A 126,245-nucleotide genomic window follows, 5' to 3' on the forward strand; every position below is an offset into this window, starting at 1 on the left:
ACTCCACTTCTTTCCCCTCAGCATAGAAAAACAACCCTGCTGATACATTCAAACCTCCCTTACATGGTGCTTATGAGTTGGTGTTGGGTCCTGACCACCTTCTCAGTTCCCTCCAGACAATCTGAAACAAGGAAATGACTCAGATTCCTCTTCACTTCAGGAAGGGTTAGGGTTAGGGTTCAGGAAGACCAATTCCAATTATTCTGATGAACGTTTGCACCCTGTTGAGCAGGAACAAATTTCCTTGTTGGAGAGAAGTCAGCTGGATGCAAGGTAGACATAGTGTGCCGCTCAAGATGAATTATGGAAGCCACTGTCAAGAGAAGACTACTAATCTTTCAAGAAAATCTATACTACTTTTGGTTCAAAGAATTTATGAGCACTTTACCCCATAGAGCCACCTCATGTAATACCTTTTAACAAGATGAAATTTTCAATTCTCCGAACAGTACACATGGAAATATAACACATCAAAAGAAAATCTTGAAATGAATATTTATAGAATTAAACTAGCAGAATTGCTTCTAGTGTATCTAAAAATAAAATATAACAAAAATGTCCATCTATTGAAAGAAAAAACTCATATTCTAACTCAATGCAAATTAAATTTGTAAAATGAACAGATTTTTCTGTCCTGTGTATGTTTAACAGGAAATTACTTGAATAAAAATTGGCTTCAAAATAAGTTTTATATCAGCATCATCAGAGTTTGAGTTTAAAATGTAAGGGAAGCAATATTTTTAGGAGACATTTCACATACTTTTTGCTTCTGTATCTTATTTTGTTTGAAACTGCATTTTTCTTAAACAGCAAAGTTTACCCAACTTTTCATGTGATGGACTTGATGCAGTAATTACAAGGTAAGATTTAATGGCCTGTTATGCAGCTCAGGTTAATCATTATAATGGTTCCTTCTGGACTTAAAGCCTAGGAATCTGGCATTTCTTATGAAATAACTGTATGAATCTAGGCTGCATATGTTTCTGACAAGTGGCTACTGCTGCTTTCTATAACTATACATTTAAGTTCACTAGATAAGTTTGGAATAAATTTGCAAACGATGCCCTCTAGTGATGCAAAAAATAAATCTTTTTTTCAGCAGCGTTTTCTCATTGTCTCTTTCTAAAACTCAAGTAGTTAATCTCAGTAGCTAGACAAACATTTTCCAGAGTTCTGTGGTTCCTGGTTCGGATGCGAAAACTGTAAAATTATCTGTAGAGTATAAGGCATGTTAGATGTTGCACTGAATGCACTAAAATTAAAGCTAAGACATTCTCCCTCCTTCAGAATTCACAGTCTAAGATCAGATTCTGTCACCCTTGTTTCAGCTGGTAGTCCCTGACTTCATAATTAGTTCCACTGACTTGAACATCCATTGTGAGTCAAGATGGCAGAATCTCTATTCAAATAACCAATATAAACCAGACAAAATATCTAGGGAGTAGAAGGAGACTCATTTAAATAAAGATTGATTAAACCCTTCTAAGAGCTTGCCTACACTACAAAGCTATATTGCCAAAATTCATGTTAACAAAGCAAAATCAGAAAAACAAAGATCACCAGCAAACATTCACAATTGCTCTTTCTGTAAATCAGTCATGTCCACACAGGGGGCATCATTATCAACAGCATGAGCAATGCACTATGGGTATGTATCCAACAATACCTGGTGACACCTTCTGTTGTTAGTCATTGTGGAAAGGTAGACCAGAGCACGGAGCATATTGGGACCATACTAAACGTCCCGTCATGCACTGGTTTCTATCCCAGCCCTCCTTTTCTTTCCAGCTTCCTTTCATGCCATTTTTCAACTGGCATCCTTTGCTGTCCCCTCCACCATCTGCAGTATTAAGGGATAGCTCCCATAATTGTCTCCTATGCTCTCTAAGCACCATGAGCACACATGGCAGCACAGTTAATCATAAAGTTACTAACAGAGGAAGACTCACAGGTGCCTGACATTCTGCATGATATGGGCAGCAGCAACTTAGCATTTCTTTTGGCTTTCACAACCCAAGGGTAAACCATCACATTTGAACTAGAGAAACCAGCAGACATAGGTGGGATCACATCATACAGGTGTGGAATTAAGAGCAGTGGACACAGAACTTTTTGATGTACAAAGCAAACTTCCTTGAGCTTTGTGCTGAGCTAAGCTGGCACCAGACCTGTGACATAAGGACACTAGTTTGAGAGCTGCTCCCTCAGTAGAGAAGCACGTGGCAATAGTTTTCTGGAAGCTGGCAACTCCCAAACTGCTACCAATCGGTAACAATTAATTTGGAGTGACCTGCGTAGATGGTGTCGCCAGGAGGGCTTTGGCTTCCTCAACCACGGGATGCTATTCCAGGAAGGACTGCTAGCCAAGGATGGTGTTCGCCTCGCTGCCTGAGCCCCCCCGCAGCTTTTCAAAGCCGCGGGGAAGCCGGCAGTGGAGCAGTCCAGGTGCGCCTGGGCTGCCTCGCTGCCCGAGCCCCCCCGCAGCTTTGCAAAGCCTGCTCCGCTTCCCCGCTTCCTGCTGCCGGCTTCCCCGCGGCTTTACAAAGCCGCGCGGGGGGGAGGGGTGGAGGGCAGCGGGGCTGCCCCGCTGCCCGAGCCCCTCCGCGGCTTTGCTCTGCATCTTCCTGGTCTGCAGACCAGGGAGACGCAGAGAAAGCCCCAGTGTACACGGGCGGCAGGACCGTGAGGTCCCGCAGTCCGTGTACTCTGGGGCAGCCCCGTTTGTAACTGCGGATCCGACATAAGTCAGATCCGTGTAAGTCGGGGACTGCCTGTATATGTTGGGAAAATAGCACAGCGGGGCACAGACTATCCAATAAGTTGGACTGCATTGGAAACTTTTTATTTCAGAAGGTTGAAAAAGCTACCAGGGGGGAAGCTGTTCTAGATTTGACCCTAACAAATAGGGAGGAACTGGTTGAGAATTTGAAAGTGGAAGGCAGCTTGGGTGAAAGTGATCATGAAATCATAGAGTTCACAATTCTAAGGAAAAGTAGAGGGGAGAACAGCAAAATGGAGACAATGGATTTCAGGAAAGTGGATTTTGGTAAGCTCAGAGAGCTGATAAGTAAGGTCCCATGGGAATCAAGACTGAGGGGAAAAACAGCTGAGGAGAGTTGGCAGTTTTTCAAAGGGATATTAAGGGCCCAAAAGCAAGCTATTCCGCTGTGTCAGAAAGATAGAAAATACGGCAAAAGACCCCCTTGGCTTAACCACGAGATCTTGCATGATCTAACAATAAAAAAGGAGTCCTAAAAAAAATGGAAAGTAGGACAAATTACAAAGGATGAATATAGGCAAACAGCACAGGAATGCAGAGGCAAGATTAGAAAGGCAAAGGCACAAAATGAGCTCAAACTAGCTACGGGAATAAAGGGAAAAAAGAAGTTTTTTTTATAAATACATTAGAAGCAAGAGGAAGACCAAGGGCAGGGTACGCCCACTGGTCAGTGAGGAGGGAGAAACAGTAACAGGAAACTTGGAAATGGCAGAGATGCTTAATACTTCTTTGTTTCGGTCTTCACCGAGAAGTCTGAAGGAATGCCTAACATAGTGAATGCTAGTGGGAAGGAGGGAGGTTTAGTAGATAAAATAAAGAAAGAACAAGTTAAAAATCACCTAGTTAGATGCCTGCAAGTCACCAGGGCCTGATGAAATGCATCCTAGAATACTCAAGGAGCTGATAGAGGAGGTATCTAAGCCACTAGCTATCATATTTGGAAAATCATAGGCGACAGGAGAGATTCCAGAAGTCTGGAAAAGGGCAAATATAGTGCCCATTTATAAAAAGGGAAATAAGAACAACCCAGGAAACTACAGACTAGTTAGTTTAACTTCTGTGCCAGGGAAGATAATGGCGCAAGTAATTAAGGAAATCATCTGTAAACACTTGGAAGGTGGCAAGGTGATAGGGAACAGCCAGCATGGATTTGTAAAGAACAAATCATGTCAAACTAATCTGATAGCTTTCTTTAATAGGATAATGAGTCTTGTGGATAAGGGAGAAGCGATGGATGTGATATACCTACACTTTAGCAAGGCGTTTGATACGGTCTCGCATGATATTCTTATCAATAAACTAGGCAAATACAACTTAGATAGGGCTACTATCAGGTGGGTGCATAACTGGCTGGATAACCATACTCAGAGAGTAATTATTAATGGCTCACAATCCTGCTGGAAAGGCATAACAAGTGGGGTTCCGCAGGGTTCTGTTTTGGGACTGGCTCTGTTCAATATCTTCATCAACGATTTAGATATTGGCATAGAAAGTACGCTTATTAAATTTGCAGATGATACCAAACTGGAAGGGGTTGCGACTAATCTGGAGGATAGGGTCATAATTCAAAATAATCTGGACAAATTGGAGAAATGGTCTGAGGTAAACAGGATGAAGTTTAATAAAGACAAATGCAAAGTGCTCGACTTAGGAAGGAACAATCAATTTCACACATACAGAATGGGAAGCAACTGTCTAGGAAGGAGTATGGCAGAAAGTGATCTAGGGGTTATAGTGGACCAGAAGCTGAATATGAGTCAGCAGTGTGATGCTATTGCAAAAAAAGCAAATATGATTCTGGGATGCATTAACAGGTGTGTTGTGAGCAAGACTCGAGAAGTCATTCTTATGCTCCGTTCTGCGCTAGTTAGACCTCAGTTGGAGTATTGTATCCAGTTCTGGGCACCGCATTTCAAGAAGAATGTGGAGAAATTGGAGTGGGTCCAGAGAAGAGCAACAAGAATGATTAAAGGTCTAGAGAACATGACCTATGAAGGAAGGCTGACAGAATTGGATTTGTTTAGTTTAGAAAAGAGAAGATTGAGGGGGGACATGATAGCAGTTTTCAGGTTTCAAAAAGGGTGTTATAAGGAGGAGGGAGAAAACTTGTTCATCTTGGCCTCTGAGGGTAGAACAAGAAGCAATGGGCTTAAATTGCAGCAAGGGAGGTTTAGCTTGGACATTAGGAAAAAGTTCCTAACTGTCAGGGTAGTCAAACACTGGAATAATTTGCCCAGGGAGGTTGTGGAATCTCCATCTGTGGAGATATTTAAGAGTAGGTTAGATAAATGTCTATCAGGGATGGTCTAGACAGTATTTGGTCCTGCTATGAGGGCAGGGGACTGGACTCGATGACCTCTCAAGGTCCCTTCCAGTCCTAGTATTCTATGATAAGTCCCACACTTGGGAATGTATTAATGCAAATGTGCAGACAATAAATCATATCCCCCTATGAAGGACTGCGACTGTGGGAACTATGCATGAAATAGTGGATGGTTTTGTAGAGGTGGCTTCCCAAACTGCGGTGGGGTGATAGATGGCACATACATTCCAATTTTCACACTGGATCACCTTGCAACAGAGTACATCAATAGCAACAGATACTTCATGGTGGTGTGGATCACCTGAAAGTTTCACAAACATCATGTGTTGACATAGTCGACTAGTTGTTCACATTCCTACTCCACAGCTCCCAGGGCACATCTACACAGCAGAGCAAAAGTCGAATTAAACTATGCAACTTCAGCTACATCAATTGCGTAGCTGAAGTCGAAATAGCTTAATTCAGCTTTTGGCACTGTCTACACAGCAGGAAGTCGAAGGAAGAACACTCTTCCTTCAACTTCCTTATTCCTTCTAAAATGACGGCTACAGGAGTCAGAGTAAGATGCCCCCTATCTCAACATTATTTCAAAATAATGGCTTGCTGTGTAGATGTAAGCAAACATTTCACCCTTAGGTAAGGGATACAGCTCTGAAGCAGAGCACTTGGCTACAGCGTTTGAGCAGCTAGATACTAGGGCAGTGAGAGGTGCCCAAAAGGTGGAAATTGACATAAGGGAGACTTTGAGGAAGCATTTTGACAATGAGTATCATCTCTGTGTTGGGAGTTGTTTCCCTGGTGCACCCCATGTAAATGTATGGGGCCATAGTGATATATATGAGCAAAAAGCCTGCAGTTAATCAAAGTGATTAATGGCTATAGCATTTTTTTGTGGAACAATAAAAACAATCAGTACTGTATTAAACATTGCCTTTATTGATCAAGCACAGTCTCTTACCAAAACACGCATTTGCTTGGTTAGGACAAACCTTCACAACTTTGTGTAGGTCCAGCTATCCTTGTTAAAGTTGTGAGAAGGAGTGGAGTGAAGGGGAACCTGAGTCCCAGAAAGAAGAAAGGCATATGTGGGCATAAAGGAGGGGTTGCATGATCAACAATTGTACATTTGCTGCAGGGGAGGTCAAGTCTGGATCTACTCACTCTGCAATATTATTAAAAACTTGAGCATCTCTGCTACTCCATTACTTTTTTTTACCCCCAGTTATGTCCCTAAAAAACATTTGGTTCTTCTTTTTTGGCTTCCCAGCACTTATTTTGTTCGCTTCTCTCTCCAGAGTAGTTCAGCACCTCCCTGAATATGTCATCTTTGCTGTGACTTCTCCTCCTCCTTATAGACGACTGGCAGGGATTCAGAGTGTGTACCTCAAGCATACATCTGCTGAAGCATAACCAGACAATGCACAGAAGATAGTTAAATTCAATCACAGCATAGAAACATTTCACTTACAAGCACCTTTTGCAACATACCAGTCACTTTCTGGCTGAGCCTTAACAGGCACTCAACTCTGCATGCTATCATGTGCCAAAAGTGTCCGTCTGCTATGTACATTGGACAAACATCTCAGACACTTCGCCAAAGGATTAATGCCCACAAAACAGATATCAGACAAGATCACAAAGAGAAAACAGTTTCTTGTCATTTCAACCAGAAAGGACACAGTCTCAATGACCTGCTAACCTGCATCCTACTTCAGAAGACATTCAAATCTGCACTTGAAAGGGAATCCTCTGAACTGGCATTCATGCTAAAATTCGACACCCTCCGCACCGGACTTAACAAAGACCCCAACTATCTTACACATTACAAAGATAGCTTCCCCAATTATCACCTCTAATACTATTAACTCACAGACATTTCCCCTTCCCCACCTCTAATATCATTAACTCACTGGCATTCACCTTCCTTCCCCCCCCCATCCCCCTTCTGTTCTGTAATGTGATTTGTCCTTTTCATGTGTGTTCATTTTTTTTAAATTGTATCCTTTGGTATATATGGTTGTGACTGTTTTCTTCCATTATTTGATCTGAGGAAGTGGGTCTGGCCCACGAAAGCTCATCATCTAATAAACCATCTTGTTAGTCTTTAAAGTGCTACATTGTCCTGCATTTTGCTTCAGCTACCCCAGACTAACACGGCTACATCTCTACCACTATTCTGCAAGCATAGGCAGTGTTGCTAGGTGAAGGGAGGTGCACACAGACAAAAGAAAACAGTGTTTGCAAGGCTTGCAGTGCAACTTTGCTGGGAACCCACTCTAAAATTGTCCTACACTTTTCCACAGGCAGGGATCATTCTATCAGACATTTCACTGAGGATAAGCTCGGAAATGAGGGTACAACTACTGCATGCTTGCAGTTTTCACCCTGCTTTATATGCAGCTCACCTATGTGCTGCTTTGGTTCCTTCACAAGTGATTGCAGAATAACATGGAGCAGTGTCCTGCAATGGAGGATGGGAAAAAAGCTGCACTGCCATGGAACCTGCAGCAGCAGATTAAGAAGTACCTTCAGGAAACTTTCCTGGAGATCTCTCTGGAGGTTTCCCCTTGAGATCTGTAACCATCAGTACCATGTTTGGCCATGCGGATTAGCTAACAACAATGTGCAGCTCTCAGAAACAGCCAGTCTCCCACTTTTCTATACCCTACACCAGGGGTCAGCAATCTATGGCTCGCAAGCCAAATATAGCTGGCAGCCTGAGCACAGGCCCCACCCCTCACTTCCTTCCTCCTCCAACGGGAAGCCTGTGCTGACCCCTAGACTCATGCCCCCTGCAAAACTGGAACTAGCATTGGCTTCCTGTGGGGGGGGTGCATGGTGGCTGGAGGTAGCCCCAAGCCTCACTATGTGATTGGGGAAGAAGTGGAGCCACAAATAGCTCCCCATGCACTCCCCTCCCCATTCCTCTCCCCCCCACTCCTGGCTGGGGGAACAGCAGCACACAGACATGCTGCTTGGAGGCTTTTCCCACAGCTCGATTGGCCAGAATCCAGCCAATGGAGCAGCAGGAAGCCATGCCTGGACAGGGAACCTGAGAACAGCACAGGTGCAAAACCAAGTAAGTGCTGCTCACACTCTGCCCGCTCCCACCCCATGCCAAGACCCTGCACTCCCAGCCTGCTCCTGCTCCCTCCCTTCAGCCAGACACCCACACACACCCTGCTCCTGCACCTTCCCCTGTCCAGACACCCAGCCACACCCTACTCCTGGCCCCTCCCCCCATCCAACACCCTATTCCCAGTCTGCTCCTGGCCCCTCCCTGTGGTCAGAAACCTACCTCCAACCCACACCTGCCCCTTCTCTCCTGGCCAGACACCCACCTGCACCCTCCCAGTGGCGTGACACCCTAGCCCCAGACTGATCCTGCTCTTCCCCCTGGGAAGACACTCTACTCCCACCCAGATCCCACAATCCTATCCCATTCACTGGCAGGTCTGTCCTGCACACTGGACCCCTCATTTTTGTTCCCATGACAGAGCCTTTTGGGGGGGCGGAGGGGTCCGTTGAGAAAATCCACTAAATCTGGAACCTCAGAAGAGTTAATCTGGTGGAAGGCCTTGAAATTCAGTCATCCCTGCCCCTCCCTCTCATAGGAACACCAGGGGAGGTGAGGTGCCCCACCTGGGGGCTACATCAGTGGAGTTTGGAGGGTGTGGTTTTTTGGGGTTTTTTTGCTTCACATGTGTGGTCCCCAACTGACATTTCTGTGGGGTAGTAGCCCTGACACAAAAAAGGTTCCCCACCCGTGCCATCAAGACAATGTTGAAAGCTTTTGTGTTGGACATAAATTCATATTTTACTTTATTTAAAATGAAGTTTGGTACACTAATATGAGACAGTAAAAGTACCCAGCCCCCATCTGGCTGCAGTGTCCTATCCCCAGCATGGCTCACATGTAGCTGCAGGAAGGACCAGTGGCAACCCCCCTCCTGCTGCAGTACAGGTAAAAGGGGAAGCCACACTCCAACTATGGAGATCTTGGTCAGGCCCCTCATCCAGCTACTGCTAAAAGAAAGCAGCAACCCAGCCCGAGCCAGGTAAGGTAATCCAGCCCCAGCACCCCCACTCCCCATGCACTACTTCCCACTGCCAGCCCCTCATACACTCCAACCCTGACTCCTGCACCCCCACATCCACAAACTGCACCCCCAGAAGAACAGTTCCATTAAATAAAGTCTGAGTTGAATGTTTCATGGGTGTTCTTATATACTGGCTCTTTGCTTGCCATTTGTTCTGAATGTTGATGTAGTTTGGCTCTTTGGCTCGGAAAGGTTGCCAACCCCTGCTTCACACCCACCTCTGTACTCCACTAGCCATAGCCACTTACCCTGCATCTCATCTCCTGCTTCCTAGAGAACAAGTGCTGAGAGCTGCTCTGTACTTCAGGGATATGTCTACACTACATGCCTCTGTCGTCACAGGCATGTAGATTTGTTTACTCTGCCTAGGGAAATGAAGCAGCGATTTAAATAATCGCCACTTCATTTAAATGGCTGCTGCGCTGTGCCTATCAGCTGTTTGTCGGCTCGGCCCAACCGGATACTCCACAGTTGACATCAAAGACATTTGTCGACCTCCCCGGTAAACTTCATCCCACAAGGCATACCGGGGAGGTCAACAAATGCCTTTGATGTCGACCGTGGAGCGTCCAGACTAGCCTGCTGAGCCAACAAACAGCTGATCGGCACAGCACAGCAGCCATTTAAATCTAAATGAAGCAGCGATTATTTAAATCGCCACTTCATTCCCTATGCCTGGTAGCCTAATCTACATGCCTCTGTTATTAGAGGCATGTAGTCTAGACACAGCCTAGGGCTCTATCTACATTGGCATGATCTTGCACAACTACTCTAACACAAGAGTTCTTGCTTTAAAGCAGTGGTCTCCAACCTTTTTACACCCAAGATCACTTTTTAAATCCCAGAACAGGCAAAGATATACCACCCCTCCCCTTTCTTGAAGCCCCGCCCTCTCTATTCTCCTCCTGTCCATCACTTGCTATCCCCAGTCCTTCCTTACTTACTCTGATAAGCAGTTTGTATGTATCGCATAATCTGAAAATAATTAAAATCATTATAGTTATGAAATGGTCTGTTTTTTATTCATGCTATTTAAATCTAAAATGAAGCATTTATAATTATACATTTTGTGGGGACAGAGTACTGTGGCTGGGGGCAGGGGAGAGGAAACAGGGTGCTGGGAGGGCAGAGGACAGGATTCTGCAGTAGGGGACAGAGTTCGGGGAGTGGGGACGGGAGTGGGGACAGAGGAGTGGGGACAGCATTCTGTGGTTGAGGACAGGGGAGTGGGATGCCAGTAGAGGCAGAGAGTCCCCTGCATCTCCCTCCTCCCAGCATTCTCCCCCCCCCCCAGAAACCAGCACATGCCTGCCCCGGGCCGACCCCCCCCCCCCAGGGAAGCCCTGAGCACGTGCCTGCCCAGGACACCAACCCCCCCACCCGCGCAGGGAAGCCCCACGTGTGCGCACCTGCCCCAGGGCCAAACCCCCCCCTTACTCCCGTGCAGGAAAGCCTCGCACACACGGGCCCCTGCCCAGGGGGCCAACCTCCCCCCTCCTGCACACACAGGGAAGCCCCACACGCACTTGCCCCGGGGCCAAATCCCACCCCCCGTGCAAGAAAGCCTCCCATGTGCACCTGCCCTGGGGCCAACCCCCAGTGCAGAAAAGCCTCACACACATGCCCCTGCCCAGGGGGCCAGCCCCCCCCCCACCCGCAGAGGGAAGCCCCGCCCGCACGCACTTGCTCCGGGGCCAAATCCCACCCCCCGTGCAAGAAAGCCTCGCACGTGCCTGCCCAGGGAGCCAACCCCCCCACCCGCGCAGGGAAGCCCCGTGGGCGTTTGACCCAGCGCCAACCCCCTCCCTGCGCCGGGAAGCCCCGGGGCCAAACCCCCGTGCACCGGAAGCCGACACTACCTCCGTCTTCTCTGGATGTAAGTAGTAGGGCTTCTGGGGGGTGGGAGGGAAATGGGGGCGGGGCTTACAGGATGCCTTGCAAGCGACTGGTCAAGGCCTCAAGATCGACCAGTAGCTCGCAAGCGACCGGTTGGTGACCACGGCTTTAAAGTATTTGCACAAGAGAGCGTCTACACTGGCATGTGCCTTTATGCAAGAGATGTGCTTTTGTGCAAGAGCATCCGTGCCAGTGTAGATGCTGTCTTGCACAAGAAAGTTCCGATGGCTTTTTTAACCATCGGGCTTTCTTGAGCAAGAAATTCATGTTGCCTGTCTACACTGGCCTCTTGTGCAAGAACAGTTGTGCAAGAGGGCTTATTCCTGAGCGGGAGCATCATAGTTCTTGCGCAAGAAGCACTGATTTCACACATTAGAATGTCAGTGTTCTTGCGCAAGAACTCCCGGCCACTAGAGACAGGCAGCATGTTTTTGCACAAAATCGTGCCAATGTAGAGACAGCCTAGGTGTGAAGAGCAGTTCCTGATTGTGGATTCACCTGGAGGGACAGGCAGAGCTCCACTACTTCAACAATTTCTTCCTCCAAGTTAGTTCCTCTTTCTGCTTCCCCCGTACCCTCCTAAGTATCCATAGGGTTCCTGGGGATCACCAGTAGGATAGTGGCCAGCTCCTGATAGAAATGGTAGATCTTAGGTGCATCACCAGAACAACAGTTTGCCTCCCTTACCTTATGCTAATTTTTAAAGTTATTAAAAAACAGAGGTAGCGTGGATGCTCCAGTGCTACTTTTTTGAAATAACTACCTCCCAGAGTAATTTGAACTAATTAACTCCCCAGTGCTTCCTGTGGCTCTAAGTCAAGGTAACATGTCCACATTAACAGAGCCTGCCTCTGACTAATTTCGAGGCTTCCCCATTGTGTGCACACACTATTTTGATTTTGTTAAATCAAGAGTTAAGTCAATTTTAGTAATTTCAAAATAATTTCCTAGTGTAGACATGCCCCGAGTTAACATTGATGCAGCTTTAAACACTAGTAGTCTATAGTGCACCAGCTAATAGAATCAGAAAATGAATATTGGGTCTACCCTGAAATCTGAGAACGGCATTGACAATTCTTTAGTTTCTTCAGTCCTTCTCTAGCTGTAAAGAGCCATCTGCCTAGCTTTAAAATTAAGTATAGCTTGTTAGCAGCTTGCCAATCAGTTTTTCCTTTTGTGATCCAATCAGGCAAGGGCCACATAAGAATGCTAACATTTTTAAATGTATAATAAATTAAAACCCTAAAAGACAAAAAGACTGAACTATGCATCAGCAATAATCAAAGATGGAGAATTTGCCCAGCAAACGATCCTTGGTGACTCTTTCTTTGGAGGATACTGCTACTACAACCTTCTGCTCACTAAAGGAACACAAGGATAAGTGGATTTTTTTTTTAATAGAACAGAACATTTCCACTAGGGACAATTTACAAAAGAAAATCTCCATTGATTGGTCTCATACCATGAGATCTCTACTCAAACTACATCACTGCACTTTCAGTGCTGCTTGTATTTAAAACAATAATGGCACATAGCAAGGACTGCTCTACAAGAAAAAATTAAGGAAGGACAATGCAACCAGAAAATCCATTCTCTACAGGCCACTCAGGCAAACATGAAAAAATTGGAATCTTTTTTCTAGAACACACTATATTGAACTACTAATCCTGACCATAAAAATGTTAAGGCAGTGAGATTTAGTGTTTTTTCATTTTTTGGTTTTGGTTTTGTTTTTTTGCAAGGGAAGCATAAGGGGAAAGAACACTTAAAGGAACCAGCACAAGGAGTAGACACTTAAAGTATAGATTCTGCTGTAGTTAAAATAATTCACAGAGAAATTTTCAACTCACCAAGCATACATGGATTTTTCAAACCTGGAAAAACAACACTGATAAAAGTACTCAAAGGCAGGGGCCTGCATATCTTGGGATTCTGCATCCAGAGCTTTCTACAGGACTGTACTTCTTGTTATAGAAATACAGTTTGGATTGTTAGGAAAACCTTCCAAAACAAATGCAGCGTTCAACACCTGAGAATACACACTGTCTCTTTAAATCAGAGCTCTCTGGTCTGGCAACATCCATGGTCTGATAGGACCACAAATATTGCAGGACCACAGAACCCAGAGATAGGAAGGTCTGGAGGGCGTGGTAGGGATGATGCTGCAGGGAACTCCAGCCCTGGCAGCCATGAGATTCTTCAGTAGCAGGGCCAGCAGCAGCCATGGAGCTCTGGGGCCAGCCATAGAGCTAGCAGCAGCTGCTAAGGAGCCTTAGCTGGGCAGGTGGCAGTGGGCTGGAGCCTGAGCCTAGAGGCAATAGGCCCAGGAGCAGGCTGAAAGCAGATGGAAAGGGTTGGGAGGCCAATGACAGGATACGTCCTCTGGTCTGGCAAGTCCATCATACAGGACCGCTTAGGTCCCAGTGTTGCCAGACCAAGGAAGTCCAACCTGTACAAACTAAACCAATAGTTGCATGAGGTATGAAGTGTTCCCTTCATAATGGAAAAGGCTTAAGATTTAGTCATGAGTATTTTTAGTAAGTTATGGACAGGGCACAGGCAATAAATAAAAATTCACAATCTGTGACCGATCCATGACTTTTTACCAAAACCACCCGACTAAATCTCTACTTGTGGGACACCACTATTCACATTTGACTGCCCCAAGCTATTGCTCAGCAGATGGCCTTCAGGAGCCCATGAGGCTACTGCTCTAGCTGCCCCAGGACCATTACTGCTCTGATCAGCAGGTTGCTACTCACGCAGTCCATATGACCAGCCGTATCAGCTGCTGCCCAAGCTGTGTCTGAAGCCAACTGCCCAGGCCCTCCTGAGCATCAGCCAGTATGACTGGCCCGGGAACTGCTCAAGCAACAAGCCAGAGGTAACTCCAGCAGCAGCAGCTGTGGCTGATCCTGTGATTATGGTTGATCTGTGGGGTGTCTGAACAGATGACAGCCCTGGAGTCAACTACACCCGCCACTGTGAAAGTCATGGAGGTCGCAGAAAATCATAATTTCCACAATCTCAGGTGACAGAATTTAAGCCTTAATAATGGTCCAACTCAAAACCTAAAGATTACATTTAAATGGTAATTAACGCCCTAATTTTTGAATCATAATATGCTATAGCTGTCATTCATTTTTCAGATCTTGAAACTGGTATCATGCATGCCATGTTTAATTTTTATTTGAACATTAAAGATAATTACAATTGGAGGGTTCATATTTCCAGCGGCATCTCCATAGTAGATACCACCAAAACAAAACATACATACATTCCACGTGGTTAACAAAACAACACTTTAGTTACTAGAATTACAACTATTGTTTTGTACAAATTTTTGTTTACAGATGACAGTATTGTTACCGGGGTATTTCTGTTAACAGTCAATATAAGGGTAGTACTACATCTGTTTAATTTTAATAGGAATGAAATGAATAGCTGTACATAAAGATAATGTACATTATAAGGTATTCAATCAGCACTCGTTCTGGCAAAACGTTCGATATTGAGACTTTATGGATTTGTAGCAAGTTTAATATTTAGCAGTTGTACAAACTTCTTTTGTACAGAATACTTATCCTGACTGGTTCACATTTAACTGGAATATATGAAGAGGTAAGTATTACATATCTTTCCAGTATACGTTCATGTCACAAGTATGCTTATAACCACCCATTTTTATTTCATTTGCAAGCTAATATCCATATTTTAGATGTGAAATCCAATCCCTCCAGTTTAAAAAAAGATAGTCCTATGATGTACATTGATGAAATTTAAATACTTGTAATTCTTGATGCAAAATTCCTAGTAATTGGCACACTTATTTGCTAAATAATTACTTCCACATCAGCTATTCAGCAATCCAGCTTTCTTCATGTTCTGAAACATTGTTTTCCAGAGCATGTTAAATTAAATCATGAAACGGCTGATTGATAAGACAATTGCTCTTCCAAAAATAAAAAAGTATTTTACTGCTATAGATGGGTGAGGGAATGGAAGGCTCTGAAGTAAAATATACAGTGCTTTCAAAGACATTCAGAAGGAAATAGGGCTGGCAGGTAAAAATTATTTTTGTAATGTAAGTTAAGTAAAATGAACCTGTACCAAACTATTAATTTGAAAACATAAAACAACAGAACCAGGGATTAAAGTAAAATTAGACTAGTAGTTCAAGTGAATTCAAGTAATCCCTGCAAAAACTCAATCTATAAGAGTAATACCCCTTGGTTAAAAAAATAATTGCTTCCATGAATCTCTGCCATCATTATTTCCACAATAAAACACTATTCCACATTAAGCCTTCTTATTCATTTCCAAAACCAGAGAATTAAACTTCTCATCTCCCCTAAACACACACACACACATTTGTTATACTGTGCCTTAGTCCACAGTTACCATGCAAGAATATCAAGGCCCAGTGCTGTGACATTCAGTAATCTAGCTGCAAAGAGATGGCATTGCTCCCCCTGTAATTACAATTCTGTTCTTCAAAACAACCAGATGAAAACCAAGGCAAGGCAAGTGACATCTGTAGTTAAAGTTTCTAGCTAGATCTGCACATTATAAAGCCAATTATGATATAAATATTGCAACAGTGGACCAGAAACTCTTCCAAAAAATAAAGTTACATAAATAAGGACAGTAAAGATATGCAGCAATTTGTTTCCTTCACTGCTCTGGGGAATTTTGGTGAGTACTTATTTACTATTCTTTCTGGTCCAGGTACATTGCAAGCAAGAGAGGATGGGGGAGGGGGGGGGGGGGAAGAGGAACAGTGGAACCTTGAGATTGCTCCCCTACCATATGCCTCATCTTCCCCTCCACCACATAAACACCACTTTGGTGAGGAACTTTGAGATATTAAAAGTGACAAGGGACAAAATCATCTCTGCTTAGTTGCACTTGAAATCATTCACTGATGACTGAGCTAAAGGACAAATGAGGAAAATCTGACATTGCATATGTAAATTAAACAGTGTTTGTTTAAATACATCCCTTTGTCCTCAGCCTTCATACATCATGTGTCTAAGATCAACATTCTTCAGGGCAGGGGCAGCGTGTGTGTGTCACTTAAAACAGGCCTCTGCAATATCAATGAATTCCTCTCAACTCAGACATCAAACTATACTAAGATATTCTGAAATTACATGTATAGCAAAAAGGTTAAGTTGAAAAATACACTAACATTATATGGGAAAATACAGCATTCATTAGTTGTACTTTCAGTGATATACAGTACCAAAATTGCTATTTTCAAGTCTCTATCTTCTTTCTTGAACGGAAGCTATTTTAAATTTCACACATGCACCACTCCCTTAAACATAAGTTTCACTGTGTTAATTCGCCCACTAACTGAACTTCACCCTCATTTTTATGGATAACCTCTGTAATAAGAGTTTCATGCTTTCCCTTTTTCTTTCAATACTAGCCATCTATCAAAATTCCCTTCAGTTACGATGCAGCTACGCTACCTAAACTTCTACTGAAAAAAGCCTCACCACTTCAGATCAGGATGCTGACACTCAAGTAAAATTCACTAAAATCATGATCTGCCAAATGCCAGCACCAAACATGGCCTTCTTAAAACAACTGTGCATGTGTAAGCCAAACACACACATGGTCTGGCCAGGTAATATGGACAAAGCAGAACAGTTTTAGTCCCAATTGAAACCTTGGATAGAACAGCTTTAACCCCACTTTACTCAACACCAACAGCCTAGTTCAGGGTTTCCAAACCTATGGGTCGGGACCCAAATATGGGTCGCCATTACATTTCAAAAGGGGCGCCACTTTTTTTGAATTGCCCTGCGTCACCAAGTCTTCCTGAATTGTCAAAATGGGTCCCCATCTGGAAACGGTTGGGAACCGCTGACCTAGTTTTAGTCACTTTGGCAAGACTGTTGAACACGATTGAATGCCCTATCAAGGCAGGGTATGGGTTCTTTCCAATTAGCGTAACTGATCTCTGGATAACAAAAACTATTTTAATCTAATGCAAAGCTTGAAAGAAGGCAAGGATACTGGTTTACCTGTTTAAACAGGGACCTTTGAAATACAATATTATCAAATCCTATTCTGAGGTAAAATCTTCCAATAATATACATGTATGTATATCATACTAAAAATCTAGCATGTCTAAGAATAAAGGCTAATAATATTTTCTATGTCAAATGTTTTGCATAAGAATGAAAAGGAAGAATGTGGCTTGTATCCAAGTGTAATTGTGGGATAATCATATATGTTTGTTTAGAATAATACTTCATGTAGGTAATGTCAAAAAACCTATGCACTTTCCTACAAAAGAACAAATAACATGGTGAATTTTCCAAGACACTATTTAAGATTATCTACAAAAGATACTTTAATTATTCACTGTTTGGATTGAAGCTAAAATGTCCTATGTAAAAGTTAGGAATATTTGCAATAAACAAACGTTTTTTAATGTCTCCTGATTAACAGTTATGAAAATGTTTTAGCTGAACTGAAACCAAAATAAAAGACTAAACTGTTAGCTGCAATTACCAGCAAACGAATTTCAGTCAAAAAGGCCACAAACAGCTAAGCTTTACAAAGTATTACCAGGATTGGATTTTATTCTTCAATGTGTTGAAAGCAAATCTTTCTTCTTTAATAAAGTACACACAAATAGCCTCACTTAGAATACACTTTTAATGCACATAAAAAAAAGTATTCATCTTACAAATTGTTTTGCAATCCAAATATACAATAGCTTGGAAAACAAATATTTTAGAAAACAAAAGCCAATGTGTAAAAAGACTGCTTAAAACAACTAAAACAGTAAAGATTACTGTATGGCTCTGTCTTTACAGTTTTCTTACTGCATCATCAATATCAGAAATCTGTTCCTTCAGCTGGCTCCACTGTTCTGGATTTAAAGAAATACCTGAAATGCATTAAAAACAAATCCTTAGTGCAGTATGAAAACTACGGTCAAGATTTCATACATCTTTAACAATATTTGAACTCAAGACAATTTTACTAGGTCAGCAATATTTTAATAAATTATAATGTTAGCTGTAGTGTTAGATATTTTATGTAATTACTCATTTATGACTATTCACTGGAATTTTTATATTTAACTTCAGGCTAAGCAAGCAGTCTGTTTATCGATTCTGTTTAGATATGGGAAGATTCAAATTGGAGCACAGTATTTTTGTAGAAACCCATCCCACATGTTATGAATCACAAGAAGCTACAAATGCAACTCTGATGTACAATCCACTATAACTCTGATACTTACTTTCCCTGTTAAAAATTTAAGCTCTCACCTGTCTGAATTTGGCATGCTTCAAATTCTAGCCATCAAATTGTTACACTTCTCTACTAGAATCAAGAGCCACTTATTAAATACTTGTTTCCCATATACATAGTCACCCCTTAATCTTCTGTTAAACTAAAATCTGTATGTTAACCATAGAAAGAGGTATTTCTGAAACAGCATAAAAACCACTGCTGCACACCCAGTGTAGTTACAGAAGTGTTTACCATTCTTCTTTCCCACCACACAAAACAGTAAAACATATGCCAAACTTACTCATGCCTCTATGCATGTTTCTTAATACTTTTAGCGCATTGTTTACTTAAGGGGTTAGGCTTTTGTTTCCATTAATTAAAAGAGCAATCTAGGAGCACTTTGGATCCTGTCACAAGTTTTCCCAAAGAAAATAAGATCAGGCCTTTTTGGTACAGGTTGTACCTCTATAAACTGGAACACTCCAGTGTGGCAACATCCATGGTCAGTGATTCCCAGAACACTGTGTGGGGGGCCGGCAAGAGCACACTGCACTGCCGGGGGGGGAGGGGGGAAGGGTTAAGCGTTAGGGTTAGGTGAGGTAACAGGAAGCCCAGAGTGCAGCTCAACTGGCTGCAGAGGGAGCCAGGAAGCGGCAGGAAACATGGCGAAGGAGGGGAGGGGGCAGCAGCAGGAGGGCCAGATATGATCTCTCCTATCCAGCAAAATCCCTCATCTGGGACCAGTCAGATCCCGAGGGTGCAGTCCAACCTGTACTGAACACAAATTGCACCAACATTATAATTCATGTATACAAGAAAGAGCATAAATACTGCTGTTGTCAGATAACTGTGAACCTCAAACTGGGGGTGGGGGGAGAAGAGATATTACCTATATACAGGCGGCCCCCGACTTGAGATGCGATTGGTATCCGGGGAAACGTTGCAAGTCGGGACATCATAATTGAACCCTCATCTACAATAGGTGCCATGCGCCGTCATAAATACAGGCTGAGGATATAAGTTGGGGGTTTTCGGCCCCTTCCGCACTTACAACCATTTTTGTAAGTGCGGGGGGTTGTAACTCGGGCGGGCAGAAGTCTGGGATTTCCTGTAGTTTCATGTTTTGGACACCGGCTAATCTAAGCATATTGCCATGTAGTTTTATCAAGTTTTCAGAGAAGATCAAAAAAAAAATCTTGACAGCTTCATTGAAATTGAATTTTTAATTTTGCACTGGAAAATACTATCAAGCCCTTCCAATCAGAAAATATATAGACGGATTTATCAAATTGTCTCAGAGGTGAAAGATTAACAATATTAAGTATTCTAGCATGGGTTTTCAAACTGCTGGTTTTAGCCAAAGCAATTTAGATCAATAGCAGAAAGACAACATTCATAGGGTTAGATTTTAGTTTCATTTCTGAAAGGAAACGTCACTCAGTTGATAAAAGAAACGCTTTCCTCTTAAACTAAATCACTTAGTTTTTAAGTATGTATACGCTACAGCCTAAATTGGCAACACTTATGTCACTCGTGGGCATGAATATTCCACCCTTGATCAACACAAGTTGCATCAACATAACCATTCACGAGTACAATGGTAGGCTGGAGGAAGAGCTTCTTCCACTGACACAGCTTACGCCACACAAGTGATTTTTCTATGCTGACAGGAGAGCTCTCCCCCATTGGAATATAGTATCTACACCAGATGCACTGCAGTGATGCATATAAATATACATACCTTGTTCAAGCAGCAACTTACTTTATCCAACAAATTTCCTCAGAAAGTTTGCGTTTGACAAATTTGGTGATTTACATTTCTGATTTAGTAAACATTTGTTTAGTCAAGCTGGATTTACAAAGGGGCTTATGGAATTAAGTGTCTAATTCCCACAAAATTGTAATGAGATTTCGGTGTGTAAGTCATTAGGTTCCACTGAAAATCCTAGCCTGAAACAATACAAGTAAATTGTTGGGAGTATACCAAAACCAACACATTGGAACATTAGTGCTTGGGCTCTGCTTTCCCAATTGCTGAAGTAACACCGCCTCAATTGAAACTAAGCTTCAATGTGATGTGTGTTAAATCAACAGGAGGTAATGGCAAAATAAGTTTCTTTTTTCAGTTTTAATCAGACTAAATATACAAGAGAAACTGTATTCAAGAAATTTTTTCAGTGCAGTCTTTCATCTGCCACCTGGATTTCGTTCATTGATTGTAAATGAGAGATTTCTTACTTCCTTTACACCCTATCAGTTTCTGAAATTAGAAATAATAGTCTCTATTTAGATGAGGTCGTTTGTGCACCTGCAGTGGCTTCTACTCCAGGAAAAAAAAAATTCTGAGCTCTGTATCTGTGTGACTGGCCAGCCATTTCTACCAATACACAGGTTTAAATTCACTGAGTTCATCAGCAAATATGCATTTGAGTGGTTCTTTTCCAGCTTTGAAACCTACATATCAGAGCAGCAACATTCATATCATTTAACATTTATAGTGGTAATTTAGATGATAATACGGGAAAGCAAATTAGACCAAAGAAATACTTTACAAATCTACAACTCTGGATTTTGGGTACCACTGAAATGTTTACTGATCCTTGTCAAATTTTTTGAACCATCTCATTCTTTGGAAGAAAACGGAAAGAAAAATTAGATGCATAGATCAACCAGGCAATCTTCAACGATGATATACCAACTATAAAACATCCCAGAGTTGTTTTGGATGATAAAAATTGCTATTTCTTTGATTGTACATCAAACCAGCATTCTAACAAGTTTAGTTGTACTACTGCTGCCAGGCACATCAGATAGTGGTAATGATGAATCTAACAATACAGAAAGTGGTCATTCATCTCACCTGTATAATTTTAAAATTAATTTCCTGAAAACTTCTTTGACCAATAGATAATGCTGCCCAGTGCTGCCTCGTGCCTTTCCAGAATGTGGAGAGTGACTAAATTTAAACCTCAGAAAACCATGAATTACAAAGTTATGGTTGTGTTGCAGGGATGGTATGTACCTTAACTATCATCCCTCCAGGTGGCAAAAGACACCAGGAATAGCTCCATAATAAATGGTGCCATAAAAAGACATGAGGAAAGTGTCATTGTTTATGTTGTGTTTCCAATATGAATTGCGCTGCCATGATAAAAAAAATTGGAATAGCCATTGCATGTCAAACCTCTATTTTACCCTGAATTAAAATAGTCTAATTAAATCTCTCATGCCTAGCCTCAACCCAAGATGGTTAAAATAAGCTGACAGTTTATCTGTACTCAGATAATTCAAAGTGGTTAGCTTTTCAGCTTCAAACTTTCAGTAGATTTAGCCTGCACTGGGAATTATAACACTGGATATTTCAAGAAATTTAAACTAAAAAAAGTTACAGAATGTATCATGTTTTGCTCAAATGATGTTTATACCAGCAGTATAGTAGTTCAACGTCCTTGTGGTTAATGTTTTACTTCATTTATCCATTGCCTAAATTAGTTCACACCAAATAGCTGGATCAATTTCAAAACTCAACTGTACAAGGCTGTCAAATCAATATGGATACCTGGGCATCTCCATTACATTATGCCACTTTTGATAGTCTCTCATGGTCCAGTCCCATAGTCCAACCTAAACCTCCGCTGCTGCAATTTAAGCCCATCGAGGGGACAAGAAGCAAGGGGCTTAAACTGCAGCAAGGGAGGTTTATGCTGGACATTAGGAAAAACTTCCTAACTGTCAGGGTGTTTAAACACTGGAATAAATTGCCTAGGAGGTTGTGGAATCTTTATCACTGGAGATATTTAAAAGCAGATTGGATAGACATCTATGATATAGATGGTGCTTGGTTCTGCCGTGAGGGGAGAGGATTCGACTTGATGACCTCTAGATGTCCCTTCCAGTTCTAGTATTCTTATGATTCTACAATGAATGAGGGTGTCTTTCCCTAAATATTAATAGTGAATGGAACCTTTAATGGAAAAAAAAAAACTTATCTTCAAACTCTTATTCAGATAAATTTCCCTGCTTCTTATTATATTCCCACACAGGAAAATAACCCAGAAATATTTAACTTTGTTTTAAAATATATTTTCTAAAATGTAATAAAAAACACTAGCATTACTCACCAAGAGATCCAGAATATTCAGACTGACACAGAAACAGTATCTTCAATGTCATCCTTGGCATGGGTAGCACACTTTTCAAAATGTTGTTTCATTCTTGCTACCAAGCCCTGCATTCTTTGTCACGCTTATACAGCATGTGATCCTTTCTTAATATGTCCAAATGATACAGGAATCTCTTCAAAAATATTCCCATATGGGACTTTTGCATCTTGGAGACATGGTAGATTTCCCCCAAAAATGTTTAGTACTATAACTTACTGGTATAACACTGTAAAAATTAAACAAAATTTTTTCTGCAGAATTTGTATCAAAGCAGCTGTTTCTCCACTTTAGTGTTCTCAACTGAACCCTGTCCAGCTCCAAAACTGGTAATAGGTTATCATGCAGTTTATAATCTCCCATTCTAAGGTAACTTAAAACTATCTGGGGAAATAGGTATTAGTCCAAGCTACAGATTTTTTTTAATGCTTTACCATCTATAGCTTCTAAAGAGATAAAATTCAGATTTGTTTTGATGTATGCTATATAGTGCCTAACTTCAATCCACTGCAACACAAACTTCATTTTTAATTATCAAAATTTAAAGCACATTTTTCAGGCAGATAAGTCACATTTAAACCTAGCTTTGCAACTAAATATTTTTAAAATTCTCCAAGTTACAGGGAGATGTATGCCCCATTCTAAAAAAACAAAAAAAAAAATGGACTATATCCTCTTTGGCAAAGAGCCAAAATAGACTTTTAGGAACAGAAGATAAGGCAAAGGACAAGAGCTGCAGCATATGCCTTGATTTTCTCCCAAAATTAAGGCCTTCTAAGTAAAATATTTTAAAATGGGAAAAAGTCTTATTAGTTAAGAAAAAAAGTATAATTGAGGCACATTAAACTTTTGCATTGTAATCAAGAATGACCATATATACACAAGTTTCAAGGTTTCCTTTTTTAGCTGTGAAGTATGAATCTGATATTTTCAAAATTCTCCAAGTTAGATGATTTTCCACTTTCCTCAACAAGGCTAAGCAACATGTATTTTAATATTATGTAACAAATGACACAAAACAGACGTTCACCTTTTCTTCCAGGTTTCATTTCACCTTCTTGATCCATCCAGTATTCTCTAATATCAATTAGGACTTTCCCTTTAAAGTCACGAACGCTGACGTACCTCATTTTGCCAATCTGCCAATAAAGCAAATCAGAACAATTTAAGATATTTTACACAGTACAGAATTATTTTTTTTCTTATCAGCATGAAATACTTTGACAAGTCACTTCATATTACTGAAACTTATTTTAGATTTAAGTAGAAATGATTGGATTAAGTATTTTCCTGGAGAATTACATCAGGACTAGTAAATGATGGCAGCATTAATGGATGAAAGACTTTAAACATGTTAAGAGAATTCAGTATTATTTCCTGGAAAATGGATGTCCTCAAAAGAAAAAAAGTCACGTATACCTAAAAAGCGGAATTCTTAATAAATACTGCCAACTTAGATTGCTGATTCTTTCGGAAACAATCCTGCTTCCATATACAAACTTTGTTGATGGAGCTAGAAAATGCTAAGAGAAAACAATCCATTCAAGTTTGCTTTCAAGCGATGAGACTAATGAAAATGATATCAGAACTATCACTCCCCCCTGCTCAAAATTTGAACTCATTGCCATGTTTTCAGAAACAAAGAGATCTGTACAGTTTAAATAAACAGAAATCCTTGAACTTCTTACTTTTTCCAGTAAATTCAACTGGGGGAGACGACAGGCTCCAAACACATTGCCTGAAGCTTAGCTCAAAGCTAAATCATCATAGAATTAAATTAGATCAGTGGTCTCCAACCTTTTTACACCCAAGATCACTTTTTAAATCTCAGAACAGGCGAAGATCTACCGCCCCGCCCCTTCCTTGAAGCCCCGCCCTCTCTAGTCTCCTCCTGTCCATCACTTGCTATCCCCAGCCCTTACTTACACAATCCGATAAACAGTTTATTTTTAAATTATGCGATACATACAATTAAAATCACGTGTTTATAGTTATAAAATAAATGGTCTGTTTTTAATTCATGCTATTTAAATCTAAAATGAAGCATTTATAGTTATACATTTTGTGGGGACAGAGTACTGTGGCTGGGGGCAGGGGAGAGGGAACAGGGTGCTGGGAGGGCAGAGGACAGGATTCTGCAGCAGGGGACAGAGTGCCAATGGGGACAGAGTTCGGGGAGTGGGGACGGAATTCGGGGAGTGGGGACGGAATTCTGTAGCTGGGGACAGGGGAGTGGGGACAGTTCTGTAGCTGGGGACAGAGTTCGGGGAGTGGGGACAGGAATGGGGACAGTACTCTGTAGTTGAGGACGGGGAGTGGGGACAGGGGAGTGGGATGCCAGTGGAGGCAGAGAGTCCCCTGCATCTCCCTCCTCCCAGCATTCCCCCCTCCCCCGGAAACCAGCGCGTGCCTGCCCCGGGCCGACCCCAGGGAAGCCCTGCGCGCGCACCTGCCCAGGGGGCCAACCCCCCCCCCCGGCGCAGGGAAGCCCCGCGCGCGCACGCCTGCCCCGGAGCCAACTCCCCCCTCCACGCGCGCACCTGTCCCGGGGCCAATCCTCCCGTGCAGGAAAGCCTTGCGCATGCCTGCCCAGAGGGCCGACCCCCCCACCCACGCCGGGAAGCCCTGGGGCCAAACCCCCGCCCGCCGGAATCCAACACTACCTCCGTCTTCTCTCGAGGTAAGCAGTGAGGCTTCTGGGGGGTGGGAGGGAAATGGGGGCGGGGCTTACAGGACGCCTCGCGAGCGACTGGTCGAGGCCTCAAGATTGACCAGTAGCTCGCGAGCGACCGGTTGGTGACCACGGAATTAGATAATTGGATCTCACAACCAAGTTTAAACCTAGGTTGCAAAAAAAAAAAAAAAAAAAAAAAATGCAGATTATATATATACACACACAAGGCGCTATAAGTCACCCCAGTATACATCGGTTCGCACTGAAGTCATTGAGTATTGTAGAAACTGATGCATTATTAAGTCCTTCCATTTCCCCACTCTTAAGTCACGAGAAAAAAAAAGTGCACAAATGGAAGTCAACTGTAGGGAAAAAATTCCCCACTAAGTTATTTTGCTGTAAATCCAATTTTTTTGGAACATATCTTGGATTTATAGTGAGGACAGCCTGTACATGATAAGCAACTATATGATTTCCTAAGATTAACTGAACCTGGCAGCACTATTAGAACTTCCAGAAGTCACCCTCTTCCACTGTGAAAAACCCCTAAAAGAAGTGTCAACATATAAACATTTAATTTTTGCTCGGATACACTGCTGCTAGTCTGTCTGACAAAAGTGCAAATCAGAACTTCAAACTTGGGAAGTGTTCTGATTGAAGTCAGATTCCGGATGCAGGATACATCACTATAGCTCTGCATACAGTTTACAGATCAGATTCCTTGGGAACCACAATACCCAGAATTCCTCATTGCCAAAAAGATATTATTGGATCCTGGGCATGTCTTAAGAGGCTAGCGCACACTTCAAGACCAGTGGCAGTACTCTACCAAAAAAAAAAAAAAAAAAATCCTTTAAAATCAGTCTGTTCTGAGATTCGGTTTTTACTAACTGAGTATCAGAAGAAAGGAGCACATATAAACTCAAGGACAAACTTATCCTGAGAGCATGTCTGGATTGGCAAGAGCTCTGACAGCTGTTCTTGGTCTAGCTGGGTAAACACAGAAGTCATATTTTGACAAGAAGTTCCCAGAAATCAAAAGGCCCTGACTAGAAAGTTTCCTCACAGATTTTGTTTTAAATAAACATTTACAGCCTAATTCTATTAACACAGTCTACAATAGAAACTTCTACTAGGACAAAATACTGGGAATAACCGATACAATCAATGAACTAAAATTAGAATTGAATGGCACAGTATGGTTTATTTTACTCTAATAAATATCATCATTACTTTTTCTGAACATCTCACTTTGGTCTTGTCTTCACTACAGGTTGGATCTATGGGAAGCGATCAAGCCAGCAAGGATTGATTTATCATGTATAATACAGACATGACAAATCAATCACTAAGCACTCTACCAGCGATTACTATACTCCATCCACCATTACAAGAATGAACAGAGTCAATGGATAGCGTCAGCTGACAACTTACAGTAAGCAGACCTAAATATGTTGACTTCAGCTATGTTATTCAGATAGCTGAAGTTGTGTAACTTAGATTGATGGCCCACAGTGGTGCAAACTAGGCTTTTCACTCTAACATTGTAACAACATTTAGCCAAAAAATTCCAAGGGATTGAATACTATGCTATCCCTGGATAAGAAAACAAAGTGTTCAAAGTTCTCTTCATAAACATAACAGGATAAATACAAATGATAAAATGTTTCCTTAGGAATCCTTAAATCTAACAGCTCTAGACCTAGCATTATCAATATTACCTGAAACATATTCTCATCTCTGTTGCTGCTTTGCTTAGAGGAAGCTGCACCTTTAGAAGTTTCACCAGTCTTTTGTTTCTTCACAGGTTTTTCTGGAGCTGCTTGCTTTTTCCTCTTTGCCTTTAACAAAAAATTTTAAAACAGAAATAAGACACTCCATTTTATTGGTTATTAAAAAGGAGACATTAAAGCTGCTAAGAACTACTATATTATACAGTGCATCTCACCATAAATGTAAGTCTCCAAAATCCTGAATTACGGTGGGAAGGTGAGCCTAAGGTACACAACTTCAGCTTAATAAAGTAACGCTGGTGTCAACATACCTCAGTGGCTCCAACAGGAACAGATATAAACCAAGAACAAACACTTTTGTTGACCTTATCCTTAAAGTTTTACCTTGCACTAAAATTGCCTAGAGCCAGGAGGAAAAAATACTGGCTATTTCAAAAAAGGAGTACATGTGGGACTTAAAATAATCTTTTGGAACCCAAAGATTATCTTAAAAGTTATTTGGACAGTATATTTTCTTTGTATACATACTCATCTTGCATTTTAAATTTCCCTAATTCAAGGGAGAGGGAAGGATGGAAAGAATTATCCCCTCTCTTTTGTCTGATTTTACTATTTTGTTACTAATTTACACACACTACTCTAGGATATGTTTCCACAGTATTAGTATCCAAAATGGACTACAGAATACACATCAAAATACTGTATTGTCATAAACAAAGAAAACTTCAGTCAGCATTTCAAATGCAGAATGCTCACTAGAATCAAGTTAGCCCAGCATGTTCCACTCAATACGCTTCAGAAACTAAACAATCATGGTTCTCAACATCACTTCTTCACCAGGTTAGAAAGAAAAGAAATGTTAATGGAGTATGTGAACGGTTTAGTATTCTTCTCTCAGAGATCCACAGAACTCCAAGAACCTTGTCATTAAGATGCCCCAAGTGAAATGCCAAAGGAGGCAAAGCCAACCAATCTTAAAAAGATAGATTACATATTTACAAGCACGTCACCCACCAATCACTGATCCCAGTTTTAACAAAAGAGCTAAGCAACACAAATAGCATGATATACATATGCCAACAGAACTGCCTCCTAATTCAAAACAGAATAATTTTGGTGGGTTTCTTTCATTTCTAGACTAAAATGCAGTAAGCAATTGTATCCAATACTCACCTTTTTGTCAACTTCACTATCTGAATCACTGGCAGATGAGCTTGAAGACACAAGTTCCTTTGATTTAGGCATTCTGGAGAGAAGACATATATTGTGATAAAATATTATACAGGATCCGTTGCCCTTACAGGAATAGTCTCCGTACCCTTTCGCAAAGCTTTGTCCTTCATCTTATTTAAATCTCTCCTAAAACTCATTACTGCTTTGAAGCCAACATAAAGGGGCAGAAAAGTCAATATAGCCTATCTGAACAATTGCAGAATTTCATATCACCCTAGTCCTTCATCTCCCTTCTGTTTGATCCATTCCCTTCATTTGTGTATGGTCTCAGTTTGTAACCTCATCAGAACAAGGACTCAGGGCAGGTCTACATTTAATGTGCTGCATTAGCAGGAGCTGCACTGCAGTACTGTTTTCTCTACTAAAACACCACTACATTGAAGGGAGCATTTCTCCTCTCAGTGCAGTTAGCCCATCTCTTCAAGATTCAGTAGCTATGTTAATGAGAGAATCCCATTCATTGACACAGCACTGTCCGTGGGGGTTAGGGTGGTGTAACTACTGCACTCAGGGGTATGACTTGTTCAGTATATCAGTATAACTTTATAGCACAGACCTGGCATCAGTTTTTAGTTGCTTTTTGATACACCCAGAAGAGATGTTAAATTTAGATTAACTAATTCAATAGTCAATGGGATTTCCATCAACTACTCGATTAGTCCAAAAGCAGAGGTGCCCTTATAAACTGTAACAAGAGCCCTGCCTGGACTTCTGCTGGCCTCGCGCTTCCTGCAGCACCTCAGCCTTTCCAAAGGAAGCCCGCAGGGAGCACGGAGCAGCAGAGGTGTCTCCTGCTGGCCCTGCACTCCCTGTGGGGCTTCTGCTTTTGAAATGTAGCAGGGCTCTTGTACATTTCAAAAGGAGAATCACTGCAGAAGGGGCACAAGGGGAGACTAATTCAGTCTCACTCCTGGTGCACCTCTACCTTCCCTGCCCCCTCACAGATACGGTGCTGAGGGGAACCAGCTTTTAAACTGGCTTCCCCCAGCATCCGCTCCCGTGCTCCTCCTGTCCCCTCCCCCGTCTCCAATAAACTATAGACTATCCAATAAACTTATGCTTATCAGATAGTCAACAAGTCACTTACATCCCTAACAACTAGCATATTTTGGGGAAGCACAAAATATACAGGTTGGTCTAAAATTTAAATTTATCAAAACAAACTAAACATTTTTACATTCATTTAAATAGAAGCTTTCAATTAATGTCATAAAACGTGTACAGCATTATCTGGAAAAAACTTCCCTCACTTTTATGTACTGTTACTTTGTCTGTGACCTGGAAATCAAAGTAGACAAGTGCTAACAAAGTAGTACAGAGCTATAATTACACACTTTTCCTACTATGTTTCAAGGTATTATTAAAAATAGTATTGCAGTTAAGCCACATTTAGATAAGAATTATGGATGTTAAATATCAGTTAACTGAATAGTCAAGTAACCTCATGACTTATCAGTTAATCAACTATTCTATAGGCCCTGGGGATGGGGACAGCAGCTGCTCTAACAGAGGCAGCAGTGCAGGATCTGGTGGGAGCTGGTCCACAAGGGGAGCCAGTTTAAAAAACAGGTCCTTTTGTGGACCAGCTGCCTCTTGCCCAGTGCTGCTGCCTCTGATAAAGCAGCAGCAGAACAAGGTGGCAGCGACCCAAGGTGGATCTGAGCTCCTGGACGCAGCATGAGCTGGAATTGAGCCAGGCTGCCTACGTGCCTCCTTATACACTTTAAATGCAGAACCGCAGCTGGAGTAGGTTCTGGACCCAGTGTTAGCCAGAACTGAGCTGGGCTGTTAGCCAGCCTGCTAAAAAATTTACTGGCCAGGGTGGGAAGAGGGAAATGCATGAAGTCTATTAGCATTAACTTATAAGCTTTTGGTTATCAGTTAATTGACTATACTATTGCATCCCTAGTAAGAATATCTAAACTGTATTCTCAATCTAAACTGCCAAATATTTCCTACGTGAACTCAGGCAAACCACTTAAGGCCCCATTTTCATTAGTTAGGCATGCATGGAAATCTTTATCTTTTGGAAGGCCTGGGTCTACTCTCTAAACCTATGACTATAGTATGCGAACATATAATATTCAGTATTCAAAAGAGGCATAGATTCTAATAAACTGCTTTTAATACATTTCCAGACTTTGAAAGTACAAAACAGAAAAGTATCTTATAAAGAGGCAAAGTCTGTAAGAAAGGAACTATAGTGGGAGATTGGGGAGTATGTGAACTATAGGTTTATGTCAATAAGGGGAGAATGACTATCAGGGTAATAACTTAGTGCAAAGTAGTATGTTCAGATGAATGCGTAACTATATAGGACATGGCTGACCAAACTGATTGTAAGTCGCATGTGGCTCTTTACAGTTAAAAAGCATAAGTCAGAGCATCCTCCACCTATCACCTACCAGGAAAAAAAGGGGGGGCCGCTCAGGATCTCCCTCTTGGAGCAGGATGGCGGGGCAGGGAAGGGCAATAATTTTCACACTGGGGCCATTTAACGAATTTAGTACATGTTCATGGGCTGGTTTCACTCCCAGAAGGGGCATATGGAGGAAGGAGTGGGCCTGGTGACTAGCTTCCTCCCAAAATTGTCTGGGACCGGAGACAGTGAATTAAAAACATAGCAAAGGGCTTCTGGCTCCGAGCTTTGCTGCTACCTTGTTGCCTGGCAGCTACCCAGGGTAGTTGCAACTATTTACAAGGGCTTGTGGCTCGAATAGCACTGTGACTAGGAGGTGTGAGCCATTTAAATAGAATCCTGCTGTCTGAGCCACCTCCTGGAAATTCAGTGGCATGGGCAGCAGGATATAAATAGAAAGCAGCCAGATGTAGCCTTGCAGGCCGGATCAGGCCCCCAGGGCCGCATGCCCAGCCCTGGGGTACAGGCTTCTATTTAAACAGGGAAGGATATCTCAAGGCTTCAATGGGACCCAGTCAGGTGCACTCTGGCTTTCAAATTTCTTAAGACTGTCTTATGTGGCTTAGAAGGTCAGTAAATTTGGACCTGACATATGAAATGATTAAAAGTGGAGAAACAGAACAGGAAGTGAAAAGCAGCCACCACGAGGGGAAATGTAACAGATTAGAAGGAAAACGGGAAACTAGAATGTGCTGGGGATTACAAAAGGGATGAGAGTAAAAGATCTGTTAGCCATGTTAGAGAACTGGAAATATGTTGAAAAGGAGCAGGGCCCATTATGTGGGTGAGGAACATAAGTAAGCCAGTGGCTCTGACACAGCATGCAAGAAAGGAAGGCCAGGCAATGATACAGATTTTTTTTAAGGGCAGAATTAAAGCAAAAGAGGACAGCAATGTAAAAGAGGGTGGACACCAATAATGAGAATAGGATGAAGGCACAGAGAATCAGTGGGGAATGATAAAGAGTATAGGTTAGGGTTAGGATAAGAACACACGGGAAGGAGAAAATAGGGACTGTCATTGTATGGGTCACTCAGAGACAAGGTTATCTAGTATACAGGGATAGGAAGGAGACAGGGCACCACGCGGAGAAGAAAATGGCGTGGGAGGAGCAACTGAAGGGGGAACTCGAGGGAGGTGGGACTGGACAGGTCACCGAGTAGAGAACGGGGCACAGCCTAGAAATACAGAAGAGGGGGAGGCAGATCCCAGTCGCCATTTTCTCCCTCGGATTCCTCCCCCCACGAGAACAGAGAAGGGGAGGAGACGGGGCGGGTCAAGAAGAGGGAGCACGCGGCGCATCACCGAGCGTGGGGAGAGCGGGCGGGCGACTCGGGAGGCATCAATAACCGGGAGGGGGAGGGGAAGCTTCAATGCGGCGGTGCCAGCATGACGGGGGGGGGGGGGGGGAACGGGGCGGGTCGCGCAGTGGGGGTTTAGGGGTAGGCGGTTCCTCGCCGCCATTTTCTCCCATACTCAGACGCTCTCCTTCGCCCCCCCCCTTCGACAATGGCAGCGTCTCCTGACACCCTCCCCCTCCCCAACGGTGAGCGGGGGCACTGGGCAGAACAGGAGCTCAGCGGGAACCACGCGGGCCGAGCCTTCCCCAGCGCTCCAGAGGCAGCGGCTCAGCCTCCCGCGGCTCCGAGCGTGGAGCTGCAGGCTCCCCCTTCCCCCAGCTTCGGCAGGCCCTGAGCTGAGAGAGAAGATTAAAATGGCGGCGGGAGCTGGGCGCGATGCGATACTCACGTCCCGCTCTGCGTGCTACTCTCTTCTCCGAACCACCACTAAGAGAAACGGAAATGACGCACCCAAAAAGCACCACCCACCTGCCTGCGCAATGACGTCACCCCGCGCGTCACGTCGGGTGCTCCGGAGAAGGCGGCGCTTAAAGGGGAAGCGTCTCTATGGATGTCCTTGGGCTCCCCCCCGCAGCGTAAAAGGGAACAGGCATTATCTCCCCTCCACCACCATGGGCCTAGCCACCCCCGTCAGACAGGGCCAGGGACCCCACAGAGCAGGGAAACAGGACTAGGGTGGCCAGGTGCCCAGTTTTCGTCCAGAAAGTCTGCTTGGACAGGGGACCTGATAGCATCCAGTGCAATCTACTGCGCAGATACTCGACATCTGCCAAGCTGCGGTAGGGAGGTGCCAGCTCAGCAGCCACACCAGCCCCCATGCAGCCTGAGCCCCCTTCTACCTGCAGGGAGCCCTGGCTCTGCAGGCGAGTCCCTCTCCCTCCTGCCCTGGGCAGAGGGGTGGGAAGGTAAAAACAATGAGCAGTGGGGCAGCAAAGAGGAGTGGATGAAGTGGGGCCTCAGGAGAAAGAGGTAGGACAAGGTTGTAGGGAGAGGAACAGGGCAAGGGATATTCTAGCATTAGTCCAGTTCAGTCATTTAGCAGGCCCAGCGTCCACGGAATGATTACAAAAGGTATTATCTGCTACAATTTAGAACAGAGGTTTTCAGGCTTTTTCCTTTCTGAAACCCCCTTCAGTATGCTATAAAAACTACACGGCCCACTTGTGCCACAATAATTGCTTTTCTGCATATTAAAACTAGAGCCGGTGTTAAGGGGTAGGAATTAGGACAATTGTTTGGGGTCTTATGCCACCGGGGCCTAAAAGACTACATTGCTTAGGCTTCGGCTGGACTTCATGCAGCAGGGCTTCAGACTTCTGTTCTGGGCCCCAGCAACTCTAATAGGGTATGTATACACTGCACCCATAGCTCAAAATAAACTATGCAATTTGAGCTATACAAATTACATAGCATATTTCAAGATAATTTCAAAATAGAGCGCTATTCCGAAACACCCCTTAATCCTTGTTGGCCTCACTGCCTCCCAACCTCACCTGGAAGCTCCACCAGATGGCAGTAGGGTTGCCGGGCTCTTTGCTATACCACTCAGCAGTCCCACTCCTGAGTTCTTGGCCCCACCACCAGGCAGCCCTCCGGTCAGGCTCCCAGCCCCACAGGGCAACCCTACTACCTCCTAGTCCCACTGCGCAGCTGAGCCACTGGTCGACAGCAGGGTTGCAGGGCTCCTAGTTGTACTGCCAGGCAAGCAACCCCACTACCTCCTGGTCTTGCTGGGCAGTCCCACTGCTGGGCTCCAGCCCCCTGGTCAGCCCTGCTACCTTCCCCAGCCCTCACACTGGAGTGCTCCAGGTTTCACTGCCACAGGGCAGCTGTACTGCAGGGCTCCCAACCAAGGGATATTGCCAGATCAGAGAGTCCTGGTCAAGAGAAGTTCAACCTGTACTGCAGCCAATGTGCATTTGAAATTAGAGTCATGCACAGCTGGTCACATTTTGAATCAAGAGTTGTGGTGGAAATAAAAGCAACATCTAGCAAGGTCCCACAGCCACAAATACATTCAGCAGGATTTTATGATTACTTTAAATTACAGTAAGAAAGACTGCATAAATATAGAACAGACCTGTATTTCCATAGGTAGGTGTTCTTTAGGAATATACAAAAGAGTCTTAGATAAATATGGAAGGTGTTTTTTTCAGATCCTTTACCTAATTAACACACTCTTAGAATAAAAATACCTGCACACTTTTTTTATAATGTGCAAGTATTCTAAGCTGCTAACAGATTTTATTTCTTAGTTCTAATGCAAGAAACTTTTATGGACATTAAATTCACATCAAAATAGAGAATGGTTGATAAGGCATATGCTAAATAATATTTGTACTTTAAATCAAGGACTTTGACACTGGAAGAAATCAAAATAAAGGAGACAAGGATATTCCCTTATGGTTCTTAATTAGTTAATGCATTCCACCTGGGCTATATTTCCAAGCAGGCACTCAAATCCCTTCTAGTATCAATAGTTCTAAGCAGCAGAGCGGTTTCAGGATGGGAATGTTTAGTTCAAGTGAGGGCTCTAATGTTACATTTTCCTGTGAATAGAGGTTCCTTTTTGAGTGCTGTTTCATTACTTAACCCAGTTATCTTTTTTTAGTTCTATCCATCGTTCTGTGTCAAAAGAAAGAAATATTCTAGCTATTTTAAGAAAATTTGAAGAAGATTTACTCTCCCAAGGTAAACCCTTTTTCTACTTGCTGACACAGATGATTCAATTTCACTTTCAGAACCCTTAAAATACCTACCATAGTGTGTATTCTCTATCCAAACTCTCTCTCTCTCTCTCTCTCTCTCTCTCATGAATTTCCTTAATTGTATGATAAATTCATTTCATTTCACATACTAATAATTTGTCTGGAAATAATATTGTGGGGTTGGCTCTTGACTTTGCATTCAGAGGGAGAAATTTTAACTAGCATGCTTAGATTTTTGGATGAGAATGAGGGAAAATATGATGTTGCAACTTTTCCAATAAAATCTGCATTAGCCATATAGCAGTAATTAACTGCACATGGTTCTTTACTCCTAAAACCATACAAGGCAGAACAAGGTATTTAACAAGGTATTTTTATTATGTCTGTAGTATTAGTCTTTTCATTAGTTTTTTTCACATGAATTAGAATGTATTGAAGCTCACAATTATCAGTGAAAGTTTGAAGGCTTTAGTTTAATTCCACTATCTTACCCCAAAATAGGTTCTAGACCTATGCAACCTGTAATGACGACAAACAATGGGCTGAGGAGAGAAAGTGTGAAGGATTTTATTACACTATACAGTTATTGGTTCTCTGTGTCACACATGCATTATGAATTATAATTACCAGCTTTATAATTGTAATATGAAATGTATAAAATTAAAATAATTGCATGATTTTCCCTTTTTCATAACTCTTGTCTCACTGAGACTTTGTAAATGATGTAACCTATTATCTTTGGTTTAATAAATGGGTTCATTCATTATATTTACCTCTGTTTTGACCTGTAACATTCTTCTATCATGTAGATCTGTTGCCAAGAGGTAACACATTTTCCTTAATCTCTATGGCTACGTCTACACTGCAGGCTTCTGTGCAAGAACTGTTCTGTGCAAGAGTTCTTGTGCAAAAGGCGTTCCACACAAGAGCGCGTCCACACTGACACGTGCTTTTGTGGAAGAGATGTGCTTTTGCACAAGAGCATCCATGGCAATGTGGACACTCTCTTCAGTAAGAAAGCTCTGATGGCCATTTAACCATAGGGGATTCTTACACAAGAAATTCATGTTGCCTGTCTACACTGCCCTCTTGTGGAAGAGCTCTTGCACAAGAGGGCTTATTCCTCATGGGGAGAGGAATAACTCTTCTGGAAGAAGCCGTTTTCTGATGCTATACTGTAAATTTACTTGCACGAGAATATGCGTGCAGTGTAGACAGCCGGCGAGTTTTTGCGCAAGAAGTGCAGTTCTTGCGCAAGAAGCATGCAATGTAGATACAACCTATGAGAAGAGAATTAGTACTGTTCGTATTAGGCTTTTTCTTCATGTCTTAAAAAGGTGTGTGTGGAAGCAGGGTAATTTTACAGCAAGATAACTAACTAGCCCTTTTTAAAAAGATATATTTTGAAGAAAACAAATTGGCTACGTTTACACTGCAGGCTTCTTGCACAAGAACTGCTTTGCGCAAGAGTTCTTGCACAAGAGTGTATCCACACTGCCATTTGCTTTTGCGCAAGAGATGTGCTTTTGCACAAGACCGTCCATGGCAGTGTGGATGCTCTCTTGTGCAAGAAAGCTCTGATGGCCATTTTAGCCATAGGGGTTTCTTGCACAAGAAGCCCCTCTTGTCCATCTACATTGCCCTCTTGCGCAACAGGGCTTATTCCTCTGGGGGAAAGGAATCATAGAACCATAGAGCTGAAAGAGACCTCAGGAGGACATCAAGTCCAGTCCCCTGCTCTAGGCAGGATCAATCCCAACTCTTGCGCAAGAAGCCCCCTCTTCTGATGCTTTACCGTACATTTACTTGTGCAAGAATGCGCCTGCAGTGTAGACGCTCCTCAAGTTTTTGTGCAAGAATGGCCGATCTTGCACAAGAAGCCTGCAGTGTAGACCTAGCCAGTTGTGTGTGTGTGTGTGTGTGTGTGTGTGTGTGTGTGTGTGGTGTTGTTTTTTTTTCTTGTGGCTGACTTCAATTTGCACAAATTTGGTGGGGTTTTTTTATGGCTTAAGAGTGGAAAACAGGAGGACTTATAACTCATCAATTTCCGCAAGAGTCAATGACTTTATTGTGGAAGGGATGTATACCAGGACAAATTATAGTGGGGATGTCCAGTATGAGGTCTTTAATACATGTTGGACCTCCATGGTCCAGCACCCCTGAGACCTGACCAGTCCCGAACAAGGGAATTTGCCAGACTGGGGAGGTCGCCTGTCAATGGCCTCCCAGGCATATGCTGACTTCGCTTTTGGCCCTAGCCAGCCCCACTGCCCTCAGCCAGCTGTGCTGCTGGCCCTGGCTGCACACCTCGGCCCTGGGACTCCCAGCTGCAGTGCTCTCCGGACAGCCTTAACCCCCTGCCACAGGGCTCCAGCCATGCTGCCTGAGCCCCACTCCTCCCCCTTCCCCACCATACACACAAACCGGTCTGCCTCAGCCCTGGCCACGCTCCTGGATGTTCCGCCGGTGTCTCATACAGAGCTCCTCCCTAAAATGATATGCTATCGGTAGAACTCTAAGTCCTCCATAAGTAGCACATTGCTACAGGGAGCAGCTCTGTATAAATTGTTGGAGCTCCCTGCGCCGCCTGAGCCCCTCCCACGAGACTCCTGGCTACACCACCAGAGCTCCCTGCACTGATGTATCCCCAGCTGTGGGGTTACTTACACTGCCAGCGCCCCCTACCGCAGGACTCCTGGATGCATAGTGGGATTCCCTGCGACACTGAGCTCTCTGGCACTGTGCTCTCCATGTTGCCTGAGCCACCTGCCCACCATTGGTCTCCCTGCCCTGGGCTCTCTGGCCAAGGAACACTGGATCTGAGAGTCCTGGTTTAGGGAGGTACAACCTATAGTCTGCAGGAATATATTTTAAATAAGCCTTTTTTGCTCCTGGAACAAAAACTTTCAGGTCCACTTCAGGTTTGCTTTTCTATGATATTGGGAGCTTCCAAAGAGACTGGTTTTGTGGGGAGAGAAGAGATGGAGAGAAACCTACATCGTGCAATGTTGTGACAGTGGCAGATATTTTCATCCTGTCTGGGTACCATGATACTGAAATTAAATCATGAGAATGGATGGTACATGCTAAACTGCTTCTTTTTCTATTTCACTATGGAGATCTTCTCTTGCTCCTGCTCCCAAGTTGAGGAGACAAAATTAAAGATCCACTTTCTATTTGTGTTCCTATCTATTTTTTGGTGTACAGGGTATTTAAGTTAGGGTGAAAGAAGGAATTTACCCTATGGGCTAACATGCAGCATGCTTATTTTTTGTCCCCCAACAACAGTTTTCCATCTCTTAAAATAGTTTGTCTGTGTTTGTAGTATCTCATTGGGTGAAAAGGTGGGACAGAACTCTTTCCTTATTTAAGAAATATTTGCAGATACCCATTTAACATGCTTACTCCATTTCCCACCTCCTTTCGCACTTTCCTCCTGACCCCTCCCCCACTGCTTTCCTTTTCAAGGATGCAGACACAGCTTCCATTCAAAGTGCCATGAGAAGAGTTTATCAGAAAAAAATAATAAAACAGATTTGCTTTGGATTATAACTTCCATCATTAAGATGTGGGGTTTCTTTGAGCTTTTAGTGTGTCCAATGCTGCAATTCATTCTGTGCACCAGATCCTGCAAGCTACTTATTCATGTAAATAATGAATGTAGTTCACTTAATGGTTTCTGGTGACTATGTGGAGTATGAACACTCTTAGCAGGGCATTGCTGAGGAGTAATGCTTAGTCAAATAGTGCTGACATTTTGAAGAAAATACTACAGAATTTTCTAAAAGTAGATCCCTACCCTGCTGCTCTGAGGATGTTAAAAAATACTCTTATAACAAGTTAAGGTCTTTATCTTAAGTGATTATATTACTGTCTCTTTAAAATAAGATAAGCATGAAGAATTAGTCAAAATTAAACCATGTGGATAAGCATCTTCTGTGTACATAGTCCTACACAAATTTGGCAATCATTTGTCAGAAGAGGAAAAATTTCAAGGATGAAGTAGAGAAGAGACTCCCAAATACTGTAAACTTTTAAATCCAGTTCTGGAAAATTAAGTCAAGAATTTCTTAGAAACAAAATGACTTAAAAATAAGTGTCCTGACTCCAACTGAGGCTGTAAGGGACTTAATTCCTAGTTCTGTTGACTTTTGCTGTACATAGGTATCAGTTTCTGTAAACCAGTGGTCCCCAATGCAGTGCCTGCGGGCGCCATGGCATTTATGTGCACCGGCCTAGTGACCAGGGCCAGCCCGAGCCATTCTTGAGCTCCAGGCGCCTTGCAGCCCCAAAAGGTTGGGGACCACCGCTGTAAACCCTCTTGCAGGATAAATACTTTAGCTGGCTTGAAAGCAAAGCAATTAAATGGCTCTAACTACCAGTTGATTTCTTCACAGAGAGAGGACCCAAGTGATAATTGAAGTAGTTTTGGTTCTGGACATCCAACACTCTGGTTATCTGAAGAAGTGGGCTGTGCCCACGAAAGCTCATGATACCATCTACATTTTTTGTTAGTCTATAAAGTGCTACCAGCCTATTTGCTTTTTAAGTTTATCCTGGAGAGACTAACTCAGCTCCCCCTCTGAAGCTTTAAAGCACTTATGTTCACCTTGTTGATTCTCTTACCTGTGCAGACTTTTTTCCCTTCTCTGCCTGAGTGGGTATTGTGGGACTGGGAACGAAGATAACAAGAAGTTCATAACTTTATTTCCTCTTAGGAAGCTACTCCACTTGCTTACAAAGCAGGGGGAGTGATTTGGTGCTATTGGTATGCTAATAATTGTGTGGAAAGTTATATGATTAGACTATCACAGATGCATAGGCAGAAGCACAGACAATCAGATTCTTTTTTTTAATTATGCCTATTTTATAAATAAAAATGTCCATAGTGAAATAAATGGTAAAAATGAGCTGTTAAAATAATTTGGGAGTCATTGTTTTTTAATGATAGTAGATACTCTCAAGCTGTGATAATTGTAAAGGGATATGACCAAAAACTTTTTTAAAAAAGCTTGTTTTTAAAGTTTTTTTTAAAAAAAATCTGTTTGAAATACAGAGCAAAATCCTTCTACGCTTTGTGAAATTCTTCTAATTGTCTACTTTAAAATTACATTTTTAAGAGTGCAACTTGACAGACCTTTGTTAGTTTATTGAAGCTGCTGCAGCTATTGGGTCTTAAGGTCAATATAGTCCATTCCAGAAATAAATGCATCTAGCTTACTGAATATAGCTTTGACTACAGTTACACAAATGGTGAACCTGGGCCCATATATTTGGAGGCTTAGGTTTTTTGATGACTCTTGGGACAATAAGTTTACTAACAAAAGCTGATCATATTAATTGTCTCTAAACTGTTCATACTGGGTCAACCCTAAAAACCATGTTTTCAAAGGAATCTTCTATGGATCCATTTCTGAGAGTGAAATGAGCAGTTTATGGACTTTATGCCTCAGCTTTGCAAAGGGATCCACCTATGTGGCCTCTTAATTTCATGCAATGATGTGCTGGTAGATCCTCACATGGCTATAAGGAATCCGTTTGTTGTGTGCAGGATCAGGGCCTCATTGGCAGAACCCTGAAGCTGTCTAGTACCCCATTGATTTTAAAGATGTTCCCTGGTTGGGGCCTGATTGAAGCTTATTGCAGGATAAAGGTGTAAGTGGCTATTCCTTTGGTGCGTGCAAATATCATCTGGTCGTGCAAATATCATCTGGTCGGAGTGATGAACCTGCAAAAGTTGAGGGTGAGGAGAGATAGCATATGGCACAAGGTGAATGGCTACTCTCAATGTTATATAATGGGTGACTGTGTATATGTGGACATGTACAGAGAACGGGGTAACGGAACTACAGACCCATGCCGTTCAGTATAAAACACGGGAGTGCAAAACAAATGAACGTCTTTCCCCAGGGGAAAAAACCGAACGTGCGTTTGAGATGGTTGCTGCTATACGTCATTGGGCCTGTTCATAAGCTTCTTCACGTCTGCTGACGCTGGAGAAGAAGCAGTAGGAGAAAACTACATTTCCCATCAGCCGCCGCACAGCCGCGATCGCATATTGTCACCGCGCCAACCTCCCCAGCTTCCTCCTCCCCGCCCCAGGAGCCATGCGCGACATCGCGCGTGACGGCCGGATGAGCGGGGACTACATCTCCCATCAGCCCCAACGAGCCACTCGCCGCACGCGCATTAGCCAGGCCTGCTCGCCCATCACTCCGTCGTTGTTGAGGCTGTAGGTGGGTGGGGGGAAGGGAGAGAGTGCGGCGGTGAGGAGGGAGGGGGGTGAGAGTTGAGAGTTCAGCGGCCGCCGCCACTGCTGCCAGCCCGGACCCATGATTCCCATATGCCCGGTAGTATCCTTCACCTATGGTGAGTAACGGCGCACTCGGGGGGGGAGGGGGACAGCCGTGCGGGCCGCGCGCGGGGGCCGCCTGAGGCTTCGTGTCTGATCTCGCTGGCTCTCCCTTTCTCTCCCCCCCCCCTCCCCGCCCGCCGGGCCTCTCGCCATGGCCGCGACCGCCGCCGCCTCGCCGCCGCAGTGCCCAGCCGGTTGGGGGAAGATGCCAAAATGGCCACCGGCAACTACTTTGGATTCACCCACAGCGGGGCTGCTGCCCAGTATAGGTAACCGAGCGCCCCGCCCTCCGCCCGGCTTGGGGGGCCTGTGCCCGGCGCCCGACTCCCCCGCCCGCCGGGAGCCCCTCTCCCGCTGCTCATGTGGGGCCGCCCCCGTCTGCCTGGGATTCCTCTGCCCCACGCCGTGTGCGGCTGGGCCTCCCCGTTCTCTGGGGTGGGTGCGGGGTGGGGGTGGAGCTGGGCTCCGTGCGGAGGAGGAGCAGCGGCAGATCCCTAGGCCCTTAAATTAAAATGGCCTCTCACAGTCTGTGACGCTGGGGAGACAGAGCTGCCGCCTCCTCTCATCCCCTCCCGCTGAGAAGGGATTTTATTTACACGCACACAGACTCTCTCCCTCTCTGCGAGATGGGAGAGTCTTTGTTACCCTGCAGAATCCTCTTGGGGGAACCTGGTCAATGAAGGAGAGTTGAAGCACCAGGAATGTAGGGTTTTATTTTTCTGAGCCTCTCTCTATATTAAATTAAAACCTTTGCAGAAGGGAGAAAAAGGAAGGGACCCTTAAAACCCATTCCCACAAAAAGGTCTCTCTACTCAGATGTGAGGTTTGAAGTTTCAGCAGTGGAGCTCGGAGTATAACTACATATGGCTTACAAAATGCAAAGGAGCCTTGAAAAAACACTTCAGTAAAGTATTAGCATGCTAATAATTATAATTATGGACTGACCTTTTCACTAAGGCTTCTCTGTCAACACTGTCTACTAGTAGTGGCAACATTTTGGATAGGTGATCTGATGGGCTGTTAAAATGATTTGTTTGTGTTACAGGTCAACCTCCCACCCAGGCCCTGTCCCCACACTACCCCTTCCCAAAGCCCCCACCCTGCCTTTTCCTGTCAGCATTCAACCCCCCTTTTCACCAAGCTGCAGCCTCTTCCTGTATCATCCTCCAAGTGCACCTTATCCTTACTCCTTGCCTTTCCTCATGGAGCTTCCTCAGTGTCACTTCCTGTAGGCAGGAGGCACTGGGGGAGCCCAGGAGGAGTTGGTCAGTGGGGTTGGTGGGCAAAAGGTGATAAGTACCTAGTAATTATTTTCAGTCTCCAGCTATGATGATGACAGCACCTATGGGACAAAAACAGTTTTTATTAAGAGTTGTACAAATGTAGTAAAGACAGGCTCTACCCTTAGGAGTCTTTATTTTATCCACCTATGTTTTGTTGCTAACCAAGAGAGAAGTTGAGGTAATCTGATGCTAATACAGTCCTGTGTTCCTATAGATAAGGTGTATGCATAATGTAACTATTCGTCTGACGGATGATTTAGGGAAGGTTTATGTTTAAAAGGAGCCTTGAGATCGTTTCCAATCTATGTCTGGTGTTTGCTAAGGATGTCAACTTGTAGACAACCTCATGATTAACCGCTAAACCTCGACTTATTGGTTACTCCTGTCAACTTCATGCATTCTTGATAGAGAGTCAGCTGCAGGGAGGGTGAGGAGGGTAGATAGGAGCCAGTACGCACAGGGAGTCAGCTTTTAAGCCTGCTCTCTCTGCATGCTGGCTCTGCGGACCCATCTTCCCATCCCCTTGCTTGGACTCCCTGCAGACGGGCTAGAGCGCAGGGTTTTTAAACTGGTTCCCCTTGTGGACTGGCTACCCACCCCTACCCTGCGAGAGGCAACAACAGAGGGTGGCAGGGGCTCCTTGGGAGTGAGGCTGGGAGTGCACTGGCCACCTGCCCCATCTCTTGGGACTGTCAGATAGTTGTGTAACCACTTTAATTTGATGCGGTTACATGATTGTTCAATCACAGGCTATCTAATAACCCTAATGTTTACCAAAATTGATCACAAGAGGAGACTTTGAAAAGTGCCCTTGAAATAACTCAAAATAGAAAAATGCATATTGGAAATTAGAGATGGTTGCTTTCATCCTCTTCTGGAAGTACAGAATTGAAACATAAAATGTGAGAGATCAGCTCTTACGGCAAAGAACCTCCCTCCTTAATAAGTGAGACTTGATAGGTCTGCCAATTATGTTGTTACTATGCTCAGTAAGCATATATGGCACTTACAGTCTTAGTTGCAAATGACTTGCTGAGAAAACTGCAAAAATCCTTTACCACCCAAAAGAAAACTGTAAACACCACTCTTAACTCTGAATGACAAACACTACTTAAACACACATTTTACAGTTTTGTTGTATCCCAAATTACTGAATCTTGCAGGTTTGTAGTTTTGAACTGTAGACTATCACAAAATAATTAATATTCCCTTTGTATTGGGTGGGAGGATCTTGCTTAGTTGACAAAATGAAAAATTAAGAATGAGGGATGGAAGTTCCCATTGAAGCAAACAGCAAAATTCCTTCATTGGAAGGAGATGAGACTTCAGAATCAATTTTTAAACAGGATCTTAGGAATTAGTGCTGAAACAGTCTTTACATTTTGTGTTCCCCTCACAAATGCAGGTTATTGTTTTGTAGATATGTTAGTGCAAGAATTCATAGAACATAGAATACTAGGACTGGAAGGGACCTCAAGAGGTTATCGAGTCCAGTCCCCTGCCCTCATGGCAGGACCCAATACTGTCTAGACCAGCGGTTCCCAAACTTTTTGGCATCATGCCCCCTTTTTGACTTTTGAGAAACCCTTATGCCCCCCCCCCAAAAAAATAGCAGCAAAACGTGGGGTGGGAATGATGGGGGGGGTTATGACTGGGCCACCTCGCACCCCCCTTGGAATTTCTTCACCCCCACCCACCCAGGGGCCCGCCTCCCAGTTTGTGAACACATGGTCTAGACCATCCCTGATGGACATTTATCTAACGCCTATTCTCAAATATCTCCAGAGATGGAGATTCCACTACCTCCCTAGACAATTTATTCCAGTTAACCACCCTGAAAGGAACTTTTTCTTAATGTCAAACCTTGCCTTCCTCTAAGTGAGAGAGAGACTTCACAGTTATGGATGTGAAATGAGATTAAGTAAAAAGTATTTTGCATAACCTTTGTATACTAGACAGATTAAGACAAGAAGATATTAATTGTGTTGGAAAATCAAATCCAAAATAAAAAATCCATCACAAGAGTAGGGAGTAGGTCCCAAACCGGGCATAAGCCAGACTGAGGTGGGTTGCTGTTCATCCTGCTGAAAAATTTACTGGCAAGGGAGGGAGGAAATGCGAGTAGTCTATAGCATTAACTGACAAGCAGATAGACTACACTATTAAATCTCTATTTATGATTATGTGAAATCCCATTTACTTCACTGGAAATGGATGAAGATACAATAATCTCTTTGCATTATTTTCTTTCTAGGATCTGAGTCTTTATCTTAATTTATATTTTTTTAATATCGCAATATTAAAACTTAAAGACCAAATAGCAATCCTTTTAGCACCCTGAATACACTGACTAAATATGCAGTTTTGCAACCGAAAAATTATGTACATTACGCAAGAACTACTTGGATCAGAGAGAAATAAACTAGGGAACTCCTCCATTTATGAACAATGACAAAAAAGAAAGGTGAAAATGTAAGTGAAATAGAAATTGTTTGCTGTGGCTCTAGTTTGTCTAATATTATTTGTATGATGGATGAATCTAAAGTATTTTAACATGTAAAATTAATAAAACATTTTAAAGATAAAATACATTTATAATTCACCTTCTAAATTTGAAGTGTTAGGGACTGAGTTTAGGTAATTCATGTGTAATTCAGGTGTGCAACAGTCATAACATCACTTACACTTAAAATTGTGAAAACAGAGCACATCCTTGAACTGATTAGGTGATTAAAAAAGCATGGAAGTCTATTACTTTTATCTCCTATTTAGCAATATAAGATTTTGAATTTGTAATACATAAACTGTGAGTGAAAAATTTGTAAACTGGAGATGGACTAGGAAACAAGAGCTGTTAAGTGCTCAAATGTTATACACAAATAACTGAGTACATGTTTTTATTTCCTTAGTGCTGCGCACTAATTATTTCTACATAATCTTCATTAAAACTATTTACATAAACTAGATAGCTATAATGTTACAGTGTACAAGGGGGAAAAATTACATTATTGAAATGACCAGTTAAGGTAACCGCTATAAGTACTCCATTACGTTGAACAGAATGTGTAATGGTATAGCGCACAAAAATTCACTGTACGTACCTTGATTTGCAACATAAATCTCTTGACAGTTAAAAAAATGTTATGTTAAGAGCTTCTAAGTACAAATGGCACCGTGTGAAGTAATCCTTCCCTCTTGTGACCCTGAAGTTCTTATATTGGCACCTACCACTACTGAATCTGAGGCTTGCTGCAGGTCAGATCCAAGTAAACTGGAGGTTCCCCATCACTGGCTTGAGCAAATAAGTGGGGTTTTACTTTGGCTCCAAATATGATGGAGTTAATGACCTTCCTTATATCATCAGGAAAAGAGCTCCAAAGTTCTGATCTAGTTCCTGTTAACATCTTGCGTCTTCCCCTATTGGTTGACAGTTTCACTCTTTCAGTGAAAGAGGTCGTAGCTACAGAGAGACAGTTTTTCAAATGAGAATCCATTCAGTGATCTTGAACTGGAATGTTAAAATGTGTTTATTTAGTTAAATGTCAAACATGCTGAAAAACATGAAACCCCTCCCCACTCTTCCCCCCCCCCCCCTCAAGTACCAGCTCCTGCTTCCCCTCCCGCTGCTGTCTCTGTATTAGAGGGAGCAGCACTGATTGGCTTGGGGAGGCTGTGTGTAACCATGAAGGTTAAATGATGACCCCAGGCTCATCTGTTAATAGTGTACACATTCACATCCCTACCTGGAACTGGACTATATTCTTTCAGTGCAGAGAGTAGTGAACTTGTAATCTGATCTTCCTCAGAGATTTCTCATATTTTAGATAAAAACAGTTGCAGTGATCTGTTCGGGGCTTAATGACACTAGTTAGAATTGGATATGGTCTTGGGAGAGCTCTTTTGCCATTGTGACTATTTCAGTGTCCGAATGCCGTGCAGAATCTACACGACCATAAGGCTGTAGAAGAATTTAACAATCTGACATCACATGCCCTAAATAGAGTGGGTATTGAAGATGTCTCCATATTTTCCTCTTCTGCCTAGCATTAACTCTTCTTTTATATGAATTCAGCTTTTGCCACAAGACATTGAGGGTACATCTACACAGCAGCGTTATTTCAGAATAACCGATGTTATTTCAATATAACAAAATGTGCATCTACACAGCAAGCCATTATTTCAAAATCATGTCAAGATGGAGGACTTCTTACTCCGAGTCCTGTAACCCTAACTTTAGGAGTAAGGGAGGTGGAAGGAAGAATGTTCTTCTTTTGATTTCCTGCTGTGTAGACAGTGCCAAAAGCTGAATTAAGCTATTTTGACTTCAGCTACGCAATTGATGTAGCTGAAATTGCATAGCTTAATTCGACTTCTGCTCTGCTGTGTAGATGTGCCCTGGGAGCTGTGGAGTAGGAATGTGAACAACTAGTTGACTATGTCAGCACGCTAGTTGACTAGTTGCTCCGGGCCCTCCTCCTTCCTCCCCCGCCCCTCCCCCCCTTACATCTATCAGAAAGAGGCATCAAGGAGTGGAGGAAAAGGAGGGGGTGTTTCAAAGGGGCAGCACCACCATATGAAGCCCAGAGTCAGCTAGCAACTCAGACCCTGAGACTGTTTCTACACTTCAAAGGCAGAGGAACTCTTACTGACTAATTGAATAGCTATCTTGCATTAGTTACATTGGGCTTAGTTACAGATGAATAAATATTTCTCAACTTTTTGTCAATTATGACATAAAGGAGATGAAGTGTTTTGCGAAGGGGAGGTTCATTATCATTCCCAGTCTGTATTTCTCTCGTGTAGTCTCAAACCCGCCGTAATATCTCATTTGTGGAGAGGGTGTGGGGGGGAGAGGGGAGTTGTGCACGTAAACTGTTATTTGCATGGGTGCATGTATGAGTGCACCGATACATGTAAGTGTACTAGAGATTTCAGGACTTTGTTCATAGACCACAATAGAAAGATAACAATGAATTAGAACAGAGATTTTTTTCAAACTAAGGATCATGACCCAGTAGTGGATCACAGAATGTCAGGCACTGAGTCACCTTGCTGTACGACTAGGGTGGGCAAAAGCTAAATCCAGCCCACCTAGGCCTTTGATCTGTCCCACCGAGCTCTTCCAGGCCCTGCCCCCTAGTGTGTTGCCTGGGAGCTGGAGCCACGCAAGCCCTTTCAACTGCTTCTATTTAAAGGGCTTGTGCCTTCCCTATGGCTAGCAGGCAACAGACACAGGGAACCGGCAAGCCCTTTCAGTAGAAGCTGTTGAAAGGGCTTGGTTGCCGCCTGGCTCCCAAGCAACATCCTATCATCGAGTCTGGGAGTACTGAGCCCTTTAAATAGCAGGCTTTGAAAGGGCTTGTAGATCCCGTCTCTTGCTAATGTGATGCATGGGAGCTGCAGGAGAGGCACAAGCTCTTTAAATTACTGCTGTTTAAAGTCTCCGCCCCTCCCGGGGTGGCCTGTGACCACTTCAAAAAAATTTTAAGTGGCTCCTGCTTAAAAATTATTGCCCACCCATGTTGTAGGGTGACCAGCAGGGTTGCTAAGGCAGGCTTCCCCAGAAGCTGGTCCAGTTCTACGGTGCGAGTGGTGCCTGTGGGCGAAAGTAGCATACAGACCCACTTGTGCACCTCTTCCTATGAGCCAGACCTGCTGCTGACCACTTCTGGGGTGCAGTGCAGTCCATGGTGCCAGGACAGGCAGGATGCTTGCTTTAGCAACCCTGCTGCACTGCTAACTCGGAGATTGCAGAAGAAAGTCCATGCCCAAACCCTGAGCACCAACCCCTAGCCCTGAGCCTCTCTAAACCCAGAGCCCCCCTACTATGCTGCAAACATGTCGTCTCTGTCCCACCCTAGAGCCTGCATTCCTAGAGGGGTCCTGCACCCACCTTGAAACTCACCACCACATCAGCCCAGTTTCTCCTCTCACCCTGAATCCCTTGTACCCTGACCCCCAGTCTGGAGTCCACTATGATATTCCAAAACTAGTGCCTGCACACGCAGACGGAGCCCTCTCCTCGAAACACACACGAACCCCATTCTGGATCCATATAATTATATTGGGTCACAGGCATCAACAATTTTCTTGAGCTGGGTTGCAAGGAAAAAGTTTGAAAACCACCGAGCTAGAAGGAGGGAGTCTCAACACGAAGTTTCTGCCTAGAAAACTTTGGACGTTACCTGAGCAAGGAAAGTAATTGCAAGAGTTGTTCTCTCTTACTCTGTACTTTCCTGGGGCAATAACATCTGTAACTAATAGTAGTGTCAGTGAGGTATTTTAGTGCATCAAGTTTTCAGTGCATAAATCCATGTGTAGTCCATTATAGTGTCTTAGCTGATGAGTTCAAGTCAATAATGATCACTACAAATAACGTTTATTTAAATCTAGCTTTGTTCTAAACTATACTGTTTGCCAACATCCGTGTGTGCATTTGTGGGTTTATAGTCTTGAGGGCTGCAAAATCGTGACTCACTTTCAGGTTTGACAAATAGGGTAATTTTTTAGGATTGAACACTTAAACTTTTTTCTTTAGAATATTTTTTCCCCTAGGAACAGCTTACTTAATATAGGTTGCAAGGTCAAATTAAGGTGTTTGCAGTTGTAACTTTTCAGTTGTCAGCCATGATCCCTAATGTGGTCCATTTTAAAAACTTTTTACCCACTGTTTAAATGCAACACATTCTAGGGTGAAACCGTAGGGGGGGGGGGAGCCATCTTATTTTGGGACAGAAAATGTAGAATGGCTTATCAAATTGACTGATTTTTTTTCATATTGATCGAGTCTCTTGCATTGCACAATATATCTAAGGTCTTCCATATCAGTGCCAAGCAGAAAATCTTCAGAATTGATGTTTTTATTAAATTCATATAAATTCTTAATTTTAAAAACTGTAAAATAATGTCGTGGGTCTCACTCTGCAGAGTACCATAGCTATTGTTTCTCCTTTTTCCTGAGCAGTCTAGGTATGTTATCAAATATCACTACTTGTGAAAGTTTCTTTCATAAAATTAATGACACTAGGAATAGTGTGATGGAAGAAGGACCTAGGTATCTTTAAGTAGAGATGGTCACCGAGTTGTCCATTGTATGTAGCTCCATTCCAAAAGCAAATCATCTATTAGGTCACATAAAGAATGGAATGGAAACTAATAGGCTACGTCTACACTGGCCCCTTTTCCGGAAGGGGCATGTAAATTTCACCAGTCGTCGTAGGGAAATCCGCGGGGGATTTACTTTGAAGTAGGAATAAGACCCTCCGGAAAAGGGCACTTTTTCCGGAGGATCGGGGCCAGTGTAGACGCTCTTTTCCGGCTTTTTTAAAAGCCGGAAAAAAGCGGCAGACATTTTTATTTAAATGCCGCGGGGGATATTTAAATCCCCCGTGGATTTCCCTACGACGACTGGTGAAATTTACATGCCTCTTCCGGAAAAGGGGCCAGTGTAGATGTAGCCATCAAGTATGCTAAAACCTATGGTTTGCCTTCATCTGTTATACAGTGTGAGTGAGTGGTCATTCCTTCTTACAAAGCAGCAGTTTCCAACCATTGCTCCATGGATGCCTGCCTGCCAGCCAGGCCATGCCCCTAGCTGCTAATGAGCCCTGCCTGCTGGGGAGCACAGTTCCCTGTAAGGTGCATACCTGCGCACGCACTAAAGTTTCTTCTCCCACAGTCAGTGGTGCTGCAGGCTGCCCCATGTGCTGCAGCTGGAACCGGGCCACAGTGAGGCTGTCCCTACTGGCAGCAGCAGCTGACCAATGGGGCTGCATGGTTGGCAGCTACCCCATATCTTTTCCTTTGTGGGTGGCATGTTCAGGACTAGGGAGCGGAGCCTTCATGGCCATGAGGGTCCCAACCTTTTATCAATATTACCAAGGAGAATCAGGTTAGAGGCCCCGGGGAGCCATGCTGGGTGTCCACGTTTTCCATTCCTCAGGCAGGGCCCAGCTTCCCAACATCCCAGGGTGCCACAGCTAGCAGTGCCAGTCAGAGTTGGCAGAGGGGCTGGGCTCCCTTAACCGAACCAGTGGGTGTCAGGTGGGCTAGTACTGTCTGGCTGTTGGGTGGGTGCCGTGAGCCCAAGACCTGCATGGGCTGAGTGACTCTGTTCCTTTAGGCCCCGACTTAATGGCCTGGGGAGGAACTCTCGAGCCACCAAAAATATGTGCCTGCCCCTTTTGCTTTTGCTGCAAACACTGCCTATCCTGTGAATGTCAGGGTCCGGGTTGTCAGGGACAGGGATCTCCTCCCAGTCACTGAAGAGTGAGTGCTTTGCTGTGCAGCGGGAGGGCTGTGTGGAGTCGGTCACAGCAGCCTTCAAGTAGCTGTGACCCAGGCAGCAATGCTCAGCTGGTGGCTGGAAGTCAGCACAGGGCTAGGTGAGAGGGGTGAGGCTAGTGCAGGGGCGCTTTGGGGGTGGGGCAAGTAGTGGGGGTGGCTATGGGGGCACAACTGGTATTAGGAGGCTCTGTGGATGGGGCTAATGAGGACTGAGGGATGATGCTGGGGGGAGGCTCTGGGGGGCTTGGGTGCAGTGGGGCTCAGAAAATAGGCTGGCATGGGAAGTCTTGGGGGGTTCTAAGGGGTGGGTTGCTGGCACTGGGGGGCTGGGTGCAAGGGACTCTGGTCAGGGGCTGGTGCTGGGGGTAGTCGAGGGGTGAGGGGCTATCGTGGCCAGGGCTGGAATTGGGGGACTCTGGAGGTCAGGGCTTTTGGTGGACCAGCAGCATATTTGAATATTCATTATGTGTATAATGAATATGTAAATACAATGTTGCTGGTCTGCCAAAAGTTTGTGAATGGGTTTGTTGATCCCTGCTATCAAAAAGGCTGAGAACCCCTGTTACAAAAATACTAGTGGGAAGTGTACTTTGCTCCCTACACACTCATCAGCCCCCCTCTCGGGGGGTAGGTAACCCAAAGTCTCCTTCCAGGAGTGTCGGACCAGGTTGAGGCCACAGCTGACCTGGCTGTCTCCTGCTGAGAGGTTCCTTCGCCCTCCTCTTCCTGCCCCGAGTTTCTCACATCTATGTAGGTAGTTCTTGGACATTTCTCAGCTAGTCAGTGTGGCAGACAGGATATTTGACTAGTTGGGTGGGGAGTTTAATCTAGTATGACACTTTTTTGTATTCCTTTTAGGGATGTTAAGTTGCGATTAATTAGCAAATTGAGTAGCAAATTTCCATTGACTATTGGATTAGTCAATTGGGGAGGAGTGCGCTTGCTACTACCACTGCTGCTCTGCAGTTTAAATATAGTAGGAGCTGAGCGTGCAGGCAGCTCGGTTCCTACTGCATTTAAATTGCAGAGTCACAATGGAGTTGGCTCCTGGGGGGTGGCATGAGCCAGGACTGAACCCTGGGCTGCTGCAGTCCCCGCTCATGCCGTTTGTCTGATGTGCCTCTGCCTCCCCTGCGGATAGACAGTGCTTTTAAGCCAGCTCCCCCCAGCACCACCTCTCCCCCCCCCCCCCCCCAGATAGTCAATTAGTCGCTTACATCCCTAGAAGGTCCCTCAGTAGTTCATTTTAATCCAGTCCCCTTTAGTGAGGCAGAACTAAGTATTTTCTATTCTGGGGTGGGGAACCTCAAGCCCAGGGGCCAGATGCGGTCCTTGGCTTGCTTGGATCTGGCCCCCTGAGGCTTGAGGGTCCCCCCAATATTATGGAGCCGTGGTGGTGCTCCATTCCCTAATGGGGCTTGGGTGCACACAGTGTACTAGCCTGGGTCCCCCAAGGCTCTGCTGTGTGAGGAGTGTCTTTCTCCTTTTCAGTCAGGGGCCACATCAGTGAAGGTTTGTTTTGGATTTTTTTTTCTCACTTATGTGCATCCCTCAACTGATTTTTTTCTGTCAGTCAGTGGCCCCTGACCCAAAAAATGTTCCCCACTCCTTCTATTCCATCCCTGACAGATGTTTTTTCTAACCTGTTTTTAAAAACCTTGAGTGATAAAGATTCTACTCCCTGTGTGGGCTACTTGTTCCAGTGCTTAATTTCCAGTTAGGAAGCTTTTCTCAATGTCTTAAATTGCAGTAAGGAGATTTAGGTTAAGCCCATTATTTTTTTGTTCCATCGTCAGTGGATACAGAGAACAACTTATCACTCTCCTCTTTATAATACCTCTTACTTACTTGAAAACTGTTATCGTGCCCCCTTCAGTCTTCTCATCTATGACCTAAAGAAACCTAGGGTTTTTTCCAGTCTTTCTTCATGGGTTGCGTTTTTGAGGCCACTCGTTTTCATTGCTTTTTTTTTATCCTTCCTCTTTCTCTATTTTGTTTGCATCTTTCCCAAATTGTGATTCCTGTAGCTGTGCACAATACTGCAGTAGAGGACTTGTCATTGCTGTGAAGAGTAGAAGAATTACTACTTGTGACTTGTTAACCACCACTTGCTAAAGTGTCACAGAATGATGTTTGCTTTTTTTTTGCTACATTATTACATTGTTGACTTATGTTAGGGTTAGGGATGTTAACAGGTTGACAAGTTACTTGATACCTGGAGAGCAGTCCTGTCTGGATCCAGAAGCAGTGACCACTCTGCTGGCCCCATACTGGCTAGGAGCTGGGGGTTGGAAGCAGCTGGGATGTAGCATCCCATACCTGTGACTGGTGACCACTCCAACCTGGCCGCAGTGGATGTGGAGGGGGGTGCACTAATCAGTTAACTAGTTAAACTTAATGTTTAACCAGTTAACTAATTAAATGGGATTTTACATCCTTATTTAGGTTTATCTACTGTAACCCCAAATTATTTTCTGCAGTACTCCTTCCTAGGCAGTCGTTTCCCATACCTGGAATTGATTATTCCTTTTCACGTGAAGCACTTTATATTTGTCCTTATTGACTTTCATCTTATTCATTTCAGACCATTTGTCCAGTTTGTCAAGATCCTTTTGACACTCATTAGCATGTCTGGGTGACTGTGCTGTATCATGTAAAAGTGAATCCCTGTAATCTACAAAAATACAAGGGTCATAATTGACTGTGTATAACTGAAACCATGCCAAAAAAATTGTGTAAATCAAGGTTTGATTATATTATCTGCATTCACTGCAACTTAGAATGTTGGTTTTTTTATAAACTTAGAATTTTAACAATCCTTATAGTTTTTGAGCTAGAAAATATCACATTTTGTAAGCTGAAGTTCCAAGCTTCCAATACTCCATTTTCTCACAATGAGTTTACTTCTGTTTTCTAGAAACCTTTTCCACTTACGATAATTTGCCTATTTTGCCAGTCCCCTCTAAGAAAGTGAGGCTATGTCTACGCTGCAAGCTTCTTGGGCAACAAGCCTTTTGCACAAAAACTTCTTGTGCAAGAGCACGTCCACACCTCAAAGCGCATCGCAAAAGTGATGTGCTTTTGCGCAAGAGAGCATCCACTCTGTATGGGTGCTCTTACACAAGAAAGCTCTGATTGCCATTCACAGAATGGTCATCAAAGCACCTGTGCTTTTTCCCATAGGGGTTTCTTGCGCAAGAAACCCTGGTGAGCGTCCACACTTGCTTTTTTGCGCAACAGCTGTAGTGCAAAAAGGAGTTATTCCTCATAGGAGTTTACCTACACTGGCGAAAGTCCTCTTTTCTGCCATTTTAGTGCTGATTTACTTGTGCAAAAGTGCATTTGAGTTATGGACGCTCAGCAGGTTTTTGCACAAAAACCTTGCAGTGTAGGTATAACCTGAATGTGTACCTGTTTAAATGATTAATCAATGAGCCTGGGCTCATTGGTTAATCCTAATGGTTACATGCAGCATCCCCCCCACTGCCCCATATCAGAGATGGGAGGAAAGGGGCGGCAGGAGCTGGTGCACATGGGAATCCGTCTCTCATGGAGTTTCCTGCAGAATGGGGTGGAGAGAGCCAGCACTTGCGGGAGCCTGCTTTTTCTGGACCCTGTGTGTAAATGTGTAACCACTGTAAATTTCAGGGGTTACACTTTTACAAAATTAAATGCATGTTAACATTCCATGTCCTCTCCTTATCTGAAGTCCATGACTGCTGTTTTCCCCCCTATAATATCATTTAGGAGCTATTTGCCCAGATATCCTGGATACAATACTTTCTGCAATATAGGCAGGTGCTTTTCTTTAGTCTTCTGTTACTCCAGATTGGTTTTCTCTTTCAGAAACAGACTAAGTTAAATGCTATGAACTTAAAAATATTGGGGGGGGGGGGGCAAGTTGAGTTTTTGTAAATATTTGCGGTGTTTGTAGTGATACATTACAGTTAATGGTGCATTATACCTGGTGTTATGAGACTTTGTCTTTGTTTTTAGTTGCTTATATTTATGAAACTTTAAATATTCACGCTGAAATTTTCGAGAGACAGAGACAGGGCTATCAATCTACTGTGCTCCTGGCATAATTATGCAGGAAGTGTGTAGGGGATTGAGGAAGCTGAGGATAATGAAGGCAGACTGGGACAGGCACAGGCTCAGATTGTAGTCCTGAAGGTTAAGATTAGCTCAGTAGACTCAGACTGGAGAGGGGAGGACAATGGGAGGAGAGAGACTGGGCACTGCCTGTATGTGGGGACTGGGAGAGAAGCAGATGCTAGATGTAGCCACTCGAGGGAAGGCTATAGGAAATGGGTCAGAAAGAGCTGTGATGACTGGAATACATTCCTCTCTGAAACTTGAAATAGAAGCAAGAATTGGTGGCTGGTCCAACATATATAGGTCAACAGCCTATTTACTACTTACCAATTTACCAAATACCTTGTTAACTCAAGTAGTAGAGGTCTGTGCTGTGATCTAAAAATTCCAGCCCTAGTTGTTACCTACATGAAGGCCACTTTGGATCCACATCCAGGTATGTTCCTTTAGGTTGTTGGGGTTTTTTTTTAAGGGAAAGAAGTCTGTCTTGTATGTAAAAAGAACTCACTGAAAATGATTTTTTTCACCCTTTGACCTTTTGCCTACTTGCCTCCTGAGTGCTCTGTTCCTTTAAAAAAAAAAGCCTCTCTCTTGAGAGTCCATAATATCCTGTCCTTAGTCTAAAAACATTATAATGTTCCTCCAGAAATCCATGTATATATCAGATGCAAAACTTGCTTCCAATGTCTAGGCAAGCAATGTTTCCTACAACTTGGGTACATAAGGAAGGAAATTTCTTCAGGCTTGGTCACTGCCTGTGTGGCTACTGGGGTTAACAGGAAGAAGGCACAGGAGTGGATGGACAGGATCTAAAGTACCTTCAAAGTAATAGTGAGAGCCTTTTAAAATCAAATGAATTAAAATTTAAGTTGTGAAACTCAATTTATATAGTATCACTTGAAAAGATAAGTTTCAGTGGATTGAAGTTCCAGGGTTTAAGCAAACCAAGAGGGCCGAAGGTAGATAATCCAGAAGCAATCAAATGATGTGTAGAATGGAACTTAAAAATTAAAAGATAGGGAGGAGTGGATTGACAAGAAGTTGGACCCAAAAGCGCAGTGTAACTCTTCTAGTTTGATATTTTCTTTTCTAGATTTCTGGTTTGTATGACAATCAACACTATTTTTTATTCTGCGGAACTACCTATTTACTTCTCCCCACTTCCTTTTTTACTCTCTCTCTAATTTTTAGATGTCTGTCTATATTTCAGAAGTGTGGGTAATTATATAAATAAGTCATGCCAGGGTGTGTGGCATTAGGATGGTATGTGGGGTGGTTGGTGGTAACATACCCAGGGTGTGCGTTGTATCTTATAAATGCATACCTTGTGGTTTATAGCCATATTGACAAAACCACCCATAATTTAGCAGGGATGATAGGATACTCATTATATAGAGGCCAGCTGTGGTAGAGTAAAAGATACTGAAAAAAAGAACTGTAGAGGGCTTTTTTTTAATATTGAGCCAGATTTGAAGATTCCAGAGAAGTGTAGTACGTAAAACTCCGATAGTCTGGCATCCAACTGTTCAGCAGTCCTGATACTCCGGCATCAAGATGCCAAGCGCTCCTGACGAGCTGATTAAAAAGCCTATGGCTTAGCACAGGTGCTGGCTGTAACCAGTGTTACAGTATGGAGAAGAGCTTTCAGCTTCAGGGGAAGGGGAGGGGGGAGAGGAGGATCAGGTTACAGCAGGGAGGAGAGAGACACAAGACAGACTGGGGGGAGAGGGAGGGAGATTGTGTCCTGGCCAGCTGTTAAGCCGTGCAGCTGTACCAGACCTCCCGATTCTCCTGCAAATCTGATAATCCGGCACCACCTACATCCAAAAGGTGCCGGATTATCCGAAGTCTATTGTATATTCTTCCAAATAGTAGGACTCTGATAGTAATCATGTAAAATTTGCCTAAGAAGCTGTCACTCAAACAAGAATACTTGCCCATAATCTCGCAAATTCGATCACTAGCTCTGCATGATGTTGCGGAAGCAAGGGAAACAGATTTGCTAAAGTAAACATGGTAATAGAACCTTATTAGCCTTAGATATCACATGACATGGGCTGTTCATTCTGTACCATGACAACTGTTCTTGACAAACAATATTTTTCAGATTTTATGATCAATCTTGATAAACTTTCACTAATGGCTGAGAAATTGGTTCCTACCGACAAACAAGATTTTTTAAAAAAATTAAGGATACCGTGTGAGGGGACCCTTAGTTTGATAGACGTGACCCTAGCTTAAACGGATACTTCCTGGTACAGTAAACTTCGGATAATCCGGCATCTTTGGGACCTAGGGAGTGCCGGATTATCAAATATGACGGACTATCGGAAGGGGGGGCTATGAGAGGTCTGGGGTGGGGGGAGGGATGCCACCCCAGACCCCTCATAGCCCCCCTTCCGATAGTCCGGCTCTGCCCCAGGCGTCCCTGATTCAGCCACTGCTGAAACTGACCAGCAGCGGCTGAATCGGAGACGCCTGGGGCAGAGCAGCTGGAGTGCTGCCGGGCTGGTCCGGTAGCGCCGACCCTTGGTACGGCAAGACCAACCTGACAGCACCCCAGCTGCTCTTGGGGACGCCTGGGGCAGAGGAGCTGGGGTGCTGCTGGGTTGGTTCCGCAGCGCCGCTCCTCGACGCTACTGGACCAATCCGGCAGCACCGCAGCTGCTCTGCCCCAGGTGTCCCCAAGTCCGATGCTGCTGATACTGATCAGCGGCTGACTCCAGAAAGTCCGAGGCAGAGCTGCTCTGCTCCGGGTTTCCTGGAGTCAGCCGCTGATCAGTTTCAGCAGCGGCTGACTTAGGGACACCTGGGGCACAGCAGCTGGGGCGCTGCTGGGTAGGTCCCCTAGCGCTGCCCCTCGGGGCTGCGGGACCAACCCAGCAGCACCCCAGCTGCTCTACCCCAGGTGTCCCCAAGTCAGCTGCTGGATCCCCACTTGAGTTTTACTGTATAATGTAAACTATAATGAAGCCTTATTACTATAATTGCCTGCTGTCAACATTTTTGAGCATTTCATTATTTAGCTTATATTTAGTAGCTGCTTGTGATGAACAACTTCTCTCAAATACAGGAAATGCACACTTCTCTGTTGATAATTAGCTGTTTGACTCTGGGTAGCAGCTCTCACCTTCTACCACCAGAAGCCAGTCTGCTCGGGTCTGCTTTTGCAGAGCCTGAATTCTTTGCTTTGTCCTTTTGAAGAGGAAAAAAGAAATCTGTGCATGCAGATCCTGGTCTGCACTTAAAGTTGACTTAAAATAGTTTACATTAACCTACGGTGTGCTTTTGCCCACAGCAGCAACTTTCCGCCTCTGCAAGAAGTATGGAAGTTAGATTGATGTAGTTAGGTCAATGCACTGTCAATGTAGATGCTGTATTGCTTACATCAGACTGTTGCAGCTGAAAGCCTGGAGTCCTGCTATGACTGGCAGCATGGAGACATGCCAGCTGCCAGTGCCCTACACTGGAAGATAAATCCAGTGCTTCTGATGGAAACTTTTGCTTATCGGATAGTTGATACATTCATACTGTACATATGTTGCAAATCAATATAGGACCGTGGTCACCAACCAGTAGATCGCGATCTACTGGTAGATCTCAGGGGCTCTAAGAGTAGCTCTTGAGCCCTCTCTGAACTGCGCAGTACATTTACATTAGATTTCCTCATTTTGAGGAGCAGCTACTCACCGAGCAACAACATAGGTGGGTAGCTGCGAGGAATGGTGGGAGCTGGGAGATTAGGAGGGCTGAAACACCCCAGCCAGCTGACTGGCTTTCAGCTGAAAGAGGCTGCCCCATGCTCCAGCTGATTGGCGGCCTCTCCTCTGCGTCTGCCCATGTGGAGCTTGGTGCACCCTGGCTGAGCGCCATGGCCAGCTGGCCGGGCAGCCACTTCTCTTCCCTTCAGCCCAGCTGCCCTGCACTCAGCCCGGGGAGGCTGCGTTTAGCTCCAGCTGTGCTGGAGCAAGCTTCCCAGGCTAAGTGCAGGATCACAGATGCTCATCTGATGGACTATATACAACTAGCAATCTCAGACTACAACTCAGACTTCAAGACACTGGCAGATACTGTTCAGTCACAGGTGTCACACAGGCTTTGTTATTGGAAGAAAAAATATATAATTATCAATATTTGATTTTAGATTTACAAAATAGCAGAGAAAATGTATAATTGTAAATGCTTCATTTGACATTTAAATAGCATGAATTAAAAACAGACCATTTATTTCATAAGTATAAACATGTGATCTTAATTTTATATATTGCATAATTTAAAAATAAACTGTTTATCAGAGTGTATAAGGGCTGGGAATAGCAAGTGATGGACAGGATAATAGAGAGGGCGGGGCTTCAAGGTAGGGGCAGGGCTTCAAGGAAGGGGCGGGGCGGTAGATCTTCGCCTGTTCTGAGACTTAAAAAGTGATCTTGGGTGTAAAAAGGTTGGAGACCACTGATATAGGACAATGGCCGCTATTAGATTCTATTTTGAAATAATCACTGCACCCTCCAAGACACCATCCTTCTCTTTTTGAACTATTAGTATCTGCCTCTTGTTAATTGAAATTCCCTGTATGCTGCTTTCTGCATGTAAGATTGGCAGAATCTGATAGAATCATCACATTCACTTCTATAGTATGCTTGACTTGGCTAACCAGACCTTCTGTTAATACTTTTTTTTTTTTTCTAGCTAGAATGGCCTACCTATCTAATCTCAACATTTGGAGGGAGACTCCCTCATCAGAAATCAGTTTCACACGTCTCTCCATGTTGAGATTTTTGCACTGTCTTTATAAAACCTGTGAGAAGTCACTCTCCTTCATTCATTCAGCTGTCCCAGTCAACAGGCCTGCATGGGTTGGCAGTGGCGACTGTTGAGGGGGCCACCCATCACATAACTACATGCTAGGAGAGTAAAGCAGCTAAGGCCGCCTTGCTCCACTTCCCCCACAGCTGCTGGCAGAAGGTGGGGGTGGCTGGACCCTTGTTGCGGGGTTTGACCCTATAGTCTTGAGGCATATTACAGTGATGAATTTCATTACTATAGGAATGCCATGTCCCTGAGCAATGGTTTTGAAGGAAATAGTCTTTCATTAACCCATCTTTATCTACACTATAGCTGAGGTTGGGATAGCAATGGTGCTTCAGGAGTGTGGAGTTTTTCACACCTTTGAGCACCATAGTTATGTTGGCCTATGTTTTTAAGTGTAAATCAGGATTTAGTTTAAGACTTTTCTGGTATTTTGAAATTGAATGAAATATTTAGGTATCCAACTCTAGCATGTTTAACTGTTGAGCTAAATGGGCTCATTATTTGATGGGTAATACTGTCCTTTTTCAATATAGCCAGCAGCCAGCTTCGGGTGTAGCCTATTCCCATCCAACTACAGTTGCTAGCTACACTGTGCATCAGGCTCCAGTAGCTGCACACACGGTTACTGCTGCCTATGCTCCAGCAGCAGCTACAGTTGCAGTAGCCAGGCCTGCACCAGTAGCTGTTGCAGCTGCTGCAACAGCTGCTGCCTATGGAGGTTATCCTACAGCGCACACGGCGACAGACTACGGTTATACCCAAAGACAACAGGAAGCACCGCCACCCCCACCTCCAGTCACTACACAAAACTACCAGGTAAGTGTACTTATAGGAAAATTGCAATTCAGTTTACTCTTTTATAATCCTATTGTACAGCTAGTAAATTTTATAATATATAACATTTGCAGAGGAAACAAAAATGGATGGTTACAAGAATTAGAATTAGCTGTACATGTATGGTCTCATTTTGAATATCTCAGATTAGTATTGATGAAAAATTATCTGATTGATGTTTGGTGATCTGTGTGAAATGAGTTTGGTAATCTATCTAGTTCCCACAGGGCAAAGGTCCAAATTGTAAAAACCACCATCATTTTTAGCAACTTCATTGTTATCCTCTAAAAAGGCCACAAATTTGGGGGAGAGGGGTTGGGCATGGCGACTGCACTGTCCTTTTCTCCAAGTGAGGGTTGAGGCATATAACCAGGGAATGGTGAAGAAAGTTACACCAAGAATGGCTGCAAGACATCTGTTTTAGTCTCCAGAACTGTTAATCTGGCACTCTTCTCAAACTTGTATTCACTCCATTTAAAAATAAACTAAAATCTGCCATCATCCCTGTCTGCTAATTTAAGCTCAAATATTCATGAATGTGTATAGTCCATTGAAGTCAGTGGGACATAAAGTGAAGTCACTGGGGCTCTTTGCGGGCACAGATCTGCCCATGTAGCTCTTTTTACAGGATATGGGCCCTATACATTAAATTATTTATTTTGCTATCTCGATTCCCATTAAAATGAGTGGGAGTTTTTTCCTAGCTTTGGAGTGTTCCTGGTTACTTTGAGGCTCGTGTTTGTTTCCAAGATTTAGATGAGGTAAATATACAGGCATTGGTTATAATTAATGTGGTATTGGAAGTATTGAAACTGATTTTTGTGTACCGATTAAAGGTATTGATATTGCTATTTTCCTTTAAGTAAAGCAGAATACATTGAAAGACTGCTCTATTTAAAGGGCCACATTATACAATTATCTAGTGGGGGATCCTTCTAGATTTTAAATACTTTAATTTGATGAAAAGCACATTAGAAGAGCTAGATGGTACAACTGATTATTTAAATGTTCCCTCTAGGTATCTTTTTTTTTTTTTTTTTTTTTTAATAGCCGCTTCTGTTTTGAGTCCTTAAAAACAAGAGAGCTCTTTTCAAGGGTTGGAAGCAGCAATTAGCTAACACATCCTAGTAATTACATGAGCAGTGGTTATGCTGCCTCCTAGATGTTGATGCACAGACAGCAAAAAAGGAGCCTTAATCAAAGAAAATAAAATAGAAGACTACCCAAATTTCCAGGGAATGAAATGTTGCTTCTTAACAAATACTGTAAATCCAAGTAGAACAGTCTGTAAACCAGGGGTTTTCAGAGTTGGGTTGTGGGCCTGCCAGAGTAAGCCACTGGGGGGGCAACAAGATGCTGTTTAAGCATCCATTTGCACAGAGCCTTGCAGCTCCCGTGACTGGAAAAGGCAAACTGCAGCCAATGGGAGCTGCGAGGCTCCATGCCTATGGACGCTTAGCTAAACAAAGCATCTTGCAGTCTGTCAGTGGCTTTCCGCAGGTGGGCCCACGACCCAACATGGAAAACTCTTGCTCTAGACTGCAGAATGGTTGATACAGTATATAACAGAATGCTTATAAAAGATGCACATTTCCCTCTGTAATTTAATGCAAATAGGAAAAAATGCTAAATCAAATTTGTAACACCTAGTAGGGGTTGGTGGGCTTTTCTTTAAAAAAAAAATACTTGAGTTTTGTGAATATACATATTTTATGTAGGCTTGTGAGTTTTTCCTTAAAATTGTATAGAATTTTTGTTCTGATATAAATAGTGGAAAAGTCTGACAGTAGTGTTTTTCTGTTCTTTAATGGAAATAATTAAGGGGGAAATGAGAAAATACTTTTAAATGCAAGAGTTGAATTTAATGGGTCTGTTAATATTGTTCATCAAAGCTGTTCAACACTTGTTTCTTATCTTAAGATTAAAGAATTTAAAATAAAAGCTTTACTTAACTCTAAAATCATGTACCTATTTAAATGAATTGATTGACTTAGTTCAATATACTATCCTTCCCTTTGGCTGCCTTTGATTTATCCCAGGTACCAGACATATTTAAGCAGAAACTTAGGTTCTTTCTGTGTTTGCATGCTTTTTAAGGACTCCTACTCATATGTTAGATCTACTGCCCCAGCTGTGGCTTATGACAGCAAGCAGTACTATCAACAACCAACAGCAGCTGCAGCTGCAGTTGCTGCTGCTGCCCAGCCTCAGCCTTCAGTAGCCGAATCATACTACCAGACAGGTAGGTTGAGTGCATGAAATTCCTTTTTGGTCCGTGCAAAACAGTGTGCTGCTTCATATGTTTTTAAAAAACATTATCTGCATATCTCAAACTGACTTTTATTCTTGGCTTTATAATGTAATCCTCATGAATATAAATGCATGACAAAAATCCTACTGTTACCCAGCACTTCATGAGACATTGCCTCAAATACTTTTTTTGTCTAAAAATATACTCACATTTTTCTATGCAAACTGAATTTAACAATACTTAAGTATATTTTAAAATTTGTTGAGCCTACCAAGTTCAAATTCACTTTGGCTGGCCAGCGCAAACAGAAAGAGACCTGAATAAGAAAAAGATTTTTGAACACCGATTTGTTACATGAAATAGCATAAATCAGTATTAACCCATTTTGGCCGTCACAAAGTTGAAATACTTTTTAAACAAGTAGTGGTGGTATGGAATGCAGACTTTAGCTATATGTTGAGAAAAGGTTTGCTTCAAGAAAACAATATGGTGAGCAAGTTGCTTAAGAAATAACACTAGTCTGTGGGCAAAGAGACCAAAGTTACTATGTATGTGTTTTTTTTAAAATGCCAGTTGTACAATATATGGATACAGTTAAAAAAAATGTTGTTGGAAGGAACTTTATACTCTAATACCATAAATATAGGGCACAGTTTTGAGTCCATAATTAGTGCCTCTCATGCTCCAGGAGGAGAGGCAGTCTTCTCTGCTCAGGACAGGAACATAGTGTGAACTAAGTGTCACTAACTATATCTAGGGTCCTATCATTTTCACTGCAATGAAAACTGTGTCCTGGACCATGAAATAAGCTTTTCCCTGTGAAACCAGATCTTCCTGAAATCTGCAAGTTCTGCAGAACTAGGAAGGGACCAGAACTTGTCCTTCCCTAGAACAGCTGTTTTGGAGGGGAGATCAGGCCCATCTTCACAGGCATTATAGAAGTGAGTGTGACACCCTCATTTCTGCACTGCAACCACAGACCTGGATTCCAGGTTTCTGCCCTGTAGCTCCTGTAGGTGCTTGGGGCTCTCTTCCTCTCCTCCCAGTTCCTGCTGTGGTTCAGGGTGCGTGAAGTCCAGGCTAAAATTAAAACTAGCTTCTGTGTAATATGCTTCTGAACTATTGTAAATTAATGAGCTTTAAACTAGAGATGTTATATGTCAGTTAATTGAATAGTTGATTAATCTTATAAATTCTTACCTGTTGTTCAACTATTCCTTGGCCCCCGGGGGTGGAGCCAGCAACCAGTGTGCTCTGGCCCCGCGCCCGAGGAGCCCCCTGTCACTCTGGGCTGCTGCCAGGTGGAAGGTGGCCCACAAGGGAAGCCAGTTTAAAAAACAGCTCCCCTTGTGAACCAGCTGCCTGTTGCCCTGTGCTGCTGCCTCTGATACAGAAGCAGCAGCGTGGGGTGACAGCAGCCCCTGTCCGGGGTGGGGATGAGCTCCCGCACCTGGCGTGAGCCGGAGCTGAGACGGGCTGCTGGCCAGCATGCTAAAAAATTTACTGGTGGGGGAAATGCATGTAGTCTATAGCATTAATCTATAAGCTTTTGCTTATTGGTTAATAGACTACATGATTACATCCCTACTTTAAGCTAGAAGTGGTCATCATAGGCCTGGCTACTTTTCATGCTACAGGTTGAACCTCTCTTAACCAGGACACTGGTCCAGCAACATCTCTGGTTCGGAAGGACCAGGGATGTTCTAGGGCTAGAGTACTGTGGAGGGCTGGTGGCAGGAAGCCCAGCAGCAGGGCTGTCTAGCAGCACAACCAGGAGCTCTGCATTCCCTCTGCTGACCAGTGGCTCAACTGTGCGGCAGGACTGGGAGGAAGCGGAGCTGCCCTATGGGGTTGGGAGCCTGACCGTGGGGCTGCCTGGTGTCAAGGCCAGGAACCCGGGAGTGGGGGTGCTGAGAGGTACAACAAAGAGCCCGACAACCCTGCCAGTACCTGGTTGAGCTGCCAGGTGACGCTGGGAGGCAGCAAGGCTGCCCAATAACGCTGAAGCCCAAGCGGGGCTACTGTCTGTAGGCACAACTGAACTCAGCAGGGGGGCTACCTTCGAGGCCGGGAGCCTGGCAGTGGTGGGGTGGGGCTGCCACAGTGGGGCTGGGAGCCCTGCGCTGAAGGGCCAGCAGCAGGAGGGAGCTGACTGGGAGGCTGGCAGCGAGGCTGTGACTGGAGGGGCTGGTGGCAGGAGCGGAGGGGACAGAAATGACCTTCCCTGGTCCAGCAAAATCCTCATCCGGTCATGTCCCCGGAGTGCCAGACTAGGGAGGTCCAAACCTGTATTGGAAAACCCTTAAGAAAAATGCCTGGCTATATTTAGAGAAGAAAAGTGAAATGAGGTACACAGATGTAACTCCTTGGGATTGTACTCATTTTAGTACCTGGCTATCCCTCTGGCATGTGTGTTTTAACAGAACAATCCTTGTTTGTTGTTTGCTTCATTACTTGAGTATATAATTTGAATTATTTATTTCAATATGGTTCGAAATTCACCTAGTCTTAAATTTTTACATCTTTGAACAATTTTACTCTTTCATCCTAACTAGCTCCAAAAGCAGGGTATAGTCAAGGAGCAACTCAGTACACTCAAGCCCAACAAACTCGACAAGTGACAGCCATAAAACCAGCCACCCCAAGTCCAGCTACAACAACTTTCTCCATATATCCAGTATCCTCCACTGTACAGCCAGTAGCAGCTGCAGCAACTGTAGTTCCATCCTATACTCAGAGTGCTACATATAGTACAACAGCAGTTACTTATTCTGGTAAGAATTTTTGCATGTTACATTATTATGAGTTTTGCAATTCAACTTAAGGAAAAGGATTTTAAATCTCAACATTTTGGTAATTAAGTTTGAATGAATTGTGTTTATAAAATAAAGCACCAGGATATATACAGCCAGTTAGATCACTATATTGGCAAAATATGTGGATATATTTGTAAGTGTTCCTGTTTTGCTCATAAAAGAGAGATTGCAGCACTACTTGGTTAAGATTTTGTAGTGGTCCAGTTTGGGAAGGGAACAGAGACCATGGAATAGGGAGGGGGGGAAAGGAGACAAATGTCCAAAGAAAATAAAATTTTAGGAAGCAATGTACTGCCATCAGGCAACAGTTCTGAAGAATTGAGGGCAATGTTCCCTGTAACTTTTTCCATCAGTATGCAGGATAAATTTTATGTGTACCGAGGCATGTGTGGATGTATACTATCAGTAGATTCATATGCTGCTGGTTGTGGGTGCTCTGCTAATTATCTGGGCAGCATTTGAATCTCTCCTGGGCAGCTGACTAAGCATTCTCCTTACAGGGAACACTGGTTGATGGGATAATTTAGAGTAAAACTTAGACTTCAGATTATTTTCATCTCCCATGGGAGAAGGGAGTGGGTATAAGAACTTGGTTCTAAAATAAGAGATTCAAGATTTGATTAAGAGTAGAAGGAGAATCCTCTTTGGCTTTGTAATCAGATGGTAATCAACTGGCAAATTGTAGTTGCTTGGTTTAAATATCAGAGAGTAGAGGCTTTTAAACCCAGTTGTGGTTTTTGTTTCACATCATGTGTATCCTTTTATTTGCATTTTGAATCTTACATAATACTTATTAATAAACCTGAGTTTGAACAAACATTCATTTTTAGTGCTTTAGTCTCATCATTGCTGTGCCATAACCAGCCCTCTGAGATGTACCAGGAGCTTTAGCACATTCTTGAATGGCAGTTTTGATACTTCTGCCAGCATAGTGGACCACCATATATTTAAAGCTTCAGAGGATAGCCAAATTAGTCTGTACAGGATAAACTTAAAACAACAGCAAATGGTCTGGTGGCACTTTATAGACTAACAAAACATGCAGATGGTGGTATGAGCTTTCAGGGGCACAGCCCACTTCTTCAAATGACCGGAGTTTTGAGTTTAGTATGCTCAGACCCAAAATAAATAGGAGGGAAAAAAAGGGGGGGGGGGCAGGAAATAAGGAGCAGTGTATGAAAATATCAAAGGGAAAAACAAGCCTACTTGCCAGTTCTTCTTACTTGTTTTTCTCTTTGATATTTTCATACCCTGTGTTCCTTGTTTCCTGCCCCCTTCCTTTTTTTCCTTCCTCTTTTCCACTCCCCTCCCCCATTTATTTTGGGTCTGCGCATCCTAAACTCAAAACTCTGGTCATCTGAAGAAGTGGGCTGTGCCCCTGAAAGCTCATACCACCATCTACATGTTTTGTTAGTCTGTAAAGTGCTACCAGACCATTTGTTGTTGAAGTATATTTAAAGTTATTTAGCTACAAAGATCCATCTGAGAGAAAACATCCCTCTGACATAGATGGGAAACAGCATTTAAATTTATATATCATAAAAGGTCAAGTAAAATTCTGTTTGAGTGATAAGATCATTTCACTACACATTGTATCATTGTTGCCATGTCAAAATGTACCTTTCTTGGAAAAAAGTTAAATATCGTGTAGCTGGAACTAGCTTATATGTAACTAACTGTGATATACATTATATAATAAGGTAACTTTTTCTATTTTGATCTTTGAGGTACCTCTTATTCTGGCTATGAAGCTGCAGTATATTCAGCTGCATCATCCTATTACCAGCAACAGCAGCAGCAACAGAAACAGGCGGCAGCAGCAGCTGCTGCTGCTGCCGCAACAGCTGCATGGACAGGGACCACCTTTACTAAAAAGGCACCATTCCAAAATAAGCAACTGAAACCAAAACAACCTCCCAAACCACCACAGATCCACTATTGTGATGTTTGTAAAATCAGCTGTGCTGGACCACAGGTACCTGAACTACATGACATTCCACTGTATCTTTTAGTCATCTTTTCATATAGTTAAAAATAGACATTATTTAAAGACACTTGTGGATTAAGGAAATTATTTAAATAACTTGGCTGTAGAAGTACTTTGAAAATGTGTATCACTATGAAAGGAAAAATACTGATTTTTGGGCTCTACCTAAACAGCTGAATTTTACTTACCACTGTAAAAGCTTGTTTACATTTTCCATTTGAAGCACTTGTACTGCCCACTAGCAAACTTCCTGGGCAGACTTCCTTCTCAGACCGATGGATCCTTGTGAATTTAAGCTTTTATGCAATTTCTCTTGAAAAATATTTTATTTGGATGCTAGAAAGAGAAACATACTACAGTCTAGTTTTGAAATGGCTAAATGAAGTACTATCAGTGCATTCAGAAGAGGACAGCAAAGAACATGAATTTTTTACATACTTGTTTAGTATATTTGTTGTTTGAGTAATTGCCCATGTCCATTCCATGTACGTATGGGTGCACTGTGTACACAGATCGTTTGAAGGTTTTTCCCTCAGCAGTACCCATGGGGTTTGCAGGGTAGTCTCCTGGAGTGGCACCTGCATATGCATTCATATATACCCCTGCTGGCCCACCACCCACTCAATTCCCTCTTACTGCCTATGATGGTTGTTGGAATGCTCCTTAGTGTGCAAGTGTGCCTTAACAGTATAGTTCGTAATAGTTCGAGTTCTAGTTGTTAGTGAGTTAGTAGGGGTTCTCACTTTTCATTCCGCTTTCTCCCTTGCTGGGGAATGCCTGGCCCTCTGGGCTTTAGGTCCTGCTCAAAGTGCCTCAAACTCATGCCCTGTGGTGATCCATAAGATGCGTGTCTTAAGTGCTTGGATTAGGCTCATCTCTCAGCAAACAGCAAGATCTGCCACAGTTTCAAGCCATGCACCAAGAGGGAGAGAGACTCATACCTCAAGATCATGCTGATGGAGTCAGCTCTTCACCTGGCACCCGCCAGGCATTCAGTGCCATCCATTCACAGCACTCTGGGCCCATCTAGAGCTTCCCTGGGGCCAAAATGCTCTGCTGCCCAGCACCACTCCCAGTCTCCGGTGCCACAGAAGAAGGCAGGTATCTAGTAGGTGAAGATCTCCATCACACAGTGCTCAGAGAGTATGTCTCCACTAGGGACACGCTAATGCTCAGGCGTCAATGTCAAGGCCTCCGGCTCCAGGCCCCTCGCGGCAACAGTCAGGCCTAGCCAGAGAGCCTAGTTCAGAGGACCAGTCCTCAACCCCAGGCACCTTCGAGGTAGCCAGGGAGTTGATCAAATTAACCTCCTCCTCAGCTTCTACTTCTGCACCAACAGGACTCCCATGTGCCATCTTGCATTGACACTTCAGCACTGGTGGTGGTGTTTGGCCCCTAGAGTATCTTTGACTCCGGTCTTGGCACCAGCAGTGCTGACATCATCCTTGGTGCTGCGTGCACCTCACAGCACCACCACCCCTTCTGAGACAAGAGCACTGTCCATTTCTGCAGCACTGCCAATGGCCCAGGCACCAGGACTTGTGTTGGCTCCTCCAACTGGTATGGCACTGGGCTAAGCCAGAGGCCATGGCACAGCACATGTCCTTGCTCTGTTCTCCAGCCTTGTCTACCACCACATTGCTGTGGTCTGCATTGGAGTACTCTTCAGACTCTGATGTAGAGCTGGTCAACTCTAGAGCAACAGCCTTCCGTGTTCACTCCTAGTATCGATCCTTTTCTTGACACCACTCCTGGCACTGCAGCACCTTAGTGCAGCCATTCCAGGCCATGTGGCTGCCTCAGTGGCAGCCTCCCATCCAGTGGCCCTTCTGGACCCCATGTGCATGCCATTAGTCTTAGGGGACCACTACCTCACACCCCAGTTCATTTAATTCGGGCCCTCGATACCTCCACCCACCACCCCTCACCTTTCCTCCCCAGTCTTGGACCATAGACACTCAGTCCATAAGTTTCCCCCTTAGAGGGTGTGTCAGACCTAAATCTGCATAAAGCATCACTGCAGTGTCTCATGACACTGAGCAATTCCAGGAGCAGGCCTTTCATGAGTCCTCCTCCTTATCCCCTGATGAAGCGTTGGTGGAGTTGTCACCGTTCATGCCCTCTGTGGATTTCAGGGCCCATCAGGAACTGCTTAGATGCTTGGCCCAGAGCCTGAGAAGCCAAGCAGAACAGATTTTGGAAGACTGGCCAAACAGTGGACATTATTAATGTTGAGGCCCTGTTGAAGATATCCTGGCTGCTCAATAAGGCAGGGACTAAGATTACCAAAACTTTGTGACAGACTCCCACCACAATCCCTTCTATAAATAGGCCTGCCAACTGGAAGTATTTTCTTCCACAGACCAGCCATGAGCACCCTTTTTCTCTCACTCACACTCACACCTCCCCACCCCCACCCCCCCACCTCCCACCGGTATACTGGTAGTGAAGGCCACTAACCACCTTGAATGCCAGAGTTAGCTGGATCCCACCCTGAAAAATGAGGCCAAGAAAATGGACCTCCTAGGCTGTGAGGCCTATGCATCCGGTTGGATGCAGCTCAGGATCGCCAACCAGCAGGTGCTCCTAAGCAGATAAGCCTACAACTCCTGGTCAGCTCTAAACAAGTTTAAAGACTTGCTACCCCAAGATTCTTGCCAGGACTTTTGGGCATTATCAGATGAGGGCTAAGCTGTCTCCTGGGCAGCCTTGCAGGGAGCCATTGTGGTAGCCATTACTTCTGCTAGACAGATCTCCGAGCTCTAACCTTGGATACCTCCAAACTGTCATCTTTAAGTATAAGATTAGGCTCTGCCCGCACCCTGCCTTCCTTCCCAGGGTCGTGTCCCATTTTCATGTTCACCAGGATATTTTCCTACCTGTGTTCTACCCCAATCCACATGCTTCTAGTAAAGAACAGGTTTTACACACATTACATGTTAGATATGCCTTTTTTATTTAGACTGAACAAAAGCCTTCTGTAAGTCCTCCCCCAGCTGTTTATCTCCATAGCAGACAGGATGAATGACCTCCCAGGTTTGACCCAGCATTGGATTACCTCCTGCATCAAGGTATGCTACAAGCTGGCACTACCAGCTCCTCTGCTTACAGCCCATTCCACCAGAGCTCAGGCCTTGTCTGCTGCCTTTGTTGTGTAGTCGCCCATCCTGGATATTTGCAGGGTGGTTACCTGGTCCTTGGTCCATACTTTCATGAATCACTACCAGGGTTGATGCAGCTTTTGGCAGAACAGTGTTGTAGTCAGTTTCCAGCTAGTCTCTGATCCCATCTCTGAAGATTCGGCTTGGGAATCACCTACATGGAATGAACATAATCAATCACTCAAAAAAAAACAAACCTGTTATGTATTTCCAAGAACAACAGTTGGAACAACAGGGTGTGTTGCTCATGTCCATTCCAAATGCCACCCATCTCCCCTTTGGAGCTTTCCAGCAAAAAGGAACTGTGGAGATGGCAGGCTGGCAGGGGTATATATGCAGGTGCCACTCCAGAGGGCTCCCCTGCTGGCCCAATGTGTACTACTGAGGGGAAAAGCCTTCTGACAATCCGCACGTGCTGCAGAAGCACCTACATGGAATAGACATGCGCAACACGCATCTCGAAAAACAACATTTATGAGAAGGTAAGTAACCGGTTTTTTTGCATGTCACATTTAAAAAGTGTCTGCTTTCTACTTCTCTTTCTTAGATTGTCCGTTCCCATGTAAGGACACTCTGTTTTGAAAGTTTTACTTTGTGCCCAGCTATATTTAAGAAGTATTTCTTTTTGAATTACTGTATTCTTTGGGGTGTTCTAAGTCACTTTCGACTGAGTACAGCCTACTGATTAAGATCACTTATTTGTTAATATCTGTCACTTGATATTGATTAATATTTGATTTGGAAAGTAGGAAGGTGAAAAAAGTCCATGCTTTTGCCAGGTACAGAGTCCTGTATATCCTGAAAGAAAAAAATTATTTCCTAGTCCCTGTCAGCAGTGGGTTTATGCCTCAAAGCATGAACATAGTAAAAGTCCTGTGCATAGGAAATATTTTCCCTAGCAAAATTAAGTGGTGTTGAAATTATTTCTGGCTTATTGCCCGTATAATGATTAACATAATTGATGGAGTAAAAATTATGTACTTGAGATGTGTGGGTTTTTTTTTTTACTGCATTTTTAAATAGACTTATAAAGAACATTTGGAAGGCCAGAAACACAAAAAGAAAGAAGCGGCATTAAAAGCATCTCAGAACACTAGCAACAGCAGTACTTCTGCTCGTGGAACTCAGAATCAGTTGCGCTGTGAGCTTTGTGATGTGTCTTGTACAGGAGCAGATGCATATGCTGCCCATATTCGGGGAGCTAAACATCAGAAGGTAGGTTCTTATTCTTGATTAATCATCCATTTGAAACTATTTAGGTTTGCACATACATCCCCTTATTGGTTAGATTTATTATGTATGTATATTTAATGTGTAATTATTTTATATGTATAATTATGTAATAATGAAATATGAGAGTGAGGGTTGATTAATATGAAAGATGAGTTTTTAGGAGGGCTTGCTGGAGCACAATGAAATATTTCTTGTATTGGAAAGTAGAGAGGCGGAGGGCAGTCAAGGAGCAGAATGGAATAGGTACAGAAGCAAGAATAGAGAGGATTCAGTAACGGCACTGTTTACTGAACAGCTCGAGGGGGTCTGCATGATACTTGTTGCCTTTGCTGAAGTGGTTAATGTGAGTTACTTAGATAGTAAGCTCTTTGGCCTAAGGACTATGTCTGGTGCTTAGCGATTCAAAGCCATACTTTGGAGCAGTTGAGGAATTGTGATGGTGCCCTATGTTACTTGAGTATGTGTGTAGATTTCACCTGGATTACCAGCTATGAGATTATTGCACCTAAAATAGGCAATATTCATGCTAGTGACATAACTATCCCATTACTAAATTCTTGATGTTCAGTTTTGGTTCTTGTTTCAAGAAAGCATTTTTATATAAATCCTTTTTTTGTGTCTGAGCAGAATTGTGCTGTTGACTAAGCCATCAAAAATGAAAGCACTTTAATATAGAAATGTGCCCAGTTGATACGTTTTTCTCTGAAATTGATACGAAAAACTTTATTTTACACAACACAACTTAAATATTCCAGACAGTAGAATGGAACACTACGTATGCGCAGTGTTAAATATAAGAGCATTGCTTGTTCATGTTTTTATTGATGGCTTTTTTAAATGTTATAAATTGGGACAGAGAACCCTCACCACATCTTTTTTTTTTATTTCTAGCTAGCAGAAATACCCAGCGTTGCCCAGGGAAAACATAGTAAAAGGTGTGATGAATGAATTACGTCAGTGACATTAACATAGCATATTTTATTGAAAATCCTTTTCTCTTATATATTACTTTAAGAAATTAACATAGCTATTGACGTGCTTACAAAATGCATTTACATTCAACTCATTTCTTGATAACAAAAGGTGTGGTGAATGAACTACGTAAATTACGTTAACGTAACGTATTTTATTGGAAATACTTTTTCTTTTATCATAAGGAAAGGATCTCGTAGTTGCAGTTTGTGACACGCTTAACAGAAGAGTCCAGCAAATGTCTATAATCCGGCGCTACTAAAAGCTAATTAGTGGCCCAGTTGAGGCTCTGGGGGAACCAATTTCGAGATATAACCCATCCAGTTATTTAAGTTTAGGAATCAGTAGTATTCATGCAAAATTTTGTGTATCTAGCTCTTACCGTTCAGAGATCTTTCGGGACAAACTAACTTTCGGAAATATTTATAAGATTAAAGTTGCTATATGTGTAAAAATGAGGTAATAAATGGATCTATTGCAATTCGTTGGATTATACTACCGAAAACATCTGCTATGAAAAATCATTGTACAGCATTGATTACATTTTTGGAATTTTTAATCCAAAATTTTACCTTCCTTTGAAATTGTTGTGTTCTGATCAATAATGTGATTTAGATTCTGGTTTTTGTTTGTGAATGCTATACTGTAGAACCTCAGAGTTATGAATGCCTCAGGAGTGAAGATTGTTCATAAATGAAATGTTCCTAACTGAACAAATCAATATGATCTTTCAAAAGTTTACAACTGAACATTAATTTAATACAGCTTTGAAATTTTACTCTGCAGAAGAAAAATGCTGCTTTTAATTATCTTAACTTAAATAAAACAAGCACGGAAACAGTTTTCTTACCACGTTATATATTTTTGTAAACTTTCCCTTTATTCTTTTAATAGTTTGACACAGTACTATACTGCATTTTCCTTTTTTCCCCCTTTGTATCTTCTGTTGCCTGATTACATTCCTCTTGTTCCGAATAAGGTGTGTGTAGTTGATTAGTCAGTTCATAACTCTGGTGTTAGTAAGTCTGAGATTTGACTATAGCTGTCAAACGTTTTAAGATTATTCCAAGACGATTTTTATCCCTTTCATCACCTTCACTTTCCATATTGTACCCTTTATTGTTGATCACTAAATTACTTTTTTTGGAGCCTATTTATTTTTTTTATAAATCAGAGGGTTGAAAGAGACCTCAGGTAGTTTAGTCCAATCCCCTGCTAAAAGCAGGACCAATCCAACTAAATCATCCTAGCCATGGCTTTGTCAATCCTGTAGGAATGGAGATTCCACCACATCCCTCCCCAATCTATTCCAGTGCTTCCCCACCCTCCTATTGAAATAGCTTTTCCTAATATCCAACCTAGACCTCCCTTACTACAACTTGAGATCATTGCTCCTTGTTCTGTCATCACTGAGAACAGCCTCTCTCCATCCTCTTTGGAACCTTCCTTCCCGTAGTTGAAGGCTGCTCTCAAATCCCTTCTCACTCTTCAGTACACTAAATAAGCTCAAATCCTTCAGCTTCTTATAATTCATATGCTTCAGCACCCTAATAGGTTTTTTTTGTTGTCCTCTACTGGACTTTCACCAATGCGTCCATATCCTTTCTGTAATGGGATACCCAGAGCTAGACACAGTACTCCAGATGTGGCCTCACCAGTGCTAAATAAAGGGGACTAATCACTTCCTGAGATCTGCTGGCAATGCTCCTCCTAATGCACTCCAATATCCTGTTAGTCGTCTTGGCTACTGGGGTACACTGTTAAATTATCCAGATTCTCATCCGCTGTTATCCCCAGGTCCTTTTCTGTAGAACTGCTGCTTAGCCACTAGGAACCTAACCTGTAGCAGTGCTTGGGATTCTTCCATCCCGAGTGCAGGACTCTGCTGCAGGACTCTGCACTTGTCCTTGTTGAATCTCATCAGAAACTGAAATTTAATTGTAATATAAAATTTGTCCTACAAAAGATTTTATCTGATATATAAAGGAAACCTGAATACTTGTTTTCCTGCTTTCTTGCTCATTTTTTACTTTTAGATATCATCAACTGGATCTTAGTTGGTTTTGCTGAAGGGCATGTTAATGCGCAAGTCAGTGTCTGTGCTGTGGGATATCACACTTAAATGATGGGGCAGAGTTATCTTCAATAAAGATATCTGTTCTGCAAAGTGTTTATTAGTCATGTATCAGAGGGGTAGCCGTGTTAGTCTGAATTGGCAAAAGCGACGAGGAGTCCTGTGGCACCTTATAGACTAACAGATATATTGGAGCATAAGCTTTCGTGGGCAAAGACCTACTTTGTCAGATGCTTTATTAGTCATGGTAGATAAAATAGTTTAATAACTTCCCTACCAAGGGGCATGGCCAGGATGGGAGAGAACAGATGAAATCTTAAAACAAGTTGTCCAGTCATGGCGCGATTTTTTTTCTGAAATAAATAAGACCTGTATTTTTAATGTAAAAAATAAACAGAGAGAAGTTTACAGGTCTGAAAATTTTCTTTATAAATGATTAAAAAACAATATGGCCAAAAGTGCATTTTTCTTCACTTGCAGATCACCTTTTTAATGAATAATAGCCAAATTATATATAAAAAATGTAAACCAAGTGGTTCATGTTTTTTAATGATGAGTCTATTAATTTTTTGGGTTTTTTTTTCCCCGTAGGTGGTTAAGTTGCACACAAAACTTGGCAAGCCCATTCCGTCAACTGAACCAAATGTTGTTACCCAGGCTACTTCCTCAACATCTGCATCTGCTTCCAAGCCAACTGCCTCTGCTTCAAATATTGCAACTAGCAGCAGCACTGTGAACTCCTCTGTTACATCTTCAGCAGTGAAAATTCTTACTCCCACAGCAAGCACACCAATTAATGCAGCATCCAACAACAAAGTGTCCATAGCTGCTGCTAATATACCTGTAAAGAAAATATCTACACCGAAAATAAACTTTGTTGGCAAGTACAGAAGTCAGTCTTCATTTTGAAACCTAACCTATTATAGGGATTTTAAATCTATATTTAGTCTGTACAGTCTCAATGTTGCAAACACTAATGCGTATGCATAACTATGCATGTGAATAGCCCTGTTAACTTTGTCCACATGGAGAAGTCCCCTAGAAGTCAAGTGCCATAAGTGTTGGCAGCATTGAGTGCTACATGTTCTGTTTGATACAGACATGCAGTTCTGGGATGTTTTCTGGTGGTGGTTTTTTTTTTTTTTTTTCCCCAGCCAATTAGCAATACATTTATATTCTGAAAGCAATTACATACTCTGTTACTTATGAAAGCAAAAAAGATTGTCTGAATACCTTTCATTAGTTGCTCCTTCTCAGTCTTGTCTCCTACTTGCAGAGCAGTAAGCTAGATTTAATAGTTTAAATTGCTCAAGCCTACTAAGTCTTTACTTTGAAAATTGAGAACTTCGAACAGAGTTTAAAAAGTTTATCATTAAGTTATTTACAAGAAAAAAAACACAGCTTAAAAAGTTGATTATAGCTGAACCTTTAAAATGATCTGTTCAATTGCATGTTTATAGTGTTTAAGTTTACTTATAACTCTGGAAAAATGATGGCACTGGCCAAAACATTGACTTTTTCAAGTAAAATCTTTAATCTGTAGATATTTTTGTAAGCATATAATCATTCTACCAAAATTAACAATTCATTTTTAACTTCTTTGATTTGTAGGTGGTAATAAGCTACAGACAACAGGAAGTAAACAGGAAGATATGAAAGCTGTTGAAAATGTTAAGACTACTCCTTCTGTTGCTGTTGTACAGACCCAGGAAGTAAAAACAGATACAGCCTCAGAACCAGTGACTCCCACAACTCTTGCTGCTTTGCAGAGTGATGTCCAGCCAGTGGGTCATGACTACGTGGAGGAGGTATTAATCTGAAAACCCTCTTAAATAAATATATTTGTTTGATTATAATCTAATGTCAGTCAAGATTTCAAAACAAGACCCCACTTAAGAACATGCGTAAGGTCACACATTGTGACTAAACCTTCAAAGTCAATGGAACTTTACACATTGTGTTATGGTATAAGCATATGTATGCATGTTTTTGTAGGATCCAGGGTCTAAGCTGAATATACTAAAAAGGGCTTCCACTAATTCTTCTGTCTCAAAGAATTTTTTTAAAACTACAGAAGTGCATACTAAAACATTTATATATAAACGTTAACATTTTTAGTAGGAGATATATATACACACACATACACATACATAAACACAGGGCTCGATAAACTATGTACCCGGAAGAGCCGGGTTCAGGCGATCTGCAGGACAGCGCAGCTGGTGAACGGGGCTCGCTGCAGATCCCTGTGAGTGTGTGTATATGGAGAGAGAGAGTCTTGTAAAATTAACTTAGTATGTAGAAAAGTTAAATTTTGGGTTTTGGAGAGGGCGGGCTTTTTTGGCTTTAAAAAAAAAAATCGTACAACACTTTCTTTCCAAGGTACGGAATGATGAAGGGAAGGTGATCCGCTTCCACTGCAAACTTTGTGAGTGCAGCTTTAATGATCCGAACGCCAAGGAGATGCATCTAAAAGGAAGGAGGCACAGGCTTCAATATAAAGTTAGTTTATATGCTGCTGCTGACAGCTTAAACTTTAAAGACCTTAATAGTAGTAACTAGTTACTCATTCAAGATGAAATGATTACAATGCCCAAATGGTATGTAAAAGTATAGAAAAATATTGCCTTTATCTTTCTTGATATGTATTTCAAGATGATATATCTGGCTCAAAGAAGGGATGTGTACTGTGACTTTTTTTCTTTTCTTTTCTTTTTTTTTAATTGAAAATGTGAAGCATCATTGTACTTGAGTGTGTTTAGAAACATTACATGTATTTTTAAATAAAGCAACAGTAGGTCCTTGGGCGATCTTTACTGTGAAATAACAATAATATAGGATTAGCATGAAGATCTATTTTACAGAATATTTTTCTTTAAATTGGCCTTGGGGTGATGGGAGAATTGAAACTTGCTATTTTTGTGGCAGTATTTTTCTCAATTTTATTTAATTCTGGCTGTTGCTCAGTTATTCCATAATCTTGTAAACATGATTTATTGAAATTTGCTTTCAATGAGCAAAATCCTATGTTCTAAACTGCTAATGTTTGACATAGTAGAAAAATACTATAAATAGAAATTCCTAAAAACAGGGTACAGTAAAACTCCAGTTGTCTAGCATCCAGTGGCCCAACACTTCTGATAGTCCGGCACCAACCGGAAGTGCTCCAGGCAGCCGGACAATTGGAGCTGCTCTGCCCCGGGCTTCCTCGAGTCAGTTGCTTGTCAGTTTCAGGAGCAGTTGACTTGGGGACGCCCAAGGCAGAGCAGCTGGGGTGCTGGGTTGGTCCCTTAGCGCCGCCCCTCATAACTGTATAATGAATTGAAATGTTGGTTTTACTTCTCTGTCTCTGAAACATTAGAAAAAAGTAAATCCAGATTTGCAAGTAGAAGTAAAGCCCAGTATCAGAGCAAGGAAAATTCAAGAAGAAAAGATGAGAAAGCAGATGCAGAAAGAAGAATATTGGAGAAGAAGAGAAGAGGAGGAACGTTGGAGGATGGAAATGAGGTAACAAGTCTAATGTTGTTAAATTGCTGTTAATGTGACCTTCCTTTTTTACTTATCCTTTGGAGCTCCCAAGGTCACAACTGCTAAGGGTGAACTAGTGAATAGTATCAAATAATTTTTAAGAATAATTTAAAATCCTCTTTGCTGTGTAAAGAACATACTTTGATTTATGCAATTCAGACGCTACGAGGAGGACATGTACTGGAGGAGAATGGAGGAAGAACAGCATCACTGGGATGACCGTCGCCGAATACCTGATGGAGGATATCCACATGGTCCTCCAGGACCTCTAGGCTTGCTAGGTGTCAGACCAGGAATGCCTCCTCAGCCCCAGGGACCAGCTGTAAGTTTCTTAAATTGAAAAATTAAAAGTTGATGTCTCATTTATAGGCGTAGTTCTTATGAATATTTTATTTTATCCATTTTTATTACCACATTAATCTGTTTCGAAGTTATTCTCTAATAAAGTGCTTAGAAATGTGAAAAAAAATCACAGTGGGACTCTTTACAGGTATAAGGATCTGTCAGTGAGAGTCCAGTTGGATTCATTGTCAGTACATGCGCACAGTAAAAGTATATGTTCAACACCATCTGCAAGTCTACTTCCATAAATTTACCATGAGTTAATAGTCATATAAAATATTATTTTCAAGAAACAGAAATTAAGTACTTTACAAAAAATGTGCATTGATTATTGTGTATCTGTTTCCTAGTTCAAGTAATTATTGTCCTACTTGTATTAAGAAAGCAGGTAAAAGTTAGGTTAGATCTAAACATTTATTTTTATCCATTTGAATTTTTATTACAAGAAATTATGGGGTAGGAGTCATACAGTAATAATTTAATGAGTAGGCATTGGAATTAAAAAATCTAAAGCTTTTTACCAATTAAAATACATATCAGAGTATATACTTAGTTCTTATGCAGACTTTTCTTACTAAATTTGAAACAAGGCAAAGTATAGATCAAGCTGTTATTTCATCACAGGGATGTGTTAAGAGTATGTATGTGTGTGGTCAACATTTATCTTCATTTACTGATAAAAAATCTAAATCTTCCAGCCTTACTTACTTGTTTTAAGTATTTTTAAGTTACAGACTAATACGACTACCCCTCTGAGACTATATTTGGTTGTTATGCATGTTTGCTTGAATATTCTTAAAGTTACGTGTCCTTGACGTCAATCCTTAATTTCACATTTTTGTTGCTTGTAAAATAGTGCATTTTGTTTGCTGCTATGATGCTGTTACTGGTTTGGTTTGGTTTTGTTTTGTTATGGTAACTTTTATTTTTCTCAATGTAGCCTCTTCGTCGTCCAGACTCATCCGATGACCGTTACGTAATGACCAAACATGCAGCCATTTATCCAACTGAGGAGGAACTTCAGGCAGTCCAAAAAATAGTTTCCATCACTGAGCGTGCTTTGAAACTTGTGTCTGACAGCATGACTGACCATGAAAAAAACAAGGGCAAAGAGGGAGAGGATAAGAAAGATGGCAGTAAAGACAGGTATGTCGGTATTATGTTTTTTTAAAAACATTGTGCTGAGGAGGAAAAAAACATCCCGTGTTTCTCTCTGTACATATTCTTTAGTGCCTCCTGAGATTCTGTTCTCTTTAGGTTTTGAAAGCGTACATCACCATGATAACAGAAAATGTGGAATGCTTTGTTTTACTTTACCCCTTTTTTAATCTTCAAAGTTTTTTAGGAGTGATGAACATGATTTGAAGCACCTCTTGTAAATGTAACTTCACTTCCCTGCAGAGCTTTGAAAGGAGTTTTACGGGTAGGAGTTTTGGCTAAAGGCTTGCTTCTCCGTGGAGACCGAAATGTAAACCTTGTTTTGCTGTGTGCTGAGAAGCCTTCAAAGACATTACTCAGTCGTATTGCAGAAAGCCTTCCCAAACAACTTGCAGTAAGTTGGATTTGGATTTTTGAGAAGATGACATAAACAGTGTATTCTGAGGTCAAATGATTTGTAGGGCTGGCTGTGCCCCAGTTCTACAGCAGGGACATTAAAAAGTTGATGCAGTTTGCGAGTATTTGTGTCTGAATTTTGTGCCCACGAAAGGTGTCCTTTTGACATTGCTTGGTTAAGCAAGAAGTGGGATCCACTTCATGAGAGCATGGAAGTGTTTGTTCTACCCCTCACAGGGAGTGCCAGTTTAGATGTGGTAATCCCTCCCTCCCTTTATATGTGAAGATAGAAGGTGATGTAAGAATCCCCTTTTGTCCAAACTGCCATCAGTGCCAAAGACAGAATATACATGCACGATAACAGTTGTAGGTGGCTTATTTCAATGGAGAGTATATTGTTATCAGTCACTATACACTCCTCACTTGTTGCAGTTTTTATATAGAAGTTATAGAATGAGATCTGTATACGAAAATGATTTACAGTTCCAAAATTAGATGACTAAAGTTTTAACATACCTTGTGCATCTTTTTTCCAGTATCCTAAAAAAAGACACTTACATCATTACTCTTGAGATTGCACACATACATAGCACTCATTGTGAAGTAAAAGATCTACCATAAATCCGTAAATAATGAAAAATTCATACTTAAAACCATTGTTCCATTCCTCACCTACTCCAAAAATCCTCTGTTCTGGCATCACTTTGCAGATGGAAATATTGTAAAATAACCTGCTGGCACAGTGAATGAACTGAGAAATAGCTAGCTTTCACTGCCTTTTTTTTGTTTTGTTTTGTTTTCTTTTATTGCTATAAGCAAAATGTGCAAACCTTGGGTCAGGTTCTCAAGACCAGCTATTTGCCTTGCAGCTTGCAGAGGAAGGGATGAAGGTGCTGACAGCTCTCTTGGGTTATTTAGGAGTCAGCTGTCTTGATTTAAGGAATGACTTCCTTATTGTGTGGGCTGTTAACTGCCCCCCCAAGGACTACTCCAGCAATGAAGAATAAAAGTAAATATAGCAGTTCACCTGCACTTAAAGAGGTTGTGCATTAGAACCACGTCAGCCCTGTGTGATGGAAAGATTTCTTTAAAACCAGGTTAATGGTTAAACTGGGTTTACAACTGTTTTTGTTTTCCTAACTTAAATATTACTGAGAATTTGGCTTCTATTTTAACATATTTTGTGCATTAATTTCCTCTGTGGTGTTTTTAAAAATGCTTTTGAGGGAATGATTAAATGTGTTAATATCTCTGAAATGATATGGAAGTCCATATTTTTTTAAAAACTGAATTATTAAAATCATATAATTAAGTATTGAGCAAATACCATTATTGTATAGAAGTTCCGTGACCCCCTGGGAATATGTTCCCTTCTCTCTGTTTTTGTATAAGTGCTCAAACTGCATTTGCTTCTGATTTTTTTCATTATTTAGGTAATAAGTCCTGAGAAGTATGAAATAAAATGTGCAGTACCAGAAGCAGCGATAATTTTGAATTCATGTGTGGAACCCAAAATGCAAGTTACTATCACATTGACATCTCCAATCATTCGCGAGGAGAACATGAGGGATGGAGGTTGGAAAGTTGTTAAAGATGACATCTCTATATACTCAGCTTTTGTACATTTATCTAGTCTGTTTAAGATGACATTAAGTCCTGGAAGGCAACATGCTGGCATAATATACATATTTGATTGAAATCCTTCTTCTTCAACAACCAGTCTTGCTATAGAACATTTCCTAAAATTAAATGCTTTTATGATGCATTTATTTAGTTCAAAACATCTCTTCCCCCTCACCCCCCATCATAATGTGCAACCTCAGTTTACTGGAAAAGATGCTAAATTGTGAACCTTTCTCTCCCTTCACCATTACAAAATTCAGTTATTTGAAAAACATGTTTTATGGCAACTGGTTACAAGCCTGTCCTCAGATTTTTTTCAGTACATTACAAAACTAAATCTTTACATTATGGTTTTGAAACTGAATGTGTCTTGCCACCATTGCTACTTATAATATACACACGTGATTTTGATGTTCATAGTTCTTGTAGTTTTGTCTGGAAGATGTGCATTTTTCCAGCTATCTGAGATTTGTCTTTTGACTGGAGTGATTTTGTTAACTATACAAGCTCCTGATATTAAGAAGTACAAGAAATGGTTTGGTCACTGAGTTAAAGCAGAAGTCAGTCAGAGCTCTTAAACTGATCTATATTTGTGAATGTGCAATCTCACTGGTGCCAGCAGTGTTGCTTTAGGGTCTGTTCTGTAACACTTTTTCAAAGCTCCAAAAGCTTTTAAGCCAACAAGCATGATTCATGTCTGCAGTAGGTTGGTTCTGTTGTTCTATGGGTCAGATAAAATTCACTTTGTTTCCTTTCATCCCTGTGTTTTTGTAGTCTGAAAAGATGATAAACCAGGTTGTTGAATGTGAACCTACAAACAGGCAATTTAAGTCTGTATTAATGCTATTTCATGATACAGGTTGGGTGGGGGGGGGAAGGGTGGGTGGGTGTGTGTGTGTGTGTGTGTTTTTATATATATATATATAAATATATAGTTTTATCTAACCTTTAAAATATTTTCCTTGTGTTAGATATTTTTGAAGTTAGAGAATTAACTAACTTATCATCTGCTCCCCACACCAGAAAACAAAGCTGGGATATGGATTAGATGTCTTTTAGTTTTGATCTTTAGTAGTGTTCTGTACACAAGTAATGAATGCACTGTGTGTGTATCTTTGACTATACATGTTTTGCACAAATACTGTTACATCAGACCCAGCCATTTCTTCTTATTTTTGACAATTGAAATTGTCAGAAATAATTGATTCACCCAGAATGAATATACAAAGCATTTCATTGTGTTAACAATTATTTAAAGAAAAAAAACTGTCCCCGTTATAGGTTTGAGTATAGATGCTATGAAATTAGATTAATTTAAATCATTATCTTTATTGCTTAATGTACTGTGGAAAACTGCAGTTAGTCCACCCTGCAGTTCTAAACTATAGTAAAATTGGTTTGCGGCTGTTAGAATTGTATGCTATCTTTTAAAAGTATATACAAAAATCACCGGGTTCAGTTCCTCAATGCTTTTATGCCTTCCAAAGGAAACAAAACTATATTTTTGTCTGACCCAGACTTGAGCTAGAATTGCCATTCTGAATTTGAATCACTTGCTGAGTTGAGGATACTGCCTTTAGGGAAGCAAAATTAACTAAGAAGTAAATTGAGTAAATTCAAGACATTGAGCAGTGTAAACTGGATGTGTGGAAAAGTTTACTTGTGAAACTAGAAGAGAATGCAGAATATTAAACTGCAGATTATTTTAATAAAACAGGTCTTATTATGAAGATTGCTGCTTATTTGCTGCAGAATAACAGTGTGTGTTTTTTCTCTTACCTGCAGCTGCTAATGCTCTGTGTCTTAAAATGGTTTAAAGTCTCTTGCTGGCTTTGGGAAAAGCTAGGTTAGGTGACAACTAGCTTTAGGTGATAACGAAGGCTTTGCCGGAAGAAACAGTTTGATTAAAGATGAGACTGACTTGCATGTGAAATAAAATTATATTTAGCATGTAATAATAATGCCATTAAATGATAAAAGGATAAAAAAGAAAACTAAGTATTTTAAAAATAAAACTGTTAACCACGCATCAATTATGCTATATACAGTATTGTGTTTGACAGTTCTACAACATTTCCTTGAATTGACTTAAAATCTGATACGTTCAAAATGCTCTAATGCTTGCTGTGAAATCCTTTCTCTCAGCAAACAAAGCATATTATAGATGTATGTGTGCGTTTTGTTTTTTGTTTGTTTTAAATCCTTAGCTTATCAGCCCCGGTCCAAAGCCTTCTAAGCAGAGAGAGGTGAATCCTGTCAGGGGTTGCTGCCAAGACATCGGAAGGATTTTTGACCAAGGTTTTCTAAAGCTCGGTGTCACACCTGCCATACTGCACAAAGGAGGGGTTTTGGTTGCATAGTCCTAGCATTTACTGTTACTTTTGTGTTTGTTTGTTTTTTTCTTTTTGTCCATGTCTCTCTTCTAGAATTAAGCAGTGTTCACACTAGTTTTGAAATAGTTGACTGGGTAACACATTTCACATAGTGAAATTTACTGAAATTGATATACCTGTTAACTTTTAATGAGGAAATAGTGTGGACACAGCATGTCTTCTAACCAAAGATTAACCCCTTATGTTTAGGTTATTTATAGAGTACAGTTACATAGGGTAAGAATTTGTATTTGTTTGTAAATTAACATAGCTTTTATAGTAGGATAACAGGGTGGTAGGCTAGGAGTCTAATTACTATAGTCTTTAAGGGGTTAATCCACTTGAAACGTAAAACAGGTGCAAAAATCCACAGATGAAATTTTACAAGAGTTTTTTCTAATGTATTTTCAGCCAAAATTTATTCTTAGTTGCAATAGGTGCCTTGGCATCTTCTGACTTTCATATAATAGCTTTGTTTCAAAGTTATTCAGAGTCTTCATTATTAATGGCACATGGCATATTTCAGATCCATGTTTCCATCATTAAAGTCAGATTGTCTGCTGTGCATTACAATGTAAATATTTCATAATAGAATTATTTTCCAAAGTGTTTCAGTGCTTGAAACTGAATAATTGGAGTTTCAAGTTGCATAGTAAATTATTATGCTGAAAGATTGCACAGACACACTTATTTGCCTATTCATGTCATAAGAATGTAGATAATTGACATACACAGACGCCACTTCACCTAGTAGCCCATAAGCATGTGTTAATTTCTCAGCCTCTTGCCCTGCTTTTTCTACTATGGGGTTTTCTCCAAGTGTATCCATTTTCTCTAATACTCACGTTTCTTTCATGGATGACCTTACTTGACAACTTTTTTTTCCTGTAGGTTTACTATTCTTGACTGAAATAATTTTACTTTTACTGACTTCACTTACTCTTTGATCCTTTCATCAGTGTGAAAGGTCCTTGTTATACTTTATGAAATACTTAATTTTGAGTATAATTTTGAAACTGTATCTAAACTTTCCCCCGACAAAAATTCTTAATGTAAGATCATTGTGTCTTTTTATATTTTACCTGGTCCAAAGCAAAATAATGTTTCCAGTGAAAAACAGACCAAATCCAAACAGTATTTGGGTGTTGTACTAAATGTAAACACTTGCTCTGTGTGGTGCTTTACCTTGCTTATGTCACATTTTCCAACATTGGACTACGTTTTATTACTCTACCATTTTTCTGAATGAGTTAAATGGAGTTGTTTAATTAGTCCTCATCTACTCTATCAACATATTTTGTTATTCACCACAAAAGCCATTTGCATATATAAGCTAAAAAAATTATAAAACTAATCCTTGAGTTACACCATTAGTACATGAATAACCAGTGAGAAGCTACTGTTTAGAATCATTCTGTGTTGCTTGTTTTTTGCGGCAACTAATTTGAAAAACTTATTGTTTTGGTCCCTTATTAGCTAGTCATGTTCAACATGATTTGATCAAAACCCTGTATCTTTGCACTATGAATCAGTATTTCTCTTTATCTTCCAAACATTCTAATGCTTTTACTACTCCTCTTTCTTTTGCCTTCTTAGACTTTTAAACAAGATATGTCTTCTCAGATGTTCAGTTTTTTCTAGAGAAATTGGACTGTGCGCGCGTATACACGTAACTTGGAGGTGCAGAAGCTATAGAAATTAGAGAAATTATAGTAGAGAGTAATAAACAATTATTGAAATTCTAGAATATTTCACATTCTTTCAGTCCTATTACAGCAAAATAATTTACATTAATTTAAAATTTAATATCACCAGACTGTGTGTTTCCAGAGCTTATTTGTTATACTTGCCCCTTTTTATTAGAAATAGGTTCAGAATAACATGAGACCATTTAAGTTGTTCAGCAAACTCAGTTTGTTGTAAACTCTATTCCATTAAAGTGGATTTTTGTGTTCCTTCTGTCTGTGTTCTTTGTGCTGGTGCACTGTGTCCAACCATCCTTCCTTCAATATTTAATTTTGGGAAATCTGTATTTCCAGAGTTAGCTTGTATGAGTAACTGCAAACTATTGCAGAATCTGCTATTCATTTTTAAAAAGTAGATTGAGGGCTAAATTGTATTGTGCTCTTGATCTTTATACTGGGTTATATTCTAATCCCAACTAAAGGGATTTTATTTGTATGTTGGATAAGGATTTAAACTCTAAATGGCACGTGTGACATCGAAGCTACTTTAAAGAAGTGTCTTGCTCACCTGGTCAAACACCCATTCCTCACTGCATTTTGCCAATTCAATCCATTTTAGATGTAACCTCGGGTATGGTGAAAGACCCACCGGACGTCTTGGACAGGCAAAAATGCCTTGACGCTCTGGCTGCTCTACGCCACGCTAAGTGGTTCCAGGTTCGGAACATCATTTTACTTTCTTCTTGTAGCCTTATGAGAGATTAGTTCAGTTGCAATATAAATGTTTTACTGTGTGAAAACACTCAAGGTTGCCCATAATAATAATACTTTAAATTAAATGAACAGACAAATGTTAATATAGAAAGCTCAGTATGGAAGAACTGCTTTATGCAGTTAATGCTGATCTGACACAATCTTTTTTTCTGGTCATTGAGAAGGCGATGTTGAAAGCTTGACTCGCTTTGGATGATCACAATGTGTGTGTATTTATAATATATTCCATAAGGCTGCAGAGTAACTTTGCTTTAAATAATGGAATATGTGTTTAAAGCTTTGTGTTTAGATTTAAGACTTTTTTCCTATTTCTTGAAGTGCATTAAGTGTAGGGAATGAAAGGTGAGAAATAACTGTTTGGTTTAGTGACTTTGCACTCTGGCAAAGGCACAAAAAAGAAACCAAACAGATTCCCTCAACCTTTCAGTCTCTATACATACTTTTAGATCTTTATTCTCTTTATTTCTAATATAGAAAGATATATGTATTGTTACAGATGAACATGGGTCAAAGTATACAGGGAATCAAGAAGATATTACTCTTGTATAACCTGTGCACTTTGACTTTTACCACTTTCAGTTTACTAACCCTGGCATAAAATACTGCTATGAATGGCAGCTCATGAACACCGCTTTAAGAGTGACTTGTTTCTATTCTAAATCTGAGCTTCCATTGAACAGTGGTGTTTTAGCTTTTCAACCTGTGGCCTGTTTTCTGTAGGTGCTGGGATTAATTAACTTGATTTTGTATTGCTCTCAAGGCTAGAGCTAATGGTCTGCAGTCCTGTGTGATTATCATACGTATTCTTCGTGACCTCTGTCAAAGAGTTCCAACTTGGTCTGACTTCCCAAGCTGGGTGAGTAATTCTCTGTTGCGGGGTTCCCAAAGTGTGCTCTGTGGAGCCCTTGGGTTCTGTGCAATGAGTGCAATTTTCCACCAGAAAATACTAATCACAGTTGTATGACCCTGCTATTTTGTTACTAATTTTCTTATTGTTGTTTTGGGGGGAGGGAGGGAATTTATAAGAAATGTACAAGAAATAAAAATAGAATTCCAAAATCTTGTCTGTTTATTTGGGCATCCATTGAATTAAAAATCATGATATTATAAGGGCTCCACCAAATTTTCCGGACTTGGTAGAACTGCAGCCAGAAAAGTTTGGGAAACTCCCCTCTATTGCGTACACAATGTTGCTACAAGTTGAGTGTCAGAAAATGCTGATGCAACTTTTTAAAACACAGCCATATATATCAAGGATCAGTTTTTTTCCTTCCCTCAGCAAACAGTTTTTTAAACATGTTTTTAAAGGACCCAAACTTCTGATATTCTCTGATTTCTGAAGTTAGATACCTTCTAAAGAATTTTTTCTCATACAAACAAAAATACCAAAGGTTTCAGTACATTTTTTTCCTCTTTGAGCCTGTATAGAAGTTACCCATGATTATTTTTCTTCTCGGTTTGCTCTGAGTTATTTGGCCTTTCCTGAGGCTTGTTTGAAATAATTAGTCAAATGTATCTGGATAAGCATTACACAATTAACTTTGTGTATAAGCTACTTGCTGAGTACCCCTTCTATTACCCCTCATTAAGCACACAATGCTTAAGTCCAGCAGAGAGAAGGCAAAGGTTCCCTCCTTGAGCCATCATGATTCCAAGCTGCTGAGAGGCTGAAACAGTCCCAAGTAAAAGCTAAGAGCGCTTTGGAGGCTGCTCTGACAGAAGATGGCCTTCCTTGGATGCCCTCAGGGCTGCAGGGTCTCCATAGTGATGAGAACTACAGCTGTGACCCTGAAACAAACCTCTTAAACTGGAAATTGTATGTGGCACTATGTGCTTGGTGCATCTCTGTGGGGTATGGGAGCCCAAGCGGGCATAAAATCAACTTCATAGTTTCTTTACTCTCATTCCTCCATATGTTACACATTTCTGCAGGTAGAAAAGGTACTTAAGAGTTTCATTATTTATGGTTTGAACTTCCTCTTCTAGGAAAGTGAAAGTGATCCTTTAACGATTTAAAATGGAGTGGAGAGCCAGAGGGAGAAGGAAGTTTACTACTAAACTCTTCATTAATACATACTTCCTGGTATCCCCAAGGAATTTAGATACAGGTTCGCTTTCTGTCGAGCAAGTTACATAACGCATTGCATTCAGGGCAAAATACTACATCAAAACCATGTTTTAGATTGCAAAAAATAATCAAACCCTCAGCATTAGGAAATGCCAGAATTTAGGTTATGTATTCATTGCAAATTCTGCCAGATTGCTCATATTCATTATGCTGTGTTATTTATTGGACGATCTTACATTGTGTTTCCACGTGATCCCTACCTCATTTGGTTTATAGGATGGACAGTGCTCAGAGAATGAGGCAACTTTTTGATATTTTGGTACTCCCCATTCAATTAGTGGCCCTCCCTTCTTTATTTACCAGATACCCTCCGAAGAATTATTTATTTCCCCATAATCTTTTTTTTTTTAAAAAAAGGGTATTCATCACCTTAGTCTGTGAGTTCTTCACAAACATTAGTGAATTATTTTATACTAAAAGATGGGAGGTATCCACTTTACAGGTAGAGAAACTGACACACAAAGATTTGCCTGAGGCCGATTTGGCCAGATCTTCACTGGCAGAGAAAATTGATATAAGATACTCAATTCCAGCTTTGACAATTTCATAGCAGTAGTAGACATACTAGGCCTGCTAAGTCAAATGCCAGAAGATTTGACCACGTCAGTGTCAATTTCTGCGGTAGTGAAGACAAGCCCATAGTGAATCAGTGGCAAACCTAGAATTAGAACACCAGTTCCGGATTCCTAACTTGGTTCTCATCCTTTCTTTGTTTCATTTGGCTTATTGCTAGAGCTGCTGAATATTCACAGCTCCCATTGACTTGTGTTATAGCTGTTAGTGCTCCAGATATCTGCATATCAGACTCCCAAGAATCTCTAGCTGAGCAAAGCAGGAATGAGGAATAGACAATTGGTAGCAAGTTGCTGGCTTAAGTAACTTGTTCAGCATTATACTGAAAGATTGTGGCAGAAGCAAGAACAGAATTGAATTCTCCTGTATTCCATTCACCTACCTTAGCCTCAAGCCTTTCTCTTTTTGCCATCACCTACCTTGTTTTCTACACACAATCCAATTGCTCGACCAAATGAAGCAGGGATATTACAAACAAACTGTTACGATTCATTCTTTGCTTGCTGTGAATCTTGTGCACTGAACAAAGGAGGGATTCATTGAAAAGTATTGTCTTTAATTAACCTGTTCATATACTATTAGAATGAATGGGAACAAAGTTGCAGAATTAAGGCTGCACAGGCAATCCAAATGTCTTATTTTCTGATGTTCAACTTAGTAACATAAATAACGTTTTTAATTTTTTTATGGAATTTTCTAGTCTTCTAAAAGAAAAAAACACTTACTTATTTTATGTGCAGATGTATCATCCTCACCATCATACATCACCAGATGCAAGGGTTGAACTCTGAAATTTCAGTTGTGCCACACAGCTAGAGCTATAGAACTGTTTAAGTCCATGGGGAAGTCTGGCCGTGTGTGTGTGTGTGTGTGTGTGTGTGTGTGTGTCATATATAGACACACACTCTCTCTCTCACTCACACTCACACATGAAAGGGGGAACCAAGGCCAGGTAGCGCTCTTTCCATCCCCATCCCATTCCTCTTCCTGAAGAGTGCATTCACTCTGGGATTCCTAGTGCAGTCTCTTGTTACTGGTGCTGCTTTGGCAGTGGGGTGGGCCAGACTTTGCTTAATCTATTCATGTTCACAGGACTGTTTTGTCATACTGCCAGTAGATGTGATGGAAGGGAAGCTGTGATTTATTTACTTACAGGTAGTCCCCGGGTTACGTACAAGATAGGGACCGTAGGTTTGTTCTTAAGTTGAATTTGTATGCAAGTTGGAACTGGCATCCAGATTCAGCCGCTGTTGAAACTGACCAGCAGTGGCTGAATCGGACATGCCTGGGGCAGAGCAGCCGGGGGGCTGCCGGGTTGGTCCCGCAGCGCCAAGGTACGGTGCTACTGGACCAACCCAGCAGCACCCCAGCTGCTCTACCCCAGGTGTTCCCAAGTCAGCTGCTGCTGAAACTGATCAGCAGCTGATTCCAGGAAGCCCGGGGCAGAGCAGCTCTGCCTCGGGCTTCCTGTAGTCAGCCGCTGGTCATTTTCAGCAGCGGCTGACTTGGGCGCCTGGGGCAGAGCAGCTAGGGTGCTGCTGGGTTGGTCCAGTAGCACCGCACCTCGGCGCTGTGGGACCAACCCGGCAGCCCCCCGGCTGCTCTACCCCAGGCATCGGTGAGAAAAGCCTGGTCTGCTGGAGGGGGGGGGCGCGCACTAGCTGCGTTCCCCCCCCCCCCCCCCCCCCCCCAGCAGACCAGGGAGACGCGGAGCAGCCTTTCTTGCCACGGAGGACGCGGGCGGCGGGACCGCCGAGACGCACCGCAGTCCCGCCGCCCGCGTCCTCCGCAGCGAGAAAAGCCACTCCACGTCTCCCTGGTCTGTTGGGGGGGGCGCTAGCTCGGCGTTTCCCTGGTCTGCTGGGGGGAAGCACCCCCCGTGCCGCCGGAGGCGGCGATAGTGGGGAAGGCACCCCGCACTAGCTTCCCCCCCCCCCCCCCCCCCCGGTTCGTAACTAGGGGCCCAACTTAAGTCGGACTGACGTAACCCAGGGACTGCCTGTATTTATTTACTGTCAGCTAAGCCTGAACAGAATTGAGTGAGTCAAAGAAAATGTACTTTTGTATCCCTAGGACATAGGCATGGAAAATAGAAGCTCGGGAGGGTGCTATAGCATTCCAGGTTTTGTGCCCAGCCACCAGTCCCTACTGCCTGGAATTCCAACTACTGGGCCTGCTGCTGCCTGCAGCTGGCCTGCCCTGCATGCAGGGTCCTGGCTCTCAGTTCCAGCTCTAGGGAATGGTAAAGGGCATGGACCAGAGATGAGAGTTGCTGCTGCTTCAAACAGAAGTATTAGACAACCTAAACACCGGGTTCATTACTCTTAGACTAATTTTGTATCACTGTTTAGCTACCTAAAAATCTGGTAGTCTTTACTTTTCCTTACTTTTCAGCTGGATACAGTATTTTGTGTAATTTCTTATTAAGCTGTTTATACCATAAGAGCTGATGTGAATTTTTTTTTTTTTAAACGCAGCTTAGTAAAATAGTCTGTGTTTTTTCTATTCTTTATTTAGGCTATGGAGTTACTAGTAGAGAAAGCAATCAGCAGTGCTTCTGCACCACAAAGCCCTGGGGATGCACTAAGGAGAGTTTTTGAGTGTATATCCTCAGGAATAATCCTTAAAGGCAAGTTGCTCTTGAACAAATGAAATACCCTTGAGAAAATCTAAAATATGTAATCTCCATTAAAATATATATTATAGTTACTATATAGTCAGTATATATAGGTGCTAATAATGGTAACTAGCTGTATTGTTATAGGTGGTCCTGGCCTTTTGGATCCTTGTGAGAAAGATCCTTATGACACACTTGCTTTAATGACAGACCAGCAGCGAGAGGATATTACTTCGAGTGCACAGGTAATGAAAATTATAATAAAGGTAGCCAAGTTTGGTGGTAGTATTCTGCTTAAATATTGAAGATCTTTCTCCTTCAACATGAAAACAAATGGGCATGTAATAAAAGTTTGAATGAATTCATAGATATATGCTCATTTTAAGGGCTGAGTTCTCACCTGTTCTAACATACTGCTCAGTGTACCTGTTAGAAATGAGCAGTAAACATTAGAGATGTTAGCTAGTGTATAATTTAATAGTTGTGTGACTGCACAAAACATCATTGGTTACACCACTACTCGGTAGCTGCCAGGGGGCGGGGCTGGCAGCAAGTGCGCTCCTGGCCTCACTCCTTGGGAGCCCTTTCCACCCTGCACTGCTGCCTTTGTTTCAGAGGCAGCAGCCCAGGGTGGCAGTAGCTCCTGTCCATGGGAGGTCCAAGCTCCCCACAGACAGAGGCTGTTCTGGGAGATGTGGAGCAGCTTCCATCCGCGGGGACCCCAGACACCTCCACCCCACGTGGACAGGGACTGCTACTGGGAAGCAGGCTCTGCCCACGGGAGACCCAGACTCGTTACGGACAGCGGCTGCTCTGGGAGATGTGGAGCAGCCGCTGTCTGCAGAGAACTCTGACCTCCCGGGGACAGGCATTGCTACCACGTAGCCTTGCTGTTAACTGATCCTGAGGGCACTTAGGCTACGTCTAGACTATGGAGTTTTATTAGCAGAAGGTAAGCAAATTGCGCTGCACAATCTGCGTACCTTTTTCCAATTTTTTTTGGGGGGGGGAGTGAGGCGTTTCCCCCTGTCTGCACTGGGCCAAATTTTGGAAAAACCTCCTCTTTCGAAAAAGCTCTTAGGGACTTCTGAAAGAGCGCATCTGCTCTTCCACAAAAACTGTTGAAAGAGCAGACACGTTCCCTGGATGTGACGGAGATTTTCCGGGATACCAAAACACCGTAGTCTAGATGTAGCCTTACACTGGAGGTCAAATTAGTTCTTAAATTAAGATAGTCTTTATGATGGCTTTATGCCAGACAAGGATTCCTTGGGTGGAGTGGCGCATTCCAGGTGCACTTCTAGTACAGTTTTAAGTCAATTTTGTGGCACAGAGTGCTTTATTTTATGCTAAGATACAGGACTAAGGGTAGTTGTTGCAACTGCCCAGGTTAGGAAAAGGATTACTGCAGTTCCATCCTTGTGTACTTGCAAGGATTTTCATGATTGCCTGTATTAGTCTAAATGACTGTACCTTTTTAAGCTTTAAACTGTTGGAATGAAAAGTATTCCTGTAGATACATTTGCATTAGCTTTGACTTCTTCTAAATGAGGTTTATGAAGAAAATGTTAACTGTCTCCATTTGTCATATTTAGGTTTAACATTTGTTTCTGACAGAAGATTTTTTTGTTATTTTCTCCCTGTTACTAGTTTGCACTGAGACTCCTTGCATTCCGTCAAATACACAAAGTTCTAGGAATGGATCCATTGCCACAGATGAACCAACGTTTCAACATTCATAACAATCGTAAAAGGAGAAGAGACAGTGATGGAGTTGATGGATTTGAAGCAGAGGGGAAAAAAGACAAAAAAGATTATGATAACTTTTAAAAATGTCTGTCATCAGTGTTAAGATAGGAGGTGATAATAGGAGTCCATTTGTTACCTGACTCTTTTTTTTATTCATAATAATGTCTGTTTTAAAACATCCAAAGACAGATGGAAGATCAGTTTTGTAGAAAGAGGACTTAACTCTTCTGTGACGTTCTAAACTTTAATGGATGTGCAGTATCAGACAAATTATGGATGTAAAGACACCACAAATGGAAATTGTGCTCTGATTTAAAATACTAGCTTAATTTTCCCCCATTATATTTTTTAATTAGAAATAAGTTGCTAACTGTAGTACCTTCCCTATTTTTTGTCCTTTTTATTAACCTAGTGCATTGTCTAAAATCCTGACTGTATGTAATGCAGCATTTGTGCTTCAGTAGCTATGAATATTTTGATATTTTATTTAGAAGTTTTATTTGCCTTTGACACTAGTTGTTTAAGTTACTCTGTGTTAGAGATGGTATAGTTTCCCTCCCATTTAATATTTTACAGCAGAACTTTTTTTGTAAAGTGAGACCGCAGGATTTTGTTTTTTTTCTAAATGTGAAGGGTTACAACACATAATTATCCTGCCATTTGAGTGCTCAGAATTAAATGTTTCTGCCAATCTTGTGGCATTTGTCTCTTTAGTGTGATATAACGGTGTAATTAAGACAGATTTGTGTTAATCTAATCAAGTTTGCTGTTAGTTGTGCATTAGCAGTATAAAAAGCTAATATATACAGTATGGTCTTGCAACCGTTTTAAAGCAGCTGCATAATTGATCAAAAATGCATGACATTTTTGTTTTTAATAGAAGGGCTTTTAAAACTATCATTTTAGGTTTAATGCATAGGTCTTTGTAGGATTGACTTTGTGACATAGCAAGGCCAAAATAACTTTCTGATTTTTTTTTCTTAAGATGCTAGTAAAAGAGGGCATTTTCCTATTTGGACAAAGTTGGCAGTTGTTTTCAAACAGCTTTGTCAATATGATAGTAATGCCATTTCTTTAGCCCTTAAAATAGATGTTTGCCATATCAGTGCCTGTGAGGTAACTCCTAGTAGCTATTCCTGTATAGCTATTTTTCTGTGATTTTTTTTTTTTCTTTCAGTAACTTGAATACTAAAACTAAAGTGGATAAAGTATTGCTGACAAAGTGAAGGTTATCAAAGAAAAAAAACCCAGAAAATTATTTGGTGTGGCCACAGTGTATGCTTATGTCTTCTTCAAAAAGCTAAATATTATAGCAGTGGTGTAAGTAAAATTACATCATAACTGTTGTATGCTCCAGTACACCGGTGTGATTTGTTGTGTCAGCACTACAGTGGGATACGCAACAGTGGAATACGCAAATAAAAACTAAAGTTTATTTAAAGGACTTTAATGTTCATTATACACTGGAAACTGAAGCTTCACTCCTTGTTGGTGTGCACTATGCTTTGATAATGACCTGGAAAAATACATGGGTTTAATATTGACTATAATAACATTCCTATAACTATTTTACAGATTGCTGTAGGAAAATGTAAGAACACTGGCTTTCTTGATTTTAAAATGACTTCAAAACCTTTGTTCCAATTTATCAGGTCAAACTTATCTCTGAGCTTGTAAGTGGGTTTTTTGTTCGTTTGTTTTTTGCTTGTCCTTAAAAATATACTGGAGAAACTCCAAAACATTTTAACACAATGGGCTTGTGGAATGTATATACAATATTAATATAGGAGAGGCATCTCGGTAAGTTGAATTATAAAATATCCTATGAGCATCAAACTCTGCAACTTGAAAAATTAATACATAGACATTAGTGGTTAGCAAACAAAATAATGCAAAGCTTTCCCACTACAGAAAAGGATTCCTTAAAATAATTTAAGTATGGGAAATAGAGTAATGCTCAAAAATCATTTTTAACAAAAGAGGTTTGCTCTAACTTACTTAGTGCTAGTTTGGCAATCAGTTTAGCAGTGTGAAGTGGCGCAAGATCCTCCGCTGGCATGATATCCAGTCATTGCCATTTATTATTCTGGAAGTTGCTTTATGTCTTATTTCAGTTGCTGTTCATCTGGCCATTTTAACTCCATACCAAAGTTACCTGCCCAAATGACACATGCTGTCACTTCAGTCATGTTGACCCTATCCTTGAAGACAAAAAGATCAAAGATGAGTTTTGGATTTCCTGCATTTTTGTTTCACTGACTTATAACTTAACCAGTTTCTGAATGTTTGAAATATTGTATATTTGAAATGATTCCCCATTAAATATGAAGCTGTGACTATGATTTTTGATCTTCTGTAGTAAAGAGTGGATTTGCAGTTGTTCCTGTTTTTCCCTAACCATAAAATAATCCAGAGATAATCTCCACAAAATTTACTGTCTTCTGCAGAATTAAGAGAAGGAAAAACAAGACAGGTTTTTTTTTTAATTTTTAACAAATGTATAGAAGACTTCTCTATTCAAACTGTTTAATCTATTAAATCTTTGTGTGACTGCATTTACAAAAAAGCACCTAAAACTGGTTTGCAAATGCAAATACTACATAAACTGAGAATTCAGTTATCCCATGTAGTAATAGTTAATATGAATAATGCTGATAACACATTCCATAACTCTTAGCAAATATTTATCTTCTTTGAGTAGTGTCTCTGTAGAGGCTCCAGTTCAGGAGTACATACAGTCCTGCATCTTGGATTGTTCTAATGTATGCCAGCTTCCCTGTGTTTTAAGAGATGGTTTCTGGCTGGGAGTCTGTCCCAGTAAATGATGGGCATCCTCTGTGCTCCTTTGTTAGGGAGAGCCCTCATCCCCAGTACATTCAAGATTTGCTCATCTTTCAAAACCAGATCTCAAATGAACAAAAAAATCAAACTTAGACTTTTAATGATGGAACAAGCATTAAGGCTTGCTTCTAACCCAGGTACCAAGGAACTCCTGGTACACTATTTGCAGTACCACAGGCGCTCTATTTATATCTCGATCACACTCACTGAGCAGCTCTGTAGATTCAAGTGTGTCTCATCCTCAGGGTCACCAAAAGCCTGAGGAGAGACAGCTTCTGTGACAGTAGCTACAGATTAAAGAGTTGAATTATTGAAGTGTCTGACCACCAATAGAGAGCAGGAGCACCTATTGTACTATGAAATCTTGATCACCGTCTGCAAGAAGACCATCTCAAAAGGAGTTTTTGAGGCTTTAAAGGGCTCTGGTAACCTGAAGGTTTCTAAAACATCTTTTAAGAGACATGCTTTGCAATGGGATTCAATATTGAGGACCTCTTCAGCTACAGACAGTAAAGATTATACTTCAAAATGTCTGCATCGGACTCTGTTATCCTTTTGGTACCTATACAATCTGCATTGGTACCAATAGAATTTTACCCTGATCTTTCTTATATCCAGTATTTGAGTTGTCTGTACCATCAATATCAAAACTGGTCTCCAAAGAAAATCATCATATTCCCACCAATGTGGAATCAGTAGTACAGGATTTTAGATATGCTAAAGACCTGCTGGTCTTCACTGAGCCTAAATTTGTGTTATTTACTGATACCAATCATCTTACGGTACTGCAGTCTGCTAAGTCACCAGCTCCACATTTGTCCTTGAGGCAATCTTGCTGACTTAAACCATACAGGGTGAAAAGTTCTCTCTCCTGGAATATGTTAAGAAGCACTCCTCTGACTCATAAATGTCAGTATTAGGGTTGTTCTTTATTCTAAGAGGCATAATTATCCCTCATCTACTGATCCTATGGTTTAATTATTGTACTGAATGTATTTAGAGAATCATTTGGAGCAATTCAAGGCCATCCTTCAAGAAGGCTAGCTGATGGCAAAAACAACATTACAGGTCTCCTTAGATGCCACCAGTACTGCAGCCCAATCCATATCTCCCACAATTTGTGATGCAACATGCATCTTGGCTGCAGCTTTTTTTATTTCCCTAGGGAAATAAAAAAGACCTTCCTTTTGAGGGCAACAAACTGCTCAGTCTACTGATGATTCACTTCACACTCCCTAAAAACTTGAGGATCGTGTGGAAATACATTGGGATCTGTACACCTGTGAACACACAATTTAGCAGGCTTCAGGTTGCCCAAGATTTTTTCCACGCCATTTTTCTAACTCCTGTAGGTCATGAGAGCCGGCAAGAAGAAAAGTCAACAAAGGGAGAGTAAAAGAAAATAAGGGGATGGAAACCTTGAGTTTGGGCACCCTCTATGCATAAATTTATTATGATTCAAGATGGTTAAATATTTTAAGCAGTTCATTGAAGTTTAGGAAAAGTGAGGACCAAATGGTCACTATCAGCTATGTGTTTTGTAACAATTAGTCATAAAAAGATGAGATAATAGTGTGTACTTTGTAGAAGTCATCAGATGCTAGCCTGAGAGCCTTTTTCCCTGACACCATACTTCCTCTTGGGGAAGTGACTGGCCACTGTTGACCTGATGCTAATTACTCAATTCATCGTAATTCTAGATAATTATTTGGGATGGTCTAAATCTTTTGCTTATGTCTGCATGTGATTAAATGTAATAAATAGTTTTACATAACATCTTTACTTGTATCAATTTATCAGCCAGAAGTGCTATGTTCCCATTGATTTATTCTTGACCCTGCCTGGAGTGAAAGTTATCACTGATTTGGATTCTTAGGTAGCAGCAGACAACTTCTGCTATATTTGAACTCAAGATACAGGCAGATGTGAACTTTATACATACTTTGGTACTGTTTGGGCTCTTATTTTATCCAATTATGGGTCAGATACAAACTCAGGAGGTATTTTTCCCACTTCTAAAGGTGGTCTGTGGGTCTGGCTGATTTATATGGAGTGTAGTACTAATATGGAGAAGGTACATAAGGCTCATAATTACTGTACCCTAACCCAATTTCTAACAATCAGTGAGTAATTAATAAAAAAAAATTCATACTAGCAGCTTCTTGAATCATAGAATCCTAGGGCTGGGAGAAACCTCAAGAGGTCATTAAGTCCAGCCCCCTGCCCAAAGCAGGACCAACCCCAACTAAATCTGTCAAGCCAGGACTTAAAAACCTCTAGGGATGGAGATTCCACCCCCTCCCTAGGTAACCCATTCCAGTGCTTCACCACATCTAGTTTTTCCTGATATCCAACTTAGAATACCCCCCACTGTAACTTGAGTCCATTGCTCCTTGTTCTGCCATCCATCACTATTGAGAACAGCCCCTCTCCATCCTCTTTGGAACCTCCATTCAGGAAGTTGAAGGCTGCTATCAAATCCCCCCTCAACTCTTCTGCAGACTAAATAAGTCCAAATCCCTTACCCTCTCCCTGTAGGTCATGTGCTCCAGCCCTTCATCATTGTGGTTGCCCCTGCTGAATCCTCTACAATGTGTCCACATCCTTTCTATAGTGGGGGCCCAGAACTGGATGCAGTACTCCCAAGTGTAGCCTCACCAGTGCTGAATACAGGGGAATAGTAACTTATCTAGATCTGCTGGAAATGCTCCTCCTAATGCACCCTAATATGCCATTAGCCTTCTAGGCTACAAGGGCACACTCATATCCAGCTTCTCATCCACGGTAATCCCCAGGTCCTTTTCTGCTGAGCTGCTACTTACCCAGTCGGTCCCCAGCCTATAACAGTACTTGGTATTCTTCCATCCCAAATGAAGGACTTTGCACTTGTCCTTATTGAATCTCACGCGATTTCTTTTGCCCCAATCCTCCAATTTATCTTTCCCCTCCAAGTGCTTCATAGAATCCTAGAATACTAGGACTGGAAGGGACCTCGAGAGGTCATCAAGTCCAATCCCCTGCCCTCGTGGCCGGACCCAGTACTGTCTAGACCACCCCTGATAGACATTTATCTAACCTACTCTTAAATATCTCCAGAGATGGAGATTCCACAACCTCCCTAAGCAATTTATTACAGTGTTTAACCACCCTGAAATGAGGTTTTTCCTAATGTCCAACCTAAACCTCCCTTGCTGCAGTTTAAGCCCATTGCATCTTGTTCCTTAAGGATCTCCTCAGTGATTTTTTCGAGGGACAGGTGAGGCTGACCGTTCTATAGTTCCCTGGATTGTCATCCTCCTCTTTTTTAAAGATGGGCTCATTTGTCTCTTTCCAATCATCTGGGACCTTTCCCAGTCTCCATGAGTTTTCAAAGATAATGGCCAAAAGCTCTGCAATGACATCTGCCAACTCCCTTAGTACCCTTGGATGCATTAAATCCAGACTCCTGGATATGTGTACGTCTAACTTTTCTAAATGGTCCTTAACCTGTTTTTTCTTCACCGAGGGCTGCCTTTTTCCTTCACATACTGTGTTGCCTAGTGCAGAAGTCTGGGAGTTGACCATGTTTGTGAAAACAGAGGCAAAAAAACGTATTGAATACTTCAGCTTTTCCCACATCATCTGTCACTAGGTTATCTCCCTCATCCAGTAAGGGTCCCACACCTTTTCTGATCATGCTTGTAGAAACCTTTCTGGTTACCCTTAACATCCCTTGCTAGCTGCAATTCCAATTGTGCTTTCACCTTCCTGATAACTCCCCTGCGTTCTCAGGCAATATTTTTGTACTCCTCCCTTGTCATCTGTCCAAGTTTCCACTTCTTGTAAGCTTCCCTTTAGTGTATAAGCTCACCAAGGATTTCCCTGCTTAGCCAAGCTGGTCGCCTACCATATTTGCTTTTCTTACTGCATCGGGATGGTTTGTTCCTCTGCCTTCAATAAGGCTTCTTTAAATTACTGCCAGCTTTCCTGGACTCCTTTCCCCTTCATGTTAGCGTCCCAGGGGATCCTGCCCATCAATCCTCTGAGGGAGTCAAAAATCTGCTTTCCTGAAGTACAGGGTATTTTGCTGCTCTTTCTTTTTGTCAGGATCCTGAAATCCAGCCATCTCATGATCACTGCTTCCCAGGTTGCCACCCATATCTATTTCGCCTACTAATTCCTCCCTGTTTGTGAACAGTTGGTCAAGCTGCACATTGCCCCTGGTTGGTTCCCTCCTCACTTGTACCAGGAAGTTATCCCCAAAATACTCCAAAAACTTCCTGGATTGTCTGTGTACTGCCGTATTGGTCTCCCAACACGTGTCAGAGTGATTAAAGTCCCCCGTGAGAACTATGGTCTGTGATCTTGAAGCTTCTCTTAGTTGTCTAAAGAAAGCCTCGTCTACCTCATCCATCTGATCCAGTGGTCTATAGTACACACCAGTCACAACATCACCCCTGTTGCTTGTGCTTCTAAACTTAACCCACCCTCAACAGGTTTTTCTCCCTCTATATACTGAAGCTCTAAGCAATCATAGTGCTCTTGCATATAGTACAACTCCTCCTTTTCTCCCCCACCTGTCCTTCCTGAATAATTTATACCTGTCTGTGACAGTGCTCCAGTCATGACTCATCCCATTAAGTCTCTGTTATTCTAATCACCTCAGCTCTTTGACTGGGCTGGGGCCTCTAATTCTTCCTGTTTCCCAGGCTTCTTGTATTTGTGTATAAACAGCTTAGATAACTAGCTGATTTCCCTACTCCATACAAATCAGGAATCCTCCTTTGTTGCTCTTTCCTCCTTTTGTTTCTTCCCAATACCCTACTTCCCTCAAGGTGTAGATCACCATCCCCTTATTCAAAGCTCTCACTGTTTGCAAGCCTGCCTGTAAAGATGCTCTTCCTTCTCTTTGTTAGATGGATTCCATCTCTTCCTAACAACCTTTGTGCCTGGAATAGCATCCCATGGTCAAATAAACCAAAGAGCGCTCTCTGACACCACCTGCACAACCACTCATTTACTTTCAAGTTTTGATGATCCCTACTTGGACCTTTTCCTTCAGCAGAGAAGATGGACAAGAACACCATTTGTACCTCAAACTCCTTCTTCCCAGCACTATATAATTTGCAGTGACCTGCTCAAGGTCATTCTTGGCAATATTGTTAGTTCCTACAGGGAGAAGTAGGAAGGGGTAGCGACCCAAAGATTTGTCCAGCCTCAAAAGACTGTCATATCCTGAACTCTAGCTCCAGGTAAGCAGTATGCTTTTCAAGATTACCGATCTGGATGTCAAATGGATTACTTGGTCCCTCTTAGAAGGGAGGCCCCGACCACCACAATCCATCTTCTCTTGGGGTCGGTGCTCATGAAACCCCAATCCCTAGAACTACACATCCTATGTCCTCCAGTCAATGGGATCTTCTGATCCCTTCCCTGAGAGGTCTCTGTCAAAGCATTCTCCACCATAGTGCTTGTGCAGAGAGCCTGAAAGCTGTTGGTTACTTCTGAGAATCACTGCGATAAAGTGCGGTCCATGAACCACTAGTGGTCCTCGGCCACCTTACAAGTGGTCCACGGCTTGAGCTCACCCCCACCTCTCGCCACACAGTTTTTCCTCAGGGTGGGCATAGGGGAGGAGGTGCAAAGGCAGAGGAGGAAGGCACTTAAACAGGGAGAGGCTGCAATTAGATCCCAACTGGGGTGTTTCCAGCTGCACAGGCAAGGGGAGGCTGGGGATTGGGAACAAATAGGATTTCTCTGAACTGCTCTGTGGGTTTCATTCTGGTGGTGCAGGTCTTGGCTCAGATTGTTCCCATCAGCTCATTAAAGGGATGTGGCATTGTAAGAGGAAAATGCAAAGGGGATACAGTGCTGGCTGGGCCAGCCAGGAGCCAAAAGCTGGGGCAGGAGCACTGTGTGCTCCGTGCAGCCTGCGAGCTCAAGGCAGGCTCTTGCTGCCCATTTGCCTTTTTCCAGCAAGCACAGTAAGTAGGGTGCAGTCCTGGGCTTGCAAACAGTGCGCAGCAGGGGACTGGAAAGTGTCAACTCTCTGCTTTGCAATTCAGATTCCTTTGCAGTGTGGTCTGGTGGGTCAAAACCTGGGGGCAGCCTCCTTCTTGCAAAAAGGCATGGAGGGATGGTGGTTGGGGGGATGCAGTGGGTTATTTGCAAAATCTGGTATGCTTGGTAGGAGCAGGTCCCAACATAGCAGGTGTGTCTGAGGCCAGGGAGTTTGCAGGGATGCAAGGGAGATAGCCTTGGAGATGGGGAGGGCGGGAAGGAACTCACCGCTGCGCTGCAGATTGGCCCGTGCTGGTGAACCACAGGCCCTGGGCTTTCCTCAGCCGGATTACTCTGGGGACAGCAGCGCGCCTCCACCCCTGCACCCTGGGCTCGCCTTTCAGCCAAGTGAGCATAGCACAGTGCCAGAGCTGTGCCTGAGCCTTGGGAAAGGTTCCCCTCTAGCCTCTCTGAGGCTGCAATGCCCAAAGGAGGAAGGGAAGGCAGTGAGATGCCTGATTTCCTTGGGGCTGGTTCTGCTTGTAACAGGAGATAGGACCAGAAGGCCTCCTGGGGTCTCTTCCAACCTTCCTCTTGTATGGTTCTACATCATGAGGCTGGAGCAGCTGCACAGGCTCGCCACTGTGTGGGGAAGGGGGGGGGGGCTGAGCTCTCCTGCCCCAGAATGGCAGTATAGTGATGTGCTGTTGGGAGGCAATGGGAACAGCAGGAGGCAGTGCTTGGGAGCAACGGGTGTGTGAAGCCAGATAAGCACCACAATCCTCCTTGGTCATCCTCCCCGCCGAGACCCCTCATCCTGAGCTTGCTCCTATACCCTCCCTCCTGGCCAGACACCCTGCTACAGCGTGCTTCTGCACCCTGTCTCCCACCCAGACCTCACAACCTCTCCCCTCCTCCACCACGCTACCTGCACAGATCCTGCACCCCCATCCCTATCCCACTCATTGGCAGCCCTGTCCTGCACATTGAACCCCTCATTTGTCCCCACCCCAGAGTCTAAAGGGGTCCACAAAGTCCACCAACTTTGGAACCCCAGAAAAGTAAATCTGGCCTATGGGAAGCCCTGTCCTTTCCCCTTGCCCTATAGGGCTGGAGTGCCAGACGAGTGAGGTGTCTCAGCTGGAGACCACATCAGTGAAGACGGGGTTTTTGGAAGGTTTTTTTTGCTTCTCACTTGTGTGGTCCCTGACTGATTTTTCTGTGGGTCAGTGGCCCTGACCCAGAAAAGGTTCCCCACACCTGCCATTAATATAAAAAACATTGAAACCTTTTGTGTTGGGCATAAATTAATATTTCACTTTATTTAAAATGAAGTTTGATAAACTGATATAAAAAAGTTAAAAAACAATTAGTTTAATTTAAATTATTAAACCGATTGTTTTTTAACTTTTTTTGAAGTGGCTGTGGGCCACCCTGAAAGGGGTGGAGCTACCTCACCCCCAGACCATGATGGGTCGGGAGGTGGGGAGCCTCTTTGCCCCCTCCCTTCCCACTAGGCATCCATACCCTGGAAGAGTTTTGGCATGCTCCTCCACCCTCAGGCCAATCAGGGCCTGGAGGTGGGGGAGCACTTTAAAGTGCCGCAGGCTCCTGGCAGGGCCGGAGCAGGGCAAAGGAAGCGTCACACAGCTACCCTGACTGGCCTGGGGACGGGGGAGCATGCGAAACGGCCTCCGCTCTCCCCCCGCCCTGCGAGCAGCGTGCAGCGCTTCAAAGCACCACGTGTTCCTGGCAGGGTGGGAGGAGGCTTCGTGCGCTCCACCGCTCTCAGGCCAGTTAGGGCCTGGAGGAGACGGGAGCATGAGAAGGCTTCGGGCACTCCCCAGGCCCTAATGGGGCCTGGGGGCTGGGGAGCAGCAGGGCCTCCGTGGGCTGGATCCACCTGCTTGGCAGGCTGGATCTGGCCCGTGGAGGCCCTTTTGCCCACCTCTGCCTTAGACTTGCCCTGGGGTTACTATGCAGTATAGGCATGTCCTCTCTGGCTACCTCAGTGCTTCCTGCCCCCAAGCCCATTCTCCTGACTCTACTTTAGGTACAGGGCAGTGCCATTTCACTGGACCTTGGTAGATCTGCCAGCTAACAAAGATGCTTACATCTCAAAACTTTATTCTTCTCCCTGATTGCCAACTCCTCCTGGGGCTTCTGTTCTTCCTGTGATGCATTAAGATCTACTCCTGAAGTCCTGCTAGTTCTGGACTGCAGCTAAGCACTTACCACTTAGTAACTTACATAACTTCATCTTGGAAAAAGTCTATAAAATCTATATGATAGTCTATTCACTTTCCCCCCCACAGCAGTGATGATTTTATAGTGTTATTACTCCTTATAATACAAGAACTACAGGTCACCAAATACTGTAAAATTAATAGGTAGCAGGTTAAAAACAAGGCAGTACTTCATGGAACGCAGTCAACCTGTGGAACTCCTTGCTGGAAGATGTTGTGAAGTCCAAGACTATAACAGAATTCAAAAAAGAGCGAGATAAAGTCATGGAAGATAGGTCCATCAATGACTATTAGCCAGGATGGGCAAGAATGGTGTCCCTAGTCTCTATGGCTGTGTCTACACTGGCATGAATTTCCGGAACTGCTTAAAACGGAATACTATTCCGTTTTCAGTTTTTCCGGAAAAGGAGCGTCTACATTGGCAGGCTGCTTTTCTGGAAAAGCCCTTTTTCCGGAAAAGCGTCTGTGGCCAATGTAGACACGCTTTTCCGGAAAAGAGCCCCGATCGCCATTTTCGCGATCGGGGCTTTTTTCCGGAAAAGACTACGGGGCTGTCTACACTGGACCTTTTCCGGAACAGTGTTCTGGAATAAGGACTTATGCCCGAGCGGGAGCAGAATAGTTTTTCTGGAATAGCGGCTGATTTTGTACAGTAGAGCGTCGTTGCTTTTCCGGAAATTCAAGGGCCAGTGTAGACAGCACGCAGCTTATTCCAGAAAAGCAGCTGATTTTCTGGAATAAGTGGCCCAGTGTAGACACAGCCTCAGAAGCTGGAAATGGGTAACAAGGGATGGATCCACTTGATGATTACCTGTTCATTCCCTCTGAGTCACCTTGCATTGGCCACAGCTGGAAGACAGGATACTGGGCTAGATGGACTTTTGGTTTGATCCAGTATGACTGTTCTCATGTTTAATTGCTTACTTGATATTTTAATAGAATTTAAATGTACCGTTAAATGGCTGGTGAAGAGTCAGTGTATTCTGTTAAACATCACCCTTTTGTCTCAAACCAAAGTTCTAAAAACCTATCCCAGTATTTTTCAGTGGCTGGTCCATGGACTGGCTCTGGTCCCTGAGATCTCCCAGATGGAGTTTAAGAAAGCAGCAAGCTGATCCCTGGAATTAAAAAAATTGAGAAATACTAATTTATACTCTATACAGGCATAAATCTTTGAGACATTACAGCTTTAAAGTTTGAACAATGGAAATCCCCTGTTAATTTTAGGAGAGCTTAGATCAGAGTTTTGGCCAGTGACACCTATCAGAGAAGACCCTGCAAAAAGTCACATTGTTATGGCCAATGCCTTTCCTGTTTTTGGTTTTTGTTTGTTTGTTTTAAAGGCAAGTCTGGCTGGTTATTGCAACTTCCTTTGCTGTACCAAGTTCCCTAAAACGTAGAGTTATTTGAAAAGCATAGCTGTGTCCTCCACAATCTGCCTCTGTCTCCACCTACTCACTACACTAGCAATACCACTTTACAGTACAATAAATGCTTTAAGTGCTATGTGTATTAAGGCAGAGGCAAGTAGTCCTCACAAACCTACAAATGCACTGCATGCAAGGTCTTCCTCCAAAATGAGAATGTGTGGATGCTGACACTTTCCTCCTAGCTTGCTGTTTACAAACCACACCTACAGATACTGAGCGTTTGGGGAGAGGAGAAATAAGGCTTAACCTCAATCTTTTCTTACTTTTCATTTAAATATCTGTTGTGCACTGGCGTTGTGAACATCTGTCCTGTTTAGTCTGTTTCCTCTGTCATTTGTGTGGGGCTTCATACAATAACTAGGGATAGGAAAGCATTTTTTTAAATAAGAAAATATGGTTGTGAAACAATATAAGCTGTCAAGAGAAAATGTGTTATAATACCCCTGTGGAATCTTTTTGAGGAGAAAAGACAATATGCCACAATTATTGAAAATACAACACACACACACACACACACACAGAGTGTCTTGTGGCTCGGTTAATCTGATAGCCAGTTAGATTGAACACACATGTGTGGATCTGGGCTTTGCTGATCAGGATCCAGTGTGCTGAACCCAAAGAAGCGTGGAAATACACCCTACAGAGGTGTATTCCCATTTGAGTCTCTGGATTTTTGCAATGTCATGTGGTCATTGGTAATAGTTAAGTGGTGGTTTACCTAGTAATCGTGGGGGAGGGGAGGGGTTTCCATCATTACCATTCAGCATTTCAATGGTAGTTGCTAGGGGTTTTCCCACATTTGGTTTCCCTTCTGTTATCTTGCATTCAGGGGAGTATAACCATGCTTGAGTGCTGTCAATCTGCTTACTCATTTAGCATTGGGCACAGTGGGTAATTTTTTTTGGATTGTCTCCAAGTCTCTTACTCCTCCTTAATCATCTGGTCATTTGTAATGATTTTCACACTTCTCCTTAACATTGCACATATCCTTTGCTCACGCCAAACAAATTTACAGGGAATTTCAGACCAAATTACATTTTAAAAGGGATTGTATAGTTACTAAAGAAATTGCAATAGAACCTTACACAACTTAGTTTGCAATGCAGACAAGAAGCAAGACTTTATAGAAAACTCATAAATTCAGGTATCAGAGGGGTAGCCGTGTTAGTCTGAATCTGCAAAAGCGACGAGGAGTCCTGTGGCACCTTATAGACTAACTGAAGTGTTACACTATAACGTGCCACAGGACTCCTCGTCGCTTTCATAAATTCAGAGCTCTCTGTGAAGGTAACTTCTAAACCTGTTTCCTCATGTAAGCAGGGTCTGAATCAATGCTTCCATTACAACGAGCTGGAATGGGAAAGAAATCCTGGGTGTGTTTATGTAAATACTGTTCACCCTTTGGCCTGCTAGATGTTCAACTGTGACAATGGTGTTTTGCTCCTTATAACCAATTTGGCTGTTGTGGGGTCACAAATTATGTTAGCACTAAATGCAAGAATTATGGGTGATGATCACCAGTGCTTGCAGTTATTGTAGGAATGCAGAAGTCAGACTGTGTTCAGCTCAGTTTAAAAGGAGAGAGATCCATGTAAAGAACCTTGGATGGTAACAGTTTTTTATTCCAATGCATACAGCCCTATTTCTACCCACTACAGTGCCCTACGTCAGTTGCTTCCCATTCATGCTAGTTAAGTCTCCTGCTTTCCAAGAGGAATAACGCTTATTTCAAAATAGTTATTTTAAAATAGCATTAGTGCAGATGCTCCAGTGCCACTATTTTGAAATAATTACTCCCCAGAGCCATTGAAAGTAATTACTCCCCAGTGCTTCCTCGGGCTCTAAGTTGAGGTAGCGCATCAACATTAACGGAACCTGCCTTGGAGTAATTTCGAAGCTTCCCCGTAGTGTGTATTCACTATTTCAAAACAGTTATTTCGGGAGTTATTTCAAAATAATTTCCTAGTGTAGACATGCCCCAACAGTAGATATGGGACGAAGCTGTTTATTTGCTTGTTTTTCGTGCTGGGTGTTTTGATTTCTAAAGCATTTACTATTTGTGGTAGAAATAATGTCACAAAGGCAATACTGCAGGCAAAATGTCGCTCAACACCAAATGTTTAGGCTGCTTGGTAGGGATATAAAATCCCATTTAATCAGTTAAACCGGCCCCCTCGAGCCTTCTCTACCCCCTGGCATGGCTGCCTCCACCTCTGATAGCTCCGGCAGCCCCCCTGTGGGGTTGCTGCTGGCATCTGCCCATGGCATGATGGGCCAAGTGAGGTTGGAGCAGCCTAGGTAAGGGGCTGCTCCCTAGCACTCAGTAAGCATCACCTTGTATGTGTTTAACCAGTTACCCATTCACATTTTTACTGCTGGATATGCTAGATGTATAACACAAGGAGGTTTACAATATTTGTTTTCTTCTGTGGCAGACTAAAGAATAAGTCTTTCGGGGTAACCTAGAGGCTTGGGGAAACTAAGTGTTAATTACCATAATTTAGCAAATATAACCCGCGGGTTATATTCATTTTTACAAACCCCGCACACACACACACACACACACACACACACACCCCCGCAGGCTATGCTCGGGTGTGGGGTATACAGAATTTTTTTTACTCAGCAGGTGGTGAGCTCTCCATCACCTCTTCCTGTGCTTACACTCATCTGTGGCAGGGGAGCGCTCATCCCCTGGTTCCTGGCCGCCAGCCTCCAGGCGGGGGAGCACTCACCCCCCGGTTCCTGCGCAGCGCAGGATCCAGGCAATGAGCGCTCCCCCACCCAGAGGCTGATGGCTGTGCTGGAACCTGGGGCGGTGAGTGGCTTATCTTCCCCACCACCGCACACCGTAAATATACCCCTGGCACAGACAAGTCTTGTATACCCTGCGGGTTATACAGCCGCTCCCCGACTTACAGCCACCTCCACTTATGACCAACCCCATTTACGACCAAAGCGGTCGTAAATGTGGATCAGAGTTACGAACGGTGATCCGTGCTTACGAACAGTGCGGTCGCCATGTAACTCTATGGGATCCGAGTTACGAACAGTTCGAGTTACGGACCAAGTGTTGGTCCATAACTCGGAGAGCGGCTGTATTCATGTGCGGGGTATACAAGATTTTTTTTTACTCAAATAGAAAAAACCGCAGGGTATATTTGGATGCAGTATATTTGGGTGCGGGGTATATTCGCTAAATTATGGTACCTGATCTAATTATTCTGTCTCCAAAGATCAAATTCTATGGTAGGTATAGCATTGTTTTCTTGATGCCAGGATGCAATTTTGCTTTGCCTAAAAAGAGAAATTCTTGTGATATATTAACAGACTAGCTGGAGTTACCCGGCGTCGCTCAGGAAAGCAGAGGAACAAAATTTAGAAAAACAGTAGTCCGTTATTGTTTTTTGAATGATAGAAAAGTTGCACTGAGTTCTATAGGAATTAAAATATAGAAAAAATGTAAACCAACCAATTTTACATGTTATCAAAAACTTTATTGTAAACTATATTTTTATAAACCTGGCCTTCAACTTTAAAAGTAGCCATAAAACCTGGCTCATATATTTTGTTGCTTGTACCAAAAGATGTCATTTGGAAACATGCGTTGTACTTTCTGATATTTTGCAAGAAATGTTTTGATCTGGATGTTAATCCTGACATCAATGATTGTAGTGGTTCCGGAGGAGGTTGGAGTATTGGTACGCTAATTTTACCACTCAAACAGCACATGCCTGGTGTTTCTCCTTCCACTTTAGAGCGCTACAATGTTAACATACTTTGTTCATTCGCCCGATATCAAATAGAGGCCAATTTTCATTATTATTTCATTATTCAGTCAGATTATAACAAAAATGCCTTGCCTTCTAGTTATCACCAGAGTGTAGCTCTTGAAGTTGCTTGTATTACACATTGGTTATCAAGCTGAACCTGCCTCTGTTCCACACTTTCAGCTGCTCTAGATGCTGCATTTGTAAGTCGCAGATTTTCGAGCCATGTCTGTCTCGGGTCTGGACTCTTGGATGCCCTTAATAGGGTATGTTGTTTAACCAGAGGGAAGAGAAAAACACCTACTTTAATGTCCTGTATTTCTTAACTTTTGTGTCTCGAGTACTGTAATTATTGTACTCAAACTCTGTAAAAGGAGAATAGAAATACGTAGTTTAAATTTATACGATAAGGTTTCTGAATCCAGACTGGTGAATAATCTCTCCTGCATTTAGCTTTTATATCTTTATTCACACCAAGTTTTCTATGACACTGTATTTAATATATGTCATGCATTTAACAAAAGTTACGATTTTCTATTTATAAAAATAATAAAAAGGGATCCACATTAGCTATTACCTGTGATTGAATTCTCCTGTAGTAAAAAGAAATGTGACCTTTGCACTAGACTTGGAGCCAGAATACTTGGATTTTGACATAGTGTATGTTTTTAGGTAAATAACAAACTCTGTACCAACCTTAAAGGAGTGTTGTGAGAATAAACTAAAGTGCTTGGAAAATGTAAAGCGCTATGCAAACATTTGATATCTTTTAATAGATTAATATTTGTGAAGTTTTAATTGGAATCATCTGTGTTTCTCTGCTTCTTCTCTATTTAGCTCATCAAAGAGCAGGTTAAGTGACAGGATTATGTGTATGTGGTAAAGAATTTTGATAGTAGAACAGATAGTGGACAAAGACATTACAAAATCTTGTGGCTGGAATGGCATGACTTCCTGAAACAATGTATCTAATATAAAAGGAGAATGTTTGTAAGTTTGTGCGCTAATAACTTGGACACTATAAGAGCTATTGCAACCAAACTTTCCATGGGATAACCTTTTCTCCAGGAGAAGGTTTTAAGGTACTGTGGGAGGGAAGAGATGAGCTTGGCAGTGCGGGCCTGTATGGAGCTTGGCAGTGCAGGGAGAAACGGCTTTCCGGGGGAAGCGGCGGGGGACAGTCACTCACTAAAACCGGCGGAGAGACAAGGAAACGGAGGGTGGGCTTGAGCACCGGTGCCAGGTGCACGGCTCCCTTCCCCCTCCCCCTCTCAGGCTGCTCACCTCAGTTATATAAACTGTCAACTTATATTTCAACAATGTATACTGACTATTTTTGGTAACTCGCTTTAATTATTGAACAGATTATTTTATTTTTCCTAAAAATATGTATCAATACACAACAAATTGCATTTTTTTAGCCCATTTTATAAAAATATTATGCCATTTAAAAAAAGGCAGCTAGGAAGAAAGACTGCAGGTGCAAAAAGAATGGCTTTATCAAGAGCACCTGAACGTGTGGAAGAGAGGCAGATTGGTCTAGACAAGCAACCTAGCTTACCAAGAAATCCAGAGAACTCTGCATCAGTGGCCTGTCTCCATCAATCATTGTGTCGTCTTGTACATTTTATCAGTTAGTTTAGTTCTTGGCCTGATGCTACTTAGCATTTTTATCCATATTCTGGAAGAAAACCTATGTGGGATCCTGTAAGAAACACAACACCTCAGTGCTGATTTTCCATTTATAATTACATTTCGAGACCTCCGTTAGCTAATTTTCAATTAATTAATATGTATCATGAATTTGATTTTGTATTTTTAGTTTCTTAATGTAAATGTTGGGTGGTACAGGTTGTATCTCCCTTAACTGGGACTCTGGTTTGGCAGTGTTCGTGGTCTGGCCAGGGGGGCAGTGGTTCAGCATGGGCCACAAGTGGAGGGACCTCCCCTGGTCTGGCAAATTCCCTTGTTTGGGACCGGATCAGGAAGGTCCAATCTGTACCAAGTCAAATGCTTTATAGAAGTCTAAATATATTGCATCAATATTGCCTTTATCAATCAAACTAGTCCTCTCAAAAATCAGATTAATTTGACAAGATCGTCTTCTCAGTTAAATCCATGCTAACTGGCATTAAATACATTACGCGCTTTTAATTCTTTATTTACTTACCTAGTTAGTGGTTCACTTCCAGAATCTTCTACCTTTTGTCTTCCTTTCCTCATGACACTAGAAGGAGCCCTAAGAAAATCACTTGGATGTTCTTTTTGCACTCTTGAGTTTCCTGAAGTCATTTAAAATCTATAAAGTATCCCCCCAATTAGTGTTTTTAGTGCCAATATACACTACCACCTGTGGAACCTTAACTAGAGACTGCAGAAGCCTGTCCAGTCTTAAGGAATTGTATGAGGCTCCTTGGATTCACAGCAGCATGCACGTCCATGGTTCAGCATGCCGGGCTCCGTCTCTACCCTCTATAGCTGTAGCTAACCTGGGTGCACAACCCAGCCTTCCTCCCACTGGACTTGGTGGTGATAGTCCCAGCAGACGTCCTAGCCTCTCTTGACTGGTGGCTCCAGGAAGAGGTGTTCTGCACAGTGGTTCCATTCTCCCGCCCCCGGCTGTCACTCCAACTCATGATGGATGTGTCCGACACCGGATGGGGAGCTCACATCAGGGACCTGAGGATGCAAGATATGTGGTCTCAGGAGGACCTATCCCTTCATTTAAATGTCAGGGAGCTGCTGGCAGTTCGCCTCGCATGTTGGGCATTCCTTCCCCAGCTGAGGAACAGGCAGGTTTGGGTTCTGTGGGACAATACAGCAACGGTGCTCTATATAAACAAGCAGGGTGGTGCTCGTTCCCTCCCCTGTGCCCCAACGCCCTCCTGCTCTAGGAATTCAGCATCCAGCAGGGCATTCACCTTGTGGCCTTGTCTCTCTCAGGCACCCAGAACACCCTGGTGGACCAGCTGAGCAGGACCTTTTGTGTCACGAGTGGTCCCTCAGGGTGGACAGTGCCCTTCACATCTGCCAGAGGTGGGGGTTTCCCCACCTGGACCTGTTTGCAACCTGTGGAAATAGGAAGTGTCCTTGTTTCTGCTCTTTCATGGGTCCAGCCTGGGGTTTCTGGGGATCGCTCTCCTTAACCCTTGGCTTCGGGGACTGCTTATGTATTTCCTCTCTTTCCCCTGGTGCACAAGGTGATCCTAAGGGCCAGGGAATTCAGGCCATCCCTCATTCTCATAGTACCGGCGTGACCGAGGCAGCACTGGTTCACATCCATGCTGAGTCTATCTATAGAGAGGCCAGAGGTCCTCCCCTTGTACCTGGACCTGATGATGCAGGACCACAGCAGGCTTTGCCATCCAAGCCTGCAATTCCTATCCCTGATGGCCTGAAAGCTTCTTGATTGACAGTGCTGGAGTGGCAGTGCTCCGAGCAGGTCTAGGTGGTCCTGTTGGGGAGTGGGAAACCCGCTACTGGAACCACATACAGTAAAACCTGTGTTATCCGGCATGCTCGGGAATTAGGGCATTCCGGTTATCTACAAATTCCGGTTATCTGAGGGTCCCATCAACCTAGGAAAAACCAATGGACAATAACAGTAAAACTCACGTTTTTAATATTGGTAGTTTTGTAGTGTGAGGCAGTTGGTCTCACATTTCTATTTTGAGTTAAAGATGATTAGTACTACTTAAATAAAAAACCAAGCCAGGCCTGTGCCTGAATATGTGACAGTATTGTGGCTGGGGGCAATGCCGGTTAACACAGTTTTCTGGTTAACCGAGTGCCGGATAACAAAGGTTTCACTGTATTTGGCTAAGTGGAAGCGTTTTTCTATCTGGGCTACCCAGAAGGCTTCTCCCCGGTGGATGCTCCTGTCCTCTTAGTCCTGGTCTATCTCTTGGACCTGAGAGATCATGGGCTATCCTTTTCCTCAGTCAGGGTGCACCTAATGGCCATTTCTGCATTTCGCTTGGGCTCCCCGGGCAAGTCGCTCTTTGCGAATCCCATGCTTCATCGTTTCCTAAGAGGTCTGGACAGGCTTTATCTGCATATCTGCCAGACCATCCCCCCATGGGACTTTAACTTGGTCCTCACTAGGCTCACTGGTCTCCTCCCCCCTCCCCTTTTGAGTCCCTAGCAACATGTTCATTACTTGCATCTCTCTTGGAAGGTGACCTTTCTGGTGGTCACCTTGTTGGCTTAGGGCCTTAACCTCAGACTCCCTCCCTCCCCCCCTCCCCCATACAGTCTTTTTAAGAATAATATCGGACTCCACCTGCACTCGGCCTTCCTGCTCAAGGTGGTGTCCCAGTTTCATCTTTCTCAGGACATTTTCCACCCAGTGTTTTGCCCCCAAACCTCACACCTCGGGTAAAGAACAGGCCTTAGACACTGTTATTCTTTGAGATGTGTTGCTCAGGTCCATTCCAAATCCCACCTGCTACCCCTTCATCAGAGTTTTCCAGCAAGAAGGAACTTGAGGGATTGGTGGGCCAGCAGGGGTACACATGAGCTGATATAGCAGTGCCACTCCAGGGGGCTCCCCTGCTGGCCCAACGGGTACTGCTGAGGGAAGACTCTTCCGACAACTCATGTACGTGGCATGCTCACATCTATATGACTGGGGTGAGTTTCTATTTTTTAAAATGATTCTGACAGTATCACTGTGTGTTCAGCATTTTTATCGATTCCAACTTTCAGAGCCCTGGGAAGTTACGGGAAGGGGAGATTTATTTAATGCAGTGGTCACCAACTGGTTGACATCGGGGACCGGGCTAAGCCACGCTGTTCCCCATGGGCTGTGTGGGGGGTTGGGGAACCCCTTCCCCAGTGCCCCGCTGCGCCTGACCAGGTGGGAGCAAGCCTTGGGCAACCCCGGGCTCGGCCTGCCCCAGCCCCAGAGCCACTGCCTGCAGGCATTGGGCTGGGCAGGGAAGAAACTCTGCCCTCCTCGCCCCCCACTCTCCTCACCCCAGCACTACTCTCAGGAGTCTGCACGTCCCAGTGCTGGTGCCCTGCCAGTGAATGCACTGGGGGCACAGGGATGTGGAGGCAGGAGAAGGGGGGCTAAGGAGGATGTAGGGGCACGATGGCAGGGGACAGGAGTTGCACTGAGGGGCATGAGGCAATTCAGGGGATCACTTTAAAGGTTTTACTTGATTTAAAATGAAGTTTGATAAACTAACATGAGAAAATTAAAACAATCCGTTCAATAATTTAAATTAAACCATTCTCTCTAGTTGCAGCACTATCAAAATGGCTTGGGTGTAACTATGTAATTAACTCTGAGTTTTCATTAGCAAAGGGTAATCTGTGGAAAGGGTTGGAGAAGGCGGGGCCTCAAGAAAGGGGTGGGGTCTTGGGGAAGGGAAGGGGTAGATCTGGGCTTGCCTTGACATTTAAAAAGTGATCTTGGGTGCAAAAAGGTTGGAGACCACTGATTTAATGGCAGCAGAGATTGAGATTCAAAATGATAAAGCTTTATAATTGTTAAAGCCCAAGATGTCAACATCTCACAAAGTAAATTCCCCTCAATCCAGCCTTGCTGTTCTTAAGCTGCATTTTTCTTACTGTACATTCGGATTAGCCATTGATGAAAATGTATTGTCTAGTTTGCCTGCGTATGGTGAAACTGACCCATTCTGCTAAAATCAAACGCTGACCAGGCCAGCCACCTTAAGTGTTCTCCAGTCCAGCTAACTGCGGGACTGAAAACAACCTCCTCTGGAGGAGGCGAATGTCGACAGCTTTGAGTTTGCACTAGTTGTGTGGCCACCTCAGGCTGTAGCTCCAGCCTCGAAGCCGAAGCCAGGGCATGGGCTTCAAAGCCAAAGCTACACTAACTACAGTTATTGTTAGGGTTCATGGTATGCTGCTAGTCTTTTAGTCTGTCAGCTCAGGCTCGGAGTCTCACTGCTACGGGCTCCACAGATGTATCCAAAAGGGCTAAGTGACACTGCTTCGACACCTGGATGTTCCCTGTCCTGCTACAGACTCATCATGTGTCCTTGGGCAAGTCGCTATCTCCCTGTGCTTGTTCTCCGCCCCTCCCCCTTGCAGATAGTGATGCTGATCTCTCCCCACCACGCCCACCCAGGCTGTACATCTAACTGAACAAACAAGGCAGAGGGAGTGGGGTTAGCTAGAAGAATTTCCATCCCCCAATCCCAGCCCAGCCCGGTGCTCCGGCAGCCCGCGTAGCTCCTGTCCCTGAGCCCTATAGCATGACTGCTCCCGGAGGGGGAGCCTTGGGCCATGTGTGCCTAACGGAACTGCTGCTTGGCTGCCCTTGCATAATTCTGAGGACACTTCACAGCTTGAAGGCTCCTTCTGTCCCTGTGGCAAGAGAGGCTGCTGTTCTATGGGAGCAGTGACTAACATCATCCCCTGTGTGGTTATTAATAAACTCTGATGGGGGGGGGGGAGATATGACTCACCCACCTGCAGCTGGGAGATGGCTCTCATCGCTCTGGGAGAATGGGCTGACACATGGCAGGACATTCACCCTCTCTTGCTTAGGGCACCACCTCCCTTACCCTCAGAGAAGAGAAGGGGATCCATGAGGCCGGGAGCAGCCAGCCAGGGGCTATGCCTTCCAGAGCAGAGCTGATCAGCAGAGGCAGCTCAGGACCTGCTATCTGGGCCTGCTGAGACTCCAGCTTGTGTGCTTGGTGCAGCCCAGGAGACCAACATCCCATACCTTGCCCTGAGACCCAATGGGGCAGGTAGCCCAGACCAAAGGCTGGACACACCAGCAGCAGAGATGGAGCTGTAAGCTGAGCGAAGCCAGAGTCACACAGTTGATGCATCTGAGTGGGAAGAGGCTTACAGCCCCAGTGAAGCAGAGCTCTCCCTGGTGCCCTGGCTGATGCTGCACAGAAGGGGCAAGAGCAAACACCCAGCACTCCTGCAGGCAGGAGGCAGTGCTGAGGAGAGCCTGAGTCTTCTGGCCCTTTGCTGCACCCCAGTTCCCTGCTGCAAGGAAAGTGGAGAGGCTGTGGATGAGGTGCCCTGACAGAATCACAGACCTCTGCTTGGAGGTAGCCACTGCCTGGAGCCCTGTGAGACCAGGCAGAATTTGGCCCAGGGCTTGTGTGCTGGTCTGTCCCAGCAGCAAATGTTTATGCAAACAGCTTCAAAGATTAAGGCAAGACTACACATCCCACAGGCCCCATTTAAGTCAGTTCTGCTGATATTAATAAAATGCAATATTTACCCAATTTCCACTCATATGACAGCACTTTTAATGAGCAATGACAGTCCAGGAATTTAACTACTATAATATATAGCAACAGAAGACCATTATATTGACTACTTTTTTGTTTTGACTTCACAATTTTAACAAATCAAACAAAATTTGCCAATACAGTACTGGAATTTACTGGAGTATAAGTACAATCAATGTAAAGATGGTGTCTGCAAACTTTTCACCAGCTGTTTCACATCAGGCTTGTATTCCGTTGTAGCAGCGTGGAGGCTGTCGGTCAGATGCCCACGAGATTAAGCAGCCAGGACTTCCCACAATGCCCCGCACTCCCAGCATCTCCTCAATGGGGGCTAGAAATGCCAGCAACTGGTACCCATCTATGCCAGCCAGCCTATCTGCTTGCATCTTTCAGTGCTCACCCCATCTGGGAGACGCCTCGCCATTGTGGAGTGTGTTCCCAGTGGAGACCATGATCAAAGGATCCCACCCATGGGCCACATGTTGAGCCCTGCGTAAACCCAAACCGCACCATGGGCTGCAAACAAATGGTCCATGGGCCACATGCAGCACGCAGGCCACGTGTTGAGTAACCCCGCTTTAGCCCTTATTTTCCTGACTTAAGTCGGACATGTTTGTAAATTCAACTGCATCTATATGAAGCTGTGCAAGAGGAAGGGGGAATAGCAGCTTGTTCTTACTAAGAGAAGAGAGAGAGAAACACTCCTGGATTGATTTCTGGCTCTGTTAGGGTATGTCTACACTACCCTCCTAATCCGAACTAGGAGGGTAACGTAGGCATACTGCACTTGCAAATTTGAATTTCCCGGGCTTCATTTGCATAAGCTGGGCGCCACCATTTTTAAATCCTGGCTAGTTTGAACCCCGTGCCGCCCGGCTACACGCGGCACGGAGTAGCTAGTTTGGATTAGGCTTCTAATCCGAACTAGCTGTACTCCTCATGGAATGAGTTCGAACTAGCGGGGTAGTGTAGACATACCCTTAATGACTTGCTGTGTGACCTCAGAAAAAATCATGTGTTTTTGTGTGCCTCAGTTTCTCTTCAGTTGGTTGATGGTGCAAGTCTGAATTAATTAATGCCTCCCAGCTCCTTGGCCTCGCTGTCAGACTCGGGCAGACAGAGGTTTTGTTCCAACCAGCAACTCATTCCAATGCCCCAAAGCTGCCATCGTCATCCACAGGCACACAGCTGACAAATGTGGATCAGTTCAAGTAGTTGGATAACACCTTCTTGATTCTTTTTGATAAGGGAATTTCCTGCAGATTTAATAAAGCCAGCCAGGGCCTTGGCTGACTTCAATCAAATGTTCTTAACCAAAACAACATGGCTACGTCTACACTGGCATGAATTTCCGAAAATGCTTTTAACAGAAAAGTTTTCCGTTAAAAGCATTTTCGGAAAAGCGCGTTTAGATTGGCAGGATGCTTTTCCGCAAAAGCACTTTTTGCGGGAAAGCGTCCGTGGCCAATCTAGACGCGGTTTTCCGCAAAAAAGCCCCGATCGCCTTTTTCACGATCGGGGCTTTTTTGCGGAAAACAGTACTATGCTGTCTACACTGGCCCTTTTGCACAAAAGTCTTTCAGAAAAAGACTTTTGCCCAAACGGGAGCAGCATAGTTTTTCCGGAAAAGCACTGATGATTTTACATGAGATCGTCAGTGCTTTTCCGGAAATTAAAGCGGCCAGTGTAGACAGCTGGCAAGTTTTTCCGGAAAAGCAGATGATTTTCTGGAAAAACTTGCCAGTCTAGACACAGCCCATTTGTCTCTTCACCAACTTGAAGATCTATCATGCAGTGTGTGACACCTCTCTTGTATGGATCTGAGAGGGGGAATTTTTAAAGACACCATATTACACAGCTTTAGCAATTTTACATGCACTCCCTTCACTCAGTAATAAGCAGTCACATGATATTGGATTTTAATGTGAGAAGGCAGATCATTGTTGCACCCACCATAATGAGCAGTGTCCAGGTAGCTGGCATTAATCCCAAATATCTTGAGCAAATGGCTCAGAACAAGACTTGCAGGCAATCTCTGGCAGGATCAGCATATCCCAGGTTTGAGCGAAACCAACAAAATCATCCCCAGGCTGCATGTAAAGGTACCATGAAGCTGTATCATCAAATATCATAGATACAGAATTACCATGCCTTAAGTGGGTCCAAATCTGTGCATCATGGTTCGGTGGAAACTGCAACAATATTGTTACCATCAGTGTCAGCAATGGACTGCCAAGCAATAACAATGAACTCCTCTGAAACACTCAGATGAAAGGTGCCATAAAAGGTGCAGAGGCCAAAAGTTGTCTGCTAATGGCCTTGAAAGGTGTGAGACGGATAATCCTGGGGACAGAGACATCTGGTTACACACACAACAGGTGCAGCATGGTTCTGGGGCTGGGTCCCTGGTGGGTCCGGCTGTCACTGTGGTGTGGGATATCACCAGGCCCTGCACCCCATCTACAGCCAGCTGTGACTCTTAGCCAGCAGGTAGAACAGAAGATCTGTTAGTTCACAGGGATACAGCATAGAACAGACTTGTTAGCACAGGAACCAGAAGCAGTCAGTACAGTCCATGCTGGGAACTGGGGGGGGGGGGGGGGGGCCCAGAGCCCTGCCTCCCATCTCTACCCCCCAAGCCAGCAAGACTCACTCACAGACCCCAGCAGCCCATTACTGTCCCTACCAGCCCTGCCCCCAGCCTTTGTCCAATTTCTGGGCTAAAGGTGCCCCCTGGTCACACACCCCTCCTAGGCTTAGATTACCAGGAGCCTGAGCCATTGTGAATGTGCTGGCCTAAGCATCCTCCCGCAGTGAGTGAGTCACACCCAGAATTCCCAACCCCATCTAGCTAGTAGTACTGTGCCTAGGGAAACGGAGGCATGCACATGGGGTTACTACAGGACAGTAGAAGACACATGCAACATAACAAAGCGAACAGAGTAAATACAATCCCCACTTGGTCACAGCAGCACCTTCATGTCATTGTTTGTAAAAGACTTTTTTTTTCTTTTCAAAATCAGATGAATATGGAAATGCACAAGGCAACCAGTACCACAGCCCTGCCATTATTTGTATAGCAAGAGCACCACAACACACACAGAACAAATTGATGATACCAGGGCCCAAGCGCTTACAGTCTTGCAAAACATGGCATAAGCTTAGGGTTTCAATATTGAGTACACAGACTGGGTAATTGCATTACAGATGCTGGGGCAAGGGTGAGGTATGGGGAGGAGGGTCTGTTGGTTTTGCCAGCTAAGGTTGCTCTGACCTTATAGAGGGGCAGCTGCCCCATTGTAGCAAGAAGAGGGTTAAAGTAGGGACTGGGCAGAGCCCCAGCCAAACAGGAAAGGGCTTAGAAGCAGTCGCTGGGCAGTCCTGTTTATAAAGAGCTGCTCCAGAGAGCGTGAGCAGTGAGGGACTGACCAGATAAAATGTGAACTGGGGCATTTGATGGCTGTTCTCCCTTGCAGGGAGGTGTGGGCCGGGGCATTTGGTGCCAGCCCTCCCTCTTAGCCCCTATACTATTCTATTCTATTGTTTTGGTATTAAATAGTGAAACGTGAGCTCTGTTTGTGTGTGAAAATTAATGTTTTACACTGCAGCACTTTGCCCATCTGGCTTGATGGACCCTACTCTCCCAGGACCACAGTCGCCTGCTCCACCCAAGCGTCAGCTCGCTCCACCTGACAACGTGGTTCATCCGTGGCTGAACCCGCTGGAGTTGGCATGTTTGGGAGATATACAGTGGCTCCTCGAGATTCATAAACCCTCGACGCGCTCCACTTATGCAGCTAAATGGACCCGTTACTCTGCATGGGCGCAGCAATGGTGAGAGGTTCTGGCCAAGGCATCCCTAAAACAGCAGGGCCTGGCCTTGGCCACCATCAAGATCCACTTGGCAGCTATCTCTGCTTTTCACCTCCACTGCAAGGTTGCTCAGTTTTCTCCCATGGGGTTACCTCTCGGTTCCTAAGGGGCCTGGAGAGGCTCTGCCCCCAGGTTAGGTACCCTCTCCTGCAGTGGGACCTATCTCACCCCAAAGACAGCTAAATGGGATAGGTGGTATCTACCTAAACCAACTCTCTGATCCGATGTTACGGATCTGGTCTCCGTATCTCTGCAGTAGAGATGGTGACTTTTTTGGACCCAGTAAATGCAGGCAGAGCAGACTGTAAGTTTTTTAAGTTTATTGTGAGCTAGATGCAAAGCAGAGAGAGCATGGTCCGTAGTGAAACTCCCCAAGAGCATGTCCTGCTATTATATAGGTTGCTTTTTAAATATGACCATTTTACCAGCGGACACAAGTTGTGTCCACTGTGCAGTGAGCATGCCAGTAATCAGCTAAACTGGAAGCTGCTGGAGCAGGTAGTGCCCCCTCGCCCTAGAATTAGTTGGAACAATACCAAACTTCATATGGCTATAGTGAAAGGAGGTTATGCAGGCTAGAACTGTGCTTGTAATGGAAACTGAGAAGAGTTGAAATATTCCTGAAACAAACAGTGTAGGACTGTTTGTGGGGAAGAAGGTGTGGAGATCTGTATTGGTTTCATTAAAGGGGTCAGAAGAAATGGATATTGGTATTAACCTGGAGTTGTATCGAGCACTATAGCAATTGCCTTTTTCTTTCTTCCAGATGGGTGGACAGCAAAGGACCCCTCGTAGCCAAATTCTGCCCAGTGGAGGTAAAGAGCTTGATTGGAGCCTTGTTCCAGAACACTGAGAGGAAAATGACGGCCCTTGCCAAAATTAAATAGCCTTGTGTTTACTCCTGCACAATCAACCTTTTCCTGGAACAGCCACAGTAAAACATGTTTTGAATTGTTAATTAGATTTAACCCTTTTTATACCAATGTCTAAAACTTTACAAAAGCACTTTCTGGATGCCTGGCCAATAGGGAAGACAACCTCCTGCACTTGAACATTTATAAAATCAGTGCAGCAGTTGGATGCAGCTTTGTCTCAAGAAGCAAAGGAAAGAAACTCCTTGGCAGTGGCTTTTGGTACTTTCTCCACTTCCCAAAGAGAATGCTTTATTGTAAGATTCTGGCTCCTGACAGCCTATCCGCCTAGACCATTTTGGAGCAGGGCTTCAGAGGTCTCTTCCAACTCTAACCCTTTAGGGTTCTATGAGTGTGGTACGTCTAGACTACATGCCTCTGTCGCCAGAGGCATGTAGATTAGGCTACCAGACATAGGAAAATGAAGCGGTGATTTAAATAATCGCCGCTTCATTTAAATTTACATGGCTGCCACGCTGAGCCGATCAGCTGCTTGTCGGATCAGTGCGGTAGTCTGGACGTGCGGGTGTCAACATCAACCTACCAAAAGATTCCTAAAGGGTATCGCAAACCTGTATCCCCCTCACAAACCTCCCCCGGAACAGTGGGATCTAAGTCTGGTCCTGGACACTCTGACCTGTCCTCCCTTTGAACCACTTGTGACATGTGATCTGCACACACTCACGATGAAAGTGACATTCTTGCTTGCCATCACCTCTGCATGGTGCGTGAGTGAACTGGCAGCACTCTCTGCTGATCCCCCATATACGTTATTCACCAAGCGGGGGGTAACACTTCACATTCATCCTGCCTTTCTGCCAAAGATCAACTCTCCGTTTCACATAAACAAACCTATAACCTTACCTACCTTTTACCCCAAACTGCACTCCAACCCGGAGGAGATGGCTTACATACGCTAGATGTCAGAAGAGAACTTGCTTTTTATCTGGAAAGAACGCATCCTTTTTGAAAGTCACAGCGTCTTCTATCATCTATAGCGGACCATTCTAAGGGCCAGCACCTTAATGCACAGCGCATTTCCACCCTTATTGTATCCTGCATCACTCACTGTTATTCCTTGCATAATAAATCGTTACCTCATAGACTGAAGGCACATTCAACTACAGGGATTGCAACCTCCACAGCTTTCCTGAAAGGTGTACCACTCCAAGACATATGCCGTGTGGCTACCTGGTCTTCCACCTTGACTTTCACCAGACATTACGCCCTTGCAAGCATGCTAACAACCAATGCTGTGGTGGCCCAGGCGGTCCTATCCATGATGCAGAGACCTTGATTCCAAAGCACATCATTTACATCGGACCACTGCTTCGTATTCACCTGTAGTGGAGCATCCACAGGGACACTACTTGATGAAGAAGAAAAAGTGACTCACCTGTGCAGTAATGTCTGTTCTTTGAGATGTGTGTCCCCATGGGTGCTCCACAACTTGCTTCGGAGCTGTTCTCTTTTTTTTTTTTCAGATGGTTCCGGCTAGGAGGAACTGGCAGGCCAGACTGCACTCCACAGAAAGGGCGCGAACGGTGTGAGGCGGCATCTGCACATGCGTGGTCCGATGGGGGCTACTTCTAAGGAAAACTCTCCGAGCGGCGGCGCCGGGATGAGCCCGACACCTGGAGCACCCATGGGAACACACAACTCGAAGAACAGATGTTACTGCACAGGTAACTCCCAGCTCTGCCATTGACTCAACATGGGATAGTCTCATTTTCACCTCAACATTGGATAGTACACTTCAGTTTCCCAGTTTGCTGCCTATCCAGCCTTAGTGAAGCCTATGGATGGAAAGGTCCATATAGTTACCAAGCATTATTATTTCACAACTGCAGAGGAAAGACCTCAAGGCTCCCAGCCTTTCATACAAGGTGAATGCAATGGAGCCCTCTTTTGTAAAACTCTGAGAGAGGGTTTCCTCTGCTTTCTCCGTCCCTTATGTTGAGTTTTAGTGTTGGTAGACGGTTCTGGACTGATGGCTGGAGAGTAGCATTGCTGAGCACGTCAATTCAGGGTGAATTGCTTAAAGACAGGGCTACTTACAGCCCAAGATCATTCACTATAAGGCACCAAACCAGCACAAAGAGCACTTCTGTTTACTGCTGACTAGTAAGCAGTTAAAAAAAGCAATCCCCTTAGACAGTCCAGCTTTCCTGTGATACTGCCAGTACCACTCCTTGCACAGATCAGAGGATATGAAAACCAATCTCTCCAAATCTGAGCAGGTTCTTCCAATCCTAAGGGACCAGCCACATTCCCAGGTCAATTTATACCTCAGATCTTAACCAATAGTTCACACTGTAATAATCCTTTAGAATCTATAAACCAAAGATGTATTAATTAAAGGAAAAAGAGAAAAGGTTGAAAGTAAAATAGTTAAAGGAATCGTATTACATACACCAATTGCAAAGTTTTTGGTGCTTGCTTAAAGCAGAGATGCAATGATCTGTTGTCTAAATGCATATTGGAAAACATAATTCCAGCTATACATATAAAATCATGGGGACTAAATTAGCTATTGCCCCTCAAGAAAGAGATCTTGGAGTCATTGTGTAGAGTTCTCTGGAAACATCCACTCAATGTGCAGCAGCAGTCAAAAAAGCAAACAGAATGTTAGGAATAATTAAGAAAGGGATAGAGAATGTCTTATTGCCTCTATATAAATCCTTGGTACACCCAGATCTTGAATACTGCATGCAGGTGTGGTTGCTTCATCTCAAAAAAGGTATCTTGGCATTGAAAAAAATTAGGAAAAGGAAAACTAATATGATTAGTGGTTTGAAACGGTTGCCATATGAAGAGAGATTAATTAAACTTTTCAGCTTAACACAGAAGAGAATAAGGGAGCAAATGCTCATCGGATAATCATAGAATACTAGGACTGGAAGGGACCATTGAGAGGTCATTGAGTCCAGAGGTCATTGAGTCCAGTCCCCTGCCCTCATGGCAGGACCAATTACTGTCTAGACCATCCCTGATAGACATTTATCTAACCTTCTCTTAAATATCTCCAGAGATGGAGATTCCACAACAACCCTAGGCAATTTATTTGAGTGTTAAACCACCTTGACAGTTAGGAACTTTTTCCTAATGTCCAACCTAAACTTGCTGCAGTTTAAGCCCATTGCTTCTTGTTCTATCCGCAGAGGCCAGGAAGAGGAGGGGAGAGGGCAAACTATGGGCCAGAGCCCTCAAGAGAACAAGGGCTCTAGAGAACAAGTTTTCTCACTCCTCTTTGTGACACCCTTTTAGATACCTGAAAACCGCTATCATGTCCCCTCTCAATCTTCTCTTTTCCAAACTAAACAAGCCCGATTCTTTCAGTCTTTCTTCATAGGTAATGTTGTCTAGACCTTTAATCATTCTTGTTGCTCCTCTATGAACCTTCTCCAATTTCTCCACCTTTCTTGAAAAGTGGCGCCCAGAACTGGACACAATACTCCAACTGAGGCCTAATCAGTGCAGAGTAGAGCGGAAGAATGACTTCTTGTGTCTTTCTCACAACACACCTGTTAATGCATCCTAGAATCATGTTGGCTTTTTTTGCAATAGCATCACACTGTTGACTCATATTTAGCTTGTGGTCCACTATAACCCCTACATCCCTTTCTGCCGTAGTCCTTCCGAGTCAGTCGCTTCCCATTCTGTATGTGTGAAACTGACTGTTCCTTCCTAAGTGGAGCACTTTGCATTTGTTCTTACTAAACTTCATCCTGTTTACCTCAAACCATTTCTCCAATTTGTCCAGATCATTTTGAATTATGACCTTATTCTCCAAAGCAGTTGTAACCTCTCCAAGCTCGGTATCATCTGCAAACTTAATAAGCGTACTTTCTATGCTGATATCTAAATTGTTGATGAAGATATTGAAAAGAACTGGTCCCAAAACAGACCCCTGCGGAATCCCACTTGTTCCTCCTTTGCAGCAGGATTGTGAACCATTAATAACTACTCTCTGGGAACGGTTAGTTGATTCCCCGCCCCCCTTGCTGCCTCTATCGGACAGAGGCAGCAAAGGGAGGGGGAAGATGGGTACTTCAAAGCGGCATTTCAAAGGGGCAGTGCCACATAGCTGAACCCAGGATCAGCTGTGTGGCGCTGCTCCTTTGAAACCCTACCACGGTATTTACGCGGAGCCCAGGGTCAGCTGGGGACTCCTTAGATGAATTGGGGTTCCGTGGAAATGCCGCATTGAGCC

At 43.0% G+C, this 126,245-nt stretch overlaps 2 protein-coding genes, 1 long non-coding RNA gene and 1 other non-coding gene across 10 annotated transcripts; 3 read left to right on the plus strand and 1 right to left on the minus strand.

The window, feature by feature from the left end:
• Positions 1 to 6,018: 6,018 nt before the first annotated feature.
• Positions 6,019 to 32,417, minus strand: SUB1 (SUB1 regulator of transcription). Of its 4 annotated transcripts, none has more exons than XR_012904962.1 (6): positions 32,327 to 32,417; positions 28,099 to 28,171; positions 26,914 to 27,033; positions 23,549 to 23,657; positions 22,480 to 22,747; positions 17,755 to 18,008 (listed from the first exon to the last, which is right to left on the minus strand). XR_012904962.1 is itself a non-coding variant. In XM_014570199.3 (5 exons), the coding sequence occupies exons 2-5, from the start codon at positions 28,168 to 28,170 to the stop codon at positions 6,473 to 6,475; spliced, it is 327 nt and encodes a 108-aa protein (XP_014425685.1). In that variant the 5' UTR covers position 28,171; positions 32,327 to 32,417; the 3' UTR covers positions 6,019 to 6,472. The 4 variants fall into 4 exon arrangements, 2 of the variants coding, with proteins under 2 accessions (XP_014425685.1, XP_006116587.1); XR_012904963.1 differs by lacking the exon at positions 17,755 to 18,008 and adding an exon at positions 18,500 to 20,308; XM_014570199.3 differs by lacking the exons at positions 17,755 to 18,008; positions 22,480 to 22,747 and adding an exon at positions 6,019 to 6,498.
• Positions 32,398 to 35,368, plus strand: LOC112544710 (uncharacterized). 2 transcript variants are annotated; one of them, XR_012904964.1, is made up of 3 exons: positions 32,398 to 34,462; positions 34,550 to 34,629; positions 35,148 to 35,368. It is a non-coding gene; the product is annotated as an uncharacterized LOC112544710 (long non-coding RNA). The 2 variants fall into 2 exon arrangements; XR_003088047.2 differs by having other exon boundaries at positions 32,398 to 33,283.
• Positions 35,369 to 40,831: 5,463 nt separating this feature from the next.
• On the plus strand, positions 40,832 to 96,129 carry ZFR (zinc finger RNA binding protein). 3 transcript variants are annotated; one of them, XM_075932589.1, is made up of 20 exons: positions 40,832 to 41,015; positions 41,186 to 41,270; positions 60,011 to 60,293; positions 62,409 to 62,553; positions 65,118 to 65,336; positions 67,106 to 67,353; positions 71,550 to 71,741; positions 75,397 to 75,697; positions 76,417 to 76,613; positions 77,188 to 77,307; positions 78,167 to 78,312; positions 78,493 to 78,655; positions 79,616 to 79,821; positions 80,077 to 80,227; positions 81,663 to 81,804; positions 86,529 to 86,626; positions 87,444 to 87,539; positions 91,902 to 92,013; positions 92,149 to 92,246; positions 93,652 to 96,129. In XM_075932589.1, exons 1-20 carry the CDS (start codon positions 40,979 to 40,981, stop codon positions 93,829 to 93,831), a joined length of 3,219 nt encoding a protein of 1,072 aa, XP_075788704.1. In that variant the 5' UTR covers positions 40,832 to 40,978; the 3' UTR covers positions 93,832 to 96,129. The 3 variants fall into 3 exon arrangements, 2 of the variants coding, with proteins under 2 accessions (XP_075788704.1, XP_075788705.1); XM_075932590.1 differs by having other exon boundaries at positions 40,833 to 41,015; positions 75,397 to 75,685; XR_012904961.1 differs by lacking the exons at positions 86,529 to 86,626; positions 92,149 to 92,246; positions 93,652 to 96,129 and having other exon boundaries at positions 91,902 to 91,917.
• On the plus strand, positions 56,611 to 56,747 carry LOC112544719 (small nucleolar RNA SNORA66). Its single transcript, XR_003088060.1, has one exon. It is a non-coding gene; the product is annotated as a small nucleolar RNA SNORA66 (small nucleolar RNA).
• Positions 96,130 to 126,245: the final 30,116 nt, after the last annotated feature.

Source organism: Pelodiscus sinensis, chromosome 6 (genome assembly GCF_049634645.1).
Source record: "Pelodiscus sinensis isolate JC-2024 chromosome 6, ASM4963464v1, whole genome shotgun sequence".
Classification (NCBI taxonomy): domain Eukaryota; kingdom Metazoa; phylum Chordata; order Testudines; family Trionychidae; genus Pelodiscus; species Pelodiscus sinensis.

Excerpts from the sequence above, each read along its gene's own strand:
- ZFR (XM_075932589.1), top strand. The coding sequence starts at position 40,979 with ATGATTCCCATATGCCCGGTAGTATCCTTCACCTATG. Across the intron at positions 67,354-71,549 it reads TCAGCTGTGCTGGACCACAG|ACTTATAAAGAACATTTGGA; the intron begins GTACCTGAACTA and ends ATTTTTAAATAG. Across the intron at positions 86,627-87,443 it reads GCCACGCTAAGTGGTTCCAG|GCTAGAGCTAATGGTCTGCA; the intron begins GTTCGGAACATC and ends ATTGCTCTCAAG.
- SUB1 (XM_006116525.3), bottom strand. The coding sequence starts at position 28,170 with ATGCCTAAATCAAAGGAACTTGTGTCTTCAAGCTCATCTGCCAGTGAT. Across the intron at positions 27,034-28,098 it reads ATAGTGAAGTTGACAAAAAG|GCAAAGAGGAAAAAGCAAGC; the intron begins GTGAGTATTGGA and ends TTTTTGTTAAAG. Across the intron at positions 23,658-26,913 it reads GAGATGAGAATATGTTTCAG|ATTGGCAAAATGAGGTACGT; the intron begins GTAATATTGATA and ends CTTTATTGGCAG.